The sequence below is a fragment of the Lacerta agilis genome, chromosome 14 (genome assembly GCF_009819535.1).
Source record: "Lacerta agilis isolate rLacAgi1 chromosome 14, rLacAgi1.pri, whole genome shotgun sequence".
NCBI classification, from domain to species: Eukaryota; Metazoa; Chordata; class Lepidosauria; order Squamata; family Lacertidae; genus Lacerta; species Lacerta agilis.
The window spans coordinates 22,706,232-22,849,540 of NC_046325.1; the positions used below are offsets into that span (position 1 = coordinate 22,706,232).

The 143,309-nt window shown below is 40.8% G+C and overlaps 17 protein-coding genes, 1 non-coding gene and 1 pseudogene across 18 annotated transcripts; 6 read left to right on the plus strand and 13 right to left on the minus strand.

The window, feature by feature from the left end:
• Positions 1-839: 839 nt before the first annotated feature.
• LOC117057725 (olfactory receptor 14A16-like) lies at positions 840-6,030 on the minus strand. The gene is made up of 2 exons (XM_033168567.1): positions 5,906-6,030; positions 840-1,872 (listed from the first exon to the last, which is right to left on the minus strand). Exons 1-2 carry the CDS (start codon positions 6,028-6,030, stop codon positions 840-842), a joined length of 1,158 nt encoding a protein of 385 aa, XP_033024458.1.
• A 2,278-nt stretch (positions 6,031-8,308) lies between these two features.
• On the plus strand, positions 8,309-9,241 carry LOC117058519 (olfactory receptor 14I1-like). The gene has a single exon (XM_033169718.1). The coding sequence runs from the start codon at positions 8,324-8,326 to the stop codon at positions 9,239-9,241; it is 918 nt and encodes a 305-aa protein (XP_033025609.1). The 5' UTR covers positions 8,309-8,323.
• Positions 9,242-15,279: 6,038 nt separating this feature from the next.
• LOC117057726 lies at positions 15,280-16,256 on the plus strand (annotated as a pseudogene).
• Positions 16,257-26,732: 10,476 nt separating this feature from the next.
• Positions 26,733-27,692, plus strand: LOC117057727 (olfactory receptor 14A16-like). Its single transcript, XM_033168568.1, has one exon. It carries the CDS (start codon positions 26,733-26,735, stop codon positions 27,690-27,692), a length of 960 nt encoding a protein of 319 aa, XP_033024459.1.
• A 3,483-nt stretch (positions 27,693-31,175) lies between these two features.
• On the plus strand, positions 31,176-32,135 carry LOC117057728 (olfactory receptor 14A16-like). Its single transcript, XM_033168569.1, has one exon. It carries the CDS (start codon positions 31,176-31,178, stop codon positions 32,133-32,135), a length of 960 nt encoding a protein of 319 aa, XP_033024460.1.
• A 5,893-nt stretch (positions 32,136-38,028) lies between these two features.
• On the plus strand, positions 38,029-39,018 carry LOC117057729 (olfactory receptor 14I1-like). The gene has a single exon (XM_033168570.1). It carries the CDS (start codon positions 38,029-38,031, stop codon positions 39,016-39,018), a length of 990 nt encoding a protein of 329 aa, XP_033024461.1.
• A 543-nt stretch (positions 39,019-39,561) lies between these two features.
• Positions 39,562-39,668, plus strand: LOC117059495. The gene has a single exon (XR_004427915.1). It is a non-coding gene; the product is annotated as a U6 spliceosomal RNA (small nuclear RNA).
• A 1,693-nt stretch (positions 39,669-41,361) lies between these two features.
• On the minus strand, positions 41,362-51,101 carry LOC117057731 (vomeronasal type-2 receptor 26-like). The gene is made up of 6 exons (XM_033168571.1): positions 50,947-51,101; positions 48,891-49,182; positions 47,226-48,077; positions 45,363-45,590; positions 43,676-43,802; positions 41,362-42,254 (listed from the first exon to the last, which is right to left on the minus strand). The coding sequence occupies exons 1-6, from the start codon at positions 51,099-51,101 to the stop codon at positions 41,362-41,364; spliced, it is 2,547 nt and encodes an 848-aa protein (XP_033024462.1).
• Positions 51,102-55,016: 3,915 nt separating this feature from the next.
• LOC117057732 (olfactory receptor 14A16-like) lies at positions 55,017-55,952 on the minus strand. Its single transcript, XM_033168572.1, has one exon. It carries the CDS (start codon positions 55,950-55,952, stop codon positions 55,017-55,019), a length of 936 nt encoding a protein of 311 aa, XP_033024463.1.
• Positions 55,953-60,215: 4,263 nt separating this feature from the next.
• On the minus strand, positions 60,216-61,151 carry LOC117057733 (olfactory receptor 14A16-like). The gene has a single exon (XM_033168573.1). It carries the CDS (start codon positions 61,149-61,151, stop codon positions 60,216-60,218), a length of 936 nt encoding a protein of 311 aa, XP_033024464.1.
• A 14,307-nt stretch (positions 61,152-75,458) lies between these two features.
• Positions 75,459-76,412, minus strand: LOC117059196 (olfactory receptor 14A16-like). Its single transcript, XM_033170752.1, has one exon. It carries the CDS (start codon positions 76,410-76,412, stop codon positions 75,459-75,461), a length of 954 nt encoding a protein of 317 aa, XP_033026643.1.
• A 6,233-nt stretch (positions 76,413-82,645) lies between these two features.
• LOC117057734 (olfactory receptor 14A16-like) lies at positions 82,646-83,593 on the minus strand. The gene has a single exon (XM_033168575.1). It carries the CDS (start codon positions 83,579-83,581, stop codon positions 82,646-82,648), a length of 936 nt encoding a protein of 311 aa, XP_033024466.1. The 5' UTR covers positions 83,582-83,593.
• A 3,204-nt stretch (positions 83,594-86,797) lies between these two features.
• LOC117057735 (olfactory receptor 14A16-like) lies at positions 86,798-87,742 on the minus strand. Its single transcript, XM_033168576.1, has one exon. It carries the CDS (start codon positions 87,731-87,733, stop codon positions 86,798-86,800), a length of 936 nt encoding a protein of 311 aa, XP_033024467.1. The 5' UTR covers positions 87,734-87,742.
• Positions 87,743-95,235: 7,493 nt separating this feature from the next.
• Positions 95,236-96,171, minus strand: LOC117057736 (olfactory receptor 14A16-like). Its single transcript, XM_033168577.1, has one exon. The coding sequence runs from the start codon at positions 96,169-96,171 to the stop codon at positions 95,236-95,238; it is 936 nt and encodes a 311-aa protein (XP_033024468.1).
• Positions 96,172-99,189: 3,018 nt separating this feature from the next.
• Positions 99,190-100,134, minus strand: LOC117057737 (olfactory receptor 14A16-like). Its single transcript, XM_033168578.1, has one exon. It carries the CDS (start codon positions 100,123-100,125, stop codon positions 99,190-99,192), a length of 936 nt encoding a protein of 311 aa, XP_033024469.1. The 5' UTR covers positions 100,126-100,134.
• A 3,877-nt stretch (positions 100,135-104,011) lies between these two features.
• On the minus strand, positions 104,012-104,982 carry LOC117059195 (olfactory receptor 14A16-like). The gene has a single exon (XM_033170751.1). It carries the CDS (start codon positions 104,980-104,982, stop codon positions 104,029-104,031), a length of 954 nt encoding a protein of 317 aa, XP_033026642.1. The 3' UTR covers positions 104,012-104,028.
• Positions 104,983-109,240: 4,258 nt separating this feature from the next.
• On the minus strand, positions 109,241-110,194 carry LOC117057738 (olfactory receptor 14A16-like). The gene has a single exon (XM_033168579.1). The coding sequence runs from the start codon at positions 110,192-110,194 to the stop codon at positions 109,241-109,243; it is 954 nt and encodes a 317-aa protein (XP_033024470.1).
• A 16,120-nt stretch (positions 110,195-126,314) lies between these two features.
• Positions 126,315-127,268, minus strand: LOC117057739 (olfactory receptor 14A16-like). The gene has a single exon (XM_033168580.1). The coding sequence runs from the start codon at positions 127,266-127,268 to the stop codon at positions 126,315-126,317; it is 954 nt and encodes a 317-aa protein (XP_033024471.1).
• An 8,558-nt stretch (positions 127,269-135,826) lies between these two features.
• LOC117057740 (olfactory receptor 14A16-like) lies at positions 135,827-136,762 on the minus strand. The gene has a single exon (XM_033168581.1). It carries the CDS (start codon positions 136,760-136,762, stop codon positions 135,827-135,829), a length of 936 nt encoding a protein of 311 aa, XP_033024472.1.
• Positions 136,763-143,309: the final 6,547 nt, after the last annotated feature.

A 143,309-nucleotide genomic window follows, 5' to 3' on the forward strand; every position in this document is an offset into this window, starting at 1 on the left:
TCTATCTGTTTAACTGTCAAATTCTGCATTTTTGACTCACCAGTTACTCCAGATTGGCTAGTTGCTACCTCAAGGTCTGTCCATCACCATCACATTTACATGTGCTCCTATGTCCAGCTCTTATACCCTCACAGCTCCATTTGTCTCTAAGGGGGTTGTCCTTTCTCTTGCCCCCTGGTCTGTTTTTATTACAGCAGTGATGCAAAAGTCTGCCTCTGCATTGTCCTGTATTTTCTTCTAATCCTGCCTTAGATGGCAACATACTTTTGCAAAGAGGTTGTATTTTTGCAAGCACTGTGACACTTCCTTATCAGAGGACAGTGTTTGTTTCTATGATTGTCTCCAAACTGCATGTACTACTCTTGTTGAGATGTTAATTAACAATCCAGTAAATATGTGAACTCCTTCCCCTCACCCAAATATTTTAATCTAGTTGTCATCACTTTTGTGAAATCCTGAATACTCTGTTCAAATCGCTGTTTGCATGCTGTGGGGGGACAGAGCAGGCGGGAAATATGGGCTCTTACTATCCATAAACCAGAGGATTAAGGTCTGCTGAGATGTGTTCAGCCTGCTGTAGGCCACTTTGAGAATCATGCAACAGATCAATGGGGTATTATAAACTTCAAAATAAGTAAGTACATAAATGGGTACATCAACAAGGCATGTGATCTGACAAGCAAAAGTGTGAATGATACAACTGAGCTGCAGAAATGCAAAAAGACCATGTGACACAGGGCAGATGTTGAGTCTGCATATCTAAATTTACCTGGAAGGTGTAATTGGCAAGGATGATGTGTTTCAGGAACTCCCTTTGATTATACTTACAGTGTGAGAGTTCACCTTTTCAGAACAATCCTGGAAGATAAATCCAGAGAACATTGCCTCAAACCCAAAAGCCTCGATAAAGCATTTTTTATCTCCTTATTTCTCATGCTATAGATTATTGGATTGCACATGGGGGGAACAAGACTATACATCACAGTTAGTGCAAAGTCCAGGTCAGATGGAGTTTTAGAGGGAGGCCTAAGGTAAGCAAAACATCCCGTGAAACAAAATATGGAGAAGACAACAAGGTGGGGTATACAAGTGGAGAAGGCCTTTTTCCTTCCCTGAACAGAAGGGATTTTCAGAACTGCAGTGAAGATGTGCACGTAAGTGACAACAATGTAGACAAAACATCCAAACACAAATGTTATACTCACTACTAAAGCTCCAATTTCTGCTAGGTATAGATTAGAGCAGGCAAGTATAAGTAACTGTGGGATCTCACAGAAAAACTGATTAACAATGTTTGAGCAGAATGGAGTTGCAAAAGTTCCACAAGTGTGCAGAACTGCATAGAGCAGACCAGCAACCCACGCACCAGCAACCAATTTTAGACAGGCTACCCTGTTCATCACCATTTCATATTGCAATGGATTGCAAATGGCAACGTATCGGTCATATGCCATGACTGTAAGAAGAGCAAACTCAGATGAGATAAAGAAAACAAATAAGAGGATTTGAGCAACACATCCAGCATAAGAAATGTGTCTGGTATTCATGAGAGAATTGGCTATGGATTTGGGGATAATGACTGAAATAGCTCCTTGGTCTTGGATGGCCAAGTTCATCAGAAAGAAGTACATGGGAGTGTGAAGGTGGCGATCAAAGGCTACTGCAGAGACAATGAGAAGATTCCCGAATATAATTGCCAAGTACAATACTAGGAATAGAAGGAAGTATAGAATCTGCATTTCTCGTATTGCTGAGAACTCCAGGAGCAGAAATTCAGAGACAGAGGATTTGTTATCTATTTTTGCATTCATAACTAAAATGCTTGTTGCCTCTGGAATAAAAGAGAGAGATAAACATTGATTAAATCCTGTTCTGATAACATATATTTACTAAACTATATCTTTAAAATGTATCATAGTGGCTTACAAAACTATAAAAACATTAATGTTCTACCTCTTTCCTTGCTATACTTTATGCATATGTTAAAATGCGGCAGAAACAATATGCAGAGGGAATATGTCTCTCTCCACAATCTCCATATTCACAGAACATATTTTTATACTCAAAACAAAATAAAATTAAAAATTCCTTCCAGTAGCACCTTAGAGACCAACTAAGTTTGTTCTTGGTATGAGCTTTCGTGTGCATGCACAATATCAGAATTGAAATAACCAGCTCTTTAGTCCTGCAGGATAACTTGCTACCCATATGATAACAAATCAAGTTCAAGGTTCTTGTATTAAGTGACTTTGTCCATTTTTAACCTTAATGCTCACTGCACACAGCATATGTTTTTAAGAATATACAAATGAATGGGCTCCTGGAGAGAAGCTCATAACTGCTCTACTCCTCAGATCTTTTTGTGGGTACACTGTGTTAAACTAAGCCCAGATGGTTAAACTCTCTCCTCACAAATTAGGAGCTGTAATCAAGGTGTGCTCTGGGTTACTGCTGGTGGTTACTGAAGGGAGATTAAGGTTACTGATTAAGGGAGCTTAATCACTAGCCCTGGTTTGGATGACATGCTAAGGCAAGCTTGGTGTAAGAATCAGCATCTGTAGGTGTCTTTCCAGGAAGCTGTACATTTGTGAAGCCTCACAAAGCTAAGTTTTTTCTTAGTGTGTCATGCAAAGCAAGCCAATGTGTATGCTGAGCACAGTATATATAGACTTTAGGAGAGAACAATAAACCAGCAGGATGTCCTATTCTACACAATATACTATTTGTCTGCATTCAGATCTCAGGAAACTACCCAGGCAATAACTAAAGTTATAAAAATGCAAATACCTTACTCTTTTTCTTAATAGATAATATATTTCCAGATGCAATTTCATCACTACTTTGCGGTGTTTTGTATTCTTCAAGCCACACATCGAGCTTTCTTAAGAAATCACACTCTCCATTTCTTTCTGAGTCAGTGAAATTGTTTGTCTACCCTCACATTTGAAAATGTTTGTATACCCTTGCAGAATGATGCCATTACCATGGGGAACAGAATTATTACTACAATATTTATGTTCCTGGGAGTTTGATCTCAGGAGCCCAACACAAATTAGCAATTGTGTCCCTAGAAGCTTATACTGAGGAGTCCAGCAAAATCAGCAATAGTGTTTCTTGAGACTTGGTTCCAGGAGTGCAACACAAATAACCAATCAAGGTATGTAAATAAACGTTAACAGTCTCATCTATATTTCTAATAATGGGTCTCTTTAGGTACATGAGACTACATTAGCAAACACGAGCACTAAGTTCTTCTCAACCACTGATTTGAATAATTCAGTGATCTAAACCAATAAAAAGTTTAAGATTAGAATCATGTCAAGTGTGGCATCATTCAAAGTAATGAATATCATGCTCTTGAAGCTAGTGATCTGTTCCCAGCTAGTGCACTAAATCTAACTGTATACATAAAGTTTAGCACATGAAAGACACACACGTTTTTAAAACTATGTATATGTCAGGGACTGGCTAGATGAGGAGGAGTGGTGGAGACCTACCAGCCAGGAGCCCCCCAGGGACAGCAGGGGAGAAGAGCACTTTGACCTCAGGTCCTGGTGCTGGGACAACTGGGAAAAGTCTGGGGAACAAGCTAGGAGGTGATGGAAGTAGGAGGTTGGAGTGATCAAGGCAGGTCAGAAGAAGGCCCTTCCAGGATAGGGCTGGAGGCTGAGCATCTCAGTGTGAACACAGACACAAACAGGGAGGAATCAGAGAGTACACAGGCCATCCTGCAGCAGGGTAAGCTCAGTCCTGCTGGCTCTCCTCCTCTCAAACCCAGATCTAGAGAGTCCTAAGTGTTGCTGAGCAGCAGACCAGACAGGCCCAGAGCCCAAACAGGCTCACCCCCTGAGGGAGTCAATCCAGAGATACTTCACTGTGTTATTTTATGTGAGTAAAAGTCCATTGCATTTCAAGCCTCTAGCCGTTTCCAGGGGCCAGGCACTTTCCTGTCAGCGCTCATGACAGTATATCCTTATGTACAGCCAGGATTGGGTGAATACCCTAATGAGTACACTCTTCATTTGCCTGCATATACAGTACAGAAGGAAGACACAGGAAGCAGTAATTAATGAGCTACAGCCTGGTCAGCAGAAGCCTTCAGTGTCAATGAGACAGCCCAAACTGGGCGGCCTCACACTGAAGCCAACTCCTTCTTTTTACGTTGCTGCCTCTTACTGGAACAAGATTTATTTTAGGGTTATGCACTGGATTCAGCCAAGGCCCAAGGCCTGAGCTAAACAGGGCCTATTTGGAGGTAGATGGACATTGGACATACCCTTCAACATGCCTCTGGTAAAAATAGCGACATTTCTCACTCCCCCTCAACTGACCCTCCTCAACCCTTCAGTTTTGTTTCCCACCCAGCAGAAGAAGGGCAGGCGCCAACACCACTGTGACAATGGGACACCACACGCACAATCCTGAAAAAACCTCTTAATCCCATTTTTATCCATTTTCCTGTTTGGTAAATTTACAAAAAGAAAATCACACATCAATAAATAAATTTTAGAAGGGAGCAAATTCAGATGCGGACACACAAAGCATTTTTTAAATAAACCAACCAAGACTCCTTGCACTCTGTTGCACTCCCTTTTCCTTCCCACCCAGGGCAGCCCTGCCCTCTGCCTGCATCTCAGAGTCAGCACATCACGCTACGTTGGGGCTCAATGGCAGCAGCTTCTCCTCCTCCTCCTCACCTGCTCTCCAGCACCTGCTACGAGTCATCCAAGGGAGGAGGCCCACAGTGGTGGCCATGGAGAGGCAACTAGATACTCCCTTGACAGCCGCCACTGCCGCTGCCACCAACGCTCGGTACAAGGGCTGGCTCCTCCTCCTCCCTGGGCTTGGAGCTAGTGGCACTAGCAGGGGAAATAGGGACATTTTGGATTCAAATCAGAAGCTGGGATGGGTCAAGGTGGGTGGCTCAGAGTGATCCATGGCTGTCAGAGGGAGGGGCATAGGCCAAGAAGGAGAGGCAAGCAGGGCAGGAAAACCCAACAAAAAAGGCCAAAGCCTCTTTTTGAAAGCTGGTGGCGTCTTTTGAAAGAAGTTAGGCCCAACTGGCTTCCTGCCCGACACACGCCTTTTGCCTGTTGAGCAGAGGCCTTAAACCGGAAGAGTGAAGGGAAAAGGAAAGACACTTTTGGAGCATCCCATGCACCCTGCAAGATCACCCTCTCAGCTGATAATATGTTGAGTGGAGGGGTTGACCCATTGGGGAGGCACCCTCAGCCTCTGTTGGAAGGGTGTAGGAGACAGAAAGTCTCCTTACCCCAACCTCTTTCTGGACTACATGTTTAATTAAGCATTAGCCCCCGCCCCTGAACTTATTTCTGACTGGATTTGGGACAAGGTGGAGGTCCCCAGATTGACCCACAATATGTAATCTTAGTGCCTTCTCAGATTGAGGCCATGGAGGCGATTGGGAGGGGTTCAAAGTCCTAATTTATTTTGCCACAGTTGAAACTGGGGTGGCTCACCTCTTTACGTGGGTGTTTGAAAACCTGCAGGAGTGGAGACTGCATCTGTTGCTGTTGTTAAAGTTTCCAGCAAAGTCTGTAGGTTTAACCCACTGGGACCTCTGACTAGCAGCAGTCAAGCTTTGGAGCAAGAGAACCTGGTGCTCCACATCTCAATGTAAACGTCTAAGATGGCCCTTAGATGAAAATTATTGTCACACCTAATCCACACAGCACCAGAAAAGTAATAGAAAGCACAGGGGAAATGTCCTGATATTTATTCACAGACTGGTCCCACATACATGATGTATGTGTTCAGCCATTTAGGCACTTTCAGTCCACCTTTTCTTTTCTTTTTTCCTTAAGAAGTTATTTGTACTAAGTCTCCTCCACTTCCTTCAGCTTGATTTCAGACTCCTAAAAACCAATAAATAAATCAAAGTAACCTTCCATTCAAATCTTCCCCTTGGTCATGCACAGAGACAACTTCACCTGTATCTTCTGGAGTGGCAAGACTACAGTGCCATCGCCAGCCTCTACAACATTTGTCATGCTCCACAACATCTGTCATACTCCCTGTGGCAACTCTCATGTTGCAGACTGGCAAGACTATATTAATCACATTTACGCTTGTCTTTTGTGTGCCTGGGACCTTTATCTGTACTATGTGGATCTCGTGATACGTATTGAAATTTGATGTCACTGAATTTTCAGTTGAATATTTCAGTTGAATATTTGTACCTATGTATAATTATGTTCTAGTTCTATATTATATCTGTTTATGTGTAAAAATAATGCAAAATTGAGATTACTTTATCAGCCGGTTACGATTTTTGTGTGTTTGGCATAGCGTTGTTCATGACCTTGGTTTTTTGGGGGGTGTTATTCATACCCAGAGACAGACAGGCATATTTTATCATTTTTCACTTTTTAAACAAAATATGCTTAGTGGCCATTTGGAGTATGTGAATCAAGGAAAAAAGAAGGTAATAAAAGAGATGGTTTTAGCTCACATGAGTAATCATACTTTCTCCTTCATCATAACTCAGCTCATTTGTTACTAATTAAGTTCTTTTGGAAACACAAAATAAACTTTTAGACCTCAAGAACACATTTGCCTCTTCTACATAGTTATGCTGGACTCTTGGGAGCAAGACACCCCAAGCCCCAAAGCAACATAAATCTCCTTCATTTGCCAGTATTTTTAGATGCTCTTTGAAAACCTTGTGGCTGGCTCACAAGCATTATAGTTACAGCATTTGCCAGCACAATGTTCTTGAGTGTACAGAGAAGAATTTCATGCTAATAGGAAATAACCGTCTGAATGAAAAAGTAAGTCATTCTTTTAAGCTATTCCATTAGAAGTTTTCATGTTTTGCCTCATGCTCTGTCATTCATGAATCTATTCTTTCTCCATTTGTCTGTGGTGTGGTGTGTTGTGGTTAGGACTTGAGGAGTAAAGCACATCATCTTCTCAGAATAAAGCTAACTTGAAGTATGATGTTGCTATATGTAAATCCACATATCATTTCTTAAATAAGAAACTTGTTTTCAATAAGATTCAAAACAAAATTATTGGCTCTACGTCAGGGGTCAGCAAACTCATCTGAATTCCCCCCTCTCTCTTTCTCTCTCTCTATCTGTGTATGTATATGTGTACACACACACACACACACACACACACACACCACACATCACATCACATCACATCACATCACTGAAACCATAAGACAGGTTCTTTCTTAGAACCACAAATACTGACAAAAAAAAATGCTCAGCCTGAGAGAATGGCGTAAAAAAGCAAAGACTGAGACTATATTAAATCAAGGTGGTGTTTTTATGTTGATTTTTGTGTTTTGCAAATTTAACGAGAAAAAGGAGGGAAGCATGTGGTGAATGTTTTTGGAGTTTGTAGAACTCCATACCTGGGTTTAAGAAGAAACCTGTGTCCCTCCAGAAATTGAAGTCTCATCATCCCTGACCATTGGCTATGCTGTCTGGGGCTACTGGGAGTTGGTAAACAACAATATCAGGAGAGCCACTGGTGCCTCATCCTTGGAGTAAATATTATAGTTGGTTCAGATAAAATTTCAGGAGGCTTTTGACACGAAACCCCACATCATCCTAGCTTCTCTTCTTCTTTGCAGTCACCCAGAAAGACATTCTGAGTAGGTGCTTGTAAATAACTGCTCCTTAAGGATTGTTAGAAAGCTTTTTGCTTATTACAACTACTACCATTCTGGTTTTTGTTTCTATTCCAGGAATGACTAACTTGGAAAGGTGGTACAGTTTCCCAAGAGCTGTTGCTTACTAGGCTAATGGGGAGGTGGGCAGGACAGTGGGGAAGTCCAGGGGGGGGGCGGCTCACTGGCAGAGTCACTTTTTGCTGGCAAGTGGCAACAATGTCACTGTCAAAAAGTTGGCAGCAAGGCACAACTTCATTAACCAGCCACTCCTGCTCTGTTCTGTGTTCTCATATATCATTATCGTATAAATGTTACAATGATTATATCTTTATGAAGACTTTTTCCTCTCAAGTAATTCGTATTTAATGTAAGCTTAATGAAAGTACAATATATGCCAGGATCTATAGGAGACACAGTTGTATGTTCTTTATCTCACATTCTAGTTAACATATGGTTTCCTTAGCTATTGTTATGTGAGAGGAGAACTTCATAGTAATAGGAAACCTACTGCAACACATTCTGCTCTCTGGCTTTTTTGAATCTCACCTCATGGACATCACTATTTGAATTAATACCACTTGAGGTTAACACTTCTTTAGACCATGCAATAATGTTAACAGCTTTCTTCCTTCTTTTCCTTCCATAGAGCATCTTGCAATTTAAATCAGAGATCAAAAGATGTCCAACCAAACATCTGTGAATACGTTTCTGCTCTTGGAGTTTTCCAGTGTTCGAGAACTGCAAATAACACAATTCTTTGTGTTCTTGTTTTTTTATTTGGCCACTGTCACAGGAAATCTTCTCATCATTTCTGCAGTAGCTTTTGATCATCACCTTCACACTCCTATGTATTTCTTCCTGATGAACTTAGCTGTGACTGATCTTGGCTCAGTTTCAGTCACAATACCCAAATCGATGTCAAATTCCCTTTCAAATTCTAGAGTGATTTCTTATTCTGGATGTGTCACTCAGGTTTATTTCTTTCTGCTTTTTGCAGCATCAGATTACACCCTCCTCACTGTCATGGCACATGATCGGTATGTCGCCATCTGCAATCCACTACGGTATGAGGCAATTATGAATCAAGGTGCCTGCATTCAGATGGCAGGCAGTGCATGGCTCAGTGGTCTTCTCTATGCTGTGTTGCACACTGGCAGCACTTTTGCCATGACATTCTGTTCCAATATTGTTGATCAGTTTTTCTGTGAGGTCCCTCAGCTTCTAAAGATCTCCTGCTCAAAGTTATACATACTTGAAAATGCACTTCTTTTCTTAAGTGTTGCTATAGCATTTGGCTGCTTTATTTTTATAATTGTAACCTATGTCCAGATCTTCAGTACAGTTCTGAGAATGCCATCATCACAGGGAAGGCAAAAAGCTTTCTCAACTTGCATTCCCCACCTCATTGTTTTCTCCATGTTGCTCTTTGGTGGAGCACTTGTTTACCTAAGACCCATACAGCATGCCTCCTCACATACAAATATGGTCTTTGCCGTCATATATTCTGTGATTCCACCCATGATGAATCCAGTGATCTATAGCATGAGGAATAAGGAAATTAAGGTTGCTATGTCCAAGATTTTAGGATTGAAATAGCTTTCTAAGACTACAATTTGTGGTGTTATTCTTTATACAGGGTTTTGTCTGTAAAGATGTTAAAGTGTATGAATGTTTTGGTACTCAATCCGAGTAGGGGAAGTTAATGTGGTTCCCATGTTGTTGGAGTCCAACGCCCATCAGTCTCAGCCAGCATGGCCAATGTGTGCTGTGTCCATTGCAGTCCTAAATATCTTCTCTTGTTTGTTATAGAAGAAAAATGTCAGCAGTTTTAGAACTGTTTCAAAGCACTAATCCTATTGTAGATTTATTAAGAATGCTTAGGGTTTTAAAGAAACAGAGCCATTTTTTAATTGATCAATCATCCCTTTTAAATTGTTAAGCAATCTAGTGCATTTTCATAAATGGGTGTCTATATATATATATATATATATATATATATATATATATATATATATCACACTGAAACAATAATATTGGTTCTTTCTTAGACATTGAAAGAAATATGAGATAACTTACAACTGAATAAAAAAAAAATCAGTCACTCATTGCTCAAACAAAAATATCATCTTCAAACATTTTCTTTTACATTCCATCAACCTGGTTTGAGTAGTTAATGACACATGTGTTGGGATTCACCTGAAATTGGTGTGATACACCATTCATCTGAATAAGAATGGAACGTTCTAACATCTTAATGTAAGCCTGATCTGCACAGATCCCCATTCCCCACCCCCGCTTCTAATTCCCTTGATGTTGATATGATGTGAGGTTTCTTTCTGTTAAAATGCAAACAGATATAATTCTGTTCTTCTATGTTATACAGGTGTAATATGAGCATCTTGTGCTATAGGATTGGAGGCTTTGTTTGGATGATGCTTGTGGTTCTCAAACAAAATAAGGCTGTAATTTTGATATACAGTATGTAATGTTGGAATCTAGCAGAGGGATCACATCAGTCTCTTTGTTAAGATAAGAGACCTGGCTAAGACTGTTAAACACCCTATTTGCATGACTAAGGAGCTGTGCATGTTTCCATAGGACCAACTAGCTAATGGTGCTTCCAGAAGTAGGGGGAAAGTCTTCGCCTCTCACCTGAATGGAGACCAGGTCATCTTGTAAGAAGGAGAATAGGCAGGGAACTGAAAACTAGAAAGATAGAGACTGGAAATGCTCACTGTGCTGAAACCAAAGCTATGATTTTGCAGACCCATAGAGACATAATGGAGAAGCAAGGTATTGTTATGAGAATTCTAAGGTCTCAAATATATAATAAATATTCATAAATGCATATATATCTAAATATATAATCCACGTGTCTGACATAGTACAGGAGAGCAATCCTGAAATCATTTTGACTCTCCCAATGACCTCAAATATTCCTCTGTAGTAAGGGAGGCAAATGGGGAAAGCCTTCTCATTGTCTTTTTGCTTACAAATCCTGTCTTAAGGGCATCTTTGTGTATGAATAGGGTGAGCCTGTGACCTGGATACAGGAACTGAAATATTAACCACCACAAAATAATGCCCAACTAATGCAATCAGCGACAAATCATCAAGTATCCTGGCAGACAGGATTTCTGCTGTAGACTACCTCCTATGATGTATATATGATGATATTGGGGTGATTTTGGCTAAGGGGGTTGGACAATGTCAAAAGTCTTTAAAGGTTGCACACTTTTGTTCAGGGGGGGGGGGAATTCTGTCGCAACAGAAAAATAAATTTCTGCCTTGCTTTCCACTGGATCCAGCCTCTATCCATTTTTCTCTGACCGATCATGGTCTTAGAGGATTCAAAGCCTCTTGGGGAGTTGGGCAGCAAAAGCCAAACTCCAATTTTTACATCAGTATGCCAGAGTGTTAATGCTGTGAGTCCTCCTATATTATGCTCAGATTGTATATATTTATAAAAATAGAACCGTATATCCTAAAAACACCACAATTTCCAGTGACTTCATTCCAAGGAAACCAAACCTGGGAAAGTTTTGGCACCACTGGAGTCTCTCACCACTGGAGAGACTGGAGCGCATGCAGCACTAGCATAGTAATTCCTCTGATTTTATGGATCAGGAGTGTTCAGTACACCAGCCCTAGCCATCACTCCTTAAGGCAGTGGGATCAGAGGCAGAATTAGAGGAGTGAAACTGGTTCGTCCACACTGGGTGCCAAGTCGAGAAGATGCCACAGCCATGATGAAGAACAGAAGCTGAGAGATTGGGGATGCTGAATTTTGGCATTGCACATGGTGCCACTGAAATTTTAAATCCCAAAGTCTGGCACTGGTGGGATGTAGCTACATTCTGCCAATGGTCAGAAACTGATTCCCCTGTCTTGGTGTTGGCATTCTTACACAAGCATACTCTGTCATCATAGCCTAGTTGCATCAACAGTTAGGTACTGCATTCTTCCTCTCAGATTAAAATAAATGACTGTTATGTGGCTGATGTAAATCTGATTAGCCAAGTAGCAGGAAATGGCAGGGGTTGAGGGTGTTCCAGATAGTTGTTGTTGTTGTTGTTGTTGTTGTTGTTGTTGTTGTTGTTGTTGTTGTTTGTGTTATGATGTGTCTGTGTCTGTTTTCACTGCCAGCACTCATATATGTTCATATACACAATGCTGAGAAGTTTAGGATCTTTTGCTGAAGTTATGACGTGTTCTTGTGATGGATGTGTGTTAACCCCTAATCTTATGCCCAGAAGAAGTTCTCACACAAAGAAACAAAGAAAACTTGGTTTATTATATAAAATAGGAGTGACAGAATATATAAAAATGCTGCTTTAGACAGCAAAGTTGCAATCTAGCAAGTAGCACATTACAATACATACACACTTTGATTAAAGAACAAAAGATCCCCTAATTATTTTAAAAGCCTACAGAACCAGAATGGGGAGGAAGGGGTTAGACCTGTAGGAGCTTTGCATCTAATGGTTTCTTTATATACATTTTGCCAAGGCATACCAGCAGAGGGGAGGGGGTTGTGAAATGAGTGATTCCCATAATTTCTATAGTTACACTAGTGGCCAAAATTGTGGAAACCTTTTGGGGTTTGATGGCTCATAACACCACTTTACTCTGGAGTAATACCATAAAATTATATATCAATGGAAAAATAATTTAATGAAGAATGCATTAGACTCAAGAGAGCAAATCTCTAGGAACCCAAACCAGATATTACTGTACTCTCCCCCCCTTGCTGAATATATCTTTTTGGCCATCAAGGACTGATTGGGTTTCATATGTTTTTATGGATGACTATCCAAATGCACAGACAGCTGAAGTCGTTAGAGGAGAACGCGCATCTGAAGGTAAGAGAGAAATATTACTAAATTAATTCATATAGTTCAAACCTTTCCTAACACCATAGGAGTTACTTAATGGATCTCACATGTATATACATTAAATCACTGGTTGTCAACTAATGGGTCATGGCCTGATCCAGTATAGGCTGCAACAGGAGCACCACCACCATGCAAATGTATAGTAAAGGATTAATCAATTGTTCTCAACTTTATGTGTGGGTTAAAAACAGGTCCTGAGTTGGAAAATGTTGAAGTTTGTTTGTTTGTTTATAAGAAAATCTTGATGAATGTGAGGTTTTTTCATGGGCATGGGAATCCTTTTTATTCTTCACCAAAAAAATGTGAGTTATTTAAGTGTTAAAAACAGGGTGTTGTGTTGGCTATAATGCAGAACCACAACCAATAAGGCAAGAGCTGCCTTTAACATTTCAAACTGGTTTTATGTCTGAAGTGAATTTGGGGGTTTCTTCAGTGGCAAAACATCTGAGAAAAGTAGGAAGAGCAACTTAAGGAAAGATTGGATGAGTTTCCACAAGCCTTCCAAAATTTATTTCAAGGATTCCATATGTATTGGGAAATCAAAATGTTTTAACTAAGCTAGTGAAATTTCTGAGGAGGAAAGAGAGTTTGTGCTCCTTTCGTAATATACTATGGCTTCTCTGATGCTTTGATGGCATAATACTTATGACCTGCTGAATCTGAAAAAAAAAATCATTAACTTTCTGTTTATTTCCAAAGTGCCTGGTTCTCATGTAATAGATTTTATCACAATGTGGATCTCTTCAACTGCAGCCCCATGCACTCTTAACTGAAAATTACATCCAAATTGAGCACAAGTAGGACAGGACTGTACTATGTCAGTGAGTTGTAAGAACCACTTTCAATGTGTTTAGGTCTTTTACCCTCACTCTTCCAGTTTTTCTCTCACAATTCTTTAAGCGCTTATTTATACAGTATTTTTCCCAGTGTACTTTTGTTCCCTTCTGATATTGTCCCCCTCAAAAATGGCATCCTGTGGGGGATAGTAGGTGCTGATATTCAACAGGAGAATTCATAAAATCATTTGGTGTGCAGGGTTAGGCTGTGTGCACAGTCCCCTTTTCTCTGTGTGCTCCTGTCACTGGTTTGAGAAGTGGTATACACACAGCATTAGCCACAAGCCACATGTCTCCTGTCATTTCTTACGAAGTTCTGCATTTCCTCCCAAACCACATTTGATCCAAGTTGTGAAGAGTGACCTAGCTACATTTCAAGCTGGCATTTAGTAGACATCCTTAGCTGTTCTAATCCCACACCCGAAATATCTATCCAGTACTATAAATTTAGTGGAAACTTTTTAGAAACCCAACCTAGACATTGTTTCTAGTCTTACAGTTGAGTTTGTTACTTATCTCCATCAAAATTCTTCAGATGTTATTTTACATCACGCAGAATGCCGAAGTTACATCCATGGGAGCTCTGAAGGCTGCTTATGTCCTTCGCAACTCATGGTGCAGGCAAGAGCAATGTGTTATTTTGTAATTGCAACTTTTGTTTTGCAACTATTTTAAGACTGTTTCCAGTAAAACTTTGAAACTAATTCTTGTGTTGGAGAAGAAATTCTTCTCTACTCTACACAAGGTCCAGATCAGAGATTCTATTGCACCATCTTATTCTTATTCTTATTCTTATTAGGGGGGTTGGCATCCATCTGTCTTGGATACAATGGAGTACACCTCCAGGGGTGAAGTCAAATTGTTGTGTTAGCAGCACAAAGTGACCTCCCTGGGGAACAATGGCCAGTATGTATGGAGGTCTTGGGCTACCCAGCTGCATGACCCCACTCTCAGGGGGACTTCAATTTCCATGCCAAGGCTAGCTTGTCTGTAGTCACAGGAGTGGATTTTAGGTGTATAAAATGCTCTGGCCACAAGGACTCAGGGCCATTTAGCCTAGCAAGCTTTCCAGTGCTAATAATAATAATCTAAATTTATTTCTATGTTTCCCTCAAGTACATCTGATATCTCAGCAAAGTTGGTACAAAGCATCATTTCCATTGTGTGATGCAATCTGAAACCCTTTTTCTTAGCGTTCACAATATGTGTGAAAATGCTATTTCTAATAAATTATTAAACTTCCTAATACATTTTGAAACTGCCACCTTCTGCTAACACATTAGCAAGGCAGCAATATGGGTGTTTCATTATCTAGATTTGAACCTGAGTTTGGAATTCTAGTGTTTGATATATAAAGCCCAGACTACTTCATCCCAGGGATGCGGGTGGTGCTGTGGGTTAAACCACAAAGCCTAGGGCTTGCTGATCAGGAGGTTGGCGGTTTGAATCCCCACGATGAGGTGAGCTCCTGTTGTTCGGTCCCTGCTCCTGTCAACCTAGCAGTTCTAAAGCATGTCAAAGTGCAAGTAGATAAATAGATACCGCTCCAGCAGGAAGGTAAACAGCATTTCCTTGCGCTGCTCTGGTTCTCCAGAAGCTGTACACTGGCTCCCTCGGCCAATAAAGTGAGATGAGCGCCACAACCCCAGAGTCGTCTGCGACTGGACCTAATGGTCAGTGGTCCCTTTACCTTTACCTTTACTTCATCCCACACAGGAGCACAATGATTAAAAGGGGTATCCTTTTCTTTATTTTGTTTTATTCAAATCAAACTATCTTCTGTTTGAAAGCAAAAAAGCTCATACTAACAGACAATGTTAAATTCTCCAGGCTGAAGTGTTAAATTGCTAGAATATTCTGCTGCCATTAAAACGTTGTGCTTCTGTTTCTTTTTACAGAGAGTATGGACCGAAGCAAAGACCAAACCATAGCTAACCAATCCTTTGTTTCAGAGTTTCTCCTTCTGGAATTCTCAAAAGTTCGGGAATTTCAGATAATACACTTTGTAATATTCCTGGTATTGTACTTGGCAACTTTAACAGGGAATCTTCTCATCATCTCCGCAGTAGCCTTTGACCACCACCTGCACACCCCAATGTACTTTTTTCTAATGAACTTAGCCATGCAGGACCTGGGACAAGTTTCAGTCATTATCCCCAAATCCATGGCCAACTCACTCATGAATTCTAGGCACATTTCATATTCTGGATGTGTTGCTCAAGTCCTTTTTTTATGTTCTTCGTAACATCTGATTTCACCCTCCTCATAATAATGGCCTATGATCGGTATGTTGCCATCTGTAATCCACTACAATATCACTTGGTGATGAACCTGAGAGCCTGCACTGAAATGATTTCTACTGCATGGATCACCGGGTTTCTTTATGCAGGTTTGCACACTGTCAGCACTTTTACAACTCCTTTCTGCTCCAGTGTTGTCAGTCAGTTTTTCTGTGAAATCCCACAGTTAGTAAAGCTTTCCTGTTCTAAGAAAAATCAAATTGAAACTGGAATTGTGCTGTTGTTTTCTCTCATTGGGTTAGGCTGCTTTATATTTGTTCTTGTGACATATGTACATATTTTTACTGCGGTGTTAAGGATGCCATCTGCACAGGGAAGACAAAAGGCCTTCTCTACCTGCCTTCCACATCTCATGGTATTCTCCACATTTATGGTCACAGGCCTGTTTTCCTATTTGAGTGCCATGACTAATACAGCAACACATTTAGATTTAATTTTTACAGTGATATATTCCATGGTCCCACCTTTGCTGAACCCGCTGATTTACAGCATGAGAAATAAAGAGATCAAGGCTGCTTTGTCAAATATGTTAAGGTTGAAAACATCCTCAAAAAAAATTGTTTTTAGTTTTCTAATATAGAAATTAATATAGACATTTTCTATATGTCCGATATGAGTGCCACATGGATGTTTCACATTGATTTCAATGGGACCAAAGTAAAACTATCTTAATCCATCCTGTTGCTTGTCGTCCAAGTATAGTGGTACCTCTGTTTATGAACTTAATTCGTTCTGGAGGTCCGTTCTCAACCTGAAACCGTTCTTAACCTTAGGTACCACTTTAGTTAATGGGTCCTCCTGCTGCCGCCACACCACTGCCGCCTCATGATTTCTGTTCTCATCCTGAAGCAAAGTTCTTAACCCGAGGTACTACTTCTGGGTTAGCGGAGTCTGTAACCTGAAGTGTTTGTAACCTGAGGTGTTTGTAACCCGAGGTACCACTGTATATGGATCTGCTGGCATAAGGGTCTACATAAAGGAACTTCTGATCCCTCTTGTCTTCCTGTGCAGCTCATGTCCTTCTAAATTTGTTCTTGGAGGTCCCCCAGCCTTCTGAAACTTGTTGGTGCATGGGAAGAGAAGAAGAAAAGGAGGTTTCATTGTGCAAATGGAAATCCTTTGGTGCTGGCAGATCTCTTTAGTGGGATATTTCCCAATGTCTCCAAAGTGGGAAAATGCATGCCTCCACCTTTCACTTCACCATGAACCACATTGTTCTCCAAGGTAGACTCCTTGAGCATTTTGTTAAAAGACCAGCCACACCACCACAGCTGCACTACCATTTCTTTGCCTCCTTCCCAGGTGTGCCAGAACTGCAAAGTCACCATCAACTGGCAAATCGATCTGGAGCTCTATGTCTCCTACATGTACTTCAGCTTGTCCTACTATTTTGACTGTGATTATATGGCCCTGAATAGCTTTGCCAAGTACTTCCTATTTCTTTTTGAAAAACAGCTTTGAGATTTTGCAACCATTTCTGAGGATTTTTACAAACAAGTGGTGTATAAATTTAATGAAATAAATAAATTATTTATGTAAACACACAAACACAATCTAATTGAATATTTAGTGTACATAAGGATGTTTATTTATTTAATGGATTTATACCCCTACTTTTGGTGAGGGATTATACCAAGGTAGCAAACACAAATATATACTTTAAATGTACAACAATATATAAATTCATAATTAACATTAATGGTTTTAAGAATGTTTAATTCTTCATTGAATTGCAGCCACAAATTCTGGTACTCACTTGTGTATTGTTCTCAAGACTGTTCTGCAATAAGTGCTCTTTGCAATCACATGCTTCCTTGAGAACATTGAACTTCTGTTTGAACATCTTCTTATTGAGATATAAGGAACTAGTCCTATTTGGGTCTTTTACTCACCTGTAAATCCTGCACACAAACTGAGCATGTAGAGACAAGTGCACTAAGCTCCACCCACCGCCAGTGTTTCTATCTCTTTACCCTTTGACTTGTCATGAAGGAATGGGACTGTTTAAAAATAAATGAACATCTTGGAAGCATTTAGGTTTGAGAATAATGAGGTTAATTTGCCTCCTGGAGCCAACCATGCATTGCAAGTGAACACTTCAGGAGGTGTTAAAATGAGGGTGTAAAATGTGGATTTGGGGCAGCTTTATCTGTAAAGAGGATAAATGACTCTGAAATAATTTTGCTTAATGGAATTATTGCAAGTAGAAACCCCTTAGATAAGACTAACAGGATGCTTTTATTGTGTTTGTAAACCTTATTCAGCTGAATCCCAAACTAAATCAGGCCAATTCAGAGAAATCTGAGCTTCTACCAAATCATGTGATGATAGCAACAGAGTGTCCTGGGTGAATTGGGAGGCCTGGAGTGATTGGTGAATGTCAGGGGCTGCAACACTGAATGGGAAGGAAAGTTGGATGATAAGGAAGGTGAGGAGGATAAATAGGCCAAACTTCATTCCGATTAACTTAATGTTTGCTTTACAATTAAGAATTCCACAGTCTAGTCCATCCATGTCAATGATATGTTCTACTTCCAAACGTGCAGCTGGCTTTAAGGGCTGTTTGTGGGTGAGTTTTTTGTTTGTTTGTTTTTTTAAAAAATACCATCGTCCCCAACCACCACTGGCAAAGTAAGAGGTGGTGTGACTTTGCTATGTTGATATGTTCTAATTCAAGCTAAAAAACCCAACTCCCTCAACTGTTCCTCATAAGGCTTCCTTTCCAGACCCTTGATTAACTTGACCACCATCATCGGCACATATTCTAGCTTGTCAAGATCCTTCTTAAATTGTGAAACCCAGAACTAGACACAATATTCCAGGTGTGATCTGACCGAGGCAGAATAAAGTGATACTATTATTTCCCTTGATCAGCACACTATACTTTTGTTGATGCAGCCTAGAATAGCATTAACTTTTTTTGCGGCTACATCACACTGTTGACTCATCTTAAGCTTGTGGTCTACTAAGACCCCCAGATCCTTTTCACATGTACTACTGGCAATCCAGTGACTTAGTACAACTATTTCTTCCTGTCTAAGTGTAGCATATTGTGATATATTCCAGAACCTACAGGGTTAAACTGTTAAACTGCTCTGGTCACATGACGTGCTGTAATCTGGGTGTGCCTATAAATGGGTTTCTGTTGCTTCCTGGAGTTTGGGAGTTTGGGGCGTGGTTTTTTCCTTTCTGTTATGTTCTTCAGTACTGGGAGCAAGCATGCCTTCCCAGGAGTTGTATTTTTTCTGTAAATAAACGCTTTAACAAAGATAAGAAAGAAGACGGCTGCAGAGAGCTTTATTAAGGATGCCTTACACAACAGACCTGCTTCTTGCTGCGTGAGTAGAATCTCTGCTAACAGCCCAGGGAACTGGGGGGAAAGCAAAGTGGCACAGCAGGAGCGTGCTGGACTTTTTGCCAGTTTAAAGTGGACTACCCAGTTTACTGGACAGGTTATGGCTCCAGCAGATTATGGACAGCCTAGCCATTAAGGACACTTTATGGGTCATGGCTTGTCATAAACCCGAGGCCATGGAAGTTTTGCTTGGTCTGGTCAGCGTCTGGAAGACAGTTGAAAGCAGAGTTTGTGTAAGGGCTGGCGTTCAGCTTCGCATGCAGAGAGGAGTTGCTGATAAGCCTGAGCTCCGTCGTCGCGGCAACTAGCTGTGGAATGCAGTGTACTCTGCCAAGTTTGTGGAGGCAGAGGGGTCAGCTTGAGAAGCCTGCTTTTGCTGTTTCTTAAGGCAAAAATAGCAGTTTGAACTCGCTGGCTGAAGAGGAGACTGGAGGCATCTTCGGACAGGGAGGAAAGCTACTGAAAGCAAGTAAGTGAGCTGCACCCCCAGGGAAGATGGCCGAGCAGAATGAGTTTTCCTCTGTCCCCTTTGAACGCTTAAATGGACATAATTATGAGGAATGGTCTCAACGCTGCCAGGCTTGGTTAATTGGCAAAGGGCTTTGGGACTATACGCTGAATTTACCTATTCAGGCCACTGCAGGTGCCTCAGAGGCTGTTTTGCAAAAGGAACAGAAGGCTTTTTCAGCATTAATTCTAAGTATAGATGGGCCTCAACTTCCTCACATACAGGGCCTGACACACACACACGATGTGTGGAACGCTTTGCAACGCGTTCATCACAGAGTTACTTCAGGGGCCAAAATTCATGCTATGAGGAACTTGTTTGATTTAAAACTTAAACCGGGACATAATATCCAGGACCATATAGCACAGATGCTTGCTGTATTTAACAGGCTCAGGTTGTTGGGTATAAATTTTGATGAAGACGTTAAAGTTTGTATTTTGTTGAGCTCATTAGATGCAAGCTATTCAAATCTGTGCCTGACTTTGGAGTCCATGCCTGCTACTGATTTGACGCTCAACTATGTCTCTGGTCGATTAGCAGATGAGGAAGCCAAAAGGCAGAGACAGGGAAGCCGACACCCAAGAGAGGGGAGTTGTGCAAAGAGCGGAGGGGCAGAGAGGCTAGAAGGTTCTGTAAAGGCTTTTGCTGCAAACAGGCGCTGTTACAATTGTGGCTCCACCCAACATTTAAAGAGAGACTGTCCCCAGACTGGGAAGGGCGTCGCCCAGGACGACGAGACAAGGAGCAAAGCACCAACGCATGGAAGGAGAGGCCGAGATTTTCGTGGAGGCCGGGGACGAAGCAGCTATGCTGATAAAAGTTCTCACTTCTTAGCTGCCGTGGCAACCGTGAAGGAAGTGCCAAGTCGACGCTGGATTATAGACAGTGGGGCGAGTCACCATTTACTGCCCCCTAGTGTCCAACTAGGGAACTGCAAGGAACTTACTGAAGGAAAACTTGTCTCTATGGCTGATGGCACTCAAAGGCAATTACAAAAATTTGGCTCTGTGTATTTAAGCTGTTTGAATACTAATCTTGAATGTTTTGTTTTGCAGGGCATGAAAAGTTGTTTATTATCTGTTTCTGCTTTGCTTAGAGATGGGTTTAAAGTCTGTTTTGAAAATGATGTATGTACAATTTCCAAAGGAGGTAAGCAGCTTGTTAATGTTCAGAGTCAGGATGGGTTGTTTACCCTGGAAGAATCTGTGGGAGCACAGGCAAAGTGTGCGAATGTACCCACGCACAATATGTGTGTGCATCTTTGGCACAGGAGGATGGCACACTGCAACTGGGGCTATGTCAGAAAGTTGCATTTGTGTGCTGATGGGTGCAACATGAAGTCATGCTCAAAGTTCTTAGATTGTCGCGCATGTAAGAGAGCTAAAGTGAAGACTTGTAGTTATCCTAGATCTGACAGGGTAACTGCAGCACCTTTCGAATTAATCCATACAGATTTATGTGGACCTATGCCCACTGCCAGTTTGGGCGGTGCCAGATATGCTCTTTCTCTTACAGATGACCATACCCGGATGGGGTGGATTTATCTTCTAAAAGAGAAGAGTGAGGCTGCCAATACAATTAAGGAGTGGATTGCTGCTGTGGAACGGCAGTTCCCGCACAAAGTAAAGTGTCTGCAATCCGATCGTGGCGGGGAATTTACGGGTTCTGTGTTAAAGAATTTTTTCCACAGGAAAGGCATACGCCACAGGTTAACTTGCGCTTTTTCTCCTCAAGAAAATGGGGTGGCTGAAAGGCGAAACCGCACCCTTCAGGAGGCTGCGGAAGCCATGCTGTTTGATGCACAGCTTCCACCAAGGTTTTGGGGGGAGGCGTGGAGAACAGCCAATTTCACTTTGAACAGGACATATAATTCTACTGTGGGGAACACACCCTATTTTCTCTTGTATGGAAAGAAGCCTAAGGTAGATTTCTTTCGTGTGTTTGGGTGTGAAGCTTGGGTTCTGATCCCTAGAGCTCAACGCAGAAAAGGTGATCCTCGATCCCGAAAAATGATATTTTGTGGCTATGAGCTAGAGACGAAGGGGTGGAGATTTGTCTATCCTGAGGGCAATCAATCTAGAGTTGTGATAAGCAGAAGTGCTGAGTTTTGCGAGCAAGGTGGATGGACACGTGTTCATGCCAATCCTGATGTTCTCTCAGAGAGTCTAGATGACTCTGCTGATGAAGATGTTCAGGAGCCAGCACCAGCACCTGCTGGAACACCAGCTCAAGGACAAGGGACATCTCCAAGGCCAGTAAAAAGAGAACCCAGGAGTACGCCCACATCTCCTGTAGTTAGTCCAGAAAGACAAAGAAAGCGAAGTAAGTCACTAGGAGGCTCTCCTGATGACAGGGACGCACAGATTGGTCCCAACACATCAGAGTCAGAGGGGGCATCTGACCAAGTGGTAAGGCGTTCTGAACGCACCACAAAAGGAAAACCCCTGGAAAAGTACACAGCAACTAGTGTTTGGGCTTGCTTAGCTCAATGCGAGCCTGAAAGCTTCAGAGAGGTGTTACAATTGCCTGAGGAAGAGGCCGCTAAGTGGCACGAGGCAATGGTGAAGGAGCTTAACTCCATGAAATCGTTAGGAGTGTACTCCATCACAAAACTGCCGGAAGGAAAACAGGCAGTGAGCAGTCGCTGGGTGTACAGAATCAAGCCAACAACCACAGGAGAACCACAATACAAGGCAAGGCTTGTTGCGAGAGGCTTCTCGCAGAGAAAAGGGCTCCATTACACTGAGGTTTACGCACCAACCTCCAGGAGTGAAACCCTGAGAATGCTTTTAGCAGTCGCTGCCCAGGAAGGTTTTCAGGTGAACCACTTTGACATAGATGTAGCCTATCTAAACTCAGACCTGGAGGAGGAACTCTACATGTTGCCACCTCCAGGGTTTGAAGACAGTATGCCAGGTCAAGTGTGGCGACTGCACAAGTCCATATATGGACTAAGACAGTCTGCCCGAAACTGGAATTTGTGTCTGAATAATGCTCTGGAAGACATGGGTTACAAAAAGAGCCAAGCTGACAGTTGTCTGTATCTGAAAGGTTCCGGACAGCAACAAGAAATGGTGTTGGTCTTCGTTGATGACCTTCTCCATTTTGGAAAGACTAAAAAACAGGGGCAATTATTTGCCAAGAGGCTTGAAAAGTATTTCAAATTTAAAAGTCTAGGGCCAGTAAAGGTCTATCTAGGTGTACAGATAGATAGGACTGCAAACGGGAGCTTTATGCTCAGTCAAACGCCCAAAATTGAGCAAATACTTGAAAGGTTTGGAATGGCTGAATGCAAAGGCAGCAGAACTCCCATGGAGACAAACTATGTAAAAGACAGTCAATTTGGGGAAAGGTCTGATTTTGACAATCCCGAAGTTTTTCAATCTGCTCTGGGAAGTCTCCTATATATTTCCCAGTGGAGTAGACCGGACATAGCGTTCGCGACAAATCTGCTCAGCAGAGAGGCTTCAAAGCCTAGCGTGGCTGCCTGGAGAGGAATCAAAAGAATTCTCAAATATTTGCAGGCCACTAAAAATGTTTGTTTAAAACTGCCAGCTGAGGGTGAGACAAAACTCACTTGCTGGGCTGATAGTGACTGGGCGAACTTAAAGGACAGAAAATCTGTGTCCGGACTGGTGGTAAAATTTGGAAAGTCTCTAGTTGGTTGGAGGTCGCGGAAACAGGAGCTTATTGCACTTTCATCCACTGAAGCCGAGTTCAGTGCCCTTTCTGACGTGTGTAGGGAACTAGAGTACTACCACTGTTTGGTACGAGAAATATATGGGAATTGTCATTTGCCTGTCACTGTTTGGGAGGATAATCAACCATGTTTAAAACTGGCGGAAAATGGACAATTTAAAGCAAGAACAAAACATTTGGACATCCGTTTCCAAAACGTTTGTCAAAGCGTCCAAACAGGTTTGATTAAATTGCAATATTGCCCTAGTTCAGAAAACTTAGCTGACGGATTTACTAAACCCTTAAGCTTTCAGAAGCATGAAGAATTCTGCAAGGGGTTGTGTTTATGTTTTGAATAAATGATTGTATTTACATTCAACCCAGAAATACAGCACGAGAGGGGGTGTGATATATTCCAGAACCTACAGGGTTAAACTGTTAAACTGCTCTGGTCACATGACGTGCTGTAATCTGGGTGTGCCTATAAATGGGTTTCTGTTGCTTCCTGGAGTTTGGGAGTTTGGGGCGTGGTTTTTTCCTTTCTGTTATGTTCTTCAGTACTGGGAGCAAGCATGCCTTCCCAGGAGTTGTATTTTTTTCTGTAAATAAACGCTTTAACAAAGATAAGAAAGAAGACGGCTGCAGAGAGCTTTATTAAGGATGCCTTACACAACAGACCTGCTTCTTGCTGCGTGAGTAGAATCTCTGCTAACAGCCCAGGGAACTGGGGGGAAAGCAAAGTGGCACAGCAGGAGCGTGCTGGACTTTTTGCCAGTTTAAAGTGGACTACCCAGTTTACTGGACACATATTACATTTGTCCCTACTGAAATTCATTTTGTTAGTTTGAGCCCAGGTCTGCAATACGTAAAGGTTATTTTGAATCCAGATTCTGTCTTCTGCGGCATTAGCAACCCCTTCCAGTTTGGTGTCATCTGTAAACTTGATGAGCATCCCCTCAATTCCTTTGACCAAGTCATTTATAAAGACAATGAACAACAATGGGCTCAGGACAGAACCACATGGCACCCTACTTGTCATTTGTTTCCAGGATTAGATGTACTCCTTTGTTTGGGTCAGCCAGCCAGCTACAAATCCAACTAACAGTTACCCCACTCAACCCACATTTTTCCAGCTTCTTCCCAAAAATATCATGGGGGACTTTTCCAAAAGTCTTACTGAAATCAAGTTACACTATGTCCACAGCATTCCCCTGATCCACCAAGCTTGAAACTCAATCCATCAAAAAAAAGAAAAAAGGAATAAAGAAATGAGATTTGTCTGGCATGACTTGCTTTTGAGAAACCCATGCTGGGTCTTAGTAATCACATCATCCTTTTCTAAGTCCTCACAGACCGATGTTGAATTATCTGTTCTAGAACTTTTCCTGGTATCAATGTTAAGATCACCGGTCAGTAGTTACCTGGGTCTTCTTTGGCCAAGAAGAAGAAGAAGAAGAAGAAGAAGAAGAAGAAGGAGTTTGGTTTTGATATCCCACTTTTCACTACCCGAAGGAGTCTCAAAGTGGCTAACATTCTCCTTTCCCTTCCTCCCCCACAACAAACACTGTGAGGTGAGTGGGGCTGAGAGACTTCAAAGAAGTGTGACTAGCCCAAGGTCACCCAGCAGCTGCATGTGGAGGAGTGGAGACACGAACCCGGTTCCCCAGATTACGAGTCTACTGCTCTTAACCACTACACCACACTGGCACCACACTTAGGGCATGTCCATCATCTGTTTTCATTAAATATGAATTCCATTGTAAAGCCCAAGAATATAATTGTCAGATTCACTCTATCACTCAATTAAGAGGAATCACTCAAAAGAGAGTCAAAGTGCTAAAATTCCAGGATTCCAAGACCATTGTTTTACAATATATACACGGGGGCACTTTAGGGCACCACTAATACTCAGCCTTGTAATGGGGTATCTACACAAAGTGAAAATTCCATATAGATGAGACTTCCCATTCAATCTGATGGTCAGAGTGGATGGAATACTGCATTCGGCGACCACCAGGCCTCACATTCTCATATTGCTTGGCCTGAAAGTATATTTGAGTGAGGAAGAATTGGAAGCTGAAATGTCAGACATCAGCCAACCCCAGCTGTCATCTGGATCACTCAGGAGCTAGAGATCCATCACAAGGGCTTCAGAACTCAGGACATTTCATTTGATATTCCTAGGAAGCTACACTCTCAATCCAGATCAGAGTTTTTCTTTTGTTGTTCTGTCAATTTCTCTTGTTGGGCTTGGCACTCCAAGCTGGCGAAAATAGTTGATTAGAAACTAGGATAGGGCAGACAAATCTATGGCCCAGGTTACAGAATTCATCCTTTAGGTGAACCCTAAAGTTAATGTGATGATACTTTGATGGAACATATGAGGGTTGGGAGACCCAAGCAAATGTAAGAAGGCAGCTGATGCTGTCCACAAGCACCAGCCTAATGTTAGCTGTCTCCAGGAGTCACACCATGTTGAGTCAGTTGTATGCCTACTAAAACACAAGTATTTTTAAGACCGTTGTAAGGGGAATCCATTGATTCCCATTACCCAGGTTGCATTAAAAATGTTGTTAGAATCAGCTTACTCAGACTGTACTAAGAATGTGTCAAGAATATTTGTGCAGGAATAACTCAGCCTTGAGCTAGCCTGATAACAAGTTTCATCCTGTTTTTGCTGAACCAGGTATCCAGCTCTGATAATGCCTGCTTTTCCACTGTGAATGTCACTTAATTTCTACATACATATATATAAAGCTAAGGAAAGGGAAAGATGGAGGGCACAAGGAGAAGGGGACGGCAGAGGATGAGATGGTTGGACAGTGTTCTCGAAGCGACTAGCATGAGTTTGGCCAAACTGCAGGAGGCAGTGGAGGATAGGGGTGCCTGGCGTGCTCTGGTCCGTGGGGTCACGAAGAGTCGGACATGACTGAATGACTGAACAACAACAAGGAAAGGGCTCTATATAAGCTTGTGTAATGTATATATCTGTAGAATCGACCCTGGTGAACTCCCCAGTGACTGTTGTTTCTTGTCGAAAGAAAATTGCATTAAGCTTTCCGTGCTGTGTTCATAAAATAATTCCAACACACAATTATATTGTACCCAGGACCAGAAGTTCAAGAGGGGTTGCCATAATCTTAAATGCTACTTTTCATTTTCAAGTCCATAAAGTGAATGGTGACCCAGTTAACTATTCAGGCCCAAGTCGTTCGTATAAATTCTAACAGCACTTTGGATCATGGACAATCTAAGTTCATCACCTGCACAACTCTCAAAATACATGTCCAATTCAGTGTTGCTAAGCTGTACAAGACTCGTGAGAATTAAACCTTCAGGGTGTGATTAGAAATGAGACATGAATAAACTCATTGCTGTAGCTTTCCACTGTTAGAACAGATAGAGAGATGTCGAGAGAACAGCACTCCAATCCTAGGATAGCTACAGCTGAATAAGAAAGAAGTAATGTGATATATTTCTGTTCATAGGTACCAAACAAACATCAGAGAAGCACAATGTCTAACCAGTCAAGAGTGAATGGATTCCTTCTTCATGGATTTGCTGAAATCCAGCAGTTGCAGATATTCCACATCATCATTTTTGTCATGATGTATTTAGTGGCCTTCATAGAAAACCTTCTCATCATCACAGTCATCGTCTATAGCCACCAGCTTCATACACCCATGTACTTCTTTCTGGCCAACCTGTCATTCCAAGACTTTGGCTCCATATCCGTTACAGTACCCAAGTCCATTGCAAATTCCTTGATGAAGACCCAAACCATCTCTTACTCTGGATGTATCTGCCAAGTCTCCTTCCTTGTCTTCTTCATGGTCTCCCACTTCATCATTCTTGGTGTCATGGCATACGATCGCTATGTTGCCATCTGCAATCCACTGCATTATGAGACTGTTATGAACAAAAGAGCCTGCATTCAGATGGCAGCCAGTGCATGGATTGGTGGAGTTATCTATTCAACTATGTACACTGGGACTACATTCAGATTTGAGTTCTGTTCTAATGTCATCAATCAGTTCTTCTGTGAAATCCCACAACTGCTTAAAATCTCTTGCTCTGACTCATATCTCAATGAAATTTGGGTTCTGATTCTTGGGTCTTCTTTTGGCTTCATTTACTTTTTTCTCATTGTTTTTTCTTATGTTCAGATCTTCAGAGCTGTTCTTAGAATCCCATCCAGCCAAGGGAAGCAAAAATTCTTCTCAACTTGCTTGCCTCATTTTATTGTTATTTCCCTGTTTGTGGTAAGTGGCACCTTTGTCTATTTCAGGCCAAGTTCCAGTTCCCCATCAGCATTTGACTTCTTGGTTTCTATGTTCTATTGCATGGTGCCACCTGTAATGAACCCACTCATATATAGTATGAGAAACAAGGAGCTGAAAATGGCATTCTGGAAACTGATTACCAACATTTCCCCACCAAATCTTAGACAAATACCATTCCCCAGTGCATTTTAGAGAACAGTTTCTAGATGCATGAACGTTTCCATTACTGTGTTTGTTTACTTTGAAGTAGGAAACACTGAACGCAATGGGAATTTATCCCAGGTAAAGATTGTAGCCATATACTTTGTGCATACTTCATCTATATAGGGCTTTAGGCCAGGAGGCTCTGTGATCTCCTGCTGATGTTGTACTAAAGCATTGATCCTCCCTACCCACTGCCCATGATAGCTGGGGCTGATAGAAATTGGAGGACCATACATAGGCCAATCCTGCTTTAGATTGAATATACTCCCAAACTAGACCAATTTAATTAGCTCACTGCTCAGTAATATAAGCATATCTACTCAGAAATAAATCTCATTGAATACAATGAGAGGTTTGGGTAGTTTTGTATAGGAATGCCTATTTAATCTTTCCCATTTTAAAAATAATAATTTTTATTTAAGATTTTCATGAAGTAGTTAATGTAGATGACCGTGCTGACTGATAAATGCTAACATGTTAAAATTCATTACATTGTTCTCCTTAAAGGTGCATATTCATTAAAATTTGTATTAATTACAAATTCTTGCTGTCGAAATGTAAGCCAATAGATGAAATGTAATTTCTTTCAGATGAGCTTTCCTATGTACCCATTCTTATAGGTATTGTGAATTTTCACTAATTCCGTTCTTTTTAACTCATTGTAGTGTATTCTATTATAGGTAAGTTAAAATGTTTTTGTTTTGTTTTTATGTCACGACTTGCATATATGGCAAGCATGATGCAGAATGACTCTTGTGTGACCACGACTCCCCTTTTGTTATGATCTCACATCCCAACACATATTAAGCTTGCCACAGTCAAAGTATATCAAGATATAGAACAGGGCAACCTTCATTAACAACCCAAATGAAGATCAGAGAATTTTATACTGGGACCCATTAGATCAGGGTGCCCTGCATTTTTGGCAGCAACAGGCAGGGCAGGGAACAGAATGCAGCTTCTGGAATGGTGGAGGTATTGGGAAGGAGGAGTGAGGGCTCTAACATCATCCTAGTCTCCTCCCACCTCCTTCCTGAAGGCAGGCTTTGAGGTGGTGCCCCCTTTGCTCAATGCACAGCGTGGGGGAACCAGCGGCACTGCATTAAATCTGGTGCTCTCCCACCAGGGCCAGGAAGAGGAGGAAACGAAGAGCTAGGCGAGAGCTGCCCCAAAGTTCCTGGAGCACCAGCGACCCAGTGGTGGTACTGCTGCTAGTGGTGAATTCAGGGTGCTCCTCATTGTCTCCAGTTCACACAGGTCAGTGACCTAGCTGGTGGCTAGAAAAGGGGGAGATTAGTGGGGTGGGGAGGAATGGCTGAGGTTTGGGGTGACTGGGGTAGGTAGATCTTGGCTGTGCAGAAAAGCCTGCCTGGTGGGGAAGAGCAAACTTGGGCTCCTGTTTATGGATTGGCAGCGGCGGGTGTGTGTGTGTTAGATGATCATCTGTGTCTCTCACATCCAAAGTGTGCACAAACAAATGTATCAATTGTGAAAGGGGACCTTGGATCTGTGACTTTCTACCTCTTTCCTCCACCACCACCAGATGGACAGGGAGAGGGATAGTCAGACTGCAACAGCGTGGGAGGGATGGAATGTGGTGGCAATTGTTTTGGGGTTGCTTTCAGCCCTGTTCCATGCACTCAGATCTTCCCAGGGCAGGATTTCAGGGGTTGGATTCTATCTCACGTACACACCGATCCTGGATTCTCCCATATTTTTGTGTTTTGCATCTATCTTATGGCAAGGGAGTCACCCTGAGTTTGCATATTAAATTTATTTAATAAATGAATAAATACACTAAATTGTGTGTGGCATATATTAAACCGTATTAACTCTATTGTGACCACTTTAATTAATGATATGAAAATTTAATTCAGTGTGTGGTCTGTGGTTTCGGTATCAACTCTTGTGTCCCACTTGGTTTGAAAGACTGCACTGTCCTGCTTTAGATCCTCAGTTGTGGGAGTCAAATGAAGCCCCTTAGACCCCTCTACGTGGCTCTTGGGACACTCCCACAGGCTACAAATCTTCACCAGTCACATCTCCCCATGCCTGCTTCACACCTTCCTGAATTGTTTTGCCTGACTGAAATGTGTCCTTGAGCTCTGTTAATGCCTCTGCTAATGCCTCTCACTTGTCAGGATGGAGGATACAGAAGGTAGTGTGAGTGTATAGAATCTAGCCTACTATGTAAAAGTAAAATCCACATTTATCACTGCATCTAGTTTTATCTCAGGCCCTGTCCAGCAGTGGTACCTGGTCCTGATCCAGGATGTAATGTGGTCCTTGGCTGAATAAGGTTCCCAATCCCCTAGACATCCTCATCCTTTCAACACATATTTGGGGAGTGGAGTTGCACTCCAGGACTGGCATCACATTTGCTGCATAACCCCTCCATATGTACAGTGTGAAAATCAACACCTTCACCAAAATTATGACTAGTAGCCCTCTACTAGTCCTGGTTGGGGTTGGCAACATCATCTTGGGTGAGAGGAGGTAAGGAGATACAAGTTCTCTTTCCTTCACTCATCTCCTGGATATATACAGTTAACTAGGGTTTTAAACCCAAAATTGCCCCACCCTGAGCTTATCCTGGATTGGATCCAAGGCAGCACAGGGCAGTGGTTCCCAGGTTGACACAGAGTGGGTCATCTTGATGGCTCCCATATTGAAGTCATTGGGCAGATGGCTTTGGGGGTCAGGGGCTGGGGAGGACCCCAAATACATTTTGACATTTCCTGCCACAACTTGCACCATGGCATGCCAGAACCTGCAGGGTTCACAACTGCATCTGCTGCTGCTGCTGCTGCTGCACTGTAAATTCCAGAGAAATGTATGGGATTGAACCCACAGGGACCCCTCATTAGCAGCAGTTTTGCATTGGAGCAAGAGGCCCTGATGCCCCCCACCCCCCAAATGTCAGAAAGGATCTTAAATGTCCCTTTTGATTAAAGCCAGAGCTTTTTTTTTTTTTTTTCAACTGGAACTCTCCGGAAGTCAGCTGCCCTAAACTTTCATTGGTGTGTTCATTAAAGAATTCCACCACACTATTATACCACTCCCAGGAGCAAAAGTTCAAGAGGGGTTCTCATAATCTTAAATGCTAGATTTCATTTTCAAGTCTATAAGCTGAATGGTGACCCAGATAACGATTATTGTCCAAGCCCCTTATATAAATTTTAGTAGCACTTTGGGATCATAGTCAATCTAAGTTCATCACCTGCACAGCTCTAAAAAAATCACACCTGATTCAGTGCTGCTGAGCGGTACAAAACTCATGAGAGTTAAACCTTCAGGGTGTGATTAGAAATGAGACATGAATAAACTCATTGCTGTATCTTTCCACTGTTAGAACAGATAGAAAGATGTCATGAGAGCATCACTCCATCTCTGATAGCTACAGCTGAATAAGAAAGAAACAATGTGATGTATTTCTGTTCACATGCAACAAACAAACACCAGAGAAGCAAAATGTTTAACCAGTCAAGAGTGAATGAATTCCTTCTTCATGGATCTGCTGAAATTCAGGAGCTGCAGATATTCTACATCATCATTTTTGTCATAATGTATTTGGTGGCCTTCATAGAAAACCTTCTCATCATCACAGTCATCGTCTATAGCCACCAGCTTCATACACCCATGTACTTCTTTCTGGCCAACCTGTCATTCCAAGACTTTGGCTCCATATCTGTTACAGTTCCCAAGTCAATTGCAAATTCCTTGATGAATACCCAAACCATCTCTTACTCCGGATGTGTCTGTCAAGTCTCCTTCCTCGTTTTCTTTACGGTCTCCCATTTCATAATTCTTGGTGTCATGGCATATGATCGTTATGTTGCCATCTGCAATCCGCTGCTTTATGAGACTGTAATGAACAAGAACGCCTGCCTTTGGATTGCAACCAGTGCATGGATTGGTGGAGTTATCTATTCAACTATGTACACTGGGACTACATTCAGAGTTGAGTTCTGTTCTAATGTCATCAATCAGTTCTTCTGTGAGATTCCACAGCTTCTTAGGATTTCCTGTTCTGATTCATATTTCACTGAAATATGGGTTATAACTTTTGGAGGTTCTTTACTTTACATTTACTTTATTCTAATTGCATTTTCTTATGTTCAGATCTTCAGAGCTGTTCTTAGAATCCCATCCAGCCTAGGGAAGCAAAAATTCTTCTCAACTTGCTTGCCTCATTTTATTGTTATCTCCCTGTTTGTGGTAAGTGGCTCATTTGTCTACTTAAGACCAACTTCCAGGTCCCCATCAGCATTTGATCTCTTGGTTTCTATGTTCTACTGCATGGTGCCACCAGTAATGAACCCAGTCATCTATAGCATAAGAAACAAGGAGCTCAAAATGGCATTCTGGAAACTTATTGCCAACATTTCCCCTCCAATCCTTAGGCAAAAACCTTATTCTAGTGCATTTTAGAATACAGTTTCCATTGTGTATATCCCTTGCATAAACATTTCCAGTCCCGTGTTTGTTTACTCAGAAGTATGCAACACTGAACTCAATGGGAATTACTCCCAGGTAAAGACTGTAGCCGTATACCTGTAGTGCATGTGTACTTATCTATATAGGGTTTTAGGCTGGTCTGGGCAATCTGTGTTCTCCTGCTGATGTTGTACTAAAACTTTGATCCTCCCTATCCACTGTCTATGCTAGCTGGAGCTGACAGCAATTAGAGGACCATATATAAGCCAACCTTACTTTAGAGTGAATATGCTCCCAAACTGGACCAATTTAGCTGGCTCACTGCTCAGTAAAACAAGCCTATCTATTCAGAAATAAGTTTCATTGAATACAATGAGAGTTTTGGTTTATTGTGTATGGGACTGCAAATTTAATCATTTACAATGAAACCAAGAGGACCTAAAGCCAATTTTATGTAGATGATATTGTTGACTATAACATATTAACGTCCATTACATTGTTCTCTTTAAAAGTTTGTATTCTTTAATATTTGCATTGATTAATTTTTTTTGCTGTGTAAATGTACGTCAAATACAGTTTCATTCAAGTGAACTTACTGATGTAGCCATTTTTTGTAGGTGGTATGAATTTTCAGTAATTTACTTGTTTTTAACTAATTATTTTGTATGTCATTATAGGGATGTTATAATGTTTTTATTTTTTAATTTTTTTGCCACAGTTTGCTTATATGGCAAGCTGGATGTAGAATGACTCTTGAGTGGCCACGACTTCCCTTCCATTTAATTGTGCATTTAATCATATATATTAAACATATTAATTGTGGATATTATTTATAATGGTATTCATAAAAAATAATGTAAACCTTAAAAAGCTATCACTTTAGCTGTTTATGAAAAGGCAGGCAATGAGATAGACATGTGAGTCTTCCTTGAGAAGGCATTTACAGTCTAGAGCTCTATACAGAAACAGTGCAAGTGGTCTCTTTCAACACACAGTTGGGGAGTGGAGTTGTGCTTAGTAGCCCCAGCACTGGCATCACATTTGCTGCATGGCTCATCCTTCTGGCATTTTAACAGTGTGAAAGTTGTAGAGAGGACACCTTCACCTCTGCAGCTTTATCCTTGCTTATGTTAACACATAGACACAAGGGGGAGAAGCCAGTATGTACACTAATATGTGCAATGGGTGGGACCCCACATGCATATTGATATTATTATTATTATTATTATTATTATTATTATTATTATTTGTACCCCGCCCATCTGGCTGGATTTCCCCAGCCACTCTGGGCAGCTTCCAACAGAAATCAAATACAAAAATATCACACATTAAAAACTTCCCTAAAAAGGGCTGCCTTCAGGTATTTTCTGAATGTCAGGTAGTTGTTTATTTCCTTGACCTGTGATGGGAGGGCGTTCCACAGGGCGGGCGCCACTACCAAGAAGGCCCTCTGCCTGGTTCCCTGTAGCTTTGCTTCTTGCAGTGAGGGAACCGCCAGAAGGCCCTTGGCGCTGGATCTCAGTGTCCGGGCTGAGTGATGGGGGTAGAGACGCTCCTTCAGGTATAGAAAGCTTGTGTGTTCTTTAACTCAGGTGTCCAAACGGAAGAGACCTCGTCTCATGCAGGTTGTCCCTACCTAATGAACTTCAGAGAGCAAGGGGAGGATAAGAATAAATATCTCAGCTGTGGAATGGAGTGACACACACGCTCATGAAGAAGCAAATACTGGACCCAGAAGGCTTAGGGTCATAAGGCATTTTATGATGGGATTGCTCATAGTTTCAACTCCTAATGAGGGCAGGGCATGCGTGCCAGGTTCCACCCAACATTGGAGGGGCCTAGCATGTCCATGTGACATCATACAGTGGGAGGAGGCCGATGGGGCCTGTCATGCCCTCTGAAAGGCCCTCTTTTGAGATCTGTAATGAAAAGAGTGTCAACACAAGACACACCTGGTCCAATTTTTCCATGTTAGTGGGACACAAATTGTGGATGTCTGAAACATATGGAGAGTGACTAAACAAGATCAAATAGTTCCCTAACCTTAAAATCATCATCATCACATTATGGAGTGCCTAAGGATTCTATAGCATTGTGCATATATTAAAAGATAAGACAGTTCCTGCTTCCAGGCTCACAATCCAATAGTTATGTGTTCTGCTAAGGGCAGGGTTCTTTCCGGATCTGGAACCAATAAAAACACCAGTGGATGAAAAATAAGTAATGCTTTATTTACGTATGGTTAACATATAGCAGCAGGCATACAAAACACTAATTATAGCATACCAGACAGAAGTCACACACATTCTCCCCTTCAGCTGCCCGGAGCTCCAGGTAGAGCAACAAGAGAGACCCTGGCCAACAGTCTCACAGCATCTGGTACCTTGACTTGTGAAGAAGCTCTCTGGGCCCTTCAACCTACAGCTTTTGTAGCCAACTTTGATTGACTTGATTGACTGCACCTGGTTAGCAGGCATCACTCACGATCAGCCCAGGACCCTGGGTGTGACTCAACTGGAATGTGGAGCAGCTGAGAGTCTCCAACCCAGTTCACTGCAACTGGGTACCCTCCCCACTAGCCAATCAGCACTTAGAACACAGGAGACCCAGGAAACTCCTGACACAGGTGTGTGGAAAACAAGATATACCAGCATGAATCGGTAAACTTTAAACCGGGGGTGTAAAGGGAAAGAGACGTGTCATCTAACTCCTCGAAATTACAATGGTCCCCTACATTTCCCCTACAACATGACACATTGTCTTGGGTGAGAGGAGGGAAGCAGACACAAGTTGTATACCCCTAATTAAACATTCTGGACCAAATCTGAGGCAGCAGAGGGCAGTGGTTCCCAGGCTGACACGGAGCAGGTCATCCTGATGGCTCCCATATTGAAGCCATGGGGCAGATGGTGTGGGGTGTGGGAGCTTTGTGGAGAGGCCCAATATATTTTGACAGTTCCTGCCACAACCTGCACTGTGGTAGGTCACCTCTTTATGAAAGTATGCCACCGGGACTGGAAGAGTGGCCATTTCTGATCCCACCTATTGCTGAAAGGTTGCTCAGCAGCAGTCAATGGGGCAGCATGGTAGGATGGGGAAATTAGAGGTCTGCTGAGGAATGCCTGCCAATGCATACAAACACAGGCAGAAATATTAGCAAACTAAAATTAGCTAATAGGTATGTATCTTCTGGCCTCCATTTTTTTCAGAAAAATGTTGAACTAAATAACAAGTTGAATGCATTTCCTGCATGTCTCTATTGCTAGTCTCTGGTGAACTCCAGGGAGCAAATCTCTAGAAACACAAAACAGATATTAGTACAATCTCCTCCCCGTGTTGAAGAGGTGATTACTGGCATCAAAGCCTGATTGATTTTCATATATATTAATGAATGACTATCCAAATACAGTTAGCTGAAGTCAATAGAGGAGAAAGTGCTTTTGAAGGTAAGAGAGAAAAATTAATTTATATAGTTAAAATATTACTTAACACCATAGGAGTTACTTAAGTGATCTCACATGTATATTCTCTAAAGTTTCTATTTAGAAAAAAAAAATACTGCATGGAATCTGTCCACACACACCCATCTCTCTGGACATTGAAATATTTTTGGTATTTTATTCTTAACAAAAACTGTGAAATCTTAGACTGAAAAAAAAAATGTATTATACAATGAGTAAAACAAAGTACCTTAGTGCTTTGATGCTAGGATGCTTATCATATGTAAAGCCTGAAAAATCATTAATTTTCAACATATCTAGTTTCCATGGAACAGACCTTTCCCATTTTGGTTCTGTTGTAGTCTCATGCACAATTAGCTGGAACTTAGAATTTATCCACACTTACATTTTGCCCCACTTTTTCCAGGAACAAGCCAACACTTTAAAGCTCCATGTCCAAGCACCCTCTCTTTTGCCCCTCAGCTTTGCCCATGAAAATCTACTCTTTAAAGCTGAAGTGCAACAAATGGCAATTTGGCTTTTCCATGGATTGCTGTTTGCTCCTACTCAGCTTTAAAGAGCAAGTTTACATGGGGAATACCTCCGAGCAAAAAAATAAAATAAAAATGCTCAGAGCTTTAAAGTGCAGACTGTGCCTGGAAAGACTGGAGGAAATTTAGGTAAAGTTAAAGGGACCTCTGACCACTAGGTCCAGTCATGTCCGACTCTGGGGTTGCAACGCTCATCTCGCTTTACTGGCCAAGGGAACCGGCGTACAGCTTCTGGGTCATGTGGCCAGCATGACTAAGCTGCTTCTGGCGAACCAGAGCCATTTACCTTCCCACCGGAGTGGTACCTATTTATCTACTTGCACTTTTGACGTGCTTTCTAACTGCTAGGTGGGCAGGAGCTGGGACCCAGCAACGGGAGCTCACCCCATCGCGGGGATAAATCCTTACATAAAAAGTAAGCATACGTAGCTAACCACTGTATGTCATTCAGTTGCAAGAAACAGTTTCATCATGTTCAGAACTTTTATGCCTCATTTCCTCACTTTCCTTTGACTGTTTAACTTTCTCCATTCTTTGACCACAAATATAAAGTATTTTTGCCAATGTAGTTTTCCTTCCCTCAGATATTCCACCCCCTCAGAAATGACTTGCTGTGGGGGATGGGAAGTGCTGATTTTCAACTGGGGGGGGAGAGAGATACAAATCGTCACCCAAATTTAGGCTGTGTGGAGGTAACTGCATAAATCTAAGGGGTCTTTTGGTTTCGCCTCTTTTGATCTTCTGGAGGAGACAAGTTGACTTTGACTGTGTTCAGCTCTTGTTTTAGACATGTTATGGAGATGATGATGATGATGATGATGATGTTGGTGGTGATGATGATGATAATTATACCCCACCCATTTGGCTGGGTGGAGAGAACCAGTGGAAGTAAACCAGCAATTTCTCTACCTGAGCTGATGGAAGTGGTCTCGGATTTGGAGTTGGAGACCTCCAGGATGATTGCACTGGGGGAACTGAATACCCTTCAAAAGACTAGCTTGTTTGTGCTGGTTTAGAGATTCATGGCCAGTGCCACTATGGCAGCTGTGGGGCTGTTCCAATATGCCATTACTACATCACATGCATCAGGACATATTCTGCATTTGGTCTTGACAGCCATGCAGGAGGGCAATGATCTGAAACATCTTTTCCCTTATCATGGTCAGGTCTTTTCCTGTTGGGATTAAACAATTCAGTAGCTCCTTACCTTGGAAAGGGGGGGGGGTGGCTATTAAAATGTGCACCCCCAAGAGTTGTGGTTTCTGGTGAATTTCTGGAGGCTTATGGGAACAATAGCTGCTCCTTCCAAAGCCATAGTTGATCTATGGAACTGAGAAATAACAAAGGCCTTTTCCAATGGGCAGAATTATTGTAGCTCCTTGGTTTACATTTGAGTAGAGGTATAGGTAGGTAGTTGCAAGGTAGATCAAATGTAAGTGAAGAAAATCTCATTATGACCTTATTGGACACAAATGACACTGCTGGGAGCCATAATTAGAAAATTTTGTGCCATTAGTATGTACATGACACATGGGTTTATCACTTTGTTCCATCTAAAACAGGAGATGTGGTTCAGTTGCTATACTGGTGCTTGGAAACGGTGATGGGCTGGATGTGGGCCAATAAATTGAAGCTGAATCTTGAAAAGACAGAGTTGATATGTGCTCTGAGTTCTCAAGTCTAGGAGACTGGGGAATGGCCTGTTCTGGAAGGAGGAAGTCTATAGCTTGGGCATGCTCCATTGTCACTGGAGGTTCAGTTAGCCTCAGTGATTATACACACCTATTTCTAGCTCTGTTTTATTTGCCTCTTGTAGCACTTCTTAGACAACATTATATTATTACAATATTCTGTTGAAATTAAGAGATAGCACTTCTGATTCTTTTTACAGATAGCATGGATGTTAGCAAGGATCAAGCCATAGCTAACCAAACTACTGTTTCAGAGTTTCTGCTTCTGGAATTCTCAAAAGTTCGGAAATTACAAAGTCTACTCAGCATTCTGTTCCTGGTATTGTATTTGGCAACTGTAACAGGGAATCTTTTAATAATCTCTGCAGTAGCCTTTGACCACCACCTGCACACCCCAATGTATATCTTCCTGATGAACTTGGCCATGCAGGACCTGGGCCAGGTTTCGGTCATTATCCCCCAATCCATGGCCAATTCCCTCAAGAATACTAGAAACATTTCTTATTCCGGATGTGTTGGTCAAGCCCTATTCTTCACCTTCTTCTTATCTACTGATTTTTTCCTCCTCATAGTCATGGCCTATGATCGGTATGTTGCCATCTGTAATCCACTGCAATATCAGATGGTGATGAACCTGAGAGCCTGCACTGAAATGATTCTTACTGTATGGATCACTGGGTTTCTTTATGCAGGTTTGCACACTGTCAGCACTTTTGCAACTCCTTTCTGCTCCAATGTTGTCAATCAGTTTTTCTGTGAAATCCCACAGTTAGTAAAGCTTTCCTGTTCTAAGAAAAATCAAATTGAAACTGGAGTTCTGCTCTTGTTTTCTCTCATCGGGTTAGGCTGCTTTATATTTGTTCTTGTGACATATGTACATATTTTTACTGCGGTGTTAAGGATGCCATCTGCACAGGGAAGACAAAAGGCCTTCTCTACCTGCCTTCCACATCTCATGGTATTCTCCACATTTATGGTCACAGGCTTGTTTTCCTATTTGAGTCCCATGACTAATACAGCAACACATTTAGATTTAATTTTTACAGTGATATATTCCATGGTCCCACCTTTGCTGAACCCACTGATTTACAGCATGAGAAATAAGGAGATCAAGGCTGCTTTGTCTAATTTGTTAAGACTAAGGACCACTTCCAGTAATATATTATTTAGTTTTCTTCTCTATGTGTGGATTTAAGTGGCACCCTGGTTTTCCACATTGGTATCAATGGGACCAAAGTAAAACAAACATAATTAATTCAATCAAATTAATAATAATAATAATAATAATAATAATAATAATAATAATACATGTCAACACTCTTCACTTCATCACAATTACAGATGGAGATAATAATAATAAATTACTGAGAAACTACCCAGGTCACACTTTGCAAACCAAAGTCTGGAATCAAATACAGCTGTCGTTCAAAATGTGCACTTATTTGATTTTTTTCATGCAGTTTTCAAATTCCATTTCTCCCACTAAAAAAAAGTAGTCATGGGGCAAGAACAGAACATGACTCTTAGGGCCAAACTAGTTGTGATGCTAAATATGTATTAGGAATCATAGTGTGTGTGTGTGTGTGTGTGTGTGTGTGTGTGTTTAATTAGTAGCATGGCAGATGTGAGGTCTGCTACATTTGGGGAGGGGAGTTTTAACTCCTTCCCCACCAGCACATTCCTACCAAAAAATGTTTCCCTTCCCCAAGTTGCTTTTGGCTTATAAAGGGACATTCTCGTGCTCGCTTCGGCAGCACATATACTAAAATTGGAATGATACAGAGAAGATTAGCATGGCCCCTGTGCAAGGATGACATGCAAATTCGTGAAGCGTTTGATATTTTTTAAAATAAAATAAAATAAAGGGACATTCTCATTGATGCCAATGGAAACATTCCTTCCAGGTCTAATGGCAAACTGGAGGGAGTGATTTTTATTAGGACTTTGACATTTGATGAAAGATGTTAACCCTCTCTTCCCTGTGTGTTGCAGTCCTAATGGAAATCATTCCCTTCCACACCTGCAATTAACAGCTGCTTGGTTCAGTGTTTAGCTAGAAATTTGAAATCATTAACTCTATTCAGTCATGTGTTATTATGATTATTTTAGTATTGTGCTGCCTGTTATTATGTTTTTTAAAAAGGTAAAGGTAAAGGACCCCTGACAGTTAAGTCCAGTCGCGAACGACTCTGGGGTTGCAGCGCTCATCTCACTTTACAGGCCGAGGGAGCTGATGTTGGTCCTCAGACAGTTTTTCCGAGTCATGTGGCTAGCATGACTAAGCCGCTTCTGGTGAAACCAGAGCAGCACACGGAAACGCCGTTTACCTTCCCACCGGAGCGGTACCTATTTATCTATTTGCACTTTGACGTGCTTTCAAACTGCTAGGCTGGCAGAAGCTGGGACCGAACAACAAGAGCTCACCCCGTCATGGGGATTCAAACCGCTGACCTTCTGATCGGCAAGCCCTAGGCTCTGTGGTTTAACCCACAGTGCTACCCGTGTCCCTTCCTTATGCTTTTTAATTGTGTTTTTATTATTGATGCTCCGTAAAATGTATTCTTAATGCTATACCTGGCATTGATAAAGGGTGGTACAAACAATAATATAATAATGTGTTCAATTACCCAGCTAGAGTGCACACATTATCTCTGTAGAGACATTAGAGCATGTCTGTAGAAAAATTCCATGACCAACCACTTCCATTCAGTTTAAGCGGAAAGCTTTGCTGTCGGTTAAATGTGTTGACAAATGCAATGGCATGATGGACATCTGCAATATGTGGAATGTTAAGCTTCATTGACAATTCCTGCCATTTTAGGGGACAACATACAATTTCAGAAATTTCTGCAACCTGGTAGGAAGTCACACTTCAAGTAATTAAATAATTTTATAATATTTTGCTGATTTGCTTCTGGAAAAGGTAATGCATCTTTATAACATCTTGGTAAACAATGTAAACACACTTTGTGACATGCTCATTTCTTACATTAAGACTGCACTCTTATGGACAGTTACCTGGGATTAATAACCATTGAATTGAATGGGATTGACTTCAGAGTGGATGCATATCGGATTGTGACATAATGCATTCCAAGAATCACCACTCCAGCAGAACAACAAAATGCATCCTCACTGCAATCATTTATGAGTCAGTGTCAATACATATCATATAAAAAGCAAGATTTAATGAAAAAATTCATTATATAAACAGCTGATTGAGAAACAATAGGACTATAGAGCTGGATGGTTGCCTATGTTACAAATAAAACAGGAACCAAGAATATATATTAAGAACAGTTACTGATGAAATAATGACAAGTTTCTATCTTCACTCCCTGGTTTTATCATGTATTATTTGTGCTAGCTGTGTGGAACACATTCATAAAAATAAAATGGACTGGATTGAAATATATGGTAGCACTGCAATATAACCAATGCCCCCATTTCAGACCCTAGTGTAGGACCACTGTCCCAATTCAATACATACCATAGTAGATACACCCCCCCCCCCAGGCTCTTGGTTTCTTCCATTATTTCACTTTCTTAGCTGCTCCCTGTGATTCAGCTCAGGCTTCAGCAAAATAATATAGCATTTGGGGAAAAAGATACAGCCTAGTAACCCAGCACTGGAAGCTAAAATAGAGAAGATCTCCACAGCTACCATATATTTGCCTTTGGTGCTCAGGTACGTTGGTACAAATGACACCCAAACACTGCAGAACACTAGCATACTAAAAGTGATGAACTTGGCTTCATTAAAACTATCTGGCAACTTCCTGGCTAGGAAAGCCACAGTGAAGCTTATAACAGACAGAAGTCCCATATAGCCCATGACAATATAAAACATGTTGACAAATCCTTCATTACATTTCATGACAATCTTTCCTGCTAGTGACTGCATGTCAACATCTGGAAAGGGGGGAGAGATTCCTAGCCACACTGCACAAATAACTCCTTGAACAAGGGAGCAGGAAAGAACAATTGAACCTGTCATTGTTTTCCCCACCCATTTCCTCATGCTGGATCCTGGCTTGGTGGCCTTGAAAGCCAAAACCACAATGATGGTTTTGGCCAACACAGAAGAAACAGCCACTGTGAAGATGATGCCAAAAGCTGATTGTTGTAGAAGACAGGTCACCTTCTTCGGTTTTCCGAGAAATAAGAAAGAACAGAGAAAGCAAAGCAGGAGAGAGATCAGAAGAGTATAGGTGACATCCCGGTTGTTGGCTTTGACTATGGGGGTCTCTTTGTGCTTAATAAAAGTTCCTAGCACCAAAACTGTGATCAGGGAAAGCATAGCTGAGAGTGAAGCTAAACTAATCCCTAATGGTTCTTCATATGACAGAAAGCTGACAGCTCTGAGGATGCATCGATCTTGGCCTTTGCTTGGGTACCGATTTTCTGGGCATCTGAAACAATTGTCCATGTCTGGGGGGGGGGGGTAGAAAAATATTTTAGTGCCAACTCATGTAAGACCTTGGGGGGAAATATCACAATTACTTCTGAAGTGGATTTGCTGCTCACAGAGAGTACTAGCTTTTCATTCCATGTCAAGAATTGATTTTGTGAGAAGACATTTTAATATTAAACATAGAATCATAAAATTTTAGAGTTGAAAGGGACCCCAAGGGTCATCTAGTCCAATTCCCTGTAGTACAAGAATATTTTGCCCAATTTGGGGCTCAAACCCACAATTTGAAGATTGGGGACTCATCTATACAGTTGCAGATAAAAGGTTTTAAATGTGTTGTAAAGTGCAATATACACATGGGACAGTAAATGGTGACAGTGAACTATGCTAAATTTATTTTTCAAAACGTTTTTTTTTTTTAAAAAAATATTTCCACAGAGTTTTTTATATATATGTGTACATTCTACCCAAGAGTCTTATGCTCTACCAACCTATATTCCAGAAAGCTTATGAATAACAGTATGTAGTGATTATTATTTTCATTGTTAAAAGTGATTGAATAATATTATTTTTATGCTAGTTCTTTATACTGATCAATGCACATTTAACCCTTTACTTTGTGTTTTAGCAAATCTTCAAGTGCATTTTTGTCTGTTTCATTTATTGAATGTTGCCTTGAGCAGGAACAGCAACTCTAAAATCAATCAATCAATCAATCAAGCTGCTGCTAGGTTTTTTGTTATAAATTTAAATTTTCTTTACACACTCTTATTTAATTAATTTGAGCTATTACTGTTTTTTTAATTGCTGTAATCCATTCTGAGATGGATTTAGGGCAGGCTAAAAATATTCTGCAATGAATAAATACATAGGGTGACAACACACACACAATTCTGCATGTATTGATTGTTGCATGGCGTTCTAAGCAGGGTTTCTAAGGTATTTGTAGAATGCAGCTAGAAGCATGTGCAATGTTTGCCATTTATGGATTCTAAGCTGGAGATACGCAGGACAATTTGCTTTGTTTTCATTATGTTGGAGGGATTTCTCTTTCTACACACATTGAAAATATAGTCTGTGAAGGCAATACATGATTCTTGACTAATTGTCTGGGTCGGTCAATTACAGTTAATCATGGAATTATAGATTTCCCAATAGTATTGTCAGATAAAGTCTGATTCACACATCAATGTACCACATGAATTCTCTTATCATTTGATGACCTACAGATAAATGTGTGAAATGCTTTCATTGACAATGTCTGCATTTGAAGCAAGGTAAGTACTGAGATTGCTGAACCAGTTTCAAGGTGGAGTAAACTTATTTTAACACCTTGGAAACATGGCACAAACTTAACACTCTCACCAAGTACTTCCTACTATTCAATGGTCTGTTAGATAAATTGGTGGTATGTGCAGCAAATGTTGGCACCACTAACCCTTTTGGTTTGAAATCTCTCCGTCTGGGCATGGAACACAATCATAGCAACAAAACTTCACCCCTTCTCTTTTCTTCTTCTGATAACCAGGGTGGCAGGAGTCACAACACAAAGAAATAGGCAGCACCTATCAGCAAACAAAGCAAGGAATATGATGGAATCAATGAGAGGAAAACAATCACATTTTTTAAACACACACACACACACACACACACACACACACACAATGAATAAGCTGTTGACTCAGAAAAATCAAATTATATTGAACATTATTACATTACTGAGCCCAATAGTTATGTTTCCAGAGAAGATAAATTACTTGTCTGAGTGCATTATTGTATAGAAACAGGCATGACTATAGATGCTAGAAAGACAAGCTTTGGCCCTTAAACATGTTTTCTTATACATATCCACAATCCTGCCAAAGACAAGGCAATTATTGTGACTAGACTCAGGGATAAAGAGTTGAGACAAATGAAACTGCTTAAAATGGGGCTACATTTTATTACTAAAATGAGAAGTGCATAACCTAAAACCTCAATCTTTTGTCAAATATCTTGCCAATGGCAAAGGGTGTGGTATGGAACTGGAGTCTGGTCACTCCCTTCTTGTTCCTGGGGCCCCATGACTCTGGGCACATGAATCTTAAGAATGTTACATATCCAGCATATGGGCCCACAACCCAGAGTAGTTGTCTTCTGGAAACATTATTCACCTTCAAAGGTGCCAAATGGTGTTCATCTGTTCCTTTTCTCTCATTAACTTCTCCAATACCTTCCAAACAAACAAATCAACATATTTATCTGTATCTACCACTAAACCCCTATCCCAGCATCCAGTATAATGGGGAGGGGGGACGCACAACTTGGCCAATTTGTGGTCCTAAAGTAACTGGAAATCCTGCACTAGAAAAAGGGTAGACTGGGCAGGTGTGGGAAATGGCAATAGAGACCTGCAGATATGTGGTATAGACCTATAGACCCATGACCATGTTCCCAGATGCCAATGTGTGTGCATCTCCCTCATCTGTCTCATCTCTGTATTTGGCTGGTCACAGCAGAACTTCCAGAAGCACCATTTTCTGACTGCAGGGAACAACTATTTCCATGCAGAGATTGATATATTCAGCTTTCCGTTTTTACACTTCTCTTTAGTTTCTGAGAAGGGATGTGGGTGGTGCTGTGGTCTAAACCACTGAGCCTCTTGGGCTTGCCGATCAGAAGGTCAGCAGTTTGAATCCCCGTGATGGGGTGAGCTCCCGTTGCTCAGTCCCAGCTCCTGCCAACCTAGCAGTTCAAAACCACGCCAAAAAGTGCAAGTAGATAAATAGGTACTACTCTGGCAGGAAGGTAAACGGTGTTTCCATGAGCTGCTCTGGTTTCGGTGTTCCATTGTGCCACATGACTTAGAAAAAACTGTCTGCGGAGCAGACAAACACCAGCTTCCTCGGCCTGTAAAGCGAGATGAGTGCTGCAACCTCAGAGTCATTTGCGACTGGACTTAACTGTCAGGGGTCCTTTACCTTTACCTTATTTAGTTTCTGGATACAGTACAAAGCACTGGATTTATCAAGACAAATTATCATCCATTACATGGATCTTGTTATTCAACAAAGAATAGTCTCGAACATTGGCACACCAGTATGGAGAATGGAAAGTAGCTCCCAAAAGCACCCCAAAACTCATACCTGGTTAAAGCTTCCATGCCACACAATTATATCTTCATTGATGACAAATTTATCTTCCATTGGAGTTTTGTGTTCAAACTTTCCAATTTTCACTCTAAGGAATGAGTTATTTGGGGAAATCACTAGATTCACTATGTCAAGGTCAGCTTCCATTTCCCTTTTATCATTAAAGGACACAATTTCTTCTGCAGAATTATTAAACACAACACTTTGAAGAAATGGGTGAAGCTAGTTGAAATGGGTAAAAATGAAACAAAGGGGTAATAACCTATTTGTTTGGTGTGTTTGTATTAAAGAAACTTTATACAGAGCCTCCAAGAGGATGAAAGCAAGAATATTCCAAACAACAAGAAACTCGAATCCTATTCCCAACTATTACCCTAAACCTTATTAAAAGCTGCAGCAACACAAGACCAAAATAAAAAGACACATATTTTCTCAACTAGTCTAAAACAGTGGTGGACAACATTCAGCTTTGACTGCCATGACTCCAGTTGGGTGTTAGAGTCCAACAGCACTCAGAGGGGAATAGGTTTCCCAATCCTTGTTCTACAAAGTGACTCTAAAATATATGAGCAAATTAAAAGGTATTATAGTACAAGAAGAAAAATAAAGTGGGTGGCAGGTGAAGCTTCCTGAATGAGCAATATTCAGCTAAAGAACAACAATGGTAAAGGCCATTTGGAATATTTTTGGAACCTCGATGCTGGGTTTTACAATGTTTTCATTCATTACAGTTGTTTGAAGCTTTATGTAAGTGCAGCCTAAACAAAAGCAACAGCTGTTCTGCAATAGCGGAAGGTGGGAAATGTATGCACTTATTACTGGAATTTATATATTGCTATTTCTCCTCAAGTGCAGCCAAGTTTCTAGTAAAGGTCAGTGGGGTGGTGGAGGTTGGGTGGCATAGTTTGCAAGTGCTGCTGCTGCCTACCCAGGTGGAAAGGGGGAGGAGCAAAGTGTGAGGAAGCTCAACATGATGCAAGCATGGTGGCAGGAGTGTTGGATTGGCACTCGCCATGCCTTGAGCCTCCCCATCTTAGTAAGTAGCAGAGGAACTTGCTGTATGGAAGCCAGGTGAGCAACACCTCTTCATCTGCACTGACCACTACCTGCACTTTCCTATGCTTAGACTATATAAGCATAATATTGGAGTGTATACTTTATAACGGAATTACAGGAAGAGAAAATTGGAAACTATAACAGTTTATCAATAAATAATGTGCACACCACGATTTCACCAGTTATTCACAGATCAACAGGATCTTCGATGTTTGATATTATCTCACTTTGTATTGAGCTTTTCATGACCACAAATGGCTGTCTCCAACTAAGCTTTACACAGAATAGACTTATTGAAATGAATGTACCTAAACTAGTCACAAACATAGTCTTAGGGATGCGAGTGGCGGTGTGGTCTAAAGCACTGAGTTTCTTGGGCTTGCTGATCAGGTCAGCGGTTCGAATCCCTGTGACGGGGTGAGCTCCTGTTGCTCGGTCCCAGCTCCTGCCAACCTAGCAGTTCAAAAGCATGCCAAAAAGTGCAAGTAGGTACTGCTCCAGCGGGAAGGTAAACAGCATTTCCATGTGCTGCTCTGGTTTCGGTGTTCCATTGCATCAGAAGCGGCTTAGTCATGTAGGCCACATGACCCGGGAAAACTGTCTGTGGATAAATGCTGGCTCCCTCAGCCTGTAAAGCGAGATGAGCGCCGCAATCCCAGAGTCATCTGCGAATGGACTTAACTGTCAGGGGTCATTTACCTTTACCTTTAAACTAGTCATGTCTATTAATTTTAATGGGTCTACTCTGCATAGGATTATCACTGAATGCAACCACCAGTAAATTCATTGTAGAAATGTTACCTCCCAAGCCCCAAAATCTTGAAGACTTCTCTTCTTTCCTTGTATTCTGTGCTTGGATCTAGATGAATACATTGTATGGAAAGAATGCACCACAGCATAAACAGCATTATAGATGCTGTAGCTGTGGCCAGTCACAGCTATTTCAAACAGAGATCCAGGAAGACTTTCTAGCCTCTCCTCCCCAGTACATTCACTACCATCCTCCATCAGATCCTGGGAATTTGGAAATGAGCAGCCAAATATTTGCTCACAGAAGTCCTTGAAAAAGCTGTTTTCTTGTGCCCTGCAAAGTTTTATATTCTGAAGAAATTCCTTAAAGCTTAGAAGCTCGTGTGAGTGCACTGTGAACAAAATAGCACCTTGGAACACTTGCAAATTTGCTTTGGCTTGAATGCTTGTTAATGCAACATCGATCTGAGCTGTCATGATCCACAGCTTTCTCCAAGACATCATATTTTCTTTATATACAAGATCTGTTATAAGAACTAACCATGAAATGATCATAGTTTCTCCATAGACAATCAATGTATTAGCTGTGCTATTTGTAAAATGTTGGTTAATGTTGAAGGCCATAGTGTTCATTTGGTTTTCTGTATGCCAAGATGCTTGCTTTGGAATTCTTTCTGCAAAGGCTGAACAGATGCCATTCTGAGAAAGCATTGGTTCCAACACCTGCAAGAACTGTTCTCCACTATCATCATCCACAGCAAAGAGCCCAACCCACACCCATCCAAAATGCTGAAGTAATCGGAGAATCCCCAGGTACTGATGAGATTCATTTGGAACCATGCGGTAAAAGGAAGATAGTTGCATTGTATCACTTTTTCCTGGGGCGAAGGAGCCATATGTCAGCTATAAAAAAAAATGTGGTTATTTCAGTGGTGCCTTTGTGATGGAAAATCTGTCAGTTTCAGTTTCTAATTTTTCCACTTCTAATATCAGTTCTTCACATTTCCACACCAGATTTTTTTAAAAAATAGTCCGTGTGAAAATTCATCAGCAATTTAGTGACATTTCTCTAATATACACATTTTTGTATGCAATGTTGCCTTAAAATCCAATTTTTCAAAAGCAATTTCACTTTAAATCATTTTTGTCAGCAACTTTCAGTAATACGTGCATTTGCACGTGCACTTTGCTCTAGTATAGGCATATTTGAACACATTACTTTGCTGAAGAAATGCATTGCAAAACTTGCAGACGTGCAAATTTCAAAAGATGGCTGTGTTTCAGTTTGCATATGGTTTCAGAAAGTGCAGATTAGGTAGGTTTGCTGTTAAATACAAATCAACAAATTTTCTCCCCCATCACTAGTGATGTGTTAGTAGAGATGTGCATGGAACTGCTTTGAATGTAAAATAATTCCCATGAAAAAAAATGCTCTATCATTGTAAAATAAAGCAACTTGAAATAACAGCAACTATTCCAATAGCATAAAAGCAGACTGTGGGGTACAATTTATTGGGGGGGGGGAATAAGAAGGAAGCCTTCCAAGATGCCAGATTCTATTCCATGCCACCCGTTTCCCCTAGTCTGTCTGTCTGAAGACATTCCTCATCAGGATATGTTCTTTAATCATCACACAATATTTTGTTTTTCTGTGATCCATGCCTCTCTTTCTGTATGGTCTTTTAAAGTCCTCCAATCTGCATGCACAAATCCTACCTGTGGAATCTTGTAGAGACCTAATATGTCTGATATGTGAAAGGAGATGTCTGAGCCAAGGCCACCAATGACAGCCATCAGGTTTTTTGGCAAGTCACACCTGTAGTTGGGGGGAAATCTACGCAAATTGAAAAGCAGGTCCAGAGTGGTACGATAGGTCATCATCAGGCTGTAATAGCTGTCATAGATGTGGAAACCAAGCGTGATATTATGCAAGATCTTTGGATTCTCATTGATCTCATTCACAGCAAACGCCAAGGCTAGGATGTGCTGGTATAACTTTGCCACCACTCTGCAAATGGAGTTACATTCTCTTTCACAAGAGGATTCTACAATTCATACAAATCATTTTAGCACTCTGACGGCCCACACTGCATTTAATTAAGACAAGTCTATACACACAAATGTCGTAAATTTGTTAGAATTAAATGGGAGGGGAGTAAACTTCAGAGAAAAACTAAAATGGTGATCAGAGGAAGAAAGATCAAATGATGACAAGATGGATGATAAAGCAGTGCAACACTGAGAGAATTGGTGAAGTACAACTTAAAAGCTGCATTGAATTATTTAGTTGCAATGAAAGTATGGTGCTTTCTTATATGGAATCAGAGCTTTGGTTTGCCTTCTCTACCTAGAGGTGATCCTCCAAGGTGTTAGACAATGATTTCTGTGAGCTTTGTTATCTGATAAGCTTTCAACTGGAGATGCCTAGGATTGTACCAGAGACCTTTTATATGTAAACAATGTGCATCATCAGTGAGCTATTTCCAATCTACCCACCATGGAAATGCCATGAGAGAGCTCTACTTAGCCAGATATACAGGTATATGGTGATTATTTGGCTTTCTATTGACTTTCTGCTTTTAACGACTACAATGAATACTGTGCCCTCTATTAGTTTGTGCTCTATTTAAAAGAAAATGCATTAAAATATACTACTCTGAAAAGCTTTTCTGAAGTAAATTATACCACACTGTCATTCCTAAGGAGGGCCATTTAAGGGAGAAGGAAAAACAAACAAAATCTTTCTCATCTTTTTCTACATAAGCTAGTTTCCTGATCTGACACTCATCAGTGTTTTCAAACATCTTTTTCAGGCTTGTCCAAAGTGGAGAAAAATCTGGATTTGCACCAGCCTGTCTCCCTATTAGTATAAGGGAATCCACATGATGACCTCCACATCTGAGTGCTGTCCCAGACCTTTCCCTCTTTTACTGTGGCATTTAAAACCCTTGCAAAGTGCAAAAAGTTTAAGATAAATACACACACATGGACATTTAATGGGAGGAAATATCCACATTATTGTTCTGGTGTGGAGAAGTGCTTAGTTTCTTTCCTTTTGAAATCTAAGTTCACTACTTTCTATATAACTTATTCCATCAGCTTTGCTACAGGTATCTATCTTCATGTCTGATTTTCCTCAGGTCTGTATATCCTTGTAGGCAATATTTTCAAACATGAAGCTTTCTACTTACTTATTTATTTAGGCTTTAATTTCTGAGATTCTTTTTAAAGTTCTTGTACCTTATAAATATTATACCTGGCTATATCCAAATGTGGTGTATGTAAAGAAAACATGACCCTCTGATTCCAAGACAGGAAGAATTATGGGAGGAGGAAATGTGGATATACTGTGAAGAACTGAGGGCAACAGAAGAAAACAAAAGTCAGTGATTGAGAAAGATAGGAGCCCTCTTTGGGCATTCAGGCTAGACACATAAGCACAAAGGTATGCTGGTGTGTGAATGAGGTGTTCCTTCTCCAAAGGAGGCTGGGTGTGCAACTACTTCAGCACTGGCATTTATGTATTTAGCATGATGATCTGAAGGGGGCTTGCAAGTGTGTTTCCTGAAAAGTAAAAGTAAGGGATCTTGATCCCAAAGAGGCTTTCAAATATATCAGACAAACATGCTAACAGGCCCATATTGGACCTTTTCATAATATACATGGTGGTCAGGAAAGGAGGTTGTGTGCATTCCCTGTCCCTCTAAACTCATTTGCTGCAACTCGCCCCATACATGCATTGTTTGAGAAGTCTACTTCTTGCATTACTCACACTTGAACATCAAACTCATCCTGGGAAGGGTGTTTGCTGAAGAAAACATCTGAAGAAATGTAAATTATCTGAGAAGCAATTCCACCAATGAGAAGGCTACCTGGCTGATACCACTCATGTGGAATATGGAGAGGATTGTTCATATGGCACTTCATGGTATCTACATTGAATATCATGTGAGATAGCAGAAGCAGCAACACCACTGGTCTCACCATTTTGACAGCAAGGCTTGTCTCTAGACACAACTCTCCTGTGTCCTTCTATAGCAGCAACTTGTTACATGGAACAGGCTACAGTTTATGATGGCTTATTCTGTCAACAGGCTTCCTGAAGATAATTTCTCCCCCACATTGGTAACAGAATACTAGTACTTGAATTGTCATGTCTCAACTATAACATAAACAAGACAGACAGACACTTTGTTCTCAGTTGGTTCTCAGACAAAAAAGAAACCCATAGAGAGCCCAGAGCACAACTCTTAGATCCCAATGATATAGGAGCTTTTATAGGCTTACTTATCAATTTTTCTTCTGGAAAGTCACAGGAGATGAGAACTAATGATAGTGATTAGTGACTGCTAATTATAGGGGAGTTAACAAACTGTCAGGAGTCCAGGTTCCCAGCTTGATAACACAGTAAGCATAGCTAATTAAAAAGGAGGATTTTTTGCAAAAAAAAAAAAAAGATAGCTCCAGGCAGCTCCAACAAAGCCTCTGGAATCATTACTCAAGATGACCCTTCTGGGATCTACAGAAGATATTGAATTTAAGACTCTCATGTCTTGTGTTTTGCTTCCTGTCTAACAACCCTCCCATTCACCAGCTTTTTGGACTATTTATCTTAGCTCCAACCTCTTCCTGTTCCAGCAAACTATTTCCTTGCCCATTTTCGCCTAATTGATCTTCCAGAGAGCTTTGGCTATGTTCCTACTCGCTCTCCATTGTTCCCTTGGCAACCGGCATTCCAATGCCTGTGGAAGTTTCACTGCGCACTGGCCACTGTTCAGCCTGCTGCAGATCTGACTCTCTCTCTGTTCTGCAGCAGGCTGTGGAGTTTCACTAGGAGCTGGCTCCTTCCTGACACAAACTCTGCAAAGGATGGGGTCTGAGTGATGCCACTGCTAGCAAACTCTCCCACTGCTTCCCACTGCTACCCTTTCAATTATATGAGAATTATTAATGTATGCCTCTCCTCCCCCCAGACTTTCACTTGTCCTGGTGCTTTTCCCTGGGAAAACCTGAGCTTTAACTGCTGAATCAGAGCAAACATCATTTGGGTTTTCCATGGATTGACATTTTATCTGATTTAGTGTCAAGAAGCACATGGAAAGTGGCAAGGCAAACAGAAAACTGCACAGACCCATGCTTAGAAAGCAAAGGACAAGGGGAAGACCACTTGAACTCATGCTTCCTAAGCACGGGGCAAGTGGAAGTGTGAAGTGATAGGTCTCAATACAAGCCTTAGTCCATAATAAATGTAACTTACAGAAATGCTCATCTCCATCTGATGCTGATCCTCTAAGAAGATGAAGATGCCTACCTACCTGTTCACTGTTTATTCACAGCAGATTTAATATGAAGAGAGTAAGTTAACTTTGTTCTCAAGAGTATTGCATCATCAAGTTGCATCATTGAGTTGGTCATAATAGTGGCAGCAAATGAAATGCTTCCTGAAAGGTTATTCTCCTCTGTCTTGGAAGCTTCTTCTCTCATGTTGATACGTAAGAAATATGTGGGATAAGTAGGGATGTATGCACATTCTTCAGTCCATTCCAAAATTTATTCACTTATTGTGCAATTGGACTATACTGCAAACTTCTGTCTTCTGTTTCATTACCCATTGATGCAGAAATATACATAATATTTCCATGTATATCATAGTTCACAATAAACAAAAGCATATATTCCAGTCATTAACATATACAGCATTTACAAAACAATTCCAGTAAGTCAGGTTAGCTTTCTGTGTTGGGGTGATGGCCTGGGTGATAGCCCATTAAGATAACAAAGGAAAGGGGGAGAGATGGCAAATGGGTGGGGCCCCAATTCATGGTTAGTTAGACAAAGCAGAGTTCAGAGTTGAGAATGAAGGGATGTGACCTAGAGTAAAGCAGCAAGCTGGAGAAAGAGTCAGAGCAACGTTTGAGAGCAATGCTTATTTTCTTTTTAAATCTAAGGTTGTGACTATGGGAGAAACAAGAACCTTTTGGGGTATTAATGCTGGGAACCCCTCCATTGGAGGCTTAGGTTGTATATATGTGTGAACAAGCCATATATCATAAAGACACTACAGTCTCTACAGTGCTGCATTCCAAAAGGAAATACAAACCCTGGATGAGCACCAGGAACCCTTGGAATCTCACATTGCCCAAAGGTTGGGGTGTGTCGTGCAACTGTTTGCTACTTATCTAAAGTTAAAAGTTTGATGTGGCCATCATGTTTAGGATTCCTTGATAGATTAGGATAACCCATTAATGTGTTTAACTCTATTTTGAAGCCATCTAAGATAGTGGTCACCATGATACCTTATGTTGAATCATACTTCAGTGTAATAGATGCTAGACTTTTCAGAGAGCTGAGATTGCCTCAAGCTCCCTGTCAAGTGTTTACTGAGTGGCAAACCCAGGTTTGCTAAAGCAAATCAAAACGGGGGTGGGGGGTGGGAGACCCTGGCTATTCGAACAAAAAAATAAAATAGAAGGGACTTGGTAAATAAACTGTAAATAATAAATATGCTATCATTCAGCCTATTTATTGATGAAATCTGATGGTTACATTGCCAATGAATATTTAATATTTGCAATATTTAATACAAACAATTCATAAGAAAAAATGCTGTGCCTTATCATAAGTGAAAGGGGGAAAAACATGGGTACAAAAATCAAGGAACCAGAAAAGTACAAATTTGACACAGTGGTATGAATGAGAAGGGCGAAGTCAACACAGTACAGGAAATATTCTCAATGTTATTCAGGGGATTTCTATGAACACCTGCAATGTCAGCCACATTATGCTTCATTGAATGATTAATATCATTTGCAATAATTTGGAAAATCACCTATATTCATATATGGGACCAACGCTTATAAACGGCTCCTGTTTCCTTCTGCCATGTTGTTTGAGTTGAAGAAAGGATGCATATCATAGTATCCCTGCAGACTGGGGGGAAAACAGAGGGGGAAAGCCCACAAATGTATCCAAAATGAATTTCTGCTACTTGAACTAGGATTATAAAAATACCTACTGCCTCCTCCAATTCAGTGGCATACTGCCTTTAAGACTTTTTTTAAAGAAATGTAAGTTGTTTCCTTCACCATATTTAGTGCACATTCGTTCCATAGGATAACTATATACTGTTTGGTCCAGAATGAGTTCTGGTATGTATCCTTTTAGGGAGCAATCTTATTGCAACATCAACCTGCATGAGTCAGGTTAGGATCCCACAGATCTCCAGATGAGCCAGGAGGCTCCTTGTGCATCTATGTTATTGCATCATAATTCCCTATCCTGTGGTGATCCACAGATATGCTGGCTGTGTCCTCCATCCTGGCTAATCCAGGCTAAACCTAATGGCCTGAGCCAAGCCCTGTGTACCTTAAGCTGGTGTAAGTACCCAAAAAGAGTGGCTGGGGAAAGCCAGGCAGATGGACGGTGTATAAACAATAAATAATAATAATAATAATAATAATAATCATCATCATCATCATCATCATCATCTAGGGATGGAGGTTGGTGACTTGAGATGAAGGACTTTGGTTGGAATGTAAGTACGGTCAGCTCAGTCATGTGACCTGGTAGCCCAACATAAGCTAAGCCAGCAAAAATGATGCTGTGACTCATACACTATTTTAATGGCCTATTTTCTCTTTGCCAGGCTTAAGTCATCCAAACCAGCATCAGCTGTGCTCCTGAACAGCATTTGGATCTGATGTACTTTATGCTGTCTTAGCGTATGTTGGGTTTGCTTTATTTCAGTTTCTTATGCCTAGGCTGTTTCCCTTAAAGTACAAACTCAGTTTTTCATTTGGCCTTCCCAGATGTATTGTTTACAAAAAATGTGCCTGTGTTCAGTTACGCAATGAGACTTTTAATTTTTTTAGGTATTAGCCACACTGCGTTCTGTATGTCCTTGTTTCTGAAGCTGTAAATGATGGGATTCAGAACCGGCGGCAACACCGTATACAATACAGCAGAAACCAAGTCCACAGAAGGGGAGGAAAGCGATTTAGGTCTCAAGGTCGAAAACACAGCTGTGATTATAAATAAAGAAAAGACAGTCAGGTGGGGAGTGCAGGTAGAGAAAGCTTTATACCTGCCTTGAGCAGATGGAATCCTCAGCACAACTGAGAAGATGAAGCCATAAGAAACAAAGATGAACACAAAACAAAAGGAGGCCACAATGAGCCCAATGACAAATGGCAAAAGTTCACTAACTTTCGTATCGCTGCAAGAAATCTTTTGTAGCTGAGGCAAATCACAGAAAAACTGCCCAATAATATTGGAGTGGCAGAAGCTTAATCTAAACGTGACCGTGGTTTGCAATATTGAATTAACCATGCTGCTCATCCAGGAAACAGCTGCCATTTGGATGCAGGCCTCCCAGTTCATGATTAGACTATATTGAAGTGGGTAGCAGATTGCTATGTAGCGGTCGTAAGCCATGACCGTGAGCAAGGCAATCTCAGTTCCAGCAAATGTGATCACCAAGAAGACCTGTGTGACACATCCAGCGAAAGAAATCAGTTTGTTGTTTGTCAGTGAAATGGCTATGGATTTGGGTACAGTAGTAGAGATATAGCAAACATCTAAAAATGACAGGTTAGTCAAAAAGAAATACATGGGGCTGTGTAGGTGGTGGTCTAGGGCCACAGTAGTCCCGATGAGAAAATTCCCCACTAAGGCTGTTAAGTAAATGAAGAGAAACACCACAGAATGCAAAACCTGCACATCACGATCATCAGAAAATGCCATCAGAAGGAACTCTGTTGCAGTAGTTTGGTTGTTCATTTAATTTCTTTCCGATATTCTGTGGAGTGAACAGTAAGCTTAAGATGGAGATTCTGCAAAGGGGAAGCATTTGTTCATGATCATAGAATCATAGTGTGCATAGGTAAAAGGACCCCTGACAGTTAAGTTCAGTTGTGAATGACTCTGGGGTTGCAGCGCTCATCTCACTTTACTGGCCGAGGGAGACGATGTTTGTCCACAGTTTTTCCGGGTCATGTGGCCAGCATGACTAAGCCGCTTCTGGAGAAACCAGAGCAGCACACGGAAACACCATTTACCTTCCCACCGGAGCGGTACCTATTTATCTACTTGCACTTTGAAGTGCTTTCGAACTGCTAGGTTGGCAGGAGCTGGGACCGAGCAATGGGAACTCACCCCGTTGGGGGGATTCGAACCGCCGACCTTCCAATCGGCAAGCCCTAGGCTCAGTGGCTTAGACCACAGAATTTGGGAGTCCAATATTGTATTGCTGTTTCACTTTGAAATAATCAGACCCCTCAAGAAACCTGGTTGAGTATCAAATCCTTCAAGGCAGCGCTATATGCTCAGTGAGCTGCCTTAAGGGACTTGATCATGTACTGATCATGCTGAGTGATAGCTGGACTATTCTTTTCCTGGCCACCAATTGGCAGCAACTAGGACAATTGATACTGCTGGCCAAGAAGAACTAGAGATTTGCATTTCATTTAAGAGAACATCCATTTAAGCAACATCCATTAAAATGAAAGGGATTCAGATCAAAAAGATTTCTGGCCACATCAGAATGTTCCAGGCATAGCTGGGCTTTGGCGGTTTAGCTTCCACATCTTATGTCAGGGAAACCATCACCATGCCACCCCAGACATTTTTTTGGAATACAACTCCCATCATTCCTCACCACAGGCCATGTTGACTAGGGCTAATGGTAGTTGTAGTCCAAAATGTCCAGAAGATGCAACATTGGCTACCTCTGTTCAGTCTTTCCCTGTATTTATGGAAGGTAATTATTTGCAGTCTTTTGATTCCTTTTTTAAAGGATGCAACTCTATACTGCCCAAACACCACATAAATAAATATCAATCCCTGTTTCTATTCTCAGTACATTCAGTTATTTTCTTTCCTTCTCATTTCATCCAAATAGAGCTCATTCTAAATTTACTGACAATGTAAACATCAATGTGCTTAGATATAACCCAATCCTTTTGACTTCAGCGGAAGTTATTACCAAGTAAACATGCATAAATTTGTAGTCCAAGGTGTAATCTTATGCAGATTTACCTGGCAGTAAGCAGAACTGAAGACAGGCTTGTGAGGAGTTAACCAGCAAAGGATTGTGCTCTATATCAGGACTGAGGAAACTACGACCCTCCATAATTTTTTGAACTGCAACAGGTGCCATCACCCCGATCATCAGCCATCCTGACTGGGGTGATGAGAGGGCCAGAGGTTCTCACTCATACCATATATTGTTCTTAATGTTGCAATGGAAATCTCAATTTATGGCTAATGTTGATACATGCTTATACACATGTATAATGTATTTCTTTAATGCTTTCTTATGCCAAAAATAAATCCTAAATGTTAAATGTAAAGCTTGTATATATATATTTGTGATTTTCCTTTCCTGAAAGTTACAAATATCATTCAGTGCTGTTGTCAATCTTCAATAGAGGTGTGCAAACAAATTTTACATTTTTTTTCCTATCAGAAAAAGCAAAGTGGTGATAACTTGAGAAATGCATTATCGTGATGAAATATTATCAGATTAATACTAAAGTTTCAGACACGTTATACCATTGTTAGAAGTGAAATATTGAACTTGTAGTGTTGTAACTAGATTTAGACATGCTTAGTGCAGATCTATTGCAATCAATGTGACAGCCATTAGTCATGGCTAACAAAAAACCATTTCTTTTTAAATGGCTCTACTCTTAGCATCATTAAATTTTGATCAGACCTTTATTTCATTCTGGACATAATTTATTAAAATGCTTACCTCAGTCTGAACCTGATCCTCTTTGAAGATGGCAATGCATCTATAGCTGAGACTAAATTTGATTTGCAGAACTGTACTGTGTACTGTGAACAGGAGAGTGTTTCATCTCTGCTCCCAACAGTAGTCATATAGTTGTGAATCACCAAGGTGATCCATAACTTGCATCATGGAATTGTACCTTGGAGATTTACAATGTCTTAATTTACAATCCTTTCTCCAATTCATCAAGAGTGGCATAAGATGTCATCTTTTCTTCCTTACAATAAATGAACTGTTGTTGGTTTGTTTTTGTTTTTTTTTAAAAAACACTAGTACAATTAGCTTCAGTATTCTTCCAGCAGTATTGGGCTATCTACTATCAAGCAACTACTCTTAGTATTATAATGCACTCTGACATCCTCCACTATTTTGCCAGTGGTCTTGTAGAAGAATTTAACAGTTGCACAGCCCTACTAAATACATCTGGTGAATTCAGAAGCAAGTCATCTATCAATAGTCCTATCCTATTGAGGCTCCCCACCAATGAAAAAGTATATTGCCCCTCTATATATATTCTGATTGTGATCCCTTACATTGGCCTCTATTTATCAATGTGTCAAGATCACTTTTGAAGCTTTCTAAAATAGTGCCCATCATAGCTTATATTGTATACTATTGTGCATTCTGGGTGGTAGGGCTTTCAAAGAAGCAGGATTGCCTGGAGCACTCTGTCAATGGACTTGTTTGCTTGTGTTTATATTTACATATTTTATGGTATTTAATATAATATGATATTTCCTTGGGTTTCCTTGATTTCAGTACAGAAATAATTTCCCTGTCTGTTAAAGCAACATAAGACACAAGAATCAAGGTAAACATCCAAGGTATACATTAATAATAAATATGCCACAATTCAACCTCTTTATTGATGAAACCTGATGGCTCTACTGCCAATGAACACGTTTGAAACATTTGACACAAACAATTCATAAGAATAAAGAATCATAAGAATAAAGTTGCACCTTGTCCTCAGTGTATTTTTTTAAAAGATACAATCATCAATAAATTAGAGACGTGTGTATTTTAAACAGTGATGTGAATGAGAAAGGAAAATTCAGCACTGTACAGGAAATCTCAACAGACTTTAGTGCAGTTCTGTGAATACCTGGGGTGTCAGAAGCATTTCGCCTTTCTCAGCAGCATATGTTCTTGTTAAGCAGTTCCTTGTGGATGAATTCAATTCTCAAAAAATATCACTCTTGCTACTACCAAGCTGAATGATCTAAATCTTCAAAATGCATTAATTTGCAGAATTACCAGTATTCAGTGATGGGATCCAGTGATCCCATATGGCTCCTGTTTGTTCTTGCTGTGTTAGGAAAGTTCAAGAACTTAAGGGCCAGTTCATATACTCATTGCATTGTATTCCTGCAGTCTGCTAAAATAACAAGGAGGAAAAGCCCATAAATATATCCCAAAGAGACTTCTGCTACTTGGCCTATAATTATAGAAATGCCAATTGTTGCTTCTCCCCACAACAAATTGTATTCAGCAGAATAGTGTCTTTAAACCTGAATGTAGCGTAATGATAACCATTGATGAGTATTGAGCATGACAGCCATTGATAATCTCATCCTCCAGGATTAATTCTTCTAATTTCCATTTTAAGGCCTTCTAAATTGGTGGCCATCACCATGTCCAGTGAATTCTACAGGCTACGTAAGTATTGTGTGACTGATCTCCTTACCAGAAATTCTGGATTGTAGCCAGTTTAATGAGCAATCCTACAGCAAGATCCACTGGGATGACTAGGGTTAGAACCTGCAGTTGAGACAAGAGGTTCCTCATGCAACTAAAGCATGCCAACATGACTTCCCATCTCTTGCTGTACCAGAATAATACTGGCTTATCCCTACCATTCTGGCTGAGCTGGGACCAGGTCATCTGAGCTGAGCATGGTGAATCATAAACCAATATAAATCCTCAAAAAGGGGTGTTCTGGGAGCATAGCTGCACCAGAGATGTAGGACTTAGGATGGATCCTAACCATGGTCAGCTGGATCATGTTACCTGGAAATTTAACATAAGTTAAGTAGAAAAAAAGGATTGTGTGAGACAAAAACAGGTTTTGCTCTATGCAGCAGTGGCACAGATTCTGAATGGAGTTTCCATCTAATGTGGTTTACACCAGCATAGCTTAGAGTGGGCTTGCTCAGTATAAGGTCCCCCCCACAAAAAAAAACAATCTAACTCTGTCACTTATTCAGTCCTTCCAGACATAATGTTTACAATAATGTTGGTGTGTTCAATTATGCAATGAAGCTTTTTAATTTTGAATGTATTAGCCACACTGCTTTCTGTATGTCCTTGTTCCTGAGGCTGTAAATGATGGGATTCAGAACCGGTGGCAACACCGTATACAGTACAGCAGAAACCAGGTCCACAGTGGGGGAGGAAAGTGATTTAGGTCTCAGGTAGGAAAACATAGCTGTGATGAGAAATAAAGAAAAAACAGCCAGGTGTGGAGTGCAGGTAGATAAAGCTTTATATCTGCTTTGGGCTGATGGAGTTCTCAGTACAACTGAGAAGATGAAGCCATAAGAAGCAAAGATGAACACAAAACAGAAAGAGTCCAAAGTAATCCCAATGACGAAATCCAAAACTTCATTAACTTTAGTATCACTGCAAGAAATCTTTTGTAACTGAGGCATGTCACAGAAAAACTGCCCAATAATATTGGACTCACAGAAGCTTAATTTGAAGGTGACAGCTGTTTCCAGGATTGCATGAACCATGCTGCTTATCCAGGAAGCAGCTGCCAATTGGATGCAGGCCTCCCAGTTCATGATTAGCCTATACTGTAGTGGGTAGCAGATTGCTACATAACGGTCATAAGCCATAACAGTGAGCAAGGCAATCTCAGCACCAACAAATGTGACCACTAAGAAGACCTGTGTGACACATCCAGTGAAAGAAATCATTTTGTTGTTTGTCAGTGAAATGGCTATGGATTTGGGCACAGTAGTGGAGATGTAGCAAACATCTAAAAATGACAGGTTAGTCAAAAAGAAATACATGGGGCTGTGTAGGTGGTGGTCTAGAGCCACAGTAGTGATAATGAGAAAATTCCCCACTAAGGCTGTTAAGTAAATGAAGAGAAACATCACAGAATGCAAAATCTGCAGATCTCTTTTATCAGAAAATGCCATCAGAAAGAATTCTGTTGGAGTAGATAGGTTGCTCATTTAATTTCTTTCAGATAATCTGTGGAGTAAATGATAAACATGTTAAGATGGGGCGTTTGCATACACGAAACATCTGTTCATGATTATGTATATTGAATTCAGTTAAGTGATATGTCTTGCTCTTAGAAATATCTATTACAATTTAAGAATTTTAGGAATAGCTGGCATTAAAAACTCCAAAAGCAAGTTATCACCAGGGGAAATAACTATGTCCCTACAAATAATGAAATAACTAAATAGTAATATCATCTTGAATAGTTTTATTCCAACTACAGTGCTACCTCAGTTTACAAACTTAATCCATTCCGGAAGCCCATTCTTAAACCAAAACCAAGGCGCGTTTTCCCTAACAAGGCCTCCCATCCCCGGTGCCCTTCCACCGTTTGACTTCCGTTCTTAGACCAAGGTAAAGTTCGCAAACCGGGACATTACTTTCGGTTTTGCAGAGTTCTTAAACTGAACAACAACAACAACAACAACAACAACAACAACAACAATTTATTATTTATACCCCACCCATCTGGCTGGGTTTCCCCAGCCACTCTGGGTGGTTTCAACCGAATATTAAAAACAATACAGTATCAAACATTAAAAATTCCCCTGAACAGGGCTGCCTTCAGTTGTCTTTTAAAAGTAAAATAGTTGCTTATTGCCTTGACATCTGCTGGGAGGGCATTCCATAGGGCAGGTGCCACTACTGAGAAGGCCCTCTGCCTGGTTCCCTGTAACCTCACTTCTTGCAGTGAGGGAACTGCCAGAAGGCCCTCGGTGCTGGACCTCAGTGTCCAGGCTGGATGATGGGGGTGGAGACGCTCCTTCAGGTATACAGGACTGAGGCCGTTTAGGGCTTTAAAGGTCAGCACCAACACTTTGAATTGTGCTCGGAAATGTATTGGGAGTATGTTTATAGTTCTTAAACAGGGCTGTTCTTAAACCAACACTTTGAATTGTGCTCGGAAATGTATTGGGAGTATGTTTATAGTTCTTAAACAGGGCTGTTCTTAAACCAAGGTACCACTGTTTATGTATTCACAAAAACTAAAGGCAATTAAGCCTGCTGGACAAGGAGAGACAGAATTTTCCCTTTCATCGGAGGAAGTAATCCTACAACAAGATCCACTGGGATGAGTCTGGTTATGATCCAGTGGCTCTGTGGCTGAGCCTTGTGATTCCTGATACAGCCAAAATACACACTTAACTGCCTCACCCTCAGCTCTTAGAGAATAAACCTGAGAAGGGGGCTCAGTGTGGATCATAAGCCTGTTCACTTCTTTACGTGACTTGCTAACCCAGTGTGAGTTAAATCAGCAAAAACATTCTTTTCAAACACTATTTTAAATACTGTTTTGAAAGCTTGCTTTCACTCTGTCAGACAAGACAGCTCAGTCAGCCCTAGCCTAATTCATGCCAGACTTTCTTTATGCCACCTTCTTGTGTGTAGGATTGCTCTCTAAGGCAGTGGTCCACATATTATGCTGGCTGTGCAAATAGGGAAGCCCCTGCTACACCAGGAAATTGGAAACATCGTGTTTTTTGCAGAGGGAAGACACATTCCTTCTCTGGCAGTGTACAGCTTTCAATAGCAGCTAAAGAAGAGACGACTTCCCCTTCTGTACAGCCCTCATTGAAATGAGGGATATTGAGAACGGAGATAAGGCACTTCTCTCACAACCACAGAGAGTCAGAGCTTCCTCAGCTGAGCCTTTGCTACACCGTACCTTATTCCATCCTTTCCAGAATCATGTCCTTTACAAGAAAGATGTTACATTATTAGATACCGGTAATAGGTGAAGGTAAAGGTACCCATGACCGTTAGGTCCAGTCGCGGATAACTCTGGGGTTGCTGCGCTCATCTCGCTTTACAGGCCGAGGGAGCCGGTGTTTGTCTGCAGACAGTTTTTCCGGGTCATGTGGCCAGCATAACTAAGCTGCTTCTGGCGAAACCAGAGCAGCGCACGGAAATGCCATTTACCTTCTCGCAGGAGTGGTACCTATTTATCTACTTGTACTGTTTGGCATTCTTTCAAACTGCTAGGTTGGCAGGAGCTGGGACCGAACAATGGGAGCTCACCCTGTCGCGGGGATTTGAACCACCAACCTTCTGATCGGCAAGCCCTAGGCTCTTTCGTTTAGACCACAGTACCACCCATGTCCCTCAGTACTTTGCAGCAAAATCAAGTAAATCCAACTTCACTTAGAAAGCAGCCAGGATACTTCTATTTAATAAGTAGTCAACATCTTTTGGTTTGAGACACTTTGCATCATTTTTAATTAATCCCGCACTATACCACTAAATACCATTCTAACCACTTTTATCTTATGAATAAATTAATTTTCCTTCTTATTTCATTCATAGTGAGCTCATTCAAAATTTACTAACAGTGTAAATATCAACATGTTTACATATAAACAAGTCCCTCCCAAGTAAGCATACATAGGGTTGTAGATTTATTTGGTTGTAAGCAGAATTGAAGACACAGAGGCTTATGGAGGAGTCAACCTGTAGATGATTATGCTCTGCATCATGGGTGGACACCTGTGCCCTTCCAGAAATTTCTGAACTGCAACTGCCATCGTTTTACTGTTTTACTGTAAATGTCACAGTGGGAATCCCTATTTATACCTAACGTGGATGCATGCTTCAGCAAATTTCATGGATGTTTATTGTTTTATAAGGAACATAATAAATCTTTATTGCGGTCTGAAGATCCATAACATAGATTCAGAATAAAATACAGATTCATACAGACAACCCCCCGGGAGAGGAAGACCAAGACGATATTTATTTAGTCTTGAGTATGATGATCTTTAATGTCAGGTTTTCTGGGCATCTTAGAGTTAATGATGCAAGAGGCGTTCTGATCCTGGGAGTGTAGCCTTGCCCACTGTAATACGGGCACTTTTCCTTTGTCTAGAAAAAGGGGAGGTTTGGTTTCACTTTCCCCTTCGCCTCATTCTGTGTTCAGTGTACTGTTACTGCTGAATGTGAGCTTGCTGCAAGCATGCAGCTCAAGTCTGGAGGACTTGTGTGTGTGTGCTACTAAATAAAGTCTAGTTTAGTTTAGTAGCACTGGCGTCTGTCAAGTTATTTCACGACGCCACGGAGAAGCAGACCTAAAAAGCCATCGCGACGCTGTGCTTAACTCTGCAATTGGAGAACGCTCGGGACGCAGCAGAAGTGTGCCTGGGCGCCATTGATGTCGGAGACGATCGTAAAGGTGATTGAATGCAGTGCCGGCCAGCAGCACTACTTGGGTCAAAGGTTTTATGACCCAATATCAACACTATTCAAACCAGGTTATGGCTTAATGGCTTAATTGCTTTATTGCCAAGAAGCTACGCTTTGATGGCGAGGCGTCCTGAGGAGATTGATTGCCAGGACGGGAGGTCTGCATGTCTGCGGGGCCGGCAGCCGATAGCCCAGCTGGAGGACTGTTTTGGGCCATGCTTTTGAGGCACAAAGCAGGGAAACCTCGCTGGTGAAGAGAAGCCGTTTTCCGGAGCTGGGAGCTGAGAGGCGAGTGCTGAGTTTGCAGCCACGTGAGTTACCTCAAGCCCCAGGGGGGAGATGGCGCAGTCCCATGAGAGTTTCGTGCCACCTTTTCCAAGGTTGGATGGGAGGAATTGGCAAGATTGGGCCAAGAAAATGGAGATATTTCTGATTGCTAAAGATCTTTGGACTTGTACTCAGAGCCCACCAGTTCAAGCCCCTGCTGCTGAAGCTGCTGCAGCACTTAAGAAAGACCAGAGGGCTACTGCTCACATAGTCATGGGCATAGAGGAAGAGCTGATGGTGCACATAGACGCTGCCACTAATGCCCACCAAATTTGGGAGTGTCTTAAGCGTGTGTTTCAAAGAACGTCAGCTGGTGCCAAACTTCATACAACTAGACAGCTGTTTGAGTTACGTTTGCAAGAAGGAGGCTGTGTGCGTCAACATGTGGCCAAAATGCTGGCACTCTTCAACAAGTTGAGACAGCTGAATGTTCCTTTCTCAGAGGAACAAAAGGTCTATATCCTTCTGAGCTCACTAGACCCCAGTTATGAGACTCTTTCCTTAACGCTGGAGTCCATGCCTGCAAGCCAGTTGAATCTGGACTATGTTACTGGGAGGCTGCAGGACGAACAGGACCGGAGGCAGAGAGAGAAAGGGAAAGCTGTTAAGGGGGGTTGCTTTTTGCCTAAGCCCAGGAGTGGAGAAAACGCTGAGAGCTCTGTTAAAGCTTTTGCAGCTAAGCGCTGTTATCTATGCAATTCTGATAACCATCTTCAGGCAGACTGCGATCAGGCTGACTTCAAAGATGGTTTCCATGGCAACCGGGAGATGAAAGGAAGACCACGTCGTGGGAGAAGAGGACCTTCCAGAGCAAGCAGAGGAGGGGCTGGAGCCCACTGCAAAGCAGCTGCATATGCCTTGGTTGGAAAGACAGTTGCTACCCCCAAGCTGCGTTGGCTTATCGACAGTGGTGCGGGGAGACATCTAGCGCCACCTAGCAGCCAGTTGCGGAACTGCAGGCCGATCCAAGATGCAACTGCAGTCACTCTGGCTGATTCAACCACAAGACCTGTTACCAAAACTGGTGTTATGTTCATGCCTTGTCTTAATGATGACATTGATGTGTATGTTTTAGATGGTATGAAATTTGGTTTACTTTCTGTTTCAGCTTTAGATCATGCAGGTTATCTGGTCAGTTTTGGGAACCAGGTATGCACCATCTCCAAAGATGGGAAACAATTGGTCCAGGTGAAAGGCCATGATGGGGTGTATATGCTGGAAACTGACAACAGCGCCACAGAGAGGGCGCAGGGTGCTGAAACAAGTAATGGCATCTCTGAGGAGACTCAAGCTCAGTATGCCAACTTACCCACGCATGATCAGTGTTTGCATTTATGGCATCGCAGATTCTCGCACGTGAATTGGAAATACGTGCGCAAGCAGGTAGAGTGCACTGATGGTTGTAAAATGAAGGAGTGCTCCAAGTTTCTAGACTGTAGAGCTTGTAAAAGAGCCAAAGTGCATTCTTGCAGCTACCCATCATCTGATAGGGTGACCAAGCAAGCTTTCGAGCTTGTGCATGCGGATCTCTGTGGTCCGATGGGGGTGCCAAGCATGGGTAATTCTCGTTATGTTCTTTGTCTCACTGATGATTTTAGTCGAGCAGGATGGATTTTCACGCTCAAAGACAAGGGGCAAACAGCGAAGGAGATTATAGAATGGGTGAAAGCAGTAGAGGTGGAATTTGGAACCCGCGTGAAAGCGTTTCAGACAGACCGAGGCACAGAATTTACTGCATCTAAGCTGCAGGATTTCTTTCGTGCCAAAGGTATCAAGCATAGAAAAACTGCTCCTTATTCTCCTCAAGAGAATGGTGTTTCTGAGAGGAGGAATAGAACAATGCAGGAGGCAGTAGATGCTCTCTTGTTTGATTCAGGCTTGCCAAGATGCTATTGGGCTGAAGCCTGGAGGACTGTCTGCCACACTCTTAACAGGACATACAGTTCCATGATAGGGACCACGCCCTACTTTCTACTTTATGGAAAGAAGCCCAAGGTCCACTATTTTCGGACTTTCGGGGCAGAAGCTTGGGTTCTTATCCCCAAACATTTACGTAGAAAGGGCAGTCCAAGATCACAAAAGTTGATTTTCTGTGGCTACGAGACAGGTTCGAAAGCCTGGAGATTTGCTTTCCCAGATGGCGATCGTTCACGAGTCATAATCAGCAGGAGCGCTGAGTTTTGTGAGCAGCAAGGCTGGAAAAGGATTCATGGAAATCCTGAGGTGCTCACAGATCCGTTCAGCGATCTTGACTATGAAGATCAGCCAGTTACACCTGCTAGTGGTGCAGAAGGTGGTCAACCTGCTGGTGTTTCGGGCCGCATTCCCGAACACGACCAGGGTGCAGTGTCAGAGGGGGCAATCCCAAAAAGACAGGTGAAGACAGAACCAAGGAGTGCACCCACATCTCCAGAAGTAGCTAGGAGAGGCAAGCGAGGTAGGTCTCCAAGGTCCCCAACTGGGAAGCCCAGTCCAGGGGGACATAGCAAGCGCAGTAGGTCGCTTGGTGGTTCACCAGACGCCAGGGACTCCCAGGCTGAGTCTAGCACGTCTGGGTCAGGGGGCGAGTCACCGGTGGTGCCACGGCGTTCCAAGCGCACTACAAAGGGGAAACCTCCTGACAAGTTCCAAGCCACTAATGTTTGGGCCGGTTTTGCTCACTGCGAACCGGAAAGTTTCGCTGAGGTGCAGAGATTACCTCAGGCAGAATCCAGCAAGTGGCAACAAGCAATGGAGAAAGAACTTAGTGCCATGAAATCTCTTGGAGTTTTCACGCTGACAACTTTGCCAGCTGGACAGCAAGCTGTGAGCTGTCGCTGGGTCTATAGATTGAAACCCACTGCAAGTGGAGAGCCACAATATAAGGCTAGATTGGTGGCAAGAGGTTTCAGTCAGAGGCCAGGAGTGCATTACTCACAAGTCTATGCACCCACGTCCCGTAGTGAAACAATGAGACTGCTTCTTGCTGTAGCAGCGCAAAGAGGCGCAGAAGCTGCTCATTTTGACATTGATGTCGCCTACTTAAACGCACCGCTGCAGGAGGAAATCTATATGCTACCTCCTCCGGGTTTTGAGGGCGACAGGTCAGGTCTGGTAAATCTGCTGAGCCGAGAGGCAGCAAAGCCCAGTGTGATGAACAGCTCCAATGTTGGGTAGATGCTGATTGGGCTTGTGGCTCAGACAGAAAGTCAATTTCTGGAATAGTGGTAAAATTTGGAGGTTCTGTAATTGGCTGGAGGTCTAAAAAGCAGAGTTTAATTGCTCTATCGTCAACTGAGGCAGAGTTCAGTGCTCTTTCAGAAATGTGTCGAGAGCTTGAATTCTACAGGTGCCTAGTGCAAGAAGTGTGTGAGAAGTGTTACCTACCCATCACCATATGGGAGGATAACCAGCCATGCCTGAAGCTGGCTGAATCCGGCCAATTCAACGCTCGAACCAAACACCTGGATATTCGGTTCAAAAATGTGCATGAGAGCGTTAGGACAAATGTGGTCAAGCTGAAATACTGTCCTAGCGAAATGAATCTTGCCGATGGATTCACAAAGCCCTTGAGTTTCCAGAAACACGAAGTTTTCTGTGATGGGTTAAATGTTGAATGAAATGTATATATGTCTACCCAGGATTGCGAACGAGAGGGGGTGTCAGGTTTTCTGGGCATCTTAGAGTTAATGATGCAAGAGGCGTTCTGATCCTGGGAGTGTAGCCTTGCCCACTGTAATACGGGCACTTTTCCTTTGTCTAGAAAAAGGGGAGGTTTGGTTTCACTTTCCCCTTCGCCTCATTCTGTGTTCAGTGTACTGTTACTGCTGAATGTGAGCTTGCTGCAAGCATGCAGCTCAAGTCTGGAGGACTTGTGTGTGTGTGCTACTAAATAAAGTCTAGTTTAGTTTAGTAGCACTGGCGTCTGTCAAGTTATTTCACGACGCCACGGAGAAGCAGACCTAAAAAGCCATCGCGACGCTGTGCTTAACTCTGCAATTGGAGAACGCTCGGGACGCAGCAGAAGTGTGCCTGGGCGCCATTGATGTCGGAGACGATCGTAAAGGTGATTGAATGCAGTGCCGGCCAGCAGCACTACTTGGGTCAAAGGTTTTATGACCCGGGAGAGAAGGAATACAAATTACGTGCCTTCGCGGACGATCTGATGCTATCCCTGCAAGAACCAGAAGGCAGTGTCCCCAGAGCCTTGGAATTAATTGAACAATTCGGACTTGTATCTGGCTTTAAACTAAATAAGCAGAAAACCAAAGTTCTAGGTAAAAATATGAGTGCAGAACAGATCCAAAGAATTCAAGAAGCCACAGGCCTTAATTTTGTCAAATCCGTAAAATATCTAGGTATCAATCTCACAAGTAAGAATTTGAACCTGTATAAGGACAATTATGAAAAACTGTGGATGGAGATAAAAAAAGACATGGAGATTTGGACAAGACTCAAACTGTCGTTAATGGGAAGAATAGCAGTGGTCAAAATGAATGTCCTACCAAGGATGCTGTTTTTATTCCAAGCCATACCAATTTTGGACAAATTAGACTGTTTTAAAAAATGGCAAAAGGACCTATCGAAATTTATATGGCAGGGCAAAAAGCCAAGAATAAAATTTAAGATTTTAACAGACTCTAAAGACAGAGGAGGCTTTGCCCTGCCGGACTTAAGGCTTTATTTTGAAGCTGCGGCCTTTTGCTGGTTAAAGGATTGGTTTAAATTAGAGAACGTGGATGTGTTGGACTTGGAGGGACACGATAATATGTTTGGTTGGCATGCATACCTTTGGTATGACAAGGCTAAAATCCACAGAACTTTTAAGTCTCATATTGTGAGAAAATCCCTATATCAGGTTTGGACTAGATATAAAGACTTGTTTGAGAGAAAGACTCCTAGATGGATCTCTCCAGTGGAGGCCAAGGCATATAAGAGACCGAATATGTCTGCAAACTGGTTAAGATATATGGACATATTGCAGCAGGAAGGGGACTCCTTTAAGCTAAAAAGCTATGATCAAGTAAAAAGTCAGGTCCCCGACTGGCTGCACTACTATCAGGTTTATGAAACATTTAAAATGGACAAAAAAATTGGTTTTCAAGTAGAAAAATCAAAACTGGAGACAGAACTGATAGAATCGAACTTTAAAAACCTTTCCAAAATGTATAATCTTTTGCTAGAGTGGCATACAAAAGATGAACTGGTTAAATCTTCAATGATAGATTGGGCAAAAGATCTCGGACATAATATTATGATGGATGACTGGGAGAGATTGTGGCAAAAAGGTATCAAATTTACTGCTTGTCATGGTTTAAGAGAGAATATAATGAAAATGGTTTATAGATGGTACTTGACACCAGTTAAGATTGCTAAGATGAATACCAAAATGTCAGATGTATGTTGGAAGTGTAAACATGCGAAGGGTACCTTTTTTCATATGTGGTGGTTGTGCCCAGTGGTTAGTGCCTTCTGGGACAAGATTTATAATGAGCTTAAGAAGGTAATGAAAGTTACCTTTTGTAAGAAACCAGAGGCATTTCTCCTGAGCATAACCAATGAAGAGATACCCAGTCAGGATAGAGTGTTTTTTATGTATGCCACAACAGCAGCTAGAATTTTATTGGCAAGAACATGGAAAGGTGAAGAGATACCAACGGTGGAGGAATGGCAGATGAAGATGATGGAATATATGGAACTCGCTGAACTGACCGTCAGAATCCGAGACCAGAGGGAGGGGAAGGCGTCGCAGGAGTGGAAAAAATTCAAAGACTATTTGGTTAAATCAGTTAAACTGAATATTTGAGCAGAATTAAACAGAACATCGGCTTTGGTAGATATGTGTTAGATATGAATGGTAAGGGGAATTGTTGTTATGTGAAAGATGTATATGTCAAAATATGTTAAGATAGGCTGTTAAGATAAGATACATAGTGATTGAGATATTTGACTAAGTGAAAGTTAAGTATATTAAAATTTGGGTAAAAGTGAATTGAATAATATATAAAGCTACCTTGAAGAAGTATATGTTTTCTGAAGACAGTGGAGGGAACGGGGGAAGTCCCCAAACAGAGAAGTTAGAAACAAGAAATATTCAAAGAAAGATATTGGTTAAGGTTTGTATATGCTATTTTTATGTTTTTATTGCTGTTATTGTTTTCAATGTTGATTATGTTTATTGTTTATTGCTGATTATGTTCAATGTTTATTGTGTTTTTTATTGTTGTTTATGCTATGTGTTGTTGTTATATTTTGTTCTCTTTTTTCTATTGGAAAATAATAAAATCTTATAAAAAAAAAAAAAAACAAAGGTTTTATGACCCAATATCAACACTATTCAAAACATTTAATACTTATGACTACCGAAATAAACTTTGCCACGGCAACTGTGACATCATTAGACTTGTCGTCCAGAAGATATTTAGTATAGTAGGCTTCAGATTTACCTGGCTGATTTGCCAGTAGGGGTTTAATCAATAGATCCCTAGCTTGCTCATATTGTCCGAAATGCAGTAGGACATGTCTCATACATCGACGTCCTGAGAGCATACACAGAGCCCATTCTGATAAGGAATGCCTCTCAGTCTTCCATTTAGCACTTCTGATGGAAATACATTTAATCTGGCTTTGGTAAAAAGATGCCAGTTGGTACAGACAGATTTCTAAGATATGCAGGTATCTGAAAATCATACCCGTAATGAAGTCCTACTGCTATCGGGCCACAGAAAACATGAGATTGAGATTGGAGATCACTGTGTGATATGTCCCAGAGCCTTTGCCTCAGAGATTCAAGGGCAGTATCATAGCCCAGATGGTACAAGTGATAAGGTGGCATTGCAATCGAAGTGGCTTTTCTGACCATAGTTTTCATCCATGAGCTGGTAAACTCCTCGTTGTTTAGGTGTGGAAGTAACCCCTTCCCTAGGCCAAAGACTGAGATCTTAAGCCAGTATCTCAGGGCAGCCCACCATGCTTTTGTTGAGAGAGGGCATTCACCTGTTTCTAAAAATAGAACTGCATTTGGAACACAATTTGGAACCTGTAAAAGGGATCAGAGAAACTTTGCCTGGAACCCATCAAACATGGGGAATGAGCCATTGAACCAGACGTTTGAGGTATAGAGGAGTTGAGAGACAGATTTTGCATTAAGTACCCTGATGGCTGATGGAACATAACGGCCTCCCCTTGTATAGAAGAATCGAAGTATAGCCAGTTTGCTTACCTCCGCCTTTTGATAGGTGGTCTGCCAATGGTGTTTCCAGGACTTAGAATGATGGAATAGAAGCCCTAGGTACTGGAAGTATTTGGTCTGCTCTAGTTTGTGACTATCCAGTACCCATTTACTCTTACAAGGAACATACATATCATACATTCGCTTTGTAATGTTACTTTGATTAATGATACAAATACAATTAAGATCTCCTGCCATTTTTAAAATGGCAGATGCAAACAATTTGTACATTGCTACTTTTATGGAAAAAGCAAAGTGGCGAAAACTTAAAAATGCATTATCATGATAGTGTTGAATACTGTCCTGTCCGGCAAGTCACACCATTGTTAGTAGTAGAATCTTGAGCTCATGTTTTTGTATCCAGACTTAGTCATGCTTGTAATCAATGGGACACCCATTAGTTATGGTGAATAACTTAAGTCCCATTCTTTTAAAGGGCTCTACTCTTAGCATTTTGATTAGATCCATATTTTATACTGAATATAATTCATCAAAATACTCACCTCAACCTGAAGTTGTTCCTCTTAGAAGATGAAGGTGATTGTATGCCTGACATTGCAATATATGTACAGAAGCAGGTGCTGTGAAAAGAAGAGTGATTAATCTCTGCTCCCCATAGTGTTAATAAAGTTGTGAATCACTAAGGTGATCCATAAGTTGCAACATGGAATTGTACCTTGGAGATTTACAGTTCATTAACTTTCAACCTTTTTCCTGATTCACCAAAAGTTGCAAAAGAGCCCATTTTTGCTTTTTTTTTTATAAAAAAACCCAACTTATTTCTCACTTGTTTGGAAGCTTTGACCCTTACACTCTGCTTTGTAAGATATATTTAGGTTACTCTAATTTGCGGGAAATATTTAGCTAGTGAGAAAATGGGGAGGAAATGCCTTACAATTAAGTGACTTTTGGTAAGTGGAGAGTAGAGCATACAGGTAAGGCATAATTCAACCAGCAAGCTGTGTCAAATCACGTTTTGTACAAATTAGTGGTAGCCAGCCAGAAGGGCAGGGAACCTTCAACTAACTTTTGAGGCTGACCACCTAATTTGAACAAAAGACCAGAACAGTAGCAATCGGTGTGATTGGAACGGTAGAATGTAAGTAAGAGGGTTGCCATGGGAGGAGGTCCTCTCTACTCTATCTAAGTAGCTGCGCAAAAAATAAAAAATAAAATACTGCCAAAGAGTCCTGGGGAAGGGGTCCTTTCCACTCAGGCCAAGGTTCCTCTGCATGGTGGGGTTGTATGCTCCACTCCTTGCTTACCAGAAAGACACTTCATGGAGTAGCATACAGGCAAGTGACGTACCCATTCAGTGACCCCACTCTATTCCTGGGTGACACGCAAACCTAGGACATCACTCTTTGAAGGATCCTCCTGCCAAACATGGAGTTCTGTGGAGGTGTATAGATCCACCTTGATGTGTTTTATGAAGGTGGATGGCTGTACTCAGTTCAATCAGTCTTTTTGAAGTCCTCTTGTGAAGCCCAAGGGGACATGATCACTTCCTCCCCAGGTTCCCAGTATCTCTCCTTTTTGAATGTTTGATAATTTGCTGTAGAAATCACCATCCAAATCCTCGGCCTCTCTTGGAGGTCTATAGAAGACACCCATAGTAAGGTCACTGTTGTTTCTCTCTCCTACAATTGTTCTGATATAATCTCAATCTGCCTTCCATGCTCCAAATCATGGATCTCTTCACGAGTGTATACATCCTTTACATATAATGCTATTCTTCCTCCCTCTCTGTTTGGTATATTTCTTTTCGAATAGGTTATATCCCTCAATTCGTACATTCCAGTCATGAGTCTCATCCTACCAGATTTCAGTAATACTTATTAGATCATTTTTTCCATCCTGTATTAATAACTCAAATTTGTCTTGCTTGTTTCCCATACTCTTTGTATTAGAATAGAGACAAGTGAAACCATGAGTCATTTCCCCAGCAGCTTTCTTCTTGCAGTCTACTGCCTTTTAGAAGGTTTCTGTAGCGCTGCCTCAGTTCCCTGTTCATCATTGAAACTATTATCCCTGGTACCAGTTGTTCCCCTGTCATCTGTAATGCTGTCTCCCTACTGTTCGGAATTTAGTTTAAAGCTCTCATATTCAGGTCCACACAACTCTTAGCAAACACATTCTTGCCAACTGTTGTGAGGTGCAACTCATCTCTTGCCAGAAGTCTGTCCTTAAGGAAGCATAGTCCATGGTCCAAGTAGCCAACCTTTTCCTGATAACACCACCTGCACAGCCAGTTGTTTACTTCCAGTATTTTCCTCTCTCTTCCTGGGCCATGACCTTCACCAAGAAGGAGTGGTGAAAAAACCACCTGTGTCCCCAGCCCTTCAACTGCCTACCCAGAGTCTCATAGTCCCTTGCTATATGTTTAAGGCTGTGTCTGGAATTATAATTTGTACCCACATGATTAAGAAAGAAGGGGCAGTGGTCACAGGCAACTTCTCAATCACATCATTAATCTTTGTACCTAGAAGACAGCACACCTGGCACATCCACACACCACTGCCACTGCCCCCCACCAGTAGGGAATCATCTACCACCATGTGCTACAATAAAAACATAAAAAATAAAAACAATTTTAAAGTAACAAAATATTTTTTGGGTTTTATTTTATTTTTTACAATAAACCATTGTCTGCATAGACCTGGTGGACTAAATAAGACTCTAGTGACAAAGATGTAATGAAGAGTAATCCCAAACTATACACTTATTTCTTCAGAGGGAGAGGAATCCCACCCAGAACAAGTAATTTGCCAATTTCCAGAACATAGTCACTACCCACCCAAAGAGTCCTATCTTCAATCCCATCTTTCTGGGATTGAAGAACAGTTTACTGGAACAGTTTATTGGAACTCATCTAGTTTATTACAGCATCCAGACACTGATCCAATGCTATCACTGTCCCTTCTGAGTCAGATGTTATAGAGAAGTAGAGCTGTGTATAATCAGTGAATGGGTGGAACCTTGCTTAAAAACTCCTAATGACCACACCAAACAACTTGTGTTAAGTAGCACTGAGGAAAGACTAGTACCCTGTGGAATCCCATAGTACAAATGCCAGGGGATACAAAATTCATATTTCTACCAAACATATGAAATAATCATTAATGTTGTCAAATAAACTCATATTTAGTGGGAATGTATCATCCATGTGATTATTTAGTAATATAAATCACAAATGCCCTGAAGCAGAAGCCACGTTAGAGGGTCTTTAAGATTTTTGGAGATGGCAATGAACATGACTGCTTTTAACCACAGATGCATAGAATAACAAGATGTGTCCATTTCATCCAAAATACATCCAAAACATATCTCCAGAAAACTTTCAGAAAAGGGATTCTGAAACACAATGAAAGAAATTACAAGATTCATGTATTCATTATCACTTAATCCATTAATATGGCAAAGAGCCTAGGAGTATGATAAATAACTAAAAATGAGATGGGTCCTATTTTAAGCAGAAGGGAATATACCTAATGTGAAGATTTAGTTTCTCCATGTTTTCCAAAAATCTGGAACTGATGAATCATGCAATGAGATGTTTCAGTTTTCTGGGTATTTTCCAGACTGCCAGTTGGATGTCCTTGTTCCTGAGACTATAAATAATGGGATTAAGAACTGGTGGCAAAACTGTATATAATACAGCAGAAACCAAGTCCACAGTGGGAGAAGAAAGTGCTTTTGGCCTCATGTATGAAAACACACCTGTGGTGATGAATAAAGAAAAGACAGTCAGGTGAGGAGTGCAGGTAGAAAAAGCTTTATATCTGCCTTGGACTGATGGGATTCTCAGCACAGCAGAAAATATGTAGCCATAGGAAGTAAAGATGAAGGTAAAAAAGAAAGAGTCTGGAATAAACCCAAAGACAAGAATCAGAATTTGATTCACTCTTGTATCACTGCAAGAAATCTTTTGCAATTGCGGAATGTCACAAAAATATTGCTCAATCATATTGGTTCCACAGAAATTTAGTATGAAAGTGAAACTGGTTTCCAGTACTGCATGGATCAGGCTGCCTATCCAGCAAGCACCTGCCAGTTGGATACAAGCATCCCAATTCATGATTAAGGTATATTGTAGTGGACGACAGATGGCTACATAACGGTCATAAGCCATAACAGTGAGCAAGGCAAGCTCCCCACCAACAAATGTGACCACTAAGAGGACCTGTGTCACACATCCGGCAAAAGAAATCATATTGTTGTTTGTCAATGAAATGGCGATGGATTTGGGTACAGTAGTGGAGATGGAGCACACATCAAACAATGACAGGTTGATCAAAAAGAAGTACATTGGGCTGTGAAGGTGGTGGTCTAGGGCCACAGCTGTGATGATGAGAGAATTTCCCACTAAGGCTGTTAAGTAAATGAAGAGAAACATTGCAGAATGCAAAATCTGCATATCACGGGTTTCAGAAAACCCCATGAGAAGGAACTCTGTTGGAGTAGATTGGTTAGCCATTTCTCTCACTTCCGTCATTCTGCAGATAGAAGTTAAATAGTTTTGAGTTAGTAGAACTTACACATTTTTGGACTTTCTGTTTCTTTAATATCATGTTAGATATTGCACTAGTTCAAAACTACACATTTATCCACATCAAGAACCATGTATGCACACTATTAATTGCTGGTGTGTTCTTTCATCCTTCTATGACATGAAGCCTAATGAGGATGGTATGTGCACTCACATATTTTCAGCTAATATGATTTATCCACCCTCAAAGACTGGGGGAAAGGCAACAGAGACTGGGTGCATACAGTACTTTCTAAGCCATATGTCAAATGATGTAAACGGTGCGGTTTTTACAGAAATCTTCCAGTGTGCCATCAAATGTACATAAACCATTTTATGAAACATGTAACATTGGGGGGGGGGGAGAGATCACACTGAAATAACTAGATAGGGTAAAGGAACCACCATTCTAGAAAGCTGATCTGAAATTTCATATAAAAAAAATCAGTGTTGAAATTTGGAAAAGATTGTATTATGTGTATTCTCAGTGAGGCTTTTCTATTTCTTACTGAATACTTTAGTAACGTAAAAATGGAAATTGAAGCTTCCTTCAAGTATACTGGAATAAAAAATTGTCAGATCTCAAATATTTGGAGGTTTTCCATCAGAAATAAATAACAAAAAGCTATCATGCATGTTTTTTTGAAAGGTGCTCTCCATTTTATTCAATTGAACAACAGCATACCAATTCACATATTACCTAAGAGCAATGAAAAATCAGTCTGAATGAATTAATTTCCAGAAATGAAGACTGATTGCCAGAATACTGAAACAGCATAGATTTCAACAACCTACAAGGAAAATTGAAAAAAAAAAATCCAAAACATTATTTTATTTAGAGTGGACCCTTGGGTTACGTTACCTTCAGGTAACATAATCTTCGGGTTGTGAATGCAGCAAACCTGGGAGTAGGTTTGCCGCTCGTGCGTGCGCAGAAACGCTCTGCGGCGCTGCATGTGTGTGCAGAAGCAGTCCTCTGGTTGCGAAATATTCGGGATACGGCTGGGCCTCCAGAACAGATCCCATTCGTAACCAGAGGTACCACTGTATTTCTAGAAACATGGCCCATGGAAACACCCCCCAACAGCTTTACTTCTTAATGTACAGGCAGAATCATATTAAGTTCTACCCTATTTTTTAAAAAAAATGACAAGAAGAGAAGGGATGGACTTCCTTTAATTCAATTTGGATAAGTAATTTCTATTCTAGTGAATGTATTACTAAATATTATAATTTATTTGATTTTTTTAAAAATGGAAGAGATAACCCTGATGAATACAGCTCCCAATTAATTTGTGTCAAATGCCATAGGTAATTTGTTTAACCAGCAAATCTAATGAGCTGACAAGATAAAGACTGCACACTGAATCAATAAATGCTTCCCATTCACAGAAATGCCAGTTACTGAAGAATCCCAGAGTATCTGCCTACCATCATTGTTGCTGTGAACAAGAGGGAATCATGGGAGCACTTGACCTCATTCCACTATCACATTTCCTAGGAAGCAAATATGAGCTGTCCATATATCAGCGTGAAAAATTTATCTGTGCAGTTTTTCCAAGGTTTCTATTGCCTTCTCCTTTAGCTAAAAGAAACTTTTTTAAAAAATAAAAAATTAAGTCTATGATATTATGCTAATCTCAGCATTAGACCAGCTATTGCATGAGTCATTTCGCAATCTTTTCAGATTTGAAATCTTGAGCATCCTTGAATCCCTTCGCTTTCTTTCAGATGATCAAGAAGGATTATACTCACCCCTGTTTCTCTCAGAAGATTAGAGTGCCAATGTGCTTGATGGTGATATTTATTTGAAGGTAATGGGTTGCCAGGAGCAGGTGAAGGAGGTGATGTCATCCTCCTTTCCTGTGCTATTCCAGGGTCTCTCTTGGGAGAACATACCAGTCCCATGATGCTGTGCAAAACAAATTTTGTCCATTTCCCCACTAGATCCTTTAACATACATAAGAAAATAAGTGCCTGTTGGATTAGTCCAGAAAGTGAAGGACACAAAGGGAGCTGAGGTGGAGAAAGACTCCAGCTAGCCAGCCCAGTTCTGATCCAGTTGCTCCACAATATATGTGAAAAGCAAGTTGACCAGGAGAAGAGTGAAATTGCATCAGAGTATTTCCACCCATTCATTGTATGCTAAGGTTGTCTCATTCATTCATTTCTACCACTGAAATGTACACAATGTGTAAAGGAAAAGAAGTGGCAATGTTTCATGGACAACAGAAATCCAAAACATGCACACCAATATAACATCAGCATGTTACATTCCCCGTTCAGGGATTTAATTGTTTTCAGATATGAAAACAAAGACACCATTGTAAAATCTCTTGAGAATCCTTGCTCTAGAGACGTTTGTGCTTTTCCCATGTTGGTACACTTTGAATTAATTCGTGTTTGCTGAAGGATGCGCAGTGAGGCACAATATTTTACACCAATAATTTATTTAGCCCTTTTGTTTTTCCATGGATTTTTTTTAAAAAATGAACATAATATTTGCATTTACTCAGTGATTTACACACTCAGTGATAGGTCAAGTCCACCTCTTTTTGTGCCGACCCCCCCTTTTTTAAATGAACAAAATCTATGCATTTAAATTGCATCCATTTTGTACACTTTCTGTACACCCTGCTCCTGTAAAATACACATTTTTTAAAATTAAAATGTTAGTTTTATGAGCATTCTTGCATTTGGAAACTTTATTGCAGAAGCCAGGGGAAGTACATAATCTGAGCAAGAGCTTCATTCTAATCTATATCTATCTATCTATCTATCATCTATCTATCTATCTATCCTCTATCTATCTATCTATCTATATCTATCATGTATCTATCTTTATTAGATGAATATTTAGTCCACACTATAACATATTCCCAGTAGAATTTACAGGAATTATAATTAAAAGCAGTGACTCTAAAACAAGAAGCAATTGAATTTTATAAGTGATTTCCTTGGAAATGAGCACTATATCTAGCCATAGCTTTAAATATGATATAATATAATTCATTTGTTGTGTGTGGAAGCAATGAAGAACAGCAATCCTTCAATCTACACAACAATAAGTGACTATTGCTAAATTGGTGTATTCTGACATCTTAGGAAATCATTGACACTGGCTAACATTTAAATCTCCTTACATCATCTACAATACATATCACAAAACATAGAAAAATGAACATACAGCAGCTCAATGTTGTCCATACTTGCCCGCAGTGGATCTCCACAGATTTAGACAGAAGTATTTGTTCAACTTACCTATACATTACAGAGACTGAACTTGGGACATTTTCCATGCAATGTACCGGTATGTGCAATGTACTAGAGGTGAACAAAGCTATTATTAGCCATCAAGGACACCTGAGCCCAGTGACAGTGCTGAATGAGGAAACAACCCAAATTACACCCCCCCATTTTTCTCCAGATAAATACCATCAACTAAGGTGACCAAGACAGTTTCAGTGCCATGACCAGACCTGAAACACACTCAAATGGATACAATTCAAGTAGATTAAAGCACTTTGTTGCCCAGGTGCCCAACTGTGTATGTACATATTAATAAATACAGTGGTACCTTGGCTTAAGAATGGATTAAGTTCGTAAACCAAGGTACCACTGTACAACTTACATACAACTCCTTGAAACACCCCCATTTCTGTCTCCAAGGCTAATCCAATAACAGTCAGTTCTGCTAGGAACTCAAAATGAACCAATCTTCACGCTTCAATTTCATCCCAATTATCTAGTAATAAACCAAAATGAATTCAGTAGAGTTTACTTCAGAGCCAACATGGTTTTAATTGCAGAAAAAAGTGTTCAGATAAATTCTATTTCTATCAATTTATGAGACTATCACAAAGAAAGCAACATATCCATTTGTGTGTATGTACATATAAAGAAATACAACTTGCATAGATACAAAATAATAATAAATAAGGAGACATAATTAGAAGCCTTTTAGGATGGACACAGCATTTTATTTTTTTAAAAGAACTAAGATTGCATCACTCACTGGTGTATACATAATTCATTTAATGTGATGGTAAAAAATCATGTTTGCAAAACAGTGATGGAGGAAGGGACATGTTTTATGTAAGAAATTGAGGAAAGCGGACTGAATCTAATTGTTGTTCAGAAAGAAGAGCACTCGTGCAAAGATTTACCGTATATCGCGGCGTATAAGGCGACTCGGCGTATAAGACGACCCCCCAACTTTTTATGTGAAAAAACAGAGTTTGGGGTATACTCACCCAGCCCAGGATCCATGGCTGCTGAGGCGGCAGCAGCGGCGGGGAGAGCGTCCCCCGCGCCACACAGGAGATCTCCGCGCTTGCCGCCCAAGCGCACAGCGGCCTCCACGGCTGCTGAGGCGGCGGCAGCGACGCCTGGGGCAGCGGGGAGAACCTCCCCGTCGCCCCAAAGGAGGCCTCCGCGCTTGCCGCCGAAGCGCAGGACGGCCTCCACGGCTGCTGAGGCGGCGGCAGCGACGCCTGGGGCAGCGGGGAGAACCTCCCCGTCGCCGCACAGGAAGCCTCCGTGCTTGCCGCCCACGCCAAGCCCGGGCTCCATGGCGGCTGAGGCAGCGGTTGCGGCTGGAGCGCCGGGGAGAGGCTCCATGCAACCAGTGGCGGGGCGGAACTCCGGGTCACATCGCATGATGTTGCCGGCGTACAAGACGACCCCCGACCTTAGAGAAGATTTTTCGGGCTTAAAAAGTCGTCTTATACGCCGCGATATACGGTAGTTTGCCTGTCCTGCCCTCTAACACCCCCACCACAAAGAAACCCAACTGAGTAATTTGGGAGATGGAATGGGCGAAACTGTCGATTTCATTTTCTCTCAGTTTCAAACTTTTGCAATTTTAAGTTCAGTTCTCCATATTTCCATGTCAGTTTGAGAGCGCGTGTGTGCGCACGCACACACACACACACACACACACATTTGTGAAGTCAGATTCCCAGTGCAAATTTCTAATACATATGTTGCATGGAATTTTGTGTAATATACATACAGTATTCTGCTAAATCCCAATTCCCCAATGTAATTGATTTCTGCATCCTAGTTTGACTAATATATGCAGTGCTTTTTTGGGGGGGTATGCAGGGGTTTGCATACCCCTAAATATTTTGTGAATCTAATTTGGCATACATTGAGGGGCAGTATTTTAATATGAGTAGGAAAGTGAGAGTACTCCTAAACTTTTTTTCTTTTAAGAAAAAAAGCATTGATTATATGCATTTTATGCATATTTTAACAAAATGTAAGCTGTGAAACAGGACATAGGCCAGAATTAAGGGACATCACACAAAAGTGGGCACTAGAAACTTGTGTAATAACCTGTGATGAGTGTGATACACAGCTTAAGCAAACAGGATTGGAGACCTTTAACCTTCTTCAGAGAAAAACCAAATCCAGAGAAGATGTAGCCATAGGAAGCAAAGATGAACCCTCCACAAATGAACCTACACAGAAATCCTGCACCAAGAATCCAAGGTAAAAACCCATCACAATTTGCACCTAAACCTCAAGCCAACATAAAACAACCAAAGAGAACTTGTGTGTGTGTTTGTGTGTTATATGGACTTAAAACAAAAATTAATACTACTAATAATCAACACATTGAGTATTCTGATTCTCATTGAACTGAACTGAAATAACTCTTAAAAAAGAAATGCCAATAAAATTCATCATGCACCCCTCCTACATGCATGACCTAGTCAGTATTGTGCCAGAATAACACAGCTATGAAACAATGAAGGAGAAGGGGCCACATTTATGCGAGAAACTGAGAACAGAGCATCAAATGCAAATGTGGTTCAGAGACCTCATCAATTATGCAAAGACTTATTCTACCCTTCCTCCCATCTAACACCTCCACTCAAAATGAAACCCAATTTAGCAGGTTGGGAGCAGCAAGGGTGTGTCAATTTCATTTTCTTTCACTTTCTCAGCATTAGATCCAGTTCCTCACATTTACATATTGGCATACTTTTTTTAAAAAAAAAAGTCCTAATGAAAACTTATCAGTTGTTTTGTGTGGAACTTTCCTAATATGCACATTTTATATGCAAATTTGCCCAATACCCATCTATTTGCAAAGCACTGTTATGTAATATAATGCATTATTATACAATTTTCACCGACATTTGCATTATTATGCAATGCACAGGAATTGTGATGAGACACAATGCAAGCACTCATACTAGGAGATTTCTAATTCTTTTTGGTATTTTCAGCACGGCCTCTTGGATGTCTTTATTCCTAAAGCTATAAATAACAGGATTCAGTAATGGTGGCAAAACAGTATACAATACAGCAGAGAGCAAATCCATTGTTGTAGAAGAAAGCGCTTTAGGACTCATATATGAAAACAAATCTGTGCTAATAAATAAAGAAAAGACAGTCAGGTGGGGGATGCAGGTAGAGAAAGCTTTATATCTACCTTGAACAGAAGGGATTCTCAGCACAGCAGAGAAGATGTAGCCATAGGAAACAAAGATGAACCCTCCACAAAATGAAGCTACTGTAATCCCTATGGCAAGAATCAAAATTTGGTTAACCTTTGTGTCTGTACAAGAAATCTTTAGCAACTGAGGGATATCACAGAAATACTGCCCAATAATATTGGACGAACAGAAATGTAGCCTGAAAGTGATAGCAGTATGTAATGATGAATGAATTATGTTGCTGATCCAGGAAGCAGCTGCCATTTGGATGCAGGCATCCCAGTTCATGATTAGCTCATACTGCAGAGGATGGCAGATTGCAACATAGCGATCATAAGCCATGATAGTGAGCAAGGCAAGCTCAGAACCTCCAAAAGTGAAAACTAAGAAAACCTGTGCGACACAGCCAGCAAAAGATATCTTTTGGTCATTCCACAAAGAAGCAGCTATGGATTTGGGGATTGTGGCTGATATGTAGCAAATGTCTGATAATGATAGGTTGACCAGAAAGAAGTACATAGGAGTGTGCAGTTTGTGATTCAGGGCAACAGCAACGATTATGAGGAAATTCCCCACTAAGGCTATTAAATAAATGGAGAGAAATATCACAAAGTAAGAAAATTGTTCTTCTCGGTCACTGGAAAATCCCATCAGAAGAAATTCTGTCACTGTAGACTGGTTGGGCATCTTAATTCTTTGAAATATTTATTTTAAAAAGTTCTCGAAGAGTATTTCTGTTATTGTGTTTTAGCAACACCAGCAGAGGGGTTTGTGGTACCTAAAATTAGAACAGAGTTAATGAGAGTCTGTTGGTTGAGGGAATATGCAGGCAATTGTATGTGGGGTTTCCCCCCTATGTCAGGATGATGTAATGTGTGATGCCAGCAGTAAACATTCAACTGACACCATTGATTCTCCCCAGTACTCATACACTTTTTGAGTTGTAAGGGAACATTGAGAGCCTCTCAGGAAAGACCCATCTTGGTTACATGTTGAATCAATAATGAGAAAGTAGAATCAACTCCTAACTGTAGCTTATAAGAGCCACCAATGAAAGATCATGTTGCTTTGATGAGAGCTCAGGGTTTAAACCCAATCTCCAGAATTTTGAAACACCACATTATTAACTTCTCTTACCTATGAATGTAATCTATTTTTTATCTTATAATAATCATGTCTGCATTAATCTTACTGCTGTATTAAACATTTTGAGGTCTTTTCAGAACAAAATAGGACACCTTTCAAGCCCTAATCTCCACTGATGATGAACTAATGGGATGCTACTCACCTCATCATTCTCTGGAAGAAGGAAATGCCTAGATGCTGGAGTGTGGTCTTTAGTAGAAGATATAGATTTTATGACAAGGAGGAATAAATTGCGCCTCCCTGCTGTCTGTAGTGTTTCAGACAGTCGGTCCATGGAGAATATCATTAAATTTCTGTAGTATTTCAGAGAATCATTCCTTGGAGAACCTCGCCATAATGATTTGCAGGTCCTGATTTACATAACAAGGAGTGCAATTTTCTTTATAATAATAAAGTATTGTATATACCTGTATTGTGGCGGTTAGAGTGTTGTATTTGAGTAACATACGTATCAATGCAACAAATCTTTTTTAACGGAGGAAGGTCACAAAAATATTGTCCTATGACTTTGATGCCACAAAAATTTAGCATGAAACTAAAAGTGGATTTCATATCCAGGAGGCAATTACCATTGGAATGCAGACACTCAGATTAATTTTCCACCTTGAAGGGCATCCATAGCTTCTTCAGTACTACCTAAAATATGTCATATTTTGTATATTTACACCATGGAATGTTAATTATCAAACAAGCCAGCTGACAAGGAGGAATATTCAATCATGCTAAGAACACAAGGGTGAGAATTAGCAGCACTGTTTGATACTGAGGGATAGTAATCCTATTACTAAAACAATGCTGCAAAAAGTGGCAGGCATGCTCTAGATTGATTCAGTGATGTGCCATCATGGGGAAAGTCCATGAAGAAAAGGATGATAAGTGTGTTGGTATTGTAATGTATCATTCTCACATTGCATAATGTTGCAGGTTGCCTTTAATTACCGTATTTTCTGCTCCATAAGACGCACCTTTTTCCTCCTAAAAAGTAAGGGGAAATACCTGTGTGTCTTATGGAGCGAATGGTGGTCCCTGGAGCTAAATTGCCCAGGGGCCAAAAGCAGATTGTGCTTTTTATTTTACAAAGAGAAAAGGGGGTGTTGAAAGGACCCCGCTCAGCAGCTGATCAGCAAGAGATCAGGAGAGAGATAAGAGTCCGGTTCCCTTTCAGCCCCGCCCTCCTTTGTTGAATGTGCTGCAGAGGGAGGTTGTTGTTTCCCCAGGACATGCGACTGGCTGATTAGATTATCTGTCTGGAAACAGTAGAAACTGCTCCCTTTCCTTAAGATTTTTCAGAAATGTGAGTTGAACCCCATAAAAATGGGCCTTTTCCTCTTTGCTTTTCCCCCTTTGCAAAAGGAGCTTTGCTTTTCCCCCTTTGCAAAAAAAGCTGCAAAACTTTTAGCTGATCCTCAAAAAAACCCAGGGCTTTTCCCTTTGCAAAAAAGCTGCAAAACCTTTCGCTGATCCTCAAAAAACTGGGCTTTTAGAGGAGGAAAACCAGAAAAATATTTTTTCCTTGTTTCCTCCTCTAAAAATGAGGTGCGCCCTATGGTCCAGTGCATCCTATGGAGCGAAAAATACGGTTAATTGATGTATGAGTATGGGAACTATTTAAATGTCTCCTCCCTCTCTCTGCTGTGCTCTGCTCTGCTGAAGAAGATGGATGTGAGAGTCGTCTTGTTTTGTTATTTGCTTTACAAATAAAACCTTTGATGTTACTATTCCAACCACAGTTGCTTCTGCTGCATTCTGCTGTAAAGGACTGAGTTCTCTATCTGCGAATGGGTGTTTAATGATCACAAAGTGAGCCTCAACATAGCCTGCCCAGTTCTGTCCCAATTGCTACAACAGAAAAACATGATTTCTCATAATAAATTTTACATTTAATCTTCATAGGGGAGCAGGGGATGAGGCCAGCTATGAGCCTGTGGGTGGTGAAAATACAATTGATACTATCATTTCTGGTCTCTTAATAAGTCAAAGTCCTTTCAGTTGGACGCAGTTGGATGTGAAAGAAGAACTGATAGGGAATGCAAAACTGAATTGTATTCTATTGTCTAGTATTGTGGGGGTGTTGCATTTTCATTAGGATTTTTAATGTTTGTATCACATCTATTTCAATTCATTCCACCAACACGCTGTTGCGTTTTTAATTTTATTTACCCTAAGCCATGTTCAAGAATCCATTCCACACACCCCCACATGCATATATAGTGGATGGAGAATCACAGATCCTTCTGTTCCTTCCGCTCCCACTTTGGCATTCCCAATGTGCTTTAAGATTCAACCCCCTCCATACGAAATCTGGATATTGAAGCTTTGTAAGGGGAACAGTTTTTACCTAACAAATATTTATTATTTGTATTGTTAATATACAGCACCCACTGTTGTACATCCACTACATTTAACAAGAAGGAAGACTAGCATATCTCAAAGCAAATATCGGGCCTAAGAGAGTCAGATTTCTCAGTAACAGCACAAAAAAATCAAATGTCTACATTTCTTCTAAGATACAATCAAGATAGTTCTCTGCAACACTGTAGCAGCAGCAATAATGTGCAATAACTGAAGACATAACTAGATCGACACATTCTCTGCCAATAAATCTATGAAAATGGCAAGGAACCTGGTAATATGCTAAATAGTTAATATTATGAAATCCTCTATTTCAATGGTGAAGAAATAGAGTTAATTTCCTAAGTTCAACCTCAGGTATACATTTAGTTTTTCCCTGTTCTCCAAAAATCTGGAAATGTTGAATCATGCAATGAGATGTTTCAGTTTCCTGGGTATTTTCCAGACTGCCAATTGGATGTCCTTGTTCCTGAGGCTATAAATAATGGGATTAAGAACTGGTGGCACAACTGTATATAATACAGCAGCAACCAAGTTCACAGTGGGAGAAGAAAGTGCTTTTGGTCTCATGTATGAAAACGCAGTTGTGGTAATGAATAAGGAAAATACAGTCAGGTGAGGAGTGCAGGTAGAGAAAGCTTTATATCTGCCTCGGACTGATGGGATTCTCAGCACAGCAGAGAAGATGTAGCCATAGGTAGCAAAGATAAATGCAAAACAAAAAGAGCCAATAAATAACCCAAGGACCAAAATCAGAACTTGATTCACTTTTGTATCACTGCAAGAAATATTTTGCAATTGAGGAATGTCACAAAAATATTGTCCAATTATATTGGTCCCACAGAAATTTAGCATGAAAGTGAAACTGGTTTCCATTGCTGCATGGATCAGGTTGCTTATCCAGGAAGCAGCTATCATTTGCATGCAGACATTCCAATTCATGATTAAGGTATATTGTAGAGGATGACAGATTGCTACAAAACGGTCATAAGCCATAACAGTGAGCAAAGCAAGCTCCCCACCAACAAATGTGACCACTAAGAAGACCTGTGTCACACATCCGGCAAAAGAAATCATGTTGTTGCTTGTCAATGAAATGGCGATGGATTTTGGTACAGTAGTGGAGATGGAGCACACATCAAACAATGACAAGTTGATCAAAAAGAAGTACATTGGGCTGTGAAGGTGGTGGTCTAGGGCCACAGCTGTGAAGATGAGAGAATTCCCCACTAAGGCTGTTAAGTAAATGAAGAGAAACATTACAGAATGCAAAATCTGGGCATCATGATCATTGGAAAATGTCATCAGAAGGAACACTGTTGGAGTAGATTGGTTAGCCATTCCACTTATTTGAATCCTTCTGCAGAAAGAAGTAAAATCATGGTGAGTTAGTGGAATTTACAAATTTTGTGACAATATTATTTTATTACAGTACTACATGGAATTTTTCTATGTAAAACTCATACAATGTGCTCGTAATTTATTATTTTTAGGATATCCCCCCCCCACTGCAATGTTCTCTGAATCCTGGGCAACCTCCAACAGGAACTGCACTACTGCCTGTCCTTTGCAACATTTTGAATTTGGAAATGCAAGTATTCCTGACACTACAAAATGCTGTCTAGAAGGTGCTATATTTAGGTCTGGGTTTGCTTACCCTTCTTTTGGCTGAGAACCAATCCGACACAGCTATTGTTGCATTTTATTAAATTAAAAATGCTAATTAGTATATGAACCTATGGGCTTAGTGAGCATGGAACAAGGCTTATTGAATTAGAGAGTGTAAAGAATGTCACACTTTAGAAAATAAATTTGAAATGTGATTTAGTTTTTAATATAATTTATATGCTGTCTTACCTCCAAGGAGCTCAAGGTGGTACAAGACCTTCTCCTGCTAATTTTTATGCAAACAAGAATCCTGTGAGATAGGGAGGGCTGAGAGAAATTGACTGGCTGAAAGTTGCCCAGTTAGATTTACAGCTGAGTGGGTGTTTTGAACCTGGGATTTCCTTGTTGTTATCTGGCCTTTTGATCACTGGTCAGCACATTGATCTCACTAGCTTTTGCAGGCTTTAAAAACTCCAGAATCTGTTTAAGCGGAAGAAATAATGGCATCAAATTACTACATATGTTCCACTTGGGAAGCTACACCTCTACACTAAACTGTCTTGAAAACTGTTATTTGTCTTGAACTTAAGCTTTCCAATCTGGTTGTCTCAATTATTGAATAGGACCATATTTGCTTCATGCCAATAGTATATAATGCCATTAGATTGTGGACATGTAAACAGAAAATCACTGCATGTATCTCCCCCCCAAAAAACCAACAACATAGACCTAAAAATGCATCTGAATTGGGAACTGGGGATATAAAGCATATTCTCTCTGACACTTTCTTTTTACTTTTTGTTTCCAAATAATTGCATAAGGTAACACAGGGGTTGGCAAGGCTTACCGGGCATGTGCCATATCATTCCTGCGGAGATCCTCCATGGGCGGCGCCGAAAATCGCATCTGCGCATCTGCGCATCTGCGCATGTCTGCGGTGCCAAAAATCACTTCTGTGCATGCCCAGATGCAGGAAATTGTGCTTGCCCAGAAGCGATTTTCAGCATCTGGGCATGTGCAGAACCAATTTCCGGAGCCACAGAAGAGATTCCCTGTGCTACGCCATGCCGTCTTAGCGCAGTGTGCAGGGACTCACTGAGTGTGTGGGCTCGGTTTGGGGGTGGCTCATGGGCTAGTTGAATGGCCTCCGTGGGCCACAGGTTGGAGACCCCTGATGTAACACATGGAAATGCAACCAGTCTTCAAGTGCCTTGTCATAGCAGTTTGTGAAATCTTTGCTATTTGGGGAGATTCCATCAGAAATGGGTAATAAAAAGCCCTCCCATTCTCCCTCTCTCTGTCTGTCTCCAAAGTACTTTTGATTTTGAAAAAAGAACAACAGTGTAGTACTGTTTGTATAATACATTTCATAAGGGAAATGAAGAATCAATCTGCTGCAGTCATATTCAAGGTCTAAAGACTGCCAGAATTATGAAACAACACAAAATTCAACCACCTCCAGAAATATTTGAAAGAAAGGAACATAGTTTTGTTTATATATTTATAGAAACACACCATATGGAAACACATAAGAATGGCTATATTTCTCAATATGGAAACAGAACAAGTGTTAACATCTCCTTATTTTTATTTTTATTTTTAAGGAAAGAGCCAAGACCTGAAATGATGGACTTGTTTTAATCTCTAACAATTTAGTGACTGCTTTACCACACATTATTATTATTTATTCATCTAAGAAACAAAATACAAGAAAAGAAGTAAGTCCCCTGGATGAATAGATTCCTCAATTGCTTTTTGTAATTTTGCAATCTATTTATAACTGAAAGCCTGAACACTCTAGGAGCCTTGCTGTTTCCTGTGGATGAACAAAGAAGATTCTACTCACCTGTTTCAGAAGACCAGAGTGCTGAACTGCATGACTGTGATTTTTATTGAAAGGTGCATGTGCTGCAAGAAGGAGTAGGAGATTGAGTCATACCTGTTGTCTCTGTTATTTTGGTTACGTCTCTCCTTGGAGAACATCTCATAAGTCCCTTGGTGCTATGCAAAGCAAACGTCCTATTCCACATCAGTTCTATTCCTTCTAAATCAGGAACATGGAAAACTTTTCTAGACCAAATCACTCCATTACTCCATCCAGCAAAGTATTTTTAACACTGACTTGCAATGGTTCTCCAGGGTTTTAAGGACGCATTGTTCCCATCCCTCCCCTGAAATGTCAAGGATTCAACCTAAGGCCTTTTGGATGCAAAGCACACTATCAGTATTACCAAAAAAACCTCTGGAAATAATGTTGGAAGCAGAAAAGTTTCAGAGGGGTGTTGCTGAAAACAGTAACAGGAACTAGGCATAAAAGTTCATCATTCATACTTGCACATTGACAGAGTGGGAGATTACTCTCAACCCAGTCAGCTGACAGGGAGAAATAATGAAACTTACTCAGCTGGTTGAAGAGCATAAGTCATCAGCACTATTTACTATGGAGGGCTACCACTCCTATTACAGTGGTACCTCTAGTTGCAGACTCGATCCATTTTGGGGTGCCATCTGCACCCCGAAAAGTCTGCAACTAGAGCGCCATTTTTACGCATGCACATGGCACGATAGAACGCTTTTGCGCATGCGTGAAGTGCGCAGATCGCTTCTACACATGCACATGCGGCGAACCCAGAAGTAAACACTTCTGGGTTTGCTGCGTTCATAACCTGAAAAGGTGCAACATGAAGTGAACGCAACACAAGGTATGACTGTACTGGGATTCTGTAATGATACTGAAAAAGTACCCATCATGCTTGTCCATTGCCTTGGTGAGGAATGGATGCAATTCTGTCACCAGGGAATAGCCCAGAAAGCAAAGCACACAGAGGAAGATGGATGGGCTGGGAGGAGGAGGAGGATGAATATCCTTCATCCTAGCGAGCTCACTTCTGCCCCAGTTCCTCCTCAATGTATGTGAAAGGAGAGACCATCAGTGAAAAGTGGGATTTGCCATCACACTCTTAAAAAAGACTCAAGGTAAAGCAGTTATAGGCAAATGGTTTATATAATTTGAGAACTTTAATAAGCTAATGGTTATATTATTTATTTATTTATTTATTTATTTATTTATACAACTCAAATGTGCAAAATATATGAAGGGAGAAAGAGGATGTCACATTCTCAATGGTCAAGAAAAATCTAAAACACACAAATATCACGAAAATATCAATATAATACATAAGAATACACCTTCAGTTCAGATATTTGTTTCTTCTCCTGAAAAAAGAAGTCCCTTGTAAAATCTTCTGGGAATTGCTCTGGGAATTGCTCTGGGGAAGTTTCTATTATGGTGTGTGAAACCATAAGTCATAGATTTTCCCTTTGAATTTAATTCATTTATGGTACAGGATGCCCAGTGAAGTACAGTGTCCAACTTGAGGAATTTATTTTTCCATTGGTTGTACAGTAAAGCTGCTGGAGCTGAAAGAAAAGCTGATATGGGATTAAAAACCAAATTGTCTTCTGCTGTGTAGTTTTTCATTTTGTTTTGCTAAATCAAAAATTCTGGATCATATCTATTATTCTGCATTTTCCAATAAACCTTGTTCGAGTGTTAATTGGGGGGGGGGAGGGTTGTAAACCAGGGGTGCATCTGTTGCATCTTATCCCACCTCAACAATACATCAATTGTTTAAAAATCAATCCCTCTCCCCTGGTAACCCTGGTAATTGTAGCTCTCCTAGGAGGTAAAGGTAAAGGGAACCCTGACCATTAGGTAAAGGTAAAGGTAAAGGTAAAGGGACCCCTGACCAGCACTTTGTTGCCCAGGTGGCCAACTGTGAATTAGGTCCAGGCGTGTCTGACTCTGGGGTTGCGGTGCTCATCTCGCATTACTGGCCGAGGGAGCCAGCGTACAACGTCCGGGTCATGTGGCCAGCATGACTAAGCTGCTTCTGATAACCACAGCAGCGCACGGAAACGCCGTTTACCTTCCCGCTGGAGCGGTACCTATTTATCTACTTGCACTTTGATGTGTTTTTGAACTGCTAGGTATTATGATATTATGCTAATCTCAGCATTAGACTAGCTACTGCATGAATCATTTTGTAATCTATTTGCATTTACTCAGTGATTTACATACTCAGTGATAAGTCAAGTCCATCCTCTTTTTCTGCCGATCTCCCCCCTTTTTTTAAATGAACAAAATGTCTGCATTTAAATTTCATCAATTTTGTACACTTTCTGTACACCCTGCTCCTGTAAAGTACACATTTTTTAAAATTAAAATGTTAGTTTTGTGAGCATTATTGCATTTGGAAACTTTATTGCAGAAGCCAGGGGAAGTACATAATCTGAGCAAGAGCTTCATTCTAATATCTATCTATCTATCTATCTATCTATCTATCTATCTATCTATCTATCATCTATCTATCTATCATGTATCTATCTATCTTTATTAGATGAATATTTAGTCCACACTATAATATATTCCCAGTAGAATTTACAGGAATTATAATTAAAAGTAGTGACTCTAAAACAAGAAGCAATTGAATTTTATAAGCGATTTCCTTGGAAATGAGCAATATATCTAGCCGTAGCTTTAAATTTGATATAATATAATTCTTTTGTTGTGTGTGGAAGCAATGAAGAACAGCAATCCTTCAATCTACACAACAATAAGAGACTATTGCTAAATTGGTCTATTCTGACATCTGAGGAAATCATTGACACTGGCTAACATTTAAATCTCCTTACATCATCTACAATACATATCACAAAACAAAGAAAAATGAACATAGAGCAGCTCAATGTTGTCCATACATGCCCGCAGTGGATCTCCACAGATTTAGAAAGAAGTATTTGTTCAACTTACCTGTACATTACAGAGACTGAACTTGGGACATTTTCCATGCAATGTATGTGCTTTACCAGAGCTGAACAAAGCTATTATTAACCATCGAGGCCACCTGAGCCCAGCGATAGTGTTGAATGAGGAAACAACCCAAATTACATTCCCCCATTTGTTTCCAGATAAATACCATCAACTAAGGTGATCAAGACAGTTTCAGTGCTATGACCAGACCTGAACCACACTCAGATGGATACAATTCAAGTAGATTAAAGCACTTTGTTGCCCAGGTGCCCAACTGTGTATGTACATATTAATAAATACAGTGGTACCTTGGTTTAAGAATGGATTAAGTTTGTAAACCAAGGTACCACTGGACAACTTACATACAACACCTTCAAACTCCTCCATTCCTGTCTCCAAGGTTAATCCAATAACAGTCAGTTCTGCTAGGAACTCAAAATGAACCAATCTTCAGGCTTAAATTTCATCCCAATTATCTAGCAATAAACCAAAATGAATTCAGCAGAGTTTACTTCAGAGCCAACATGGTTTTAATTGCAGAAAAAAGTGTTCAGATAAATTCTATTTCTATCAATTTATGAGACTATCACAAAGAAACCAACATATCCATTTGTGTGTATGTACATATAAATAAATACAACTTGCAAAGATACAAATAAATAAATAAATAAATAAATAGACTTAAATTAGAAGTCTTTCACGATGGACACAGCATTTTATTTTTTTAAAGAACTAAGATTGCATCACTCACAGGTGTATAAATAATTCATTTAATGTGATGGTAAAAGAGCATGTTTGTAAAACAGTGATGGAGGAAGGAGCACGTTTTATGTGAGAAGTTGAGGAAAGCGGACTGAATCTAATTGTTGTTCAGAAAGAAGGGCACTTGTGCAAAGATTTAGTTTACCTGTCCTTCCCTCTAACACCACAAAGAAACCCAACTGAGTAATTTGGGAGTTGGAATGGGCGAAACTGTCAATTTCATTTTCTCTCAGTTTCACATTTTTGCAATTGTAAGTTCAGTTCTCCATATTTCCATGTCGGTTTGAGAGAGAAAGAGCGCACATGCACACACAGACACACACATTTGTGAAGTCAGATTCCCAGTGCAAATTGCTAATACATATGTTGCATGGAATTTTGTGTAATATACATACAGTATTCTGCTAAATCCCAATTCCCCAATGTAATTGATTTCTGCATCCTAGTTTGACTAATATATGCAGTGCTTTTTTCAGGGGGTACGCAGGGTATGCTTACCCCTAAATATTTTGTGAATCTAATTTGGCATCATTGAGGGGCAGTATTTTAATATGAGTAGGAAAGTGAGAGTACTCCTAAACTTTTTTCTTTTAAGAAAAAAAGCATTGATTATATGTATTTTATGCATATTTTAACAAAATGTAAGCTGTGAAACAGGGCACAGGGCAAAATTAAGGGACATCACACAAAAGTGGGTACTAGAAACCTGTATAATAACCTGTGATGAGTGTGATATACAGCTTAAGCAAACAGGATTGGAGACCTTTAACCTTTTCAGTATTTACAACACTGCCTCTTGAATGTCCTTGTTTCTGAAGCTATAGATAATGGGATTCATTAATGGTGGCAAAACATTATACAATACAGCAGACAGCAAATCCAGAGAAGATGTAGCCATAGGAAGGAAAGATGAACCCTCCACAAATAAACCTACACAGCACCAAGAATCCTAGGTAAAAACCCATCACAATTTGCACCTAAACCTCAAGCCAACATAAAGCAACCAAAGAGAACTTGTGCATGTGTTTGTGTGTTATATGGACTCAAAACAACAATTAATACTACTAATAACCAAACACATTGAGTATTCTGAGTCTCATTGAACTGAAGTGAAATAACTCTTTAAAAAAAGAAATACCAATAAAATCCATCATGGACCCCTCCTACATGCATGACCTAGTCAGTATGGTGCTAGAATATCACATATTTGAAACAATGAAGGAGAAGGGGCCACACTTACGCGAGAAACTGAGAACAGAGTATCAAATGCAAATGTGGTTCAGAGACCTCATCAATTATGCAAAGACTTATTCTACCCTATCTCCCATCTAAAACCTCCCCTCAAAAAGAAACCCAATTTAGCAGGTTGGGAGCAGCAAGCATGTGTCAATTTAATTTTCTTTCACATTCTCAGCATTAGATCCAGTTCCTCATATTTACATATTGGCATACTTTTTTTAAAAAAAAAAGTCCTAATGAAAACTTATCAGTTGTTTTGTGTGCAACTTTCCTAATAGGCAAATTTTATACACAAATTTGCCCAATACCCATCTATTTGCAAAGCACTGTTATGCAATATAATGCATTTTTATGCAATTTTCACTGACATTTGCATTGTTATGCAATGCACAGGAATTGTGATGAGACACAGTGCAAGCACTCATGCTAGGAGACTTCTAATTCTTTTTGGTATTTTTAATACTGCCTCTTGGATGTCCTTGTTCCTAAAACTATAAATAATGGGATTCAGTAGCGGTGGCAAAACTGTATACAATACAGCAGAGAGCAAATCCATTGTTGTAGAAGAAAGTGCTTTAGGACTCATATATGAAAACACAGCTGTGCTAATAAATAAAGAAAAGACAGTCAGGTGGGGGATGCAGGTAGAGAAAGCTTTATATCTACCTTGAACAGAAGGGATTCTCAGCACAGCAGAGAAGATGTAGACATAGGAAACAAAGATGAACCCTCCACAAAATGAATCTACAGTAATCCCTATGGCAAAAATCAAAATTTGATTAACCTTTGTGTCTGTACAAGAAATCTTTAGCAACTGAGGGATATCACAGAAATACTGCCCAATAATACTAGACCCACAGAAATCTAGCCTGAAAGTGATAATGGTATGTAATGATGAATGAATTAGGTTGCTGATCCAGGAAGCAGCTGCCATTTGGATGCAGGCATCCCAGTTCATGATTAGCTCATACTGCAGAGAATGGCAGATTGCAACATAGCGATCATAAGCCATGATAGTGAGCAAGGCAAGCTCAGAACCTGCAAAGGTGAAAACTAAGAAAACCTGTGTGACACAGCCAGCAAAAGAAATCCTTTTGTCATCGGACAAAGAAGCAGCTATGGATTTGGGGATTGTGGTTGAGATGTAGCAAATGTCTGATAATGATAGGTTGACCAGAAAGAAGTACATAGGAGTGTGCAGTTTGTGGTTCAGAGCAACAGCAATGATGATGAGGAAATTCCCCGCTAAGGCTATTAAATAAATGGAAAGAAATATCACAAAGTAAAACAATTGTTCTTCTCGGTCACTGGAAAACCCCATCAGAAGAAATTCTGTCACTGTAGACTGGTTGGCCATCTTAATTCTTTGAAGTGTTTCATAAAACAAGTACCAGAAGAGTAGGTCTGTTCTTGTGTTTTAGCAACACCAGCAGAAGGGTTGAGGCACCTAAAATTAGAACAGAGTTAATGAGAGTCTGTTGGTTGAGGGAATATGCAGGCAATTGTATGTAGGGTTTCCCCCCATGTCAGTATGATGTAATGTGTGATGCCAGCCGTAAACATTCAACTGACAGCATCGATTCTCCCAAGTACTCATTGAATTTTAGAGTTGTAAGGGAACATTGAGAGCATCTCAGGAAAGACCCATCTTTGTTACATGTTGAATGAATAATGAGAAAGTAGAATAAACTCCTAAGTGTAGCTTATAAGAGCAACCAATGAAAGATCATGTTGCATTGATGAGATCTCAGGGTTTAAACCCAATCTCCAGAATTTTGAAACACTTGAAACACCACATTATTATCTTTTCTTACCTATAAATGTATTCTCTTTTTATCATAGAATAATCATGTCTCCATTAATCTTACTGCTGTATTAAACATTTTGAGGTCTTTTCAGAACAAAATAGGACACCTTCCAAGCCCTAATCTCCACTGATGATGAACTAATGGCATGCTACTCACCTCAGCATTCTCTGGAAGAAGGAAATGCCTAGATGCTGGAATGTAGTCTTTAGTAGAAGGTATAGATTTTATGACAAGGAGGAATAAATTGAGCATCCCTGCTGTCTGTAGTGTTTCAGACAATCGGTCCATGGAGAATATCATTAAATTTCTGTAGTGTTTCAGAGAATTGCTCCTTGGAGAACCTCACCATGATGATTTGCAGGTCCTGATTTACACAACAAGGAGTGCAATTGTCTTTACAGTAATAAAGTATTGTATATACCTGTATTGTATATATGGTGGCGGTTAGAGTGTTGAAGTTGATTAACTTATGTATCACTGCAAAAAATCTTTTGTAACTGAGGAAGGTCACAAATATATTGTCCTATGACTTTGATGCCACAAAAATTTAGCATGAAACTAAAACTGGATTGCATATCCAGGAGGCAATTACCATTTGAATCCAGACATAATTTTCCATCTGGAAGGGCATCCATAGCTTCTTCACTACTGCCTAAAATATGTCATATTTTGTATATTTACACCATGGAATGTTGATTATCAAACAAGCCAGCTGACAAGGAGGATTATTCCATCTTGCTCAGATCAAATGATCAAAGAACACAAGGGTGCAAGTTAGCAGCACTGTTTGATACCGAGGGATAGTAATCCTATTACTAGAGCAATGCTGCAAAAAGTGGCAGGCATGCTCTAGATCAGGCATGTCCAACAGGTAAATCGTGATCTACTGGTAGATCACTGGACGTCTACAGTAGATCACTGGTAGATCATTGTCTCCCCCCAAAGAAGCTGAACAACTGTGGCTCCCCTAAAAAAGCTCAACATTTTACTTCCTCCCTGAAAAAAAAACTCAACAACTTTGACCTGAACCCTGAAAAGTGGGGGTATATCACTGCCATTTTTTAACTCTGTGAGTAGATCACAGTCTCTTGGGAGTTGGCCACCCCTGCTCTATATTAATTCATTGATGTGCCATCATGGGGTAAGTCCATGAAGAAAAGGATGATAAGTGTGTTAGTATTGTAATGTATCATTCTCACATTGCATAATATTGTAGGTTGCCTTTAATTAATTAATTGATGTATGAGTATGGGAAGTATTTAAATGTCTCCTCCCTCTCTCTGCTGTGCTCTGCTCTGCTGAAGAAGATGGATGTGAGTGTCGTCTTGTTGTTTTGTTATTTGCTTTATAAATAAAACCTTTGTTGTTACTATTCCAACCACAGTTGCTTCTGCTGCATTCTGCTGTAAAGGACTGAGTTCTCTATCTGCGAAAGGGCATTTAATGCACACAAAGTGAGCCTCAACATAACTTTCCCAGTTCTGTCCCAATTTCTACAACAGAAAAGCATTATTTCTCATAATAAATTTTACATCTAATCCTCATGGGGGAGCGGGGAAAGAAGCTAGCTATGAGCCTGTGGGTGGTGAAAATACAATTGATACTAACATTTCTGGTCTCTTAATAAGTCAAGGTCTTTTCACGTATTCATTTCTACAACCAAAATGTACACAATGTTTCAAGTGAAAAGTCGAATTTGGATATAAAATTACAAACAAAATGTAGCCATTTGAATATAATTTATTTTAGGTAAAGGATGCCCAGTGAGATATGAAGAAATACGCTGGGGATTTATTTGGTCCTTTTGTATTTATTTTGCTTGTACATTGTTGCAAAGAAAGCAGTTGAATGTGAAAGAACTGATAAAGGATGCAAAACTGCATTCTATTGTCTGGTATGTGAGGGTGTTGCATTTCCATTAGATTTTTTTAATTTAAATTCTGTGCCACATCTTTTTTAATACATGCCACCACCATCCTGGTCAATTTTTATTTTTATTTACCCTAAGCCATGTTGAAGGATTCATTCCATACACAAACACATATATAGTGGATGGAGAATCAGAGATCCTTGTGTTCCTTCCAATCCCACCTTGTCATTCCCAATGTGTTTTAACATTCAACCTTCTTCTCATGGAATATGAATATTGTAGCTTTGTAAGGGGAACAGGTTTCACCTAAGAACTATTAATTATTTTTATTGTTAATATACAGCACCCTCCATTATACATCAACTACATTTAACAAGAAAGTTAATTCATAAGTAACAGCACAAAAACATTCTTTTAAAAATGTCTACATTTTATCTAAGATACAATCAAGATAGTTCTCTGCAACACTGTAGCAGCAGCAGCAATATTAGCCCATAACTGAAGAAATGACAAGATTGACATATTCTCAGCCACTAAATCTGTGAAAATGGCAAGGAGCCTTGTAATATGATAAATAGTTAATATTATGAAATCCTCTATTTCAAAGGTGAAAAAAGAAATGCAGCTAACTTTCTAAGTTTAACATCAGGTATACATTTAGTGTTTCCATGTTCTCAAAAAATCTGGAAATATTGAATCAGGCAATAAGATGTTTTAAGTTTTGGGGTATTTTCCACACTCCCATTTGGATGTCCTTGTTTCTGAGGCTATAAATAATGGGATTAAGAACTGGTGGCAAAACTGTATATAATACAGCAGCAACCAAATCCACGGTGGGGGAAGAAAGTGCTTTTGGTCTCATGTATGAAAACACAGCGGTGGTGACGAATAAAGAAAAGACAGTCAGGTGAGGAGTGCAGGTAGAGAAAACTTTATATCTGCCTTGGACTGATGGGATCCTCAGCACAGCAGATAATATGTAGCCATAAGAAGCAAAGATAAATGCAAAACAAAAAGAGTCAATAAATAACCCAAGGACAATAATAAGAATTTGATTCACTTTCGTATCACTGCAAGAAACGTTTTGTAACTGAGGAATGTCACAGAAATATTGCATAATCATATTGGAACCACAGAAATTTAGTCTAAATGTGAAACTGGTTTGTAATACTGCATGGATCAGGTTGCCTATCCAGGAAGCAGCTGCCAATAGGATACAGACACTCCAATTCATGATTATGGTATATTGTAGCGGATGACAGATTGCTACAAAACGGTCATAAGCCATAACAGTGAGCAAGGCAATCTCACCACCCCCCAAAGTTGCCACTAAGAAGACCTGTGTTACACATCCGGCAAAAGAAATCATGTTGTTGTTTGTCAATGAAATGGCAATAGATTTGGGAACAGTAGTGGAGATGTAGCAAACATCTAAAATTGATAGGTTGATTAAAAAGAAGTACATTGGGCTGTGAAGGTGGTGGTCTAAGGCCACAGCTATGATAATGAGAGAATTTCCCATTAAGGCTGTTAAGTAAATGAAGAGAAACAGCACAGAATGCAAAATCTGGGCATCATGATCATTGGAAAATCCCATCAGAAGGAACACTGTTGAAGTAGATTGGTTGGCCATTTCACTTATTTGAATCCTTCTGCAGAAAGAAGAGAAATGATGGTGTGTTAGTGCAATTTTGTGACAATATTATTTTATTACAGTAGTAGATGGACTGTTTTTATGTAAAGCTCATACAATGTAATAATTTATTTTTAGAATATCCCCCCCCCCCGAATTAGTTTATGAAACTATGGGTTTTGGGTTGTATAAACACGAACACCCAATGTGTATATTATGGGAGTACTGCAGGTCAATTTGTTATGTAACAACAATATTCTATCGCTGTTTCCTTGGGTTTAAAGACATCCTGTGCTTATTGAGCATGGAACAAGGCTTATTGAATTAGAGAGGGAAAATAATGTCACACTTTAGACAATAAATTTGAAATGTGATTTAGTTTTTAATATAATTTATATGCTGTCTTACCTCCAAGAAGCTAAAGGTGGTACAAAACCTTCTCCTCCCAATTTTTATACAAACTACAATCCTGTGAGATAGGTAAGGCTGAGAGAAATTGACTGGCTGAAAGTTATCCAGTGAGATTTACAGCTGAGTGGGTGTTTTGAACCTGGGACTTTCCTGTTGTAATCTGACCTTCTGATCACTGGTCAGCACACTCATCCCATTAGCTTTTGCAGGCTTTAAAAACTCCAGAATCTGTTTACGCAAAAGAGACAATGGCATCAAATTACTACAGGTGTTCCACTTGGGAAGCAACACCACTATACTAAATTATTATTTGTCTTGAACGTAAGCTTTCCAATCTGGTTGGCACAATTATTAAATAGGACCATCTTGGCTTCGTACCAATAGTGTATAATGCTGTTGGATTGTGGACATATAAACTTAAAATCATTGCATTTATCCTCCCCCCCCCCAAAAAAAACCCCACACACTTAAAAATGAATCAAAATGGGGAATTGGGGACAAGTTTGTATAAAGCATATTCTCTCTGAGATTCCCCCCCCAAAAAAATAAATGCATAATGTAACACATAGAAATGCAACCAGTCTTCAAGTGCTATGTCATAGCAGTTTGTGAAATCTTTGCTATTTTGGGAGATTCCATCAGAAATAGATAATAAAAAGCTCTCCCTCCCTCCCTCTGTCTCCAAAGTGCTTTTGATTGTGAAAAAGACCAACAGTGAAATATTTCATGTATTTCATAAGAGAAATGAAGAATCAACCAGCTGCAATCATGTTTGAGGTCTAAAGCCTGACAGAATTATGAAACAGCACAAAAATAAACCACCTCCAGAAAGATTTGAAAGCAAGGTACATAATTTTGTTTATATATTTATAGAAACACAACCCATGGAAAGACATAAGAATGGCTATATTTCTCAATATGGAAGCAGAACAAGTGTTAACATCTCCGTAATTTTTTATTTTTAATAAAAGAGCAAAGACCTGAAATAATGGACTTGTTTTAATCTCTCTATAAAAACATTAACAATTTAGTGACTGCATTACCACACATTATTATTATTTATTCATCAAAAAATTACAAGAAAAGAAAAAAGTCCTTGGATGAATCAAATCCCCAATTGTTTTTTTTTAATTTCACAATCTATTCATAACTGAAGGCCTGAGCACTCTAGGAGCCTTGCTGTTTCCTGAGGATGAACGAGGAATATTCTACTCACCGGTTTCTCTATCAGAAGATCAGAGTGCTGAAGTGCATGATTGTGATCTTTATTGGCAGGTGAATGTGCTGCAAGAAGGAGTAGGAGCTTGAGTCATGTTTGTTGTCTCTGTTATTTCAGTTAAGTCTCTCCTTGGAGAACATCTCATAAGTCCCTTGATGCCATGCAATGCAAAGGTCCTATTCCACATCAGTTCTATTTCTTCTAAATCAGGAACATGGAAAACTTCTCTAGGCCAAATCAGACCATTACTTCATACAGCCCAATATTTGTAACACTGACTGGCAACTGTTCCCCAGGGTTTTAAGCAAGTATCCTTCACAGTCCTACCTGAGATATCAAGGATTCAATCTGAGGCATTTTGGATGCAAATTGCACAATGAGCATTACCAAAACCCTCTGAAAATAATGTCGGAAGAAGAAAAATTTCAGAGGGGTGTTGCTGAAGACTGTAACAGGAACTAGGCATAGAAGTCCATCATTCATACTTGTACATTGACAGAGGGGGAGATTGCTCTCAACCCAGTCGGCTGACAGGGAGAAATAATGACTGAGATTGCTCAGTTGTTTGAAGAGCATAAGTCATCAGCACTATTTAGTATGGAGGGCTACCCCTTCTATTACTGGGATTCTGGGAACAATACAAAAAAAGAGAGAAGTATCTATCCTGCTGTCCATTGCCTTGATGAGGATTCGACGCTATTCTGTCACCAGGGAATAGCCCAGAAAGCAAAGCACACAGAGGAAGATGGATGGGATGGGAGGAGGAGGATGAATGGCCTTCATCCTACCCAGCTCAGTTCTGCCCCAGTTCCTCTTCAATGTATGTGAAAGGAGAGACCACCAGGGAAAAGGGGGATTTGTGATCACACTCTTAAAAAGGACTCAAGGTAAAGCAGTTATGGGTAAATGGTTTATTTATGATTTGGGAACTTTGAATAAGCTAACGGTTATCTCAGTCATTAATTTATTTATACAACTCAAATGTGCACAATGTATGAAGGGAGAAAGAGGGCGCCACATTCTCAATGGTCAAGAAGAATCTAGAACACACACATATCACGAAAATATCAAGATAATACAATAGAGTACACTTTCAGTTCAGGGATTTTTTTCTTCTCCTGAAAACAAGAAGCTCCTTGTATAAAAGATTATGGGAATCGTTGCTCTGGGGAAGTTTCTGCTATGTTGTGTGGGTTTAGTTATGAAACCATAAGCCATAGATTTTCCCTTTGAATTTAATTTATTTATGGTACAGGATGCCCAGTGAAGTAGAGTGTCCAACTTGAGGAATTTATTTTTCCATTGGTTGTAAATGGTGGCCAATAAAGCTGCTGGAGCTGAAAGAAGAGCTGCTATGGGATTAAAAACTGAATTGTCTTCTGCTGTGTAGTTTTTCATTTTGTTTTGCTAAATCAAATATTCTGTATCACATCTATTTTTCTGCATTTTCCAATAAACCTTGATCGAGTGTTAATTCATGGTGCATGTATGTGTGTGGGGTGTGTGTGTGTAAACCAGGGATGCTTCTGTTGCATCTTATCACACCTCAGCAATACATGAATTGTTAAAAAAATCAATCCCTCTCCCCAGGTAACTCTGGTAATTGTAGCTCTCCTAGGACAGGGGTGGCCAAATCCCAAGAGATTGCGATCTACTCACAGAGTTAAAAACTGGCAGTGATCTACACCCTTTTTTGGGTCCAAGTCAAAATTGTAAAATTGTTGAGCTTTTTTTTAGGAAGGAGGAAGACCCATTTTGGGGGGGTTCGGGTCAAATTTGTTGAGTTTTTCCAGGGAGGAGGTAAAATGTTGAGCTTTTTTTAGGGGAGCCACAGTTGTTCAGCTTCTTTGGGGGGAGCCGATGATCTACCAGTGATCTACCACAGACGTCTAGTGATCTACCGGTAGATCATGATCTGCCTGTTGGACGTGCCTGTCCTAGGAGAATAGAGGTTTCCTAATTTTTGTTTAAATACAGCACCCCTAGGAAGTGTCTAAACTTCAACTAAAGAACACCAAGTTATCGCTCTAGAATTCTCTCACAGTTGTAATAGTAGCCCATAAACAATTAATTAATAGAACTTACACATATAAAATGTCTCACAAAATCTATGGAAATGACAAAAGAACCATTCAGTATGATGAATAGTTAATATTGAGGAAGCTCCTATTTCAAAATATAAAGGGATATATCTAAGATTACATGGCAGACCTCAGATCCCCATTTAGTGTTTCCACGTTTAACATTTCTAAAAAGAATTTGGAACTGATTAATCATGCTACAAGCTGTTTTAATTTTCTGGGTATTTTCCAGACTGCCAGTTGGATGTCCTTGTTCCTGAGGCTATAAATAATGGGATTAAGAACTGGTGGCAAAACTGTATATAATACAGCAGAAACCAAGTCCACAGTGGGGGAAGAAAGTGCTTTTGGTCTCATGTATGAAAAGACAGCTGTGGTGATGAATAAAGAAAAGACAGTCAGGTGAGGAGTGCAGGTAGAAAAAGCTTTATATCTGCCTTGGACTGAGGGGATCCTCAGCACAGCAGAAAATATGTAGCCATAGGAAGTAAAGATGAAGGTAAAAAAGAAAGAGTCCAGGAAAAAACCCAGAACAACAATTATAATTTGATTCACTCTTGTATCACTGCAAGAAATCTTTTGCAATTGCGGAATGTCACAAAAATATTGTCCAATGATATTGGTCCCACAGAAATTTAGTATGAAAGTGAAACTGGTTTCCAGTACTGCATGGATCAGGTTGCCTATCCAGCAAGCAGCTGCCAGTTGGATACAGGCATTCCAATTCATGATTAAGGTATATTGTAGTGGACGACAGATTGCTACAAAACGGTCATAAGCCATAACAGTGAGCAAAGCAAGCTCACCACCAACAAATGTGATCACTAAGAAGACCTGTGTCACACATCCGGCAAAAGAAATAATGTTGTTGCTTGTCAACGAAATGGCGATGGATTTGGGTACAGTAGTGGAGATGGAGCACACATCAAACAATGACAAGTTGATCAAAAAGAAGTACATTGGGCTGTGAAGGTGGTGGTCTAGGGCCACAGCTGTGATGATGAGAGAATTCCCCACTAAGGCTGTTAAATAAATGAAGAGAAATATTGCAGAATGCAAGATCTGAAATTCACGGGTTTCTGAAAACTGCATGAGAAGGAACTCTGTTGGAGTAGATTGGTTAGCCATTTCTCTAATTTCCATCATTCTGCAAATAGAAGTTAAATGGTTTTGAGTTAGTGGAGTTTTAAAATTTTTGGACATCCTTTAAAAAAAATCATATAGTTATTGCTCTAGTTCACAACTACACATCTATCCACATCAAGAACCATGTATGCACACTATCAATTGTTGATGTTTTCTTTCATCCTGCTATGACATGAAGCCTAATGAGGATAGTATGTGCAATCACATATTTTCAGCTAATATGATTGATCTACCCTCAAAGACTGGGGGAAAGGCAACAGAGACAGGGTGCATACACATACATTCTCACATACGCTATCATGCAAGTGTATGGGTTTTGAAAGGTGCTCTTCATTTTTTTAATTGAACATCAGCATACCACTTCACATATTACCTAAGAGCAATGAAGAATCAGCCTGAATTAATGAAGTTCCAAGAATGAAGACTGATTGCCAGAATACTGAAACAGCTTAGATTTCAACAACCTAAGGGAGAATTGAAAAACAAACAAACCCCAAAACATTATTTTAGTTACTTCTAGAAACATGGCCCATGGAAAGACCAAAAGATGGCTATACTTCTCAATGTGCAGGCAGAATCATATTAAGTTCTACCCTATTAAAAAAAAAAAGACAAGAAGACGAGGGATGGACTTCCTTTAATTCCATTTGGATAAGTAATTTCTATTCTAGTGATTGTATTACTATATATTATAATTCATTTCATTTTTTTTTAATGGAAAAGATAACCCTGATGAAAGCATCTCCCAATTAATATGTGTCAAATGCAAATCTAATGAGCTCAGAAGATGAAGACTGCACACTGAATCATTAAAAGCTTCCTATTGTCCGAAAAGCCATAGAATCCCAGAGTATCGGCCGACCATCATTGTTGCTGTGAACTAGAGAGAATCATGGGAGCACTTAACTCAATGCACTATCACATTTTTTGAGAAGCAAATGTGAGTTGTCCATATTCCAAGTGAAATATTTCCCTGTGCAGTTTTTCCAAGGTTTCTGTTGCCTTCTCCTACAGATAAAATAAATGATTTAAAACAAAACAAAAACATGAATTCCACTTTATGATATTATGTCCATCTCAGTATAAACCAACTGCTGCATGAGTCATTTCACAATCTTTTCAGAATTGAAATCTTGAGCATCCTTGAATCCCTTCTCTTTCTTTCAGATGATCAAGAAGAATTATGCTCACCTCTGTTTCTCTCAGAAGATTAGAGTGCCAATGTGCTTGATGGTGATATTTATTTGAAGGTACATGGGTTGCCAGGAGGAGGTTAAGGAGGTGATGTCATCCTCCTTTCCTGTGCAATTTCAGGGTCTCTCTTGGGAGAGTCCCATGATGCTGTGCAAAACAAATGTTGTCCATTTCCCTACTAGATCCTTTAACATACATAAGAATATAAGCGCCTGCTGGATTAGTCCAGAAAGCGAAGGACACAAAGGGAGCTGAGGAGGAGATAGATTCAACCTAGCCAGCCCAGTTCTGCCCCAGTTGCTCCTCAATATATGTGAAAAGCAAGACGACTAGGAGAAGAGTGATATCGCACCAGAGTATTTCCACCCATTCCTTGTATGCTAAGGTTGTCTCATTCATTCATTTCTGCCACTGAAATGTACACAATGTGTAAAAGAAAAGAAGTGGCAATGTTTCATGGACAACTAAAATCCAAAATACACACACCAATATAATATCAGCATGTTTCATATCCCAGTTCAGGGATTTCATTGTTCTCACATATGGAAACAAAGATGCCATTGCAAAATCTCTTGAGAATCTTTGCTCCAGGGAAATTTGTGCTTTCCCATGTTGGTGCCATTTGAATTACCATAATTCATGTTTGCTGAAGGATACCCGGTGAGGCATAATGTTTTACACCAATAATTTATTTGGCCCTTTATTTATTTTTTTCATGGATTCTGAACTGTAGCAAAGAAAACAGAAGGAGCTGAAAGAAAGATGAAAAGGGCGCCAAAAATTAATTGACTTATAGTATGCAAGGATACTTTTTCATTTTTTTCTTGTAGTGCATACCTAAATTTCATATAACATCAAAACTATTTTTATTGTCCTCTCCCCCCCCCACCTCATCTGTTCGCAACACTGGCAAATTCCATAAGTGTTCAGCTGAAGGAATTTAGGTTCCCCTTCATATGAAGTGTGCATTAGAGCTTATGTATGAAGGTTGGGGAATTGGGTGCACCCAATGGAAGTAGCAGACAATATGGTAGTGCAGTGGGTCTCTATTGACCTCCACTCAGTTGCATCACTGCTGCTTAGCAGGAGTTAAGAAGCCTGCACCTGAAAGGCTTTCGTTAGTTGCGTGTCGAGGTTCCAAGAAACCTCCCCCCCCCCAATAATTCATACTTCACACAGTCATTTAAGTTTTAAGGTTTTTGGCATAATTTTGGCCAGAACTTTATTTAAATACAACCAATGTGTGTGGTTGCTTAGGCATTGATTCCAACTATCTGTCCCCCGCCCTGGGACAGAACTGACATCCGCTAGCCAGCAAAGTCAGTAAGGGTAAACACCTATAGAGGTGAGATCAGGAGCTGTGTGCCAGGTCCTCAGCTCTCCCCCAAATGCTCCTAGGGGCTCTTGCACAGCCCTAGCCCCTGCTCGGGGGATATGGACAAAAGCAAGATGAGCCCCTGAATTCCTTTAACGGACTAACCTTGCAGCAGCGTTTTGCAGGGGCAGGCCCAGCCAATCCCTTACCCCTACACCAACCAATTTTAACCAATGCCTTTAACTTGCAGCCCAGCGCTTATTACCACTTGAGCAATATGGGTTTACTCTGTCACACCCCCTTCTCTGCTTCTGGGTGACGCTGCTGTGGCCGGTGCAGGGTCCCTCTGCCACTGCCACCGCTGAAGTTGGCCCCAGTAGTGACTGCCACAGCATTTCCTCACAGGGCACAGAGCGGCAAGGGCAGGGTAAGGGCTTTTAATACTGGATAGTAGATTGCAGCCTGGTCCATTGCTTTCTTTTTATGGATCAATGGTCTCGTTAGATAGTAAAATTCTTAACAAAAAAAAAAAAAAAATTCCTTCCGGTAGCACCTTAGAGACCAACTAAGTTTGTTCTTGGTATGAGCTTTCATGTGCATGCACACTTCTTCAGATTCGTGCATGCACATGAAAGCTCATACCAAGAACAAACTTAGTTGGTCTCTAAGGTGCTACCGGAAGGAATTTTTTTATTATTTTGTATTTTGTTTTGACTATGGCAGACCAACACAGCTACCTACCTGTAACCAGTAAAATTCTTGTTAAATTGCTGTTTTAGGGGTTGTTTTTCATTGTCTGGAATGGATTAATCCATTTTCCATTACTTTCTATGGGAAAGCAAGCCTTGGTTTAAGTACGCTTGGGTTTAAGGATGGACTTCCGGAATGGATTAAGTTTGTAAACCAAGGTACCACTGTATTAAGATATAACCAAAACACAAGGAGATTATTATGCAACAAACCAGAAGAGGAAGTTGAGTGAAGTCGCAGGGGGGGGGGTGGTATTTGGGTTTGTCTTTATATCTGAGAATATGTTACTGTGATCAAGATAAAAATGTAAAAATCAATAAAAAGTATTTAAAAAAAGAATTTGTAATGTAAATTGTGTATCACATCTATTTCAATTCATTCCACCAACACACTGATGGGTTTTTGTTTTTATTCACCCTAATCCATGTTCAAGAATCCATTACCCACACCCCCACATGCATATATAGCAGATGGAGAATCACAGATCCTTCTGTTCCTTCCACTCCCACCTTGGCAATCCCAAAATGCTTTAACATTCAACCTTCTTCTCATGGAATCTGGATATTGCAGCTTTGTAAGGAGAACAGTTTTCACCCAACAACTATTTATTATTTGTATTGTTAATATACAGCACCCTTTGTCATACATTCACTACGTTTAACGAGAAACTAGACTAGCATATCTTAAAGCAAATACCAGGCCTTCAACCTTAAGAGAGTCATATTTGTAAGTAACAGCACAAAATGTCCACATAATAAACAATCAAGATAGTTCACTGCAACACTATAGCAGCAGCAATAATGGCCCATAACTAAAGAAATAACAAGATCGACATATTCTTTGTCACTAAATCTGTAAAAATGGCAAGGAGCCTTGTAATATGATAAATAGTTAATATTATGAAATTCTCTATTTCAAAGGTGAAAAAAAGAAATTTCCTAAGTTCTACCTCAGATAAACATTGTTTCAATGGTCTCCAAAAAAACTGGAAGTGATGAATCATGCAATGAGATGTTTCAGTTTTCTGGGTATTTTCCAGACTGCCCGTTGGATGTCCTTGTTCCTGAGGCTATAAATAATGGGATTAAGAACTGGTGGTAAAATTGTATATAATACAGCAGAAACCAAGTCCACAGTGGGGGAAGAAAGTGCTTTTGGCCTCATGTATGAAAACGCAGTTGTGGTAATGAACAAGGAAAATGCAGTCAGGTGAGGAGTGCAGGTAGAGAAAGCTTTATATCTGCCTTGGACTGATGGGATCCTCAGCACAGCAGATAATATGTAGCCATAGGAAGCAAAGATAAGTGCAAAACAAAAAGAGTCAATAAATAACCCAAGGACCAAAATCAGAACTTGATTCACGTTTGTATCACTGCAAGAAATCTTTTGCAATTGAGGAATGTCACAAAAATATTGTCCAATGATATTGGTGGCACAGAAATTTAGCATGAAAGTAAAACTGGTTTCCAGTACTGCATGAATCAGGTTGCTTATCCAGGAAGCAGCTACCATTTGCATACAGGCATTCCAATTCATGATTAAGGTATATTGTAGTGGGTGACAGATGGCCACAAAACGGTCATAAGCCATAACAGTGAGCAAAGCAAGCTCCCCACCAACAAATGTGACCACTAAGAAGACCTGTGTCACACATCCGGCAAAAGAAATCATGTTGTTGTTTGTCAATGAAATGGCAATGGATTTGGGTACAGTAGTGGAGATGGAGCAGAAATCACACAATGACAGGTTGATCAAAAAGAAGTACATTGGGTTGTGAAGGTGGTGGTCTAGGGCCACAGCTGTGATGATGAGAGAATTTCCCACTAAGGCTGTTAAATAAATGAAGAGAAACACTGAAGAATGCAAAATCTGCATATCACGGGTTTCGGAAAACGCCATGAGAAGGAACTCTGTTGGAGTAGATTGGTTAGCCATTTCTCTCATTTCCGTCATTCTGCAAATAGAAGTTAAATAGTTTTGAGTTAGTGGAGCTTATAAATTTTTGAACATTCTATTTTTACAAAAAGATCATCTCAGATATTGCACTAGTTCACAACTACACATCTATCCAAATCAAGAACCAAGTATGTAAACTATCAATTGTTGATGTGTGCTTTCATCCTGATATGATATAAAGTCTATATGTGCACTCACATATTTTCAGCTAATATTATTTATCCTGGCTCAAAGACAACACAGACTGGGTGCATACACATACTTTCTAAGCTATTTCCCACATGATGTTAATGGTAAAGTTTTTACAGAAATCTCCCAGTGTGCCATCACATGTACATAAATCATTTTATGAAACATGTAACATTTGGAAGAGAGGGAGAGGGAGAGGGAGAGGGAGAGGGAGAGGGAGAGGGAGAGGGAGAGACCACATTGAAATAGCTAAATAGGGTAAAGGAAACCACCATTCTAGAAAGTTGATCTGAAATTTCATATCCAATGAGCAGAGAAGATGAAGACTGCACACTGATTCCGTTCGTAACCGGAGGTACGACTGTATTTCTAGAACCATGGCCCACGGAAACACCAAAAGATTGCTATACTTCTCAATGTGCAGGCAAAATCATATTAAGTTCTACCCTATTAAAAAAAGACAAGAAGACAAGGGATAGACTTCCTTTAATTCCATTTGGATAAGTAATTTTTATTCTAGTGATTGTATTACCATATAGAGTATTATAATTCATTTCATTTTTTTTAAATGGAAAAGATAACCCTGATGAAAGCATCTCCCAATTATTATGTGTCAAATGCAAATCTAATGAGCTGAGAAGATGAAGACTGCACACTGAATCATTAAAAGCTTCCTATTGTCAGAAAAGCCATAGAATCCCAGAGTATCTGCCTACCATCATTGTTGCTGTGAACTAGAGAGAATCATGGGAGCACTTAACTCAATCCACTATCACATTTTTTGGGAAGCAAATGTCAGTTGTCCATATTCCAGGTGAAATATTTCTCTGTGCAGTTTTTCCAAGGTTTCCAAGGTTTATCCTACAGATAAAAGAAAGGATTTAAAACAAAACAAAAAACACTTTATGATATTATGTTCATCTCAACATTAAACCAACTGCTGCATGAGTCATTTCACAATCTTTTCAGAATTGAAATCTTGAGCATCCTTGAATCCCTTCTCTTTCTTTCAGATGATCAAGAAGAATTATGCTCACCTCTGTTTCTCTCAGAAGATTAGAGTGCCAATGTGCTTGATGGTGATATTTATTTGAAGGTACATGGGTTGCCAGGAGGAGGTGAAGGAGGTGATGTCATCCTCCTTTCCTGTGCTATTTCGGGGTCTCTCTTGGGAGAACATACCAGTCCCACGATGCTGTGCAAAACAAATGTTGTCCTAGTTCTTTTAATATGCATAAGAATATAAGAGCCTTTCAATCCTGAAAGCGAAGGACACAAAGGGAGATGAGCAGGAGAAAGACTCAAGGTGGCTAGCCCAGTTCTACCCCAGTTGCTCCTCAAAATATGTATAAAGCAAGACAATCAGGAGAAGGGTGATATCGCATCAGAGTATTTCCACCCAATCCTTGTATGCCAAGGTTGTCTCATTCATTCATTTCTGCCACTGAAATGTACACAATGTGTAAAAGAAAAGAAGTGGCAATGTTTCATGGACAACAGAAATCCAAAACACGCAAACCAATATAATATCAGCATGTTACATTCCCCAGTTCAGGGATTTCATTGTTCTCACATATGGAAAAAAAGATGCCATTGCAAAATCTCTTGAGAATCTTTGCTCCAGGGAAATCTGAGCTCTCCCCATTTTGGTGCCGTTTAAATTAATTCATATTTGCTGAAGGATGCCCCTTGAGGCACAATATTGTACAGTGGTACTTCTCATTACGTACTTAATTCGTTCCAGAGGTCTGCCCTTAACCTGAAACTGTTTTTAACCTGAAGCACCACTTTAGCTAATGGGACCTCTCACTCCCACTGCACCGGCAGAGCACAATTTCTGTTCTTATCCTGAAGCAAAGTTCTTAACCTGAAGCGTTATTTCTGGGTTAGCAGAGAATGTAACCTGAAGCGTCTGTAACCCGAGGTACCACTGTACAAAGAAGATGAAAAAGGCTCCAAAAATTAATTGACTTCTAGTATGCAAGGATACTTTTTCATTTTTTTCCTTGTAGTGCATACCTAAATTTCATATAACATCAGAACTATTTTTTTTAAAATCATATTTATTGATTTTCCAATACATATCTCCAATTACCAATCAAATTAAAATCCAAATTAATTATACAATTCCCAATTAAAACAATTCCAATTATGCCAAATTTTTACAATTTTTTGGACTTCCCATGTCTCGGACTCCGGAGCGATCTTCACCTCTCTTTCAGTTGCATTCACAGTCCTAATACTTTCACAGCTTCTGATATATGCCAGCAAGCAGACGCGATTATAATGAATAATGTCTCTGTATGGATAAGGTCACTCTCATTCCAAATGCCACATTCCGGCCACCGCCATCTTCTCCTTCTATTACAAGCCGAACTTCAATCGTCCACCAAGGCTGGCTTCTCCCTTTGAAGTGGTGTTCAGCTTCACGGGCTCTCCTCAGCAATCAATCTTTGCTGCGTCATTACCAGCCAGAAGTCCTCCATTACTATTAAATCATTCTAAATTTTGTTTCAAGTCCATACAGTTTGTTGATGTAACATCCAATTCTAACTAACTCACTCTCAGTCTTTAAAGTCTGCTTGCTATTTCCCTTTGAAAGTGGATTTTCTGGGGGGGGGGGTTCGCCCGTGTTAAGTAAAATATTGAGGCAAAACAAACATAGGGTCCAGAGCTCCCCCCCTTCCTCTCCCTCTTTCACATACCAGTATAAAGTCCATATCTTCTTCCAATTTTCATTCTTAACAGCTCAGGGCTGAATCTGTTAGCAACATTCTTCCCACTCCTTTGTCCGAGGCATGCCCAAAACGTTTAGCCAAATTTATATTTCCAGTTCTGGGAGTCGTGCACGAACGGGGCCGGCTTTGAGGAGCTCCGATCCTCCACGAGCCCTATGCGCCCAGGCCCCCCCCCACTCAGTCCCAAAGGATCAAACTGGGTTGAGGGGCATCCGCAGGCGAGGCAGCTCTCCCCGTCATCCCAGGGAGGTAAGGGGGGCTGCTCACTCCCATCGCAGCCGCCAAATTAACTCGTGATGGATGGCACAGATGTTACGGTCCGCCATTCTCCCGCTGTGCACGCCGGATGTCCCCAACATCAGAACTATTTTTATTGTCCTCCCCCCCCACCTCATCTGTTTGCAACACTGGCAAATTCGTTCTGATCATGAATGTCTACTTTGAGATTCCATAAGTGTTCAGCTTAAGGAGCTTAGGTTCCTCTTCATATGAAGTGTGCTCTTCCATCATGTGCATTAGAGCTTATGTACGAAGGTTGGGGAATTGAGTGCACCCAATGGCAGTAGCAGACATCATGGTAGTGCCGTGGCTCTCAACTGACCTCCACTCAGTTGCATCACTGCTGCTTAGCAGGAGTTAAGAAGTCTGCACCTGAAAGGCTTTCTTTAGTTGTGTCATTCTGTTCTCTCTTGGAAACTCTCACAGCCAAACTGATAATAATTTAAATTAAAAGATCAGATGATTGACAGGTACATGGCCTGCTCAAACTTAGACATCAACCAGTAGCAGACAGCATAATGGGGTGCTGGCATACACCTGAGCTCTGCTCACTCACACTGCTGCTTACGAAGGATAATCCAGTAATGGCCAGTTCTGCTAGGAACTCAAAAGGAAGTTATCTTCAGGTTTCCATTTAATCCCAGTTGCGTGTCAAGACCCCAGCGCACCCCCAAGGATAAATAAATACACACTGACACAGGATTTTAGTTTAAGTTTAATGGGCAAAAATTTAGGAAACAACTTTATTGATTACAGCAGTGTGAGTGGTATTGGCTTAGTCATTGGAAATAACTATAGCTGATTCCTGCCCACCTTGCTGGATGTCTGGAAGGGTAAAAAACCAAACGAAGGAGCTCCGTCGATGGCAACTAACTGATGCTCACCCCGGGGTTCCTGCTGGGTCCTGGCAGCAAGCAGACTTCGGACGATATCCAGACCCGCAGTTTCCTTTGCTGGAATACCCTTGTACCTGGAGGGGCAGGTACCTTCTTCTGCCACAATAAGCCAATGCCTAACCACCACACGAGCCCCACGCTCGCTGCCAATACCCTCACACCTGTAACCAATCCCTCAAACCTCTAACAATCTTGTCCATCCACACATCATTTCCTCCATCGGAAAGGTGCACACCATCAGTCCGAAACAGGGCTCCATCACTGAAGGTAATACCTGGCTGGCGTAACACTCTGCCACCCAGCGCCAACACCTTGTTTGACACCTCAGGGTCAACATGCTTCCTGGTTCTGTTGGTGGCAGCTGGGCATGAACTTTTGTGCCAAACCTGACACACCAGGAACTGCGACCAAAATATTGTGGTATCTGAGAGTGCTGCCACCAGCTCCTCCAAGTCCTTCTTAATGCAAGTCCTCAAGTCCATGCCCTTCAGGAATGGCAAGTCATTTTCACCCAGCTGCACAACCAACGCAGAAGGCGGGCTCCAAGTGGCCACCTGAGCCTTCACCAGTGGTAAAAATTCTTTCCAGCACATCCTGCGTCTGGACACCCCGGAAACCTTGACTTGAGCAAGTAGGCCGAGCTGGCGCCCCAAGCCAGACTCCACTGCTCGCACGCCGGCCCAGTGCACAATCCTGTGATCCGTGATCCACACGTGCAACTCTATCAGCACTGAAACAAAGGAAAAGACAAAACATGTTAGGAGGTGGACAACATGCTACTTGCTTTTACGGATGTATCTCTTATAGGCATTGGACCTCCACTGGCTCAAGTTTTTTATCCTGTCCACTGAAAGGCCCCAATGAACTGCCATTGTAGTGGCACCAATCCTGAAAGAATGGGCAGCAAACTCCAATGCTGGCAAACCACAGGTCGCGATAGCCTTCCACATAACTCTAGTGAATTGATGCCTTGCTAAAGGGTTTCCATCCTCATGAATCAAGAATGGGAAACCCCCCGGAGGCCTAATCTGTAAATACCTCCTGGCGTCTTTTGCAGGGCAGGGACCGCCATGCTCCATTGCGGGCAAATTAAGCAGGGCCCCCTTACCCCTTTGGTCCACTTGTGACTGACTAATCCGGACCAGCAATTCTGCCTCTCCCTGTTGCACTGGCAAAAAGAATGACGTGACAAGCAGGATGGTTTTAACAGGAAGGCAACCACGAGCAGCGCCCGCAGGCTCCCTTTTATTGATCATTTTTCATAGTAGTTAAAGATTAACCTTCAGGCACAGTCTCATGAACCAAAAAAGGAAAAACCTCTCCCACAGATGGGACATCCATTCCATTTAAGGAAATGTTCCTGCCCTGGGCTCCTTAGGTGACACCCCCAAACTCCTCCTATGACATCTCCATTGTGTATGTGCTCTTCCTCATGCCTTTTCCTCATGCCTCTCCCTCAGCAGGCTGGGGGTAGAAAGGGTGAATGTGTCAATTCCATTTTCTTTCAGTTTCTCAGTATTAAATCCTGTTCCTCACATTTCCACATCTCTCTCTCTCTCTCTCTCTCTGTGTGTGTGTGTGTGTGTTCTAATGAAAACTCATCAGGCATCGTGTGTGAAACTATAATCATTTTATATGCAAATTTGCCCCAAAGACATCTATTTGCAGAGCACTATTATGTAGTATACTGTAATGTATTTTTATGCTATTTTCACTGATACTTGTATTCTTATACAATGCACAGGAATTGTGATGTGTATGAGACACAATGCAAGCAATCATGCTAAGAGATTTCGAATTCTGTTTGGTATTTTTAACATGGCTTCTTGGATATCTTTGTTCCTAAAACTATAAATAACGGGATTCAGTAATGGTGGCAAAACATTGATTCTTAAACAAGTCAACTGACAAGGAGGAATAATCAATCTTGCTCAGATCAAATGATCAAAGAACACAAGGGTGCAAATTTTCAGCACTGTTTGATACTGAGGTGTGATGGCCTGGCACTCAGGCTCAGACTCGGAACCAGAGGAGTCTCAGTCTGCACCAGATCCCCTGCCTCAGACATAATCTGAACCAGGTCTGGGGCCTGATCCTGAAGAGTCCCAGTTTGCACAGATTCCCCTGCAACAAACACCAGCTGGGCCGAGTCAGGGGCCTGAGCCTGCCCTGGCTCCAGATGCAGAGATTACCTCGTTGCCTTCAGCTGGGCCATCACTTACAGCTGTTACACTACTCGTTTGGTCAGGGGAGGCTGAGGCAATCCCTGGGTCTAGTAACCCATCGGCGACTCAGAGCTGTAGAGACTCAGGTCTGAGAGAAAGAGAGACCTGAGTACTTGCAGGAGGAGTGCTCGCCTTCAGGTGAAACAGGGAGGTGAGTCGCCAGGGGATCAGGACCGGCCGTTGCCTCGACAAAGATAAAAGGCTGTTGGACCCCACCCCAGGTTGCGGGAGCAACATTGCTGTATGCCAGATCCTGCCTGAGATCTTGTACCTGTCCTTGCCTGGTTTCCTGCCCTGTGTCCTGCCTTGGCTCTGTCGGACTGACTCCTCGCTGAACATTTGGATTCTGGACCGGACCTGGACCTTGTTTCTTGGGTTACCCCCATGAGGGATATTAATCCTATTACTAGAGCAATGCTGGGGAAAGTGGCTGTCATGCTCTTCATTGCTTCAGTGATATGCCATCATGGGCAAAGTCCAGGAAGAAAAGGATGAAGAGTGAGTCTTAACATAGCCTGCCCAGTTCTGTCCCAACTGCTCTATCCAAAAAAACATGATTTGTGAGTCGAGGTCCCGCGCCTCGCTTTGTGATGAAATAAGACTCATGGAGACAAGTATTTTATGTTAACGGGCTGAAAAAGGCCACAACTTCATTGGTTTCAGAATGTGAGTAGTATTGACTTAGGCGTTGGATCCGAACCAACTATACTTGACTCCTGCCCGCTCTGCAGGGAGTCACACAAGGGTTAACAATATGTAGGGGGAGCTTGTTGATGCAAATCAACTGGAAGCTTTCCCCTAGAGTCACCGGAGGGTAATGCCATGGCCCTAGCCACCACCTGGGCATCGGACAGGACCCATGGTTGCCAGATTCCTTTAATGGAACACCCTTCAATGGGAGGGGTAGGTGATGGCCACAACCTCCCCTCCAACACAACGCCTAACCGCCATACCTTACAAAGTTGTGACGATTTGCTATGAGGTAGGTGAAAAACCAAGTGGCTGGTGCCAATCTGCCAAGTGGAAAAAAATTCCTACCAGGCCCCTTGGACAACCAAGGCGACCAGCCGAGGTCCATAGCAAGATCAGGTGCAGAAGCGAAATCTAGAGGGAGGTAGGGAGGGAGGGAGGGAGCCAGAACAACAAGGAAGAGCTTGTGGGCCCACAGCCATTTTAAAACTGCTAAACCACTCCCCCAGCCAGTCGGATTGGCTGACCGGGGTGCATGATGTGGACCCAGGACTCCAGTGATGCCACATCCCTCTGCAAGCACAGGAAACGATTCCTGCTCACAACCACTTCCCTCCAGGAAGAGGAGAGGCTTTCTCGTAATAGGTTTTCCATTTAAACCCCATGGGGAAGCGGGGGATGAGGCCAGCTATACGCCTGTGGATGGTGAAAATACTATTGATGCTATCATTTCTGGGACTTCCGGTGAGGCGCCATTCCCGATCGGCAGGGATCCTTCCCAGCTCTGGGAGGCTCCGACGTTGCCGGGACTTTGGGGTTCCGTAACTGTGATACGGCCCCATTTAAACCGCAGATTGAGCGTTCTGCGGACGTGGAGATCCGGCTGGTGCCCTTTGTGCCTCCTTCACCCCCCCGGTAAGCTCTATTAAGAGCTGCCGAGAGTGGGTGAGGTGGAAGGCGTGGGCGCTCGGATCCATTTGCGTGGGCGTGGGCGCTCGGATCCCAACAATGTGAAGCAGTTACAGCTGGCGGAAAAAGAGCGTTTTGCTTTTCCTTTGAAGTCGATTTGGAAAATCAGGACTCTGTAAGTAACGGAAATCTTTAAAAATTCCAAAAGGAACGATTTGGTACGGAGGGAGGCGAAAAAAGGAAGTCCGTCTTCCCCTATTGCAGCAGGACTATTGTAACGGAACGGAAAAGTACAGCCGTGAACTGCTTTTTAAAGCTCAGAATTTTGAGAGTGCAAGTCCCCTGTAGGGTAAAACCTAGTGGGGGGGGGGAAGAATATTGACTTTATTTGCTGTTAAAAGGATTAATTGGAAGAGGAAACCCCACACGCCCTCTGGAATGCGGAATCCGGGTCAGTCTGCGGACAGCCATTGTGACGTAATGGCCTAAGTGAACTGCTTTATAAATTGTTTCCGACTTGTCTTAAACTGCTACTTTGAAGCCTGAGGAAGCCCTTTAGGACTTTGGAGGTTTCTAAAAGAGCAACAGAAGTAATGGACTGTATTTGAAGGATTACAAATCTTTTTGAACTTGTCTGACTGGTGAAAAAGCGACACTTTTTAGCGTATTGGCTGATTACAAAGTTACTGGCAAGGTCCCTCTAGCGGTAACTACTGACATTTACTTGTTTTCTTTGCCTCTCTGGGAGCTATTTGGGAGCTATTGGAAATCATAGAGCCTGGAATTATCAGCAGCTGTGTGACCTTGAGCTGGACTATTGTGTTATGGATGATGACAAAACAACACCAGCACAGGCTGTGAGACCAAAAAGAGACCAAAGGAAAGGCTCTATGAAATCAATTGATGAACAAATACTGGCTCAATTGGCAGTTTTGACAGCAAGTGTCAACGCTAACACCGAGACATTGAAGCAGAACTCACAGAATGTTAGAGAGAACACTGAAAGTCTTGACAGATTGGGGAAAGAAGTTGGTCTGATGAAAGGTGAGATTAAACAGACACAAGAACAACTGACAGAAGTGCAAGTACATGTAAATACTCTAGAAAATGTTAAATTGAAAGAGGTGGAAAGACAACAGGAAAGTCTTCAGATCTTGATTGCTATGTTAGAACTCCGGGACAGAGAGGCCAACCTGAGAATAAGAGGATTACCAGAATTGGAGAAAGAAGACCTAAATACTTTTTTAATTAAGCAATTTGCAGAATTTTGGGACTTGGACGAGGGGGAGTTGGGAGATACAGTAGTCAAGGCATACAGATTTGGAGGCAAAAGCAAGAAGAGAAAAACAGTGAATGACTGCATGATTGTTTTTCGGAATAGGCAAGAAAGAGTTAAGATTTTGGCTTTGCACTATGCCAAGAATTTGGAAATCGAAAAGCATCCGATAATACTATTTAAAGACATTCCACAACTCCTCCTCGACCTCAGGAGAAGATATATCGACGTAACCTCAGCACTTAAGAAGAAAGGAATCTTTTTCCGCTGGGAATTTCCACAAGGCCTCTCTTTTACGTACATAGATCGGAAGGTGAGAATAAGATCGGTTGAGGACAAACAAAAATTCCTTGACACGTATCCAGAGGATTTTGACGAGAGGAAGCAACAGGAACAACAGCTGGCAAGACTGGGAACAACACCATCAGGAGCATCACCCAAGACTGGACAAGACAAGGAGGACCTGTTGGGATCTACAGCACCAATACCAATAGAAGATTAAAGATGGCGTTGAAACTTTTGACATGGAATGTGAGAGGTTTAAATTTGAAGGCTAAGAGGAACCAGGTGAATCATATATTGATTAAACAGAATTTGGATGTAATCTGCCTAGGGGAGACACATGTAATAAGAACACATAGAAGAGTGTTGCAAAACAAAAGATTAGGACAAGAATTTTTTTCATCAGATAGAGTCAAAAAGAGAGGAGTGGTGATATACACTAAGGAGAAGTACAATCCAAAAATACTTTTTAAAGACAATGAAGGAAGATATGTTGCAATAGAAATAAATGTGCAAGGAGAAAAACTTTTAATACTGGGAATTTACACACCAAATGACACAAGAGTGGACTTCTACAAAAAAATCCATGACATCTTATTAGACTATATGGATTACAAAATAGTCTGCATGGAAGACTTGAATGGAGTTGTCTCCACATTAATGGATAGGTCACAAAGGACTAAGTTCTCCAATGAAGGAAGACTGCCTAAGACATTTTTTGATATGGTGGACAACCTGGACTTAATAGACAGCAAAATCCTCTGGAAAGGGAGTCAACTTTCTTTTCAGAGGCAATATTGGCATGGAGCAGACAGGACTATATATGGATTACAAAAGATTTGGCACCAAGAATTGTAAAAGTACAGATTGATCCAAAAATTTGTTCGGATCACAATGCAGTACAATTGGAACTGAGACTGACTCCTCAAGGTTCGTTCAGATGGAGGATGAATGATACACTATTAAGAAATGAGAAAATCATTGAGAATTTCCCCAAAACCCTGAAAGACTATTTTGAAATCAATCTAAACACAACAATGGAAAAAAGGGTGATTTGGGATGCAGGCAAAGCTGTAATGGGAGGTTTTTTGATTCATCAAAATGCAATTAGAAGGAAAGAGCAAAATGCAAAAAAGAAGAAATTCTGACAAAAATTAAAGAAAAGGAGAAAAAATTGAGGTGCAAGCCAAAGGACCAACAGATACAAAAAGAAATAAAAGTATTACAGACACAGTTTTCTAATTTGATAAATCAGGAAACTGAATGGAAAATAAAAACAATGAAACAAAAAACCTTTGAATCTGCAAATAAGTGTGGAACGTTACTGGCTTGGCAATTGAAAAAACGTCAGAAACAAAATACTATTATTAACTTAATTGAAGAAGGAAAGAACATTGAGAACCTAAAGGAGATCAGAAAATGTTTTCAGAAATTCTATAAACAATTCTACAAAGAAGAAAAACAGGATAATGACATAATCCAACAGTTTTTGGAGGAAAATGGACTGCGTAAAATACCGGAGGAGACTAAGATTACTCTCTTTTTTTAAAAAAACAAAAATTTATTGGTTTTCCACATCAAAAAAGAACAAATGCAACCAAACAAAACAACAACAAATAATAACAACATTTTTTTTAAAAAAACAAATATTACAAACAACATCGACTAAATAAAAGAAAACAAATACATACCTTACATACAGGAACACACCAACTGTTTTTTTATACTCTTGTTCCAAATCTTATTATGGGGACTTCCCCCGCCCTCTCTCCTGCGTTCAGTTCTGATTTACTTTAGTAACATTTCTAATTATTGCAACTATACATTCACTAACCTTCTTAGTCTTTATCTCAAAATCTTATATCATATTACTTCTAACCAAAAAAATATAACCTCATATTGCAAATTTTAGCTTCTTATAACCTTTTCTTTCTCTTAGTTCCATAAAACTGCTGCTCCTATTACTTCTAATTCATACCTTATAAAATATTAAACCAACACAATATCATAAAAAACCTAAGTATTTCTTCCTTCCAAATCCATTTTTACTCTCTGACGTCGGGGTACCGTGATAGGCCTTCCTGATTAATCATATATGTGCTTTCATCCTACCCCACTTCTTGCCATTTTCTCTCCTCCCATCACAGTCACCCACCAGGCTTCCCCCCAATCTTTTCCCAAACCATAGTCCAGAATGTCCTCTTTTCCTTGATATCCGAAAATCAAAGCATTGTCCCAAAACATTTTTGCAGGGCTCTTCAGAGCAAGTGATACATCACCACCAAGCATCTCCACTTCAGTCTTCCAATCAGATTGCAATTGTAGTTCCCAAAATTGTTGTTCCTGCTTTTCTGGGCTCCCACCCCAGAAAGCAGTTATAATGTCGCAATAATCAGACCTGGACCTCTCATGTCGACAGGACTTTTCTTCTTCTTGGAGTTGCTTATTCTCTGCCTCAGATGAACTCCCTGAACAGCGCTCACTAATTATTTCTTTAAGTTCTTTAAGTTCCTTAGCAAAGTTCCTAAAGGCAGTTCCAATCTCAGAAAATCTTTCCGTGACATTCTGTTGTGAAAGTTCTAATTCCAAAAAATAAATAAATCCTTTTGTCCTAAAGTCATTGCTAAGTCTGTAGGCATCATAAAAACGAAACCGAAAAGGGCAGAAGTAGGCAGGAAATAACAAAGTTCAGTACTTTTCCATCTTCAGATCTCAAATTACAGCCGCCATTTCCCCCTAATCAGAGTGCAAAATTTTTCCACTTTATAATCCACAGTCTCTCCGAAGAAATACCTCAAAAATCTCAGTCCACCCCTAAAAGGGGTCTTTTTATCCACCAAACTCAAAGTCAAGAAAACCTTGTATCAACCAAGAGTAGCAACAGCCAGATCCAATGTTACTGTTCTCCTGTCACCGGGGAGAGAAACGGACTTCCTCTTTGACGTTTCTCCCCAAAAGCCAATTAAACAAATTTTTACTTACAATTAAACCCCGTACTTACAGCTTACGGGTTTCTTCTTATTTTAATCCCAAATGAGAAAGAACGGGGCGCTCAAATGCCGGCGGCGGCCACCACTTCGTTATCCCCCGGTTGGGGACAGCCTCCACAGCCCCGCGCCGTTGCCCATTCACTCAGGACTCCCTCTTACGAGGGAATCCCGAGAATGGGACGTCACAAATGGGGCCTGCTGGAGAGCCCTGACCGCGGGACGCTCCTCCCGCGGCTTACCGGAGCCTGCTGCATGGTTGCGGGACTCCTGGCCCCCGGGGAAAACGGAGCTGTCTCGAAGCCGAGACAACTCCCGACCGCCGGCAATGGCGCCCTCGAGACTAAGATTACTCTCAATCACCCAATTACAAGGCAGGAGATAGAGGAAGCAATAAACCATATGCAATTGGGTAAGGCTCCAGGACCGGACGGACTCACAGCAAAATACTACAAAACTTTAAAAGACTGGATGATTCAACCGATGATAGAGGTTTGCAACAAAATATTACAGGGGGAAAGGGCACCGGAGTCGTGGAAAGAAGCTTACATTACTCTGATACCAAAACCAGATGCAGATAAAGCTCAAGTGAGAAATTACCGACCAATTTCCTTATTGAATGTGGATTATAAAATTTTTTCAAGTATATTGGCCGAAAGGTTGAAAGGAGTCTTGAAAGAGTATATTCACAATGATCAAGCAGGCTTTTTGCCTGGAAAGCACATGAATGGAAATATAAGAAATTTAGTGGATATACTTGAAAGACTAGATAAGAGAAGCAATACAAGAGCTATTTTGATGTTTGTTGATGCGGAGAAGGCCTTTGACAATATATCTTGGAACTTTATGAAACAAAACTTTCAGAAAATGGAGATGGGAAGTAATTTCATGAATGTAATCAACGCAATATACTTGGAACAAAGAGCAAAGATTATTGTTAACAATGTGGTATCAGAGGAAATAAGAATTGAAAAAGGAACAAGACAAGGGTGCCTGTTATCCCCACTACTATTCATAACGGTCCTGGAAGTCGTGTTAAATATGATAAGGAAGAAGGAAAACATTAAAGGAATAAGGGTGGGAGAGAGAGAGTATAAAGTAAGAGCTTTTGCAGATGATTTGGCTTTAACCTTACAAGACCCTGAAAATAGTGCAGTGAATGCACTAGAAACTATTCAACAATTTGGGCAAGTGGCAGGTTTCAAACTGAACAAAACAAAAACCAAAGTATTGACTAAGAATATGACAAGTGAGGAGTGTACAAGACTACAGACTCGTACTGGGCTTAGCTTTGTGAAGAAGGTAAAATATCTGGGCGTGAATATGACTGCTAAAAATCTAAATCTTCATAAGGACAATAATGAGAAAGTGTGGAATGAGATTAAGAGAGATTTAGAAATTTGGACTAGACTGAAGTTATCACTTTTAGGCAGAATTTCTGTGATAAAAATGAATGTGTTGCCAAAAATGTTATTTTTGTTTCAATAATTGCCAATCATTGATAAGATGGATTGTTTCAAAAGGTGGCAGAAAGATTTATCGAAATTTATCTGGCAGGGGAAGAAACCAAGAATCAAATATAAGATTTTAACTGATGCAAAAATAGAGGTGGATTCTCCTTGCCAGATTTAAGAATTTATTATGAAGCAGTTGCCTTTTGTTGGTTGAAAGAATGGTTTACCTTAGATAATGCTGATGTATTAGATTTGGAAGGCCATGACAATGTGTTTGGTTGGCGTGCATATTTGAACAAAGCACACAGTGGATTTAAAACGCATATAATTAGGAAATCTCTGTTCAAAGTTTGGCTGAAATATAAGGATTTATTAGAAAGAAAAACGCCCAGATGGTTATCACCGTTAGAAGCTAAAGCCCACAAAAGAGCAAATATGGATAGACAATGGCCTAAATACAAGGATATTTTGATACAAGAAGGAGAGAAATTTAAATTAAAACCATATGAACAACTGAAAGAGCATGTTACAGATTGGTTACAATACTATCAGATAAACGAGACATTCAAGTCAGATAGGAAAATTGGTTTTCAGATAGAAAAATCCAAGTTGGAGACTGAACTTATAGAACCTAGGAACAAAAATCTTTCCAGAATGTACAATCTGTTATTGGAGTGGCATACTCAAGACGAAATGGTAAAGTCAACAATGATTGAATGGGCAAAGGATGTGGGGCACAACATCATGTTGGAAGATTGGAAAAAGCATTCGAATACAAATATAAAGTTTTCAGCTTGTATTTTATTAAGAGAGAATATCATGAAGATGATGTACAGGTGGTACTTAACCCCTGTGAAATTGGTCAAAATATACCATGGTCAAAGTAACAAACAAGTCCCCAGAAACCAGATGCGTTTTCACACTTGCAGCCCAGCGCTTATTACCACTCGAGCAATACAGGTTTACTCTGTCACACCCCCTTCTCTGCTTCTGGATGACGCTGCTGTGGCCAGTGCAGGGTCCGTCCGCCACTGCCACCGCTGCAGCTTGGCCCCAGTAGTGACTGCCACAGCATTCCCTCACAGGGCACAGGGCACAGGGCGGCAAGGGCAGGGTAAGGGCTTTTAATACTGGGTAGCAGATTACAGCCTGATCTATTGCTTTCTTAGTAGATAGTACTATCTACTATAGTTAGATAGTAAAATTCTTCTTAAATTGCTGTTTTAGGGGTTGTTTTTCATTGTCTGGAACGGATTAATCCATTTTCCATTACTTTCTATGGGAAAGCAAGCCTTGGTTTAAGTACGCTTGGGTTTACGAATGGACTTCTGGAATGGATTAAGTTCGTAAACCAAGGCACCTCTGTATTAAGATATAACCAAAACGCAAGGAGATTATTATGCAGTAAATCAGAAGAGGAAGTTGAGTGAAGTCGCAGGGGGGAGTGTGGTATTTGGGTTTGTCTTTATATTTGAGATTATATTACTGTGATCAAGATACAAATGTAACAATCAATAAAAAGTAATAAAAAAAGAATTTGTAATGTAAATTGTGTATCACATCTATTTCAATTCATTCCACCAACACACTGATGGGTTTTAGTTTTTATTTACCCTAATCCATGTTCAAGAATCCATTACCCACACCCCCACATGCATATATAGCGGATGGAGAATCACAGATCCTTCTGTTCCTACCATTCCCACCTTGGCATTCCCAAAATGGTTTAACTTTCAACCGCCTCCCCAGGAAATCTGGATATTGCAGCTTTGTAAGGGGGACAGTTTTTACCCAACAACTATTTATTATTTGTATTGTTAATATACAGCACCCTTTGTCATACATTCACTACGTTTTATGATAAACTAGACTAGCATATCTTAAAGCAAATACAAGGTCTTCAACTTTAAGAGAGTCAGATTTGTAAGTAAAAGCACAAAAACATAATAAACAATCAAGATAGTTCTATGCAACACTATAGCAGCAGCAATATTGGCCCATAACTGAAGAAATAACAAATCGACATATTCTCTGTCACAAAATCTGTAAAAATGGCAAGAAGCCTTGTAATATGATAAATAGTTAATATTATTAAATTCTCTATTTCAAAGGTGAAAAAAGAAATTTCCTAAGTTCAACCTCAGATAAACATTAAGTGTTTTCATGGTCTCCAAAAAACTGGAAGTGATGAATCATGCAATGAGATGTTTCAGTTTTCTGGGTATTTTCCAAACTGCTAGTTGGATATCCTTGTTTCTGAGGCTATAAATAATGGGATTAAGAACTGGTGGCAAAACTGTATATAATACAGCAGCAACCAAGTCCACGGTGGGGGAAGAAAGTGCTTTTGGTCTCATGTATGAAAACACAGCGGTGGTGACGAATAAAGTAAAGACAGTCAGGTGAGGAGTGCAGGTAGAGAAAGCTTTATATCTGCCTCGGACTGATGGGATTCTCAGCACAGCAGAGAAGATGTAGCCATAGGAAGCAAAGATAAATGCAAAACAAAAAGAGTCAATAAAAAACCCAATGACAAAAATCAGAACCTGATTCATGTTTGTATCACTGCAAGAAATTTTTTGCAATTGAGGAATGTCACAAAAATATTGTCCAATGATATTGGTCTCACAGAAATTTAGCACGAAAGTAAAACTGGTTTCCAGTACTGCATGAATCAGGTTGCTTATCCAAGAAGCAGCTACCATTTGCATGCAGGCATTCCAATTCATGATTAAGGTATATTGTAGTGGGTGACAGATGGCCACAAAACGGTCATAAGCCATAACAGTGAGCAAAGCAAGCTCCCCACCAACAAATGTGACCACTAAGAAGACCTGTGTCACACATCCGGCAAAAGAAATCATGTTGTTGTTTGTCAATGAAATGGCAATGGATTTGGGTACAGTAGTGGAGATGGAGCAGACATCAAACAATGACAGGTTGATCAAAAAGAAGTACATTGGGCTGTGAAGGTGGTGGTCTAGGGCCACAGCTGTGAAGATGAGAGAATTTCCCACTAAGGCTGTTAAGTAAATAAAGAGAAACACTGAAGAATGCAAAATCTGCATATCACGGGTTTCGGAAAACCCCATGAGAAGGAACTCTGTTGGAGTAGATTGGTTAGCCATTTCTCTCATTTCCGTCATTCTGCAAATAGAAGTTAAATAGTTTTGAGTTAGTGGAGCTTATAAATTTTTGAACATTCTATTTTTTAAAAAAGATCATCTCAGATATTGTACTAGTTCACAACTAAACATCTATCCAAATCAAGAACCAAGTATGTACACTATCAATTGTTGATGTGTGCTTTCATCCTGATATGATATAAAGTCTATATGTGCACTCACATATTTTCAGCTAATATTATTTATCCTGGCTCAAAGACAACACAGAATGGGTGCATACACATACTTTCTAAACTATTTCCCACATGATGTAGATGGTGAAGTTTTTACAGAAATCTCCCAGTGTGCCACCACATGTACATAAATCATTTTTATGAAACATGTAACATTTGGAAGAGAGAGGGAGAGGAGAGGGAGAGGGAGAGACCACATTGAATTAGCTAAATAGGGTAAAGGAAACCACTATTGTCAGAAAAGCCATAGAATCTCAGAGTATCTGCCTACCATCATTGTTGCTTTTAACAGGAGAGAATCATGGGAGCACTTAACTCAATCCACTATCACATTTTTAGGGAAGCAAATGTGAGTTGTCCATATTCCAAGTGAAATATTTCCCTGTGCAGTTTTCCCAAGGTTTCTGTTGCCTTCTCCTACAGATAAAAGAAATGATTTAAAACAAAACAAAAACATGAATTCCACTTTATGATATTATGTTCATCTCAGCATTAAACCAACTGCTGCATGAGTCATTTCACAATCTTTTCAGAATTGAAATCTTGAGCATCCTTGAATCCCTTCTCTTTCTTTCAGATGATCAAGAAGAATTATATTCACACATGTTTCTCTCAGATGATTAGAGTGCCAAAGTGCTTGATGGTAATATTTATCTGAAGGCACATGGGTTGCCAGGAGGAGGTGAAGGAGGTGATATCATCCTCCTTTTCTGTGCTATTTCAGGGTCTCTCTTGGGAGAACATACCAGTCCCACGATGCTGTGCAAAACAAATGTTGTCCATTTCCCTATTAGTTCTTTGAATATGCACAAGAATATAAGCGCCTGTTGGATTAGTCCAGAAAGCGAAGGACACAAAGGGAGCTGAGGTGGAGAAAGACTCCAGCTAGCCAGCCCAGTTCTGCCTCAGTTGCTCCAGAATATATGTGAAAAGCAATACGACCAGGAGAAGAGTGATATCGCATCAGAGTATTTCCCCCCATTCCTTGTATGCTAAGGTTGTCTCATTCATTCATTTCTACCACTGAAATGTAAACAATGTGTAAAGGAAAAGAAGTGGCAATGTTTCACGGACAACAGAAATCCAAAACACGCAAACCAATATAATATCAACATGTTACATTCCCCAGTTCAGGGATTTAATTGTTCTCACATATGGAAACAAAGATTCCATTGCAAAATCTCTTGAGAATCTTTGCTCCAGGGAAATTTGTGCTCTCCCCATTTTGGTGCTATTTGAATTAATTCATATTTGCTGAAGGATGCCCCTTGAGGCACAATATTGTACAGTGGTACTTCTCGTTACGTACTTAATTCGTTCTGGAGGTCTGTTCTTAACCTGAAACTGTTCTTAAGCTGAAGCACCACTTTAGCTAATGGGACTACACACTGCCGCTGCACCGCCAGAGCATGATGTCTGTTCTTATCCTAAAGCAAAGTTCTTAACCTGAAGCATTATTTCTGGGTTAGCAGAGTCTGTAACCTGAAGTGTCTGTAACCTGAGGTACCACTGTACAAAGAAGATGAAAAAGGCTCCAAAAATTAATTGACTTCTAGTATGCAAGGATACTTTTTCATTTTTTTCTTGTAGTGCATACCTAAATTTCAGATAACATCAAAACTATTTCTATTGTCCTCTCCCCCCACCTCATCTGTTTGCAACACTGGCAAATTCATTCTGATCATGAACATCTACTTTGAGCTTCCATAGGTGTTCAGCTTAAGGAGCTTAGGTTCCTCTTCATATGAAGTGTGCTCTTCCATCATGTGCATTAGAGCTTATGTATGAAGGTTGGGGAATTGGGTGCACCCAATGGCAGTAGCAGACATTATGGTAGTGCCGTGGGTCTCTATTGACCTCCACTCAGTTGCATCATTGCTGCTTAGCAGGAGCTAAGAAGTCTTCACCTGAAAGGCTTTCTTTAGTTGTGGCATTCTGTTGCGTGTTGAGGTCCCCAGACCACCCCTCAAATAATTCACACTTCGGACATGAATTTAAGTTTAAGGTTTTTGACATTAATTTGGCCACAACTTTATTCAAATACAAATTACGTGAGTGGTTGCTTAGGCATTGGTTCGGACTATCTGTCACTCTAGGGACAGAACTGACATTTGTCAGTAAGGGGAAAACCCTATTTGGGGAGAGAATTGGAGCCAGGGGTCTGGTCCTCGCTTCTCCCCAAATGTTCCCAGGGGCTCTTGCGTGGCCCTGGCCCCTGACCGGGGGATACGGACAAAAGCATAGCGAGCCCCTGGATTCCTTTAACGGAATTCCCCACGCAGCAGCAGCATTGGAGGGGCAGCCACCGTCAATTCTGACCCCTCCACCAACCAAAATAAACCAATGCCTAACCGCCAACCTTACAAAGTTGTGACTAATTCCTACGCAGTAGGCGAAAACCAGATGGCACCAGGCAATCAGCCAAATGGAAAAATTCCTACCAGGCCCCTGCCCCAAAAGCAGACGACCCCATGACAGGCATAGCAAGGCCTAGTAAAAGGGAGGGAGGGAGGGAGATCCGATGCATGCAGCGAAGAGGGGAAATGAGCAGCGTGCTAGACAATATATAGACCCTGGCCTGTCAATCAACAAATTGCTACATACAAATCTCCCCAGCTACACCCTGGACCCAATTACAAGAGACCATCTATCCTAACCCGCCCAGCAACAGAGGGGTGTCTTACTGGCCCCCACCACAACACGTGCTCTCCAGGAAAGAGAACACGCTTTCTCTCTTGGAAACTCTCACAGCCAAACTGATAATAATTTAAATTAAAAGATCGGATGATTGACAGGTACATGGCCTGCTCAAACTTAGACATCAACCAGTAGCGGACAGCATAGTGGGGTGCTGGCATACACCTGAGCTCTGCTCACTCACACTGCTGCTTACGAAGGATAATCCAGTAATGGCCAGTTCTGCTAGGAACTCAAAAGGAAGTTATCTTCAGGTTTCCATTTAATCCCAGCTGCGTGTCAAGACCCCGGCGCACCCCCAAGGATAAATAAATACACACTGACACAGGATTTTAGTTTAAGGTTAATGGGCAAAAATTTAGGCCAAAACTTTTTTGATTACAGCAGTGTGAGTGGTATTGGCTTAGTCATTGGCAATAACTATAGCTGATTCCTGCCCACCTTGCTGGATGTCTGGAAGGGTAAAAAACCAAACGAAGGAGCTCCGTCGATGGCAACCAACTGATGCTCACCCCGGGGTTCCTGCTGGGTCCTGGCAGCAAGCAGACTTCGGACGATATCCAGACCCGCAGTTTCCTTTGCTGGAATACCCTTGTACCTTGGAGGGGCAGGTACCTTCTTCTGCCACATCACAATAAGCCAATGCCTAACCACCACACGAGCCCCGCACTCGCTGCCAATACCCTCACACCTGTAACCAATCCCTCAAACCTCTAACAATCTTGTCCATCCACACATCATTTCCTCCATCGGAAAGGTGCACACCATCAGTCCGAAACAGGGCTCCATCACTGAAGGTAATACCTGGCTGGCGTAACACTCTGCCACCCAGCGTCAACACCTTGTTTGACACCTCAGGGTCAACATGCTTCCTGGTTCTGTTGGTGGCAGCTGGGCATGAACTTTTGTGCCAAACCTGACACACCAGGAACTGCGACCAAAATATTGTGGTATCTGGGAGTGCTGCCACCAGCTCCTCCAAGTCCTTCTTAATGCAAGTCCTCAAGTCCATGCCCTTCAGCAATGGCAAGTCATTTTCACCCAGCTGCACAACCAACGCAGAAGGCGGGCTCCAAGTGGCCACCTGAGCCTTCACCAGTGGTAAAAATTCTTTTCAGCACATCCTGCGTCTGGACACCCCGGAAACCTTGACTTGAGCAAGTAGGCCGAGCTGGCGCCCCAAGCCAGACTCCACTGCTCGCACGCCGGCCCAGTGCACAATCCTGTGATCCGTGATCCACACGTGCAACTCTATCAGCACTGAAACAAAGGAAAAGACAAAACATGTTAGGAGGTGGACAACATGCTACTTGCTTTTACGGATGTATCTCTTATAGGCATTGGACCTCCACTGGCTCAAGTTTTTTATCCTGTCCACTGAAAGGCCCCAATGAACTGCCATTGTAGTGGCACCAATCCTGAAAGAATGGGCAGCAAATTCCAATGCTGGCAAACCACAGGTCACGATAGCCTTCCACATAACTCTAGTGAATTGATGCCTTGCTAAAGGGTTTCCATCCTCATGAATCAAGAATGGGAAAACCCCCGGAGGCCTAATATGTAAATACCTCCTGGTGTCTTTTACAGGGCAGTGACTGCCATGCTCCATTGCAGGCAACTTAAGCAGGACCCCCTTACCCCTTTGGTCCACTTGTGACTGACTAATCCGGACCAGCAATTCTGCCTCTCCCTGTTGCGCTGGCAAAAAGAACGACATGACGAGCAGGATGGTTTTAACGGGAAGGCAACCACGAGCAGCGCCCGTGGGCTCCCTTTTATTGATCATTTTACATAGTAGTTAAAGATTAACCTTCAGGCACAGTCTCACGAACCAAAAAAAGAAAAACCCCACCCAAAGTGGAACACTCACACCATATATGGTAATGCTCCTGCCCTGGGCTCCTTAGGTGGCACCCCCAGACTCCTCCCATGACATCTCCATTGTGTATGTGCTCTTCCTCATGCCTCTTCCTCATGCCTCTCCCTCATGCTTGTGATTCTCCAGTACTTTTCCAGCCACCCTGGCACTATTACAACCATCCTCTTTGTTCTCCTTCCCTGCCAAAACACATGTTTCCCAACCTGGTGCCCCCATCAGTGTGGCTTGCCAGCGCTGTTATTCTAACCTTTGCCAACCTTTGCAGAATTGGCGTAGCTTGCCAGCACCAATCAGACCACAATCCCCACATCTCCCAAAAATATGTCCTCTAAGTGCAGACCCCTAGGAACTTCCCCATGGACCTCCTCAAAAAAACCCTGACTCACTCTGAATGCTCCAAAAATTGTGATAGAGTAAGCGGCAGATAACAACCGTGCCTCACACCAGGACCAGCAAACAGATCTTAGTTTTTTTGTGAATTTTACATAATAGGTGAAAGGTGCAGGTCTGAGGCCAACACCACAAGATGGTTGAAGTCTATGCCAGCCCTCCAGAGCCTACCGGAGCACAAATACTGAAAACGGATCAAGGGCAAACAGGGATTTGCTGAAAAAATAAATGGCAGCAGACTGGATTTTAAGAGCCTTAGCTGCACGCTGAAGCTGATATAAATGTGCCATGTATTGCAAAACCTAATCTGTAGAAGGGGGTTGATCCGCAGCAATAGATAAATTCTGCATGCGCAACACTATAAAATCAGCCCAGGCTTTCTTATAAGATCTAAATGTGGAGGGGAACAAGGAAGTGACCACTCCCTGCATAACTATGCACTTCCAAGGCGCCATAGGTACACCAGAAAAGGCTCTGGCAACTGCTGTGCGTCCAGTGCCAAAGATCTGAAGCGGTCCATCTCAAAGCGAGACAGCGAAGCCTGGTGAATCCCCAGACACGTGCCACTGCCTTTTATATGCCCCCGCGATCACACCACCGATCTCTGATTGGTCAATAGGCCATGGTGTGATCGTGGGGCCATCGCGTGGGCTGGGCTCAATCTCCCACCCCCACAAGGATAGTGAGGGGACTACAACTTGGGCCTGCATGCAAGGCAGACCCTCAGTTAGGAGGATCCCATTTATCTAGCAATAAGCCAAAATGAATTCAGTCGAGCTTATTTTGAGCAAACATTATTTGGACTGCAGAAAAAAAGTGATCAGATCAGATTAATTTTATTTGTATCAAATCATCAGATTACCACACATCATTACACACAGACACACAGACACACAAATATTCCAAAACATTTATTGGCATTGACAAATGTATTTTCAAGGGGAAAAAATCTTTTTGACTTCCCACCCCTCCATTTCATGATTTTTTTAATTAACTTTTTTAAAAAATACATATGTCTTTATTCTCTGAACTTCACTATCATTTGATCTTTCAGTAATCCAATCCTGTCTGCAACTTCATGTATGGGTGATACTTTGAAAGATAATCCATGATTGGCCTCCATTCCTCCTTATGCACTTCCTCATTATGTCCTCTTAGTTTGGTAGTTAATTTTTGCCATTTCAGCATAGTCTATCAGTTTCATAAACCAATTCTCCTTCCTTGGTAATCCTCCTTCTTTCCACTTCTGTGCATATAAAGTTGTAGCTGCTGTTGTTGCATTTAAAAATAAATTGGTCAGTGTTTTTTTGTTTTGTTTTTTGTTTTTTGTTTAGGACTTCCATTCCTGTTATTCCTAGCAAAAAGGCTTCAGGTTTTTTGTGGGTTTTTTTTTAAAGAATTATCACTTTAAACATCATTTTCAATTCATTATATATCATTTCCCAAAAACCCTTTGGCTTTTTATCAGGACCACCATATGTGATAAGATGACCCTTTCTCCTGTTGGCATTTCCAGCACATATTTTGGAGCATTTTAATACATTTTTGCTAACTTATTACGGTTCTAAGGACCATCTATACATTATTTTCATATAACATGCACTAAATTTCTGAGAGGCAGTGAAGGATAGGCGTGCCTGGCGTGCTCTGGTCCATGGGGTCACGAAGAGTCGGACACGACTGAACGACTGAACAACAAATTTCAGATATGCTTTCCAAAGTTTCTCCCATGTGGTCATTGCTCGCCAGGTTTTGATTTTATACCACAGCAAGGAAAATATGTCTATAAACTCCTGATTGAGGATGTACTCACATTTTTTTTGTGTGTGCAAGCGAATCCCAGGGGCTGATCCATATGTTTAAAATTAGACTCTGTAATGTGCCTCCCTGGAGTCTAAACCCTCCTCACCACCAGGGGCTATGACACCATTGTCATGCTGTGTCTCTTTTTTCTACTTTTCCAGACCCATTTTGGGAGACCAGGCAATTTAGCCATTGTGCCCCTGTACCCCTTAATCTGGTCCTCATAGTCCATGTCTGAGTAGTCAGACCTACCCAAGGAATCTGATGAAATCTGACGAGTCCTGTCTGGTTTTATGTCCTCTTCTCTTGGTTCTGTGAGGTCTTTTTCTCTTGCTCTGAGAACTATGCAGTTGAGGGCTCAAAGAATTGCCAGATAGGTTAGAGGTGGAAGGAGACATACAACTGCCCTGAGCCATCCATGAACAGCGGTAGGGAGACCGTGATCTCACTGTGCGTGCCTCAACCCGCTCTTGATGCTTTCACAGGCGGGAAATAGTTCTGTCCCTACTGTCCCTAGAGACTGAGAGGGAGGAAGATTCACTTGAATAAGAGTAATGTTTGAAGCAATGTGGAGGCCAGCTGTGCTGCCACGCACCGCTCCAGGGAAGAAACAGCCCAGAAAAGGCCCCTTGGCTTGGCTCGGAATTAATAGTACACTAATTAAACATTGACCACCTAGCTAATTAACGACTCTCTTTAAATAATTCATTAACGAGCCACATACCCATAATCAAGGGTATATGACACACAGGGCTTTCTGGAATAAAGAGCTGCAACAAAGTGGCTAAAGTAAAGCACTGTGGGCACTTTAAGGCTGCTAAGCTTAGCTCTCTGGGAAGAAGGGTGGCTCATACTTGCCTCAGACACATGGGCCAATGACCCCCTCAAAATGGCGTTGGCGTGAGAATGGGATATTGACACAGAAAGGGAAGGATGTTGGACACACTTCTTCACCCCAAAAAACTGCCCCGGGAAGGAAGAAGGCGGCAACAGCCGTGGCCAAGTGAGGATCACAGTTAAAATACTCAAAAAGGCTGCATCGCTCTGGCATGGCAGGATCCCTCAATGAGGCCTCCAGATGGTTGAAGCTGGCTAGGAAGGCAGTGGCAGTGGCCCGAAAATGGGTTCTCCTAGCTGGCACTCCAAAGGACTGATGCCTCCACAGGTGGGATAAAGATCGTGAAGGGATCTTGATCCAAAGCTCCTGATGCTCTGGGCCAACTGTGCTGCCAGAGTCAGCTCTGGACCCTTTTATGATTCGGCTGCAGGCAGCTGCAGATAAGTGGAATGTGAATTGGGTTTTGTGGGAACCCATTTTTTGGGAACTCCTGGCGGCCAGGAGAACCGAGCAACGGTTGGCAGAACAGCGGCATCTCTATGCTTTGCCATAGGCCCAATACACCTCTTTTTATGAAGACGATTACTATTTTTAATAATAAATGAATTTTTATTCGCTATTTACCCGAGAACATTCTGAACAAAAGCAGATGGGCTGGAATAGGGAGCATCACTAAAAAGTGGTCACTAGAAATTTTCACAAAAAAAATTGTGATATGTGCGAGACACAACTTGAGCACTCATGCTAGGAGACTTCTAATTCTTTTTGGTATTTTCAGCACGGCCTCTTGGATGTCTTTGTTCCTAAAACTATAAATAATGGGATTCAGAAGTGGTGGCAAAACATTATACAATACAGCAGAGAGCAAATCGATCGTTGTAGAAGAAAGGGCTTCAGGTCTCATGTATGAAAACACAGCTGTGCTCATAAATAAAGAAAAGACAGTCAGGTGGGGGATGCAGGTAGAGAAAGCTTTATATCTTCCTTGAACAGAAGGGATTCTCAGCACAGCAGAGAAGATGCAGCCATAGGAAACAAAGATGAACCCTCCACAAAATGAAGCTACTATAATCCCAATGGCAAAAATTAAAATTTGGTTAACCTTTGTGTCAGTACAAGAAATCTTTAGCAACAGAGGGACATCACAGAAATACTGCCCAATAATATTGGACCCACAGAAATTTAGCCTGAAAGTGATAATGGTATTTAATGAGGAATTAATTAGGCTACTTATCCAGGAAGCAGCTGCCATTTGGATGCAGGCATCCCAGTTCATGATTAGCTCATACTGCAGAGGATGGCAGATTGCAACATAGCGATCATAAGCCATGATAGTGAGCAAGGCAAGCTCAGAACCTGCAAAAGTCAAAACTAAGAAAACCTGTGTGACACAGCCAGCAAAAGAAATCCTTTTATCATCTGACAAAGAAGCAGCTATGGATTTGGGGATAGTGGTTGAGATGTAGCAAATGTCTGATAATGATAGGTTGACCAGAAAGAAGTACATAGGAGTATGCAGTCTGTAGTTCAGGGCAACAGCAACGATGATGAGGAAATTCCCCGCTAAGGCTATTAAATAAATGTAGAGAAATATCACAAAGTAAAACAATTGTTCTTCTCGGTCACTGGAAAACCCCATCAGAAGAAATTCTGTCACTGTAGACTGGTTGGCCATCTTAATTCTTTGAAGTGTTGCATAAAAAAATTACCAGAATAGTAGGTCTGTTATTGTGTTTTAGCAACACCAGCAGAGGGGTTTGTGGCACCTAAAATGAGAAAGGATTTAATGATAGTCTGCAGGTTGAGGCAACATTCAGGCAACTGTATGTGGGGTTGGTCCCCTTTCTCAATATAATGTAATGGGTGATGCCTGCAGTAGACATTCAACTGACACCATTGATTCTCCCCAGTACTCATAGAATTTTAGAGTTGGAAGGGAGCATGGGTAGCATCTCAGCAAAGACCCGTCTTGGTTTCATGTTGAATAAAGAATGAGAAAGCAGAATCAAATCCTAAATATAGCTCATAGGAGCAACCTTGTTATTCTATGTAAGATAAAATAAAATCCTCCCTGGAGTATGGTTACATAAAGGAACTTAACTATGGTGTTTTGGTGGTGTTGTTTTTTGCTAACCAGAATGCTTTTACTTTATTTTTTTAAAAAAATGCAAACCACACACCAACTAGCATTAATGAAATATCATGTGGCTTTGATGAGAGCTGAGGGTTTACCAGTATGTCCAATCACCAGAATTTTGAAAAAATCACATTATTATCTTCTCTTACCAATAAATATTATCTATTTTTATCATAGAATAATCATGTCTGCATTAATCGTACTGCTGTATTAAATATTTTGAGGTTTTTTCAGAACTGAAATATGAGCACCTTTCAAGCTTTAGCCTCCGCTGACAATGAACAAATGGGATATTTTATGACAATGAACAAATGGGATTACACTCACCTCTATTTGTGTCTGGAAGAAGGGCCAAAATTCTGAAGTGCGGTCTTTAGTAGTAGAAGATATAGATTTTATGACTAGGAGGAATAAATTGAGCCTCCCCGCTGTCTGTAGTGTTTCAGAGAGTCACTCCTTAGAGAATTTCATTAAATTTCTGTCGTGTTTCAGAGAATCACTCCTTGGAGAACCTCACCATAATGATTTGCAGGTCCTGATTTACACAACAAGGGGTGCAATTGTCTATATAATAATAAACTACTGTATATATTGTAGTGGTTAGAGTGTTGGACTAGGACTAGGGAATCCAGGTTCAAATTGCTACTCAGTGGTCAAGCACCAGTTTTATCAGGCTAAGCTACTTTACAGGGCTGTCATGAGGTTAAAATTGGGAAGGATGAACTTTGAACACCACCCTCTGTTCCTTGGAGGAAAGGTGGGGTATAACTGAAATAACATACATACATATGTATGGGGAGCAAACAATTTGGAACCGGTCTTTGATTTTAATCAGAAGCAACTGATTTGGTTAAAGAAACTCGGGCAGGATCCAAAGCAAAATGATATGCTATGCAATAGGATGTGGGTGTGTTACGTGTTCACACCTTGGCAGGAGATGAAGTAGGAATGGCTGAAGGACTCTAGCTGGAGTTCAGGTGGTTTGAGTAACAATACTGTTTTGGGTTTGGAGAGGTGGCTGCATGCCTGGGCCCCCTTCTAATCCCTGGACCTAGGAAATGTTAAAATCTAAGCAAGGATTCACATTCCTGGAATAAACAAAATAAAAAATAAAAATAAAAATAAAAATAAATATATCTGAAGAATATCTGGAGATATCTGAAGAAGTGTGCATGTACACGAAAGCTCATACCAAGAACAAACTTCATTGGTCTCTAAGGTGCTACTGGAAATAATTTTTATTTTATTTTATTTTATTTTGACCACGGCAGACCAACACGGCTACCTACCTGTAACTGATTCCTAGAATAGCTCAGCTAGCTTCCTGGTACAGTAATTAGCCAGTATGGTAACAAAAAGGGAGCGGCTCTCTGCCAGGCAGCAAATTGGTGGGGCCCCTCCTTCAACTTCCTGATACAGTGGTACCTCGGGTTAAGAATTAATCTGTTCTGGAGGTCTGTTCTTAACCTGAAACTGTTCTTAACCTGAGGTACCACTTTAGCAAATGGGGCCTCCCGCTACCGCCACGCTGCTGCTGCACGATTTCTGTTCTCGTCCTGAATATTTTTTTTTTAAACCGAGTGTTAGCAGACTCTTCTCTCCCAGAGTGCTCAAAACTGAATAATAGGTCCACAGAAATAACAAAGGCTGTCCTTTTCCGATTTAAATCCTCCCTTCTCTGCAGGCGTGAGAGGCAATGGGAGAGCTTGATAGATAGTATCTCAGCTTCCTCCTAGCAAGGCAGTAAAGGTTACAGTCTTTTTCGCTACTTTGTATGTGCTCAGCCAGTTCCAGAGATTATTTATGCCTTATTCCAGACCCCGTTTCTACCAGGCTGTTAGATTTCTAAGCACGACAGGAAAGACTCTGGCTTATCTTCACACCGGACTGTGATCAAGACCTTAGTACACTTAGTACACTTAATTTCAGAGTTATTATTGATAGCCTTCCAGATTCTTTCGTTCTTTCGTTCTGGGCTTTAATCTAGGCTAATAGTCTTGCCACATCCCATCCAAACAGTGGAAATTCAGCCGCTTAGGCGCCTCAGATTCAGGCTTTCTCACCTGGGGGAGGGATCACCGTTTAATGGCGCCCAGGAGCTCCTCTTTCCCAGTCCTCGACTCGGCTTCAGATGCTCCTTTTTCGCGCCACGACAACTCCTTGCAGGTCCAGAACACCCTCCTGAACCTTCTTGGGGGTCGTGAAGCCCTACAGCCCCCGTTTCACCCCGTTGGTGAGTGCGCGTTTGCAGAGCAGGCAAAACGCGCGTCTGAGATCAGCCTCGCGGTAAACCGGAAGTCGGTACCTCGGGTTAAGAATTAATTCGTTCTGGAGGTCTGTTCTTAACCTGAAACTGTTCTTAACCTGAGGTACCACTTTAGCAAATGGGGCCTCCCGCTACCGCCACGCTGCTGCTGCACGATTTCTGTTCTTGTCCTGAATATTTTTTTTTAACCCGAGTGTTAGCAGAGTCTGTAACCTGCAGCATCTGTAACCTGAAGCATCTGTAACCTGAGGTACCAATGTAGTTAGAAATACAATGGCAAGAGTTGAGGGTGGAGTAATGGGAGCTAGAAACTGGAAGAAGCAGGCTGGGAAGCTGGGAAGACAGAAAGATGCTTGATTTCTGTTTTTATTCAAAGCTGCAGCTATGCGAGAAGCAAGACCCTCTTGGGATGTTAATGCTGTGAACCCTGCAATGTAGGCTCAGGTTATATATGTGTGTTAATAAACCATATAGCCTAAAGGCCCCACAGTCTCTACTGCACCTCATTCCAAGGGAAAGACAAACCCTGGGTAAGCACCTGGAGCCTTTGAAATCTTACACGGCTCATAGATTGGGGTGGCATGAAGCAATACATTAAACAGCCATATGTTATTTCAAAGGTACAGAATACATATGCATTTTGGATAGCATTATAAGAACCTGAATTTTAAAAAACCAGCAAAGGAAACACAGTGAGTGCATAGTAAATGGGAGTCTCAACACATTTAAAGATTTTTTCTTTGTAGAATGGAATTCAATTTTAGTTTGCATCTTGCATTCCTTTTCAGAAGCAAAATAGGGCAAAACCTGGTGAAAATCAGATGATTGGCCGCTATGCCATTTACCTTACATCATTTTACTATTACATTTTATTTGATAATAGAGGCTAGAATTTCATCTCTTGTTGCCACCTTTTACTTCAGTATGCAAGATGTAGTTAGTATGCAAGATTTTGAAAAAGTTGGTGGTATGTCATAGAAAGGACTATGGCAGGCATTAGGAAATATCTACTTTCCCACTCTTCGAAAACAGCTTAGCTGATTTTCTAAATTGTATTAGCTCTTGGTTTGGTACTCAGGCGTATTCAAGATAGATTGCATAAAAATGGAGGTGAAAAATGAAAGCAAATGTAAAACTTGTGAAAAATCTGTACATTTGGTTGAGTATTATTACTTTTACCTTTAAATGAGTGAGGGTGCAGTTATTTCATTTTTTCATTTATTTGAAATAAATGCACAGACTCAGTGATAGGTCAAGTGCATCCTCTTTTTCTGCTGATCTTTTTTTTCTTTTTTAAATGAACAAAATCTTTGCATTTAAATTTCATCCATTTTGCACACTTTCTGTACACACTGCTCTTGTAAAAAACACATCTTTCAATTCTTGGCATTGAATGTTCCCTCCAAAGGTTAGTTTTGTACATAAAAATGTTTTGTGAGCATTTCTTGCAACTGGAAACCTCATTGCAGAAGCCATGAGAGGTACATGATCTGAGCAAGAGCTTCATTCTAATCTATCTATGTATGTTTATTAGATTATTTTTTTAGTCCACACTATAGCATATTCCCAGCAGAATTTACAGGAATTATAATTAAAAGCATAAAGTAAAATAAAAAAGCTCGGACAAGCTAATGGCAGTGACTCTAATAGAAGAAGCTATTGAATTTTATTAGCAATTTGGTTGGAAATGAGCAGTATATCTAGCTATAGTTTTAAATATGATAGAATATAATTCATTTTGTGTTTGTGGAAGCAATGAAGAACAGCAATCCTCCTACCTACACTACACTACAATAAGTGACTTTTGCTAAATTTGTGTGTTCTGATATCTTAGGAAATCAGTGACATTGGCTAACATTTAAAGCTTTTTACTTCCTCTACAATACATTCCACAAAACATAGAAAAATGAACACACAGCAGCTCATTGTTGTCCATACTTGTCTGCAGTGGATCTCTACGGATTTTGACAGAAGTATTTGTTCAACTTACCTGTACGTTACAGAGACTGAACTTGGGACTTTTTCCCATGCATTGTATGTGCTTTACTGGAGCAGAACAAAGGTATTATTGGCCATCGAGGCCACCTCAACCCAGTGATAGTGTTGAATCGGATGTGTGTGTGCGTGTGTGTGTGTGTGAAAATTACATTCCTCAATTTCTCCACAGATAAATACCATCTACTAGGGTTATCAAGGCAGTTTCAGTGCCATGACCAAACCTAAACCAAACTCAAATGGATACAACACAAGTGGATTAAAGCACTTTGTTGCCCAGGTTCGTCAACTGTGTATGTACATATTAATAAATACAACTTACATACAACTCCTTCAAACACCCCCATTCCTGTCTCCAAGGTTAACCAATAATAGTCAGTTCTGCTAGGAACTCAAAATGAACCAATCTTCATGCTTCAATTTCATCCCAATTATCTGGCAATAAACCAAAATGAATTCAGTAGAGTTTACTTCTGAGCAGACATAAAAAATAAAGTGGTTTAAATTAGAAGTCTTTTGGATGGACACAGCATTTTCTTTTTTTAAAGAACTACAAATGCACCACTCACAGGTATATACATAATTCATGTGATGGTAAAATAGCATGTTTGCAAAACAGTGATGGAGGAAGGGGCTTGTTTATGTGAGAAATTGAGGAGAGCGGATTGAATCTAATTGCTGATCAGAAAGAAGAGCACTTGTACAAAGATTTAGTTTACCTGTCCTGCCCTCTAACACTCTCCACCCAAAAGAAACCCAATTGAGTAGTTTGGGAGTTGGAATGGGTGAAACCATCAATTTCATTTTCTTTCACTTTCTCAATTTTGCAACGATAAGTTTAGTTCTCCATACTTCTGTCGGTTTGCACACACACCCCACACCCTCACACACACATTTGTATAGTCAGATTCCCAGTGCAAGCTTCTAATACATATGTTGCATGGATTTTTGCGTAATATACGTACTCTGCTAAATCCCAATAACCCAATGTAATTAATTTCTGCATGCTAGTTTGACTAATATATGAAGTGATATTTTTTCGTGAAATCTAAGTTTGGCCTCATTGAGGGGCAGTATTTCAATACAAGTAGGAAAATGAGAGTACCCCAAAACATTTTTTTAGGAAAAAAACCACTGATTATATGCATCTTATGCTCATTTTAACAAAGTCTAAGCTTTTAAACATGACATAGGCCAGAATTAAGGGACATCACACAAAAGTGGGCACTAGAAACCTGTGTAATAACTTGGAATGAGTGTGAGACACAGCTTACGCAAACATAATTGAAGACCTTTTACCTTTTTCAGTATTTACAGCACTGCCTCTTGGATGTCCTTGTTTCTGAAGCTATAGCTAATGGGATTCAGTAGTGGTGGCAAAACAGTATACAATACAGAAGGGAGCAAATCCATCATTGTAGAGGGAAACAACTTTAGTTCTCATGTATGAAAACACAGCTCTGCTAATAAATAAGGAAAATAGTCGGGTGGGGGTACAGGTAGAGAATGCTTTATATCTACCTTGAACAGATGGGATTGCATGTCGATATCCCGACCCCTCCCGTGAATAAAGACACAAGACACCATAGATAAGGTTAAAGTGGAGAATAAAAGGCCACAACTTTATTGGTTCTGGATGTTGAGCGGTATTGGCTTTAGGCATTGGATCTAACTAGACTATATCCGACTCCAGTACGTCGTGCTGGCAGTCCAGGAAGGGATAACCACTGTTGGGTGAGCCCTTGCTGCTGCACATCAGCTAAGGACTCACCCTGTGATCACCGATCTGGGGCGTGCCTTAGGCCCTCACCACCCACGGCTCCG

Coding starts and splice junctions, on each gene's coding strand:
- LOC117057725 (XM_033168567.1), bottom strand. CDS start 6,030: ATGACAGATGTTGTGGAGCATGACAAATGTTGTAGAGGCTGGCGATGG. Junction 1,873..5,905: donor GGGGAAGATTTGAATGGAAG/GTTACTTTGATT, acceptor ATATGTTATCAG/AACAGGATTTAATCAATGTT.
- LOC117058519 (XM_033169718.1), top strand. CDS start 8,324: ATGTCCAACCAAACATCTGTGAATACGTTTCTGCTCTTGGAGTTTTCC.
- LOC117057727 (XM_033168568.1), top strand. CDS start 26,733: ATGTCTAACCAGTCAAGAGTGAATGGATTCCTTCTTCATGGATTTGCT.
- LOC117057728 (XM_033168569.1), top strand. CDS start 31,176: ATGTTTAACCAGTCAAGAGTGAATGAATTCCTTCTTCATGGATCTGCT.
- LOC117057729 (XM_033168570.1), top strand. CDS start 38,029: ATGGATGTTAGCAAGGATCAAGCCATAGCTAACCAAACTACTGTTTCA.
- LOC117057731 (XM_033168571.1), bottom strand. CDS start 51,101: ATGAAGTGCCATATGAACAATCCTCTCCATATTCCACATGAGTGGTAT. Junction 43,803..45,362: donor GGCATGGAAGCTTTAACCAG/GTATGAGTTTTG, acceptor GTTTGCTGATAG/GTGCTGCCTATTTCTTTGTG. Junction 42,255..43,675: donor AGAGATTTCAAACCAAAAGG/GTTAGTGGTGCC, acceptor CCCCCCCCCCAG/ACATGGACAATTGTTTCAGA.
- LOC117057732 (XM_033168572.1), bottom strand. CDS start 55,952: ATGAACAACCAAACTACTGCAACAGAGTTCCTTCTGATGGCATTTTCT.
- LOC117057733 (XM_033168573.1), bottom strand. CDS start 61,151: ATGAGCAACCTATCTACTCCAACAGAATTCTTTCTGATGGCATTTTCT.
- LOC117059196 (XM_033170752.1), bottom strand. CDS start 76,412: ATGACGGAAGTGAGAGAAATGGCTAACCAATCTACTCCAACAGAGTTC.
- LOC117057734 (XM_033168575.1), bottom strand. CDS start 83,581: ATGCCCAACCAGTCTACAGTGACAGAATTTCTTCTGATGGGATTTTCC.
- LOC117057735 (XM_033168576.1), bottom strand. CDS start 87,733: ATGGCTAACCAATCTACTCCAACAGTGTTCCTTCTGATGACATTTTCC.
- LOC117057736 (XM_033168577.1), bottom strand. CDS start 96,171: ATGGCCAACCAGTCTACAGTGACAGAATTTCTTCTGATGGGGTTTTCC.
- LOC117057737 (XM_033168578.1), bottom strand. CDS start 100,125: ATGGCCAACCAATCTACTTCAACAGTGTTCCTTCTGATGGGATTTTCC.
- LOC117059195 (XM_033170751.1), bottom strand. CDS start 104,982: ATGATGGAAATTAGAGAAATGGCTAACCAATCTACTCCAACAGAGTTC.
- LOC117057738 (XM_033168579.1), bottom strand. CDS start 110,194: ATGACGGAAATGAGAGAAATGGCTAACCAATCTACTCCAACAGAGTTC.
- LOC117057739 (XM_033168580.1), bottom strand. CDS start 127,268: ATGACGGAAATGAGAGAAATGGCTAACCAATCTACTCCAACAGAGTTC.
- LOC117057740 (XM_033168581.1), bottom strand. CDS start 136,762: ATGGCCAACCAGTCTACAGTGACAGAATTTCTTCTGATGGGGTTTTCC.